This window comes from Chamaea fasciata, unplaced genomic scaffold, assembly GCF_029207755.1.
Source record: "Chamaea fasciata isolate MVZ Bird 193981 ecotype frontalis unplaced genomic scaffold, bChaFas1.0.hap1 SCAF_8, whole genome shotgun sequence".
In the NCBI taxonomy this organism is placed as follows: Eukaryota; Metazoa; Chordata; class Aves; order Passeriformes; family Sylviidae; genus Chamaea; species Chamaea fasciata.
The window spans coordinates 3,041,352-3,181,591 of NW_027094093.1; the positions used below are offsets into that span (position 1 = coordinate 3,041,352).

The 140,240-nt window shown below is 49.2% G+C and overlaps 4 protein-coding genes across 10 annotated transcripts; 2 read left to right on the plus strand and 2 right to left on the minus strand.

The window, feature by feature from the left end:
- Positions 1–28,587: 28,587 nt before the first annotated feature.
- COL6A3 (collagen type VI alpha 3 chain) lies at positions 28,588–86,970 on the minus strand. The gene is made up of 46 exons (XM_066189397.1): positions 86,683–86,970; positions 78,038–78,184; positions 76,530–77,147; positions 72,088–72,690; positions 67,510–68,112; positions 64,691–65,290; positions 62,867–63,433; positions 59,565–60,182; positions 57,861–58,460; positions 56,675–57,277; positions 55,674–56,276; positions 53,669–54,015; positions 53,097–53,175; positions 52,600–52,745; positions 51,315–51,407; positions 50,864–50,917; positions 49,863–49,934; positions 48,930–48,956; positions 48,767–48,811; positions 48,603–48,656; positions 48,375–48,437; positions 47,921–47,986; positions 47,147–47,200; positions 46,376–46,411; positions 45,788–45,850; positions 45,444–45,506; positions 44,688–44,750; positions 44,171–44,233; positions 43,934–43,984; positions 43,776–43,811; positions 43,618–43,680; positions 43,420–43,482; positions 42,731–42,763; positions 42,602–42,638; positions 42,482–42,493; positions 41,833–42,326; positions 41,156–41,255; positions 39,959–40,657; positions 38,752–38,860; positions 37,754–38,022; positions 36,173–36,427; positions 34,505–34,579; positions 32,852–33,031; positions 32,683–32,736; positions 29,602–29,772; positions 28,588–29,470 (listed from the first exon to the last, which is right to left on the minus strand). Exons 2-46 carry the CDS (start codon positions 78,123–78,125, stop codon positions 29,430–29,432), a joined length of 9,633 nt encoding a protein of 3,210 aa, XP_066045494.1. The 5' UTR covers positions 78,126–78,184; positions 86,683–86,970; the 3' UTR covers positions 28,588–29,429.
- A 14,127-nt stretch (positions 86,971–101,097) lies between these two features.
- On the plus strand, positions 101,098–128,285 carry MLPH (melanophilin). 7 transcript variants are annotated; one of them, XM_066189398.1, is made up of 17 exons: positions 101,098–101,577; positions 105,503–105,724; positions 106,846–106,982; positions 108,432–108,470; positions 109,075–109,169; positions 109,875–110,003; positions 111,605–111,791; positions 113,005–113,156; positions 117,316–117,399; positions 119,173–119,364; positions 121,599–121,784; positions 123,577–123,732; positions 123,840–123,932; positions 124,113–124,178; positions 124,336–124,393; positions 125,874–125,971; positions 126,315–128,285. In XM_066189398.1, the coding sequence occupies exons 1-17, from the start codon at positions 101,468–101,470 to the stop codon at positions 126,339–126,341; spliced, it is 2,031 nt and encodes a 676-aa protein (XP_066045495.1). In that variant the 5' UTR covers positions 101,098–101,467; the 3' UTR covers positions 126,342–128,285. The 7 variants fall into 7 exon arrangements, with proteins under 7 accessions (XP_066045495.1, XP_066045496.1, XP_066045497.1 ...); XM_066189399.1 differs by lacking the exon at positions 121,599–121,784 and having other exon boundaries at positions 101,100–101,577; XM_066189400.1 differs by lacking the exon at positions 117,316–117,399 and having other exon boundaries at positions 101,330–101,577.
- Positions 128,286–131,338: 3,053 nt separating this feature from the next.
- Positions 131,339–131,886, plus strand: PRLH (prolactin releasing hormone). The gene is made up of 2 exons (XM_066189227.1): positions 131,339–131,453; positions 131,717–131,886. Exons 1-2 carry the CDS (start codon positions 131,339–131,341, stop codon positions 131,884–131,886), a joined length of 285 nt encoding a protein of 94 aa, XP_066045324.1.
- A 726-nt stretch (positions 131,887–132,612) lies between these two features.
- Positions 132,613–138,784, minus strand: RAB17 (RAB17, member RAS oncogene family). The gene is made up of 6 exons (XM_066189228.1): positions 138,700–138,784; positions 135,229–135,388; positions 134,138–134,289; positions 133,777–133,902; positions 133,488–133,581; positions 132,613–133,108 (listed from the first exon to the last, which is right to left on the minus strand). Exons 2-6 carry the CDS (start codon positions 135,383–135,385, stop codon positions 132,996–132,998), a joined length of 642 nt encoding a protein of 213 aa, XP_066045325.1. The 5' UTR covers positions 135,386–135,388; positions 138,700–138,784; the 3' UTR covers positions 132,613–132,995.
- Positions 138,785–140,240: the final 1,456 nt, after the last annotated feature.

A 140,240-nucleotide genomic window follows, 5' to 3' on the forward strand; every position in this document is an offset into this window, starting at 1 on the left:
AAATGCCGCCCATCCTCCAGCTTTGGCCCATACTGCGGCTACCCAGGCTTAGAATAATCTGCTTTATGATAACATGCTAAGATTCAGCTTGCCAGGAGGCTGCTTCCTTCGAGTGTCACCTACCAAATGTCTGGGCCAAGCCATTCCATTCTTTGTGTCGTCTGGGGTGGGGCTTTTTTCACCATTCCCGGAGCTTTCTAGGAAAAACAGTTTCCTCTGCAACCGTAGTTCTAACTCCTCCACTAAGAGCACTTTTGATGTGCTGTTCAAAGCAAATCCATCAGAGCAGGATTAACAAAACTCTGGAGAAACAGGAGGTCAAGTGATGTGAGTAAATAGACTTCTCTTTGGAGCTCCCATTCAAAGCCAAGAGGAATTTGTCCTGACAAAACCACCAGTTTTAACTTTGGAAATTGTTCTTTGAGCCACAGAGAACTAAGAACTAATCCATGCCAGTGGATTGAATAAAGACACTTCCCCACATCTTTCCAGTGCTCCCAGATGTATCCAGGCACTATTTTATTTTATTAACTATTTTATTTTTATAAATATACTTTTCCATCAAAAGAATGAAACTCCAAACCCTAAGTCCTAGAATTTTTTTGGTGTTTCTTAGGTTCAAACATAATTTCTGACTGGAGCCAGAGGTATTTAATCGGAGGAGGAGGAAAGGACTTGCACAAGATGTCAGCTGGCCAGGGCTGTCTTTACCCAAGGTTTCTGAGATCTGCTGGGTTTTGTTGGGGGTTTCCTTCTCCCCAGAGAGAAATCCATGCTACTGCTTTCTTTTGCACATGGCCCAGTGCTTTTAGCTGACTTTCCACCCTTCTCTTCACATACCTGAGATGTTGCCAGCATGCAAAATACCACATCTTGCAGAAAACTTATGCCCCAGACACTTTATATGAGAGTCACACACACGTCCCTGGGCATGGGAAGCATTTCCTGATGCTGTCACACCCTTGTTTTCCCCAGGATGAGGAACCAGAGGTAAGGATGACTGAAAATCTCATTTCAGATGGCCCACCCAGCCCTGTGGTTTGTCTCTCTGTCCTGGGTTGAAGTATATTCTATCACCATCTTCATGAACTGTTGAAACCAGGTGAGGCAGTGCTCCCTGCCTCCTCCACTCTGGCTTATCTTCTGTTAATGGGCCATCAGCACCTTTGCTACACAGCTCACAGATAACCCCCTCCTGGACTACCTCCTGTTAATGGGCCCATCAGGCCTTATCACATGACTCACCATCCCATTGTGGGATGCTCCGCCCAGAGGGAGAAACCAAGCATTCCAGCCTGGATATAAGCTGAGACTCTGAACACCAGAGGGGCGCTTACCCACTGGATTCCCAGAGGACCCGAGCTACCAGACCTTTCTACAGGATCACTGCTTCAGGAAGACCACCTCATCTGGACTGCTTCCATCACTACGCTCAGGTTGTATTCTGACTCTGTCAGTGGTCTTTTGTATTATTGCATCGATTTTATTTTACTTTCTTTCCTTTTTTCTTTTTTTCCTATTAAATTGTATCTCTGACTTGGAGCCTCTCATTTGTTTTGCCTTCAAACTACAACATTTTTGGCGCCCAACGTGGGGCACAAGGCACTGAGAAAAGTCAGAATTACAATTTTGTATTGAAGAAGACACCTGTTCGCTATGATGCTCAACATGCTTACATGTGTCTTATATCTATCTCTCTATATTTTTCCACAACTGGGGTACTATCTGCCAGTCTTAATGCTCCTGCTTAGACCAGGGTATGGTACTAAAATTGCTTTAGTAGTCTATTATGTCCATTGCTTGATAAACTCTGAGGCAATGAACATTATTCAGAATATACACCCACTTTTGTTTTCTTGTTCTGGTCTAGGATGCTACATCTGGGGCCTCAACAATCTCACCCAGCCCCTGTGGGGAGGGGTGAAGAATGATTTTTTCCAGCTTTTCAGGCATGACACAGCAGTTTTTGAAAATATGGAATACCCTCTGGATGCCAAGGACAGCATGATGTTGTTGTTAGTCCTGCTTTGTCTTCTCTGCACGGCCCGCACCATGCTTAGAATCAAAACACTACATGGTGTGATACAGCGTGTTCTGAAGGAAGAGGAAGAGGGAAAAAGAAGCAGAGCAACAATATCAGTGTCTACACAGAGTGTCACAGAGGTGAAAGGAACCAAAGGCAAGGCAACAGTGTCCTCATCTACACAGACCGTCACAGAGGAGAAAGAAGCCAAAAGTGAGGCAACAGTGTCCACATCTACGCAGACTGTCACAGAGGAGAAAGGGACTAAGGGTGCCATCAGCATCTCCACACAAACCATCACTGAACCGGAACAGCCTAAACCAGTAGCAGTTGCCCCCGTTCAGAAGAAGAAATCAAAGACCAAATCAGTCCGCATAGTGACTGATGAGAGTGCAGCAGGACCTTCACAATCAGCAGAAGAGACAGAGCCAGAAATCATCACTCGCTCTCTATCTCTGGGTGAGCTGCGTGACCTACGAAGGGAATTCACCCGCCAGACCAACGAGTCCATCCTGACCTGGCTGCTCCGCATCTGGGACGCTGCAGCCAATGACACCATTCTGGATGGAAGTGAGGCCAGGCAACTGGGATCGTTGTCCCGGGATGTGGTCATTGACCAGGGGATTGGGAAAAGCCAAGAACCTCTCAGCCTCTGGCAGCGACTGCTAACAAGTGTGAAGGATAGGTACCTTTGTAAAGAAGACCTCCAAGTGCACCAAGGAAAATGGAACACAATAGAACAAGGTATCCGATGCCTGAGGGAATTGGCTGTGTTGGAAATCCTTTTTTCAGAAGATGAGAGATTTCCTAAAAACCCAGATGGTGTCCAGTGCACATCACGGATGTGGTTGAGATTTGCACGGCTTGGACCCGAGATGTACTCACGTTACCTGGCAACACTGCAATGGAGGGAAGGTGAGGACAGGGTAGGTGTCTTGGCTAATAAACTAAGAATTTACGAGGACACTGTCACTGCCCCAGTTCGTACCCATGTCTCGTCTGTGGAAACAAGACTGGCTGAGCAAGTCCGGAACTTGATTGAAGAAGGCCATCAGAAACTGAAAAAAGAACTTAAGGAAGAAATTTACCATATCCAGCCAGAGCCAATGAGAGTCTCTGCCATTAGGAGCAGGCGCTCCCCAGCCAGGGAGAGAGGATACACACCCCGAGGTAACCTCTGGTCTTTTCTTCGGGAGCATGGAGAAGACATGAGGAAGTGGGATGGAAAACCCACCTCCTCCTTAGCAGCCCGGGTACGTGAACTGAAAAGAGAAACACCTACCACAAAGAGCCCATCTAGAATCAATGTTGCTCCGGTCTCTCGTGCACAGAACTCCAGACGGTACAGGAATGATGATATGACTGATCCTCTTGAAGGAACCTCAGAAACATATTTACAAGAAGAGAGCAATGTATGCCATGACCAGGAATAGGGGGGCCCTGCCTCTAGCCAGGTAGAGGAAAGGGACAATCGGATCTACTGGACTGTGTGGATCCGATGGCCTGGAACATCTGACCCACAAAGATATACGGCTCTGGTTGATACCGGTGCTCAGTGTACTCTGATGCCATCAAGGTACGTGGGAGCAGAACCCATTTCCATTTCTGGGGTGACAGGAGGATCCCAGGAGCTGACTGTACTGGAAGCTGAAGTAAGTCTAACTGGGAAAGAATGGCAGAAACACCCCATTGTGACTGGTCCAGAGGCCCCATGCATTTTGGGCATAGACTATCTCAGAAATGGGTATTTCAAAGACCCAAGAGGATACCGCTGGGTTTTTGGCATAGCTGCTCTAGAGACAGAAGGCATCAGACAACTGAGTACCTTGCCTGGACTCTCAGACGACCCTTCTGCTGTGGGACTACTGAAAGTTGAAGAACAACAGGTGCCAATCGCCCGAGCAACAGTGCACCGTAGGCAATATCGCACCGACAGAGACTCTGTGGTCCCCATCCATAAGATGATTCGTGAGCTGGAGAGCCAAGGGGTGGTAAGCAAGACTCGTTCACCCTTTAATAGCCCTATATGGCCCGTGCGTAAGTCCAGCGGAGAATGGAGACTGACAGTGGATTACCGTGGCCTGAATGAAGTCACACCACCCCTGAGCGCTGCCGTACCAGACATGTTGGAGCTTCAGTATGAGCTGGAATCCAAGGCAGCAAAATGGTATGCGACCATTGATATTGCAAATGCCTTTTTCTCCATTCCTCTGGCAGCAGAATGCAGGCCTCAGTTTGCCTTCACCTGGAGGGGCGTACAGTACACCTGGAACCGACTGCCCCAGGGGTGGAAGCACAGTCCCACCATTTGCCATGGACTGATCCAGGCTGCACTGGAAAAGGGTGAGGCTCCAGAACACCTGCAATACATTGACGACATTATCGTGTGGGGAAACACTGCAACAGAAGTCTTTGAGAAGGGAGAGAAGATCATTCAGATTCTCCTGAAGGCCGGCTTCGCCATCAAGAGGAGCAAAGTCAAGGGACCTGCTCGAGAGATCCAGTTTCTGGGAGTGAAGTGGCAAGATGGACGGCGTCAGATTCCCACTGAAGTCATCAATAAGATCACTGCAATGTCTCCACCGACCAACAAGAAGGAAACACAAGCTTTCCTAGGTGCCATAGGCTTCTGGAGGATGCACATTCCCGAGTATAGCCAAATCGTGAGCCCTCTCTACCTGGTTACCCGCAAGAAGAACGATTTCCACTGGGGCCCAGAACAGCAGCAAGCTTTCGCCCAGATCAAGCAGGAAATCGCTCATGCGGTAGCCCTTGGCCCAGTCAGGACGGGATCAGAGGTGAAGAATGTGCTTTACTCTGCAGCCGGGAGCCATGGTCTGTCATGGAGCCTTTGGCAGAAGGTGCCGGGTGAGACTCGGGGACGACCACTGGGATTCTGGAGCCGAAGCTACAGAGGATCCGAAGCCAACTACACTCCCACAGAGAAGGAAATCTTAGCCGCCTATGAAGGAGTCCAAGCTGCCTCAGAGGTGATTGGTACTGAAGCACAGCTGCTTCTGGCACCTCGACTACCGGTGCTGGGGTGGATGTTCAAGGGAAAGGTTCCTACCACACATCACGCCACCGACACCACGTGGAGCAAATGGATCGCCCTGATCACGCAGCGCGCCCGTATTGGAAACCTGAATCGCCCTGGGATTCTGGAAATTATAACAAACTGGCCTGAAGGTGAGACCTTTGGATTATCCTCTGAAGAAGAGGAGGAGCAAGTGACACGGGCCGAGGAAGCCCCACCATATAACGAGCTACCAGAGAGTGAGAGACGATATGCCCTTTTCACCGACGGTTCCTGCCGAATTGTAGGTACTAACCGGAAGTGGAAAGCTGCTGTATGGAGCCCCACACGACGAGTTGCACAAGCTACCGAGGGAGAAGGTGGATCGAGTCAGGTCGCAGAGCTTAAAGCTGTCCAGCTGGCTTTGGATATTGCTGAACGAGAGAAGTGGCCGAGGCTCTATCTCTACACTGACTCATGGATGGTAGCTAATGCTCTGTGGGGATGGCTGGACCGCTGGAGAAAGGCCAACTGGCAGCGCAGAGGGAAACCCATCTGGGCTGCTGAGATTTGGCAGGACATCGCCACCCGAGTAGAAAGGCTGACCGTGAAGGTTCGACACGTGGATGCGCACGTACCCAAGAGTCGGGCTAATGAAGAACATCACAACAACGAGCAGGTGGATCGAGCTGCCAAGGTGAAAGTATCTCAGGTTGATCTAGACTGGCAGCACAAAGGAGAATTATTCCTAGCTCGTTGGGCTCATGATGCCTCTGGTCATCAAGGGAGAGATGCAACATATCGATGGGCTCGTGACCGAGGGGTGGACATTACTATGGACAGCATCTCCCAGGCTATCCATGACTGCGAGACCTGTGCTGCGATCAAACAGGCCAAGCGAGTGAAGCCTCTGTGGTATGGCGGACGATGGTCAAAGTATAGGTATGGGGAAGCCTGGCAAATTGACTACATCACCCTTCCCCAAACCCGCCAAGGCAAGCGCTACGTGCTCACCATGGTGGAAGCAACGACTGGATGGCTGGAGACCTACCCTGTGCCTCATGCTACTGCCCGGAACACCATCTTGGGCCTGGAAAAGCAGGTCCTGTGGAGACATGGCACCCCTGAGAGAATTGAGTCAGACAACGGGACTCATTTCAAGAATGGCCTCATAAGCACTTGGGCCAGAGAACACGGAATCGAATGGATATACCATATCCCATACCATGCACCAGCTGCTGGGAAGGTGGAACGCTGCAATGGACTGCTTAAAACTACCCTTAAGGCACTTGGTGGAGGGACCTTCAAAAATTGGGAACAGAACTTAGCGAAGGCCACCTGGATGGTCAATACCCGAGGGTCCATCAATCGAGCTGGTCCTGCCCAGTCTGAATCCTTGCATACAGTGGATGGAGATAGGGTCCCTGTGGTACACATGAGAGGTATGTTAGGAAAGACTGTTTGGATTAATCCCACCTCGGGCAAGGGCAAACCCGTCCGTGGGGTTGTCTTTGCACAAGGACCTGGTTACACTTGGTGGGTGATGCAAAAGGATGGGGACACCCACTGTGTACCACAAGGAGACCTTATTTTAAGTGAGAACCGTGTGTAGGATTTCATTATATATATATGTGTGTGTGTGTGTGTAGTTTAAGGAAGGTATTGATTTGGGATGATGTAGATGGTAATAGAATAAGGGGTGGATAATGTCCTGGGTTGAAGTATATTCTATCACCATCTTCATGAACTGTTGAAACCAGGTGAGGCAGTGCTCCCTGCCTCCTCCACTCTGGCTTATCTTCTGTTAATGGGCCATCAGCACCTTTGCTACACAGCTCACAGATAACCCCCTCCTGGACTACCTCCTGTTAATGGGCCCATCAGGCCTTATCACATGACTCACCATCCCATTGTGGGATGCTCCGCCCAGAGGGAGAAACCAAGCATTCCAGCCTGGATATAAGCTGAGACTCTGAACACCAGAGGGGCGCTTACCCACTGGATTCCCAGAGGACCCGAGCTACCAGACCTTTCTACAGGATCACTGCTTCAGGAAGACCACCTCATCTGGACTGCTTCCATCACTACGCTCAGGTTGTATTCTGACTCTGTCAGTGGTCTTTTGTATTATTGCATCGATTTTATTTTACTTTCTTTCCTTTTTTCTTTTTTTCCTATTAAATTGTATCTCTGACTTGGAGCCTCTCATTTGTTTTGCCTTCAAACTACAACACTCTCCACCTCTTGTCATTCAATAGCCTTGAGCTGCTTGGCGGGGTGGAGACCACCAGCAGTGATGGAGAGATGTGTTCATCTCATGGAAAATATCATTTTCATGTAGCCACAAGCCCAGGGCAGTCACTGCTCCCTGCCACTTCCTTCTCCCAGTGTCCAGAAGTGACCTTGTAGAGGCCATTTGCAGGTTTTTCAGGCCTCCAGAAATACAAGAACTTTAGCCAAAAAATCTGGTTTTCTCTCCCAAGTCTTGTATGTAGCTGAAATACCTTGGCACAGGCACTGTGGGTCCTCAGCCTGGCAAAGTCTGTATTGTGGGCAAGATTCTGGGTGCCCTGAAACCTCAGTCCCAATGTTCTCATGCAACCTGAACTTATGATTTCTGTCAGGAAAGTTTGAATTAAGGGAAGCCTGTGGCATTCTGCAAGGGATGAAAAGGAGTAGGTTGGAAAACCCTGGCCCCAGGCTATTAAATATCCACTTGCTGATGGGAAGGAAGTACGTGGGACAGACTCTGTGGGGACTTTCTCCCTTCTTTCCACTCCTTTGGCTCTGGGTCTTTTGCCAGCAATTTCCATGGCTGTCATTCTGGCGACATTCCTGTCAAATTCCCCCCTTGGCTCACAGACATGGTCATCAGACTCACTGGGCTAAAAATGTTACCCTGGTTTGGCTCAGGACTTAACTGGTCACTGTTCCCAGTCCCTGCATGGATTTCCATGCCCACAGCTGCCTGTGGCTTTTGCAGATTTCCAGGCAGCCCTGTGAACCAGCCACATCCCCATGTCCAAGGGGCTTCCCTTTCCTCCAAATGACTCATGGCCTACGTAGATGAGAGGCCCTTCCAGAAGGCTCCCAAAGATGTTGCAGATGTTGCAAAAACAAATTAAAAAAAAAAGAAGAAAAAAAAAAAAAAAAGAGAAAAAAAAAAAAGGGCAGAAGGTTCCTGGAAATTACACTATTGTTGGGATAAAATGTAAAATATTGCAAACTGGGATTTGTCTTCCCAAGGGAATGGCAGGCTGGCTCAAGTATGCATTCCTCCCACCTACCTTTGGAAAGACTGACTCACCCGGTGGGGCTGCTTCTTTCTCTTTCCATCAGTTGCAGAGTTCTGCACATGTAGCTTAGATGGGCATTTAACTTCCCGGATCTCTGGAGGACTCTGTAATACCTTCATTTCTCTTTTCAGGTTGGCAATGGCCAGCCCAGCCCCTGGGCAACTGACCTGTGCTTTAATCATAAAATGAATCACAAAATTATAGATGGTTTGGGTTGGACGGGACCCCAAAGCTCATCTCATCCCACCCCCTGCCATGGGCAGGCACACCTTCCACTAGCCCAGGTTGCTCCAAGCCCTGTCCAGCCTGGCCTGGAACACTTCCAGGGATCCAGGGGCAGCCACAGCTTCTCTGGGCAGCCTGTGCCAGGGCCTCTCCACCCCTCACAGGGAAGAATTTCAGGGAAGAATGCAGTAAATAGAGTAAACCATGCAAAGCTTCTTGTTTTAAGCCAGGCACAATTATCTGGGCACATACAAACGATGTTTGCAAATTTGGGGTTAATGTATCTGAAGACAGAGCTTGCATTTAAAGACCAGTTCTTTGTGCTGAGTGAGAGGAGGCTGATTTTATTAAAGATACTTTTTGCACGTTTTTTCATATATCTCTGGCTGCACATCCCTGCTGACTTAAAGAACAGCCCTCACCACAAGTTATTACATCATGAACTTGATATCTCTCCCTGGGAAAAGAAACACTTTTTAGGAAAAAAGGCAAATGGAATATAGGGGGAGAAGAAGGAAGTGTTCAGAGGAGTTCAGAAGGCCTGAGATTCCTCCAGGGTCCCCAGCTGTGCTGTATGTTGTCCCAGCTGACCAGCAGATATTTCCGCTCTGCACATTAATGCATTCACAGAGAGATCAAAGCGCCTGCCCTGGGCGTGCTCCGGGCCAAGTGTGGATGTCCTCCCTCCAAACAGCCTGATCCCAGAGCTTCCAGCCCTTTATCCCTCCCTCTTGATCTGCCTGGGGCCGAGCTCAGGCTCTCTGGAGCTCACTATGGGCAGTGTGGTAAGTGATGGACAGTTCTTCCCAAACTCCGTGGTCCCAGTGGCCTGGAAGCCACATCCGTTGCCGGAATATTTTGGGTGGTGGAAGCAATTTTCCTTCCATGTTGAGGGGAAGAAGAGCAGCACATCTCTGATGGTCCCACCACACCACATGTCCCGTGCTGCCACTCTTCAGAGGTGCCTCTAAAGAGGCACAGGCTGGTGGGTGGCCTTGGGACAGACCAGCTCATCCAATGTTGGAAAGTTGGAGGAATCCGGTCAGGAAGGCTCTGCCAGCTCTGTTGCCCCACAGGGCTGGTTTGTGGTGCAGCCCAATATCAAAGCCATGTCCTTTACCATTCAGCTAATGCTTCAAAGCACTATTTGACATCTCCACAATATTTTTTCAGAGGATGGTTCAGAAATTATAGAATCACAGAGTCGTTTGGGTTGGAAGGGACCTTAAAAGTCCTTTTGTTCCAAGCCCTGAAGAGGTTACGCTTTCCACTGGAATCAATCCTTGCATCTTGCCTTTTTAAGTACTCCAAGCAACCATCACTGAGCACAACGGGACAGGAAGATCTGCTGAAAACTGAAAGTGCTGGAGACAGTGCAGTGTGCTGTGCAAGGGCTCTGTCCCTCATCAGTGTCAAATTGCACAGATCAGAGTTGGCCAGAAGAAGTATCAGCTCACTTCCTAACATGGGAATATCCCATATGGTGTTCCTGGCTGAGGACTGGGGGCAAGAGCAGCAAGGGGATGGCAGTGGCTGCAGAGTGTCCCTTGCCCCCACAGTGCCCAAGGGAAGATCAGCACTGTTTGCCATAGATCAGACAAGTACCAGGGCACTGTGTACCCTATAAAATCCCCCTGATGTAACTTTAAACCTAAATAATGTGTCTTCCTTGAAAAGAAGCTGCTGTTTTCTTGAATCCAACCTCTTCTGGTTAGATTCCCTGGGGCTTGAATGTTTCAGGCATGTTGCTAGCACAACAAGTTAAAACGGGAGCTTGTAAAATCCTACATTTGGGGTTTATTTGCACAGTTAAGCAGCAGAAGACTGTTCTTTGAAAGGGGAGAGCAATCAAGGCCCATCTGTGCAGTGTGGGGAAAACCTCTGGTAGGTGCCAGTGAAGGGAACCCAAACATACCATGGGACTCCTCACCCTGGGAAGGGTCCATCATTCCATCCAGAGGAGCATGCAGCCTCTCTCTGATTGGGATTCTAAAGTTGCAGGTTTATTTGGGGTTTAGTTTTAACTACACTCACCATTAAGCTCTGTCCCAAGGCTTTGGGCAGTGTGACCTTCCTGAGACCTGAGGTGCTGCTCGTGTTCTGCTCCCACAATTTTTACCTCTTTCCCCCCCCCCCCCCAACCCTATCCTGAAATGGCCACAGCTGGATTGTATCCTGAAGGTTTTTCCAGAGGATTTATTTAGCCAGATGGCATGTTTGTTTAGAAGTAGCTCTGGACACCAGTTCCTCCCAGATGTCCTTGAAGGAGCAGAGTGTCTTGCCCACAGCTCATCAATCCTGCGGTCTCTGCCTTGCCAGAGCTTGTGGACAGCATCTGTCCTGATGTTGCTTCCAATGTATCCCAGCATTTTTATCCATTTAAGGGCTAGAGATTTGGATTGCTTCTCCTTCCACGTGAGTTTCCCCATCATTTTGACCAATGCAAGCTCTTATTTTACTCTTATTTGACTCTTATTTTGCAGTGGACTTCTCCCCACATTCATTTGTTCTCTCCGATCATGACTTGCCCGCTTATCACTCCAGAATTTTCTCTCTTGCTCATTTTCTTCCTGAAAGATCCTTGATGGTCTCAGTGAAGCTCTTGTTGGAATGTCTTGGTTTAGATAGACAGGTATCTGCCACAGAAGATTGGAATCTCCCTCGGAATGTAGCGCACCCCCCCCCCTTTCCAAATTATTGTAAATTTGCAATTAAAAGGCTGTCAGGCAAAGATTTTGGGAATAGGTATAGCAGTTCTTTACTAGGGATATTAAAAATACAAATGCTGTAGTACAAAAGAATAAGCAAACAAACAAGAAAATTGTCTTGGTTTAGATAGACAGGTATCTGCCAGGGAGGATAGACAGGTAGGGTTGGAGCCTCCCTTGAAATGTAAGCTCCTCCCCCCTTTGTCAAATAATATAAATTTGCAATTAAAAGGCTGTCAGGCAAAGATTTTGGGAATAGGTATAGCAGCTCTTTACTAGGGATATAAAAATACAGATGTTGTAGTACAGAAGAATAAGCAAGCAAGCAAGCAAACAAGAAATCCTAGAAAACCCTGACAGAGTCAGAAATACAACCTGACACCCTGTTGGTCAGGGTGTTGGAAGCAGTCCAGAGTAAGCCCTCCTGGAGTGGCAGATGTGGTTCTGTTGGAGTAGAGATGGTCCCGTTGAAGAAAAAGGGTCCAGTAATGGTGAGATGGGTCCAGTCTTCTTCCAGGGATCTGGTGGAAAAACTGGATACCTAGTGGCACTGTGGCTCCTTTTTATTTAGGTTAAGATGGTTTGGCTCCTCCTCCCTGCGTGGAGCATCTTACAATAGTAAGATGTAATGTGTCATGTCACTGATGAGCTCTTAATGGTCCATTAGCAGAAGACATTCCCATGGAAGTAGTGAAACAATGAAGAGAGATAAGTAGCACTCCACCATCTGATATGCGACACTGACCCATTTGGGCAAAGAAGCAATTCTGCTCCACCCAGATGGAATAGAATAACATGTTCTTTACAAAGCCCACAACAAAAATCCTAGAAAACCCTGACAGAGTCAGAAATACAACCTGACACCCTGTTGGTCAGGGTGCTGGAAACAGTCCAAAGTCAGCCCTCCTGGAGTGGCAGATGTGGTCCTGTTGGAAGCAGAGATGGTCCCATAGAGAAAAAAGGGTCCAGAGATGGGTCCAGTCTTCCTTTGGGACTCCTGTGGGAACACTGGATGTCTGGTGACACTTGTGACTCCTTTTTATCTAGGTGGAAATGGTTTGGCTCCTCCTCCCTGGGTAGAGCATCTCACAATGGGATGACGTAACGTGTCAGGTCATTGGTAAGCTTTAATGGCCCATTAACAGAAGAGATCCCCATGGGGGTAGTGGAAGACTGAGCAGAGATAAGAAACAATGCCCCACCCAGTTTTAACAGCAGGCTTGTTATCAGAGAAGGCAGTCACCCCCTCCCTTCTGGAGTTACAACAGATAAAGAAAAAAAAAAATCTCCCCAACCGGGTTTCAACATATGGAATAGAATAAACTTTTTTTTTTGGTTACGAAACCCAAGACATGGAGCAAAACTCCCGTCTTTTGTGATGCACCATGTGGAGTTTCACAGTTTGTCCCTGCAGTCTGGCTCAGCTTGACATTTTATCCATATCAGTCCCCCCAGCTCTCACCCACCTCTTACATCTCCTGCAGTGTGACCCTCCAGGTGGCTCACTGGAGCTTTTCAAGACTTTCAAAGTCATTCAAAAAGCAGGTTTTTTTAATACAGAATTGATGAAAATCTCATCCAGCTGTTCATGCAGTGGACATTTGCAGCCTTGCCTTCCAGCACAATGACCTGGTCCTGGAGCTGGAGGGGTGGGGAAGGTGTTGGGAAGCCTGAATTTTGCCTGCCCTTGCTCCATGGCAAGCCTTCACTTCAGCCCTCCTTCAGCAGTGACTGGCTCAGGTGGTGCCAACAGACAAAGTAGGAGCTTCTGCTTCAAATCCGAGGGAAACATTGAATCAGTTTTCCTTTTGCTTTGTTTCTTCTTTCAGAAATAAGAAAAATGAGAGCGAAAGCCTCAGCAGCCACGGATTGTGGAGCTGCCCACTTCTCACACTCAGCTCCGGGATCTGTCCTGAAATCCCAGCTTGTGGGGAGTTTCCAGTCCTTCTGGGGAAGGATTCACAGGGGAGTTTCAGCATGAAACCCCTAAGGAATAAAGATGACATCAATTTTTCTTTAAAACTCTTATTTTTAAGGCAATACCAGGATTTTCCCGAGGTTTGACTACTTTTATTTTGTAAGAGCTGAGGCAGAGGTGGAAGCACAGCTTCCTGAGGGGCAGTGGCAAGGCTGGAGGAAGAGACCAGAGGGAGATGAGATCTCCAGCATCAGCTGCCGCAGGGAGAGAGGATCGTGGCCATTTCCTTGATGCAGAGCTCATGGAAACTGGGAAAACTGGGAAATACTCAATAACACGGGCTCTTTTTAAAAGTCCTCAACTTGTGGGGTTTTTGGATTTGATCACTGGCCTGAAACTTCAGGTTTTTCGAATTGGAGGTTCCTTTTATTTAAATGAAAGGGTGGCTGTGTGGTTAATGGGATTCCTGGGCTAATTGTGCCCACAGCTCGTTAGCCCTGGGCTGGGATTCAGTCCCTCAACTGGCTTTGAATGGGGTTGTTTTCATTTCTGTCCTTTGCACAGCATGAATAGAGGCCACAACTAAACTTTTCTGGTTTCTGTGCCAGTGCAATCATGTGAGAGGTGAAGGAAATGCTGAGGCCTCTTGTATGAAATGGGAGGATGAAAACGAGCAACCTCAGGCAAAATGCGGGGGACAAAAACCATCCGGCCCTTCCCAGAAGTAGCAGCAAGAGAGCAAAGGGTAAATGCAAAGGGCAAAAAAGCTGCATCCAACATCTCCCAGCTGGGTCTCTGGCACAGTGCAGGCTTGGGAGACTTCATCAGCAACCTGAAAATTAGAAAAAAAAAAAAAAATAGAAAAGGCTGGCATTTCCAGTGAAGTCAGAGACATTACGAAGTAGGTACCTCGCTCCTGCATTGCTTAGTGACCCCAGAGTGTCCCTGCTCTAAAAACCTGCAGTCAGTGCTTGTTAGAAATATCCCTCTGTCCCTTCTCCCTGGTGATGCTGGGGAATGCCAAGGCATTGAGACAAACCTGACCTTGCTTGTAAGTACCACATGCTGGGCTTCCTGGGGCTGAGCTCCCCTGAGCTCTTCCAGGGACCTTTGGAAGTGGCTGGAGGAATGTGCCAGTATCCCTTAATGCTGGCCCAGGACCTGCCTTTTGTCCATGCTTTCCTAAAAAACAGTGGAAGGCTTCTAAAAACACCACCCTGGCACTTCCATGTTAAACCAAGTCCCACCTCTGCATCTTCCAGTGGCTTGGCTCCAGCTGCCCTCAGCTCAGGCCGCAGCAAACGCTGCAGAAAGCTCCGGAATGTGCTGAAAGAAAAGGCAAAACCAGCCAGAAAATGCCAGGCAACGCCTCCTCTTAGTTTAGTCATGTGGTCCCAAATAGGGACCCAGGAAATCCATGTCACTCCACTCCCTGGACAGCTTTCTGCCCTCTGCCAATCCCTCACATGGGAAGGCTGAACTGGGGGAAGGTTTCTTGCCATGCCTAGATGGTCACTGCACCATCAGTAGCACCTCTCACCATCCATCTCCTGACCTTTGGGTTTCCCTTATGGAATCCACCCAGCTGCCCTTCATTTGAGGGAGTTGTGTCCCTCACCGTGGTCAAGCTGTGCCATCTTTTCCCGCTTGATTGCAGAGCTTTGTTGGTCCTGAGGCCCTGCCAGCCACAGGGCAGGATGTCCCTGTGTGCACTCAGGGCTGCACAAAACTCTAACAGCAAACAGTCCCTACCCAAGGTGTCCAAAACTCTTATTTTGGAAGCATGTGCCCAAAAGGTAAATATAGAAATAGAAAAACAAGTTTTGACTTGCATTGGTTTTTTGGGTTTGTTTTTTTTTTTTTTTTCCTTTGTGTGAGCATTTTGTGCCAGGCAATCAAACCACTCAACAACATAATCTCAGCAGAAAAGTGAGAAAAGCAGTTGAGCCATCAAGTGCTATAAAAGCAGATTTTACAGGAGGAAGTAGTGCTCTAAAGCAAGGATGTGGCATTGGTGCTCTGCACTGGGATGGTGGAGGGCTCCAGCCAACTACCTTTATCACTGAGTGACCATCACCCTTTTTGGTTTTCACCCTGGTGATTGCCAGAATAGGATCAGGCTCCCATGGAAATAAATTTCTTCTTATCCTCACTTCTGTTTGAGGATAGTGGAAGTGAAGGGGCAGCTGCTGGATTTATGGGAAAGCAGGATGATAGGGAGTCAGGAGGGAGACTTTGGCTCTCACACAGGGTTTTGGGGCAAAGCTGGTGTGTTTCAGCAACACTTGTCAGCCCTGCTTTCGCTGGTGCCCAGCGAACGTGGAACTGAGCAGCACCCACGTGGCTCTGGGCAGGAGCAGGACTGCAGTGAATTTTAAATAAATGAAATTTAAATTAATGAATTTTAAAGACCTTTGCAGGGCTGCTGTGCTGTTACACACCTGGCAACATTAAAGCTGAGCTGAATCAGTCTGTTCCAGCCACCAGAGAATGCAAACTCGGTTTTGCAGTCCTGTGTGAAAGAGGATCTTTTGCACGGGTGGGAAGAGAGGTCTGTCTCAGGGTGACATTTAGACCTACAGTGACAGTTTCCAAGCCGTGCCATCCCCCAGTGCAGCATGTTGGCTTCCTCATCCACCAGTCTGGCCTTGGGAACACATCCCAGGGGATTGCCTGATTCATTTCTGTGGCCATGATGGGGAAGGAGCTGGGAAATCTCGCTGCCAGCTCGGCATCTCCACGCTCTCCTCATGGTTTGGGAATTTTCCTGCTCCCAAGAGAACCGTGGCAGTCAGACTTCCACTGATTTGCTCACTTCAAAGCTGTTTCATGGAAAAACTTGTTTTTTCCTGTCTGCTAGGGGAGGGCTGATCCCAGTTTTTCAGCTCTGGGTGGGATCAGAAGTGGGACAGGGGTGTTTCATCCAGCACAGCCCAGCACAGTGCCAGCTTCACACCCCAAGCGTCTGCCAGGAAAGTCGGGCTCTCACGCCTGGCTTTGATTTGCTGCAAAATATTGTTTCATCTGAAAAAACGACAGGGAAAGCAGCCAAAGAGCAAAGCTTTTGAGGACACACTCTGAGCCAGCCCCGTGCCACGAGGAGATGGAAGAGGAATTCTGGACAAGCGAAGTCTTCTCCTATGGTAAAGGCCCCAGGGAATCAGAGGGTGCGAAGTTAAATTAAAGCTTGAGTTTTTTTCCCATGTTAAGGTATTATTAGATTAAGTATTACTAGAAAGTGCTGAGTTTCTTTAAGCCCAGCTTGGGCTGTTTCAGGAAGGTGTTTGGCCATCTCTGTAAAACACGCACCACATGCTGCAGAAAAGCTCTCTGCAGAAAATTGTGCCAGTGAAGTAAAGGAAAAAGATACTAATTGGAGGAAATTACTCGAATTTCTGCCTTGGATCAGCCGGTACCAACCCCAGCGTTTCTGGAAAACAGCAGAGCCAAGGGCTTGGAGTGCTGGAGGAATTACTGGCTTGTTTCCTGAGGATTAGCCACGTTGGTAGGGTTGCAAGGGAATCAAAGCTCATTTAGCAGCCTGGTTAAAGACTGGGATAGAGTGGGAACACTGTGAGTTAAAAAGGCATGGGAGAAAGCTGCAAAGTCAAGGGAGGAAGGATGGAAAAGCCCCATCCCGGTGCCAGTCTCCCACTTCAGGGCAGGATCACAAGCCTGCAAGGGATGCCTGGAGAAACAGCCCCCTACTCCACCCCAAGGTCCCCACAGCACATCTCTGATTCCCACTCTCCTGGAAGATGGGTCCAAACATGCTTGAGCCTCACTCCTCACATATTTTTCCAGATATTAGCAGGGCTGGGTTTTGGGAGAAAGATCTCCTTTTCCACCTTGCCTCGCTCATAAAATCCTTCCAGAAAATTCACAGTGCAGCTGGACTATAGCTACACAAGGGTTGGGTTTTTCTCAGCCCCCCTGTGTTGGCATCACTGGTTTTGTTTGCTAGCTTTGGGTGTGCAACCCCCCTCCATGGCTGTCCTGAGTTGGCTCCCACAGGGAACGTGCAGATAAAATCCTGTCTAGCAGCTGTTTTTTTCCAGTTCCCAGGAGATGGTTGAGGTTTATCCTGAGGTAGGGTGAGGACTGCTGGAGTACCCAGGAAGGGCAGTTTTGGTAGCGGTTTTGGTAGTTGAGCTCATGAGAATCACATTTCTGCCAAATTCGTAGAATTTTTCTGGAAAATGTTACGGTGTCTTTCCCTGGATGGCCTGGCTGTGATGTGGAGATGTAGAGGATGAGCTGCCCCATAGGCTTTCCCGTGGGATCCTGCTCCATGATGCCATCCCAAGTGTGCAGGAACCAGAGCAGATGATGGTGATCTCAGGAGGATTAAACTTGTTGGGGCTGTTGACAAAAGTCTCCTTTTTTTTTTTTTTCCACCGGAGCGGGGACAGCAGCCATAACGTCAACAGGGGACCTCTTCCAAGTCTCACGCAGGGATTCATGGCCACAAATCATCCCCTTGTCTCAACCAGCCCAGAGGGAAGCCCAGCCACACAGGGTCTCTGAAAACACTTGGCTCTCCACTGATGGGTTATTTCCTTGCATCCCTCGTTGTCTGAGCTGGTGCTGCTGTTGTTGCTCCCCCGCATCAGTGAGCAGAGAGGTCCCTGAAATCCAACAAGTCCCCTTCCTGCCCCTTGGCTCTGGAGATTTCCCTGCTCATCCATGTGTTCGTTACATACAGGGCTCAAAGCATTTGTAGGGGCTCAAAAGGCATGAAGTTGAGATGATTTTCCCCCAGTTTGTGGGGTTGGCAGGAGAACTATTTTCAGCAGAGGACAGGCTCCTTTTACTCTGCCCTGGTCCCCATCCCTCCATCCCTCTCCTTTTCCCCTGTGGGAGTTGCTGTTGATCTGTGTGGACTTGGCCTCAAAGTCTGTCTTTCTTTCTTTTCTTTCTTTCTTTTTCTTTCTTTCTTTCTTTCTTTCTTTCTTTCTTTCTTTCTTTCTTTCTTTCTTTCTTTCTTTCTTTCTTTCTTTCTTTCTTTCTTTCTTTCTCTCCTTCCTTCCTTCCTTCCTTCCTCTCTCTCTCTCTTTTTCTTTTTAAATTTTTTTCTATTTTATCTTGCTCCTTTTTTCCTGTTGTCTTTTCCTCTTCTTTTTTCTTTTTTCTTTTTTTGTTCTTTTTTCCCCTTCTTTTTCCTTTCTCCTTTCTCCTTTTCCCCTTTTGTCTTTGTTTTCCTTCTCCTTTTTCCCTTTTCTCTTTCCTCTTTTCTCTTTTCCATTTTCCCATTTCCCTTTTTCCTTCTCCCTTCTCCCTTTTCTCTTTTTCCTTCTTCCTTTTTCTTTCCCCTCTTATTTATTTTCCACATCCGTGTGCCTTTCCCATTTCCCTTTTTCGTTTCGTCTTTCCCCTTGCCCTTTTACACACCTTATTTAAACACATATACATTTTCCTTTCTCCTTTTCTCTCCCTTTTTTTTCTTTTTCCCTTCCTTTTTTTTTTTTTTTTTTTTTTTTTCCTCCCCAATCCTCCTTTCTCCCGTGCTGCCTTCCCTCTCTGTCCCTTTCCTCCCGGCCGGGCTGGCGCCACCCCAGCCATGAGCTCATGCAGCTCCCGGCTGGATCCCGGATCTGCGTGGGAGGCAGGGAGACGCTGCTCAGCCCAGTGCTGGCCACATTTTGGGATCACTGTGGGGGCTGATCCCGACATCCAAGTGCTGTTTGTGCTGGCGGCTCTGGGAAGGGATGGGAAAAGCCGGCTGCAGTCTGAGCTTGGGGTCAGTCCCAGCCTCTGGATGGAGGAGTGGAAGGGAAAAGCAAAGGGATTCTGCTGTCTCATTTGGGATAACCATCCCAATCCATTTACAAGTAGCCTTCCAACAAATCCGTAGATTTCCAGCGATGCTCCTTGGAGTAAGTGTGTGCACATTCCAAAAATGCAAATACTTATCTCCTCAAATGTGCCCTGCTTGAAATTCAGAGCTGCCAGTTGTGTCTGAGAGCAGAAGTTCCCTCTGGAGCTCTCTGCTGAGGCCAGAGGGGGTGAAACCGAGGTGTTGGAGCTTCAGGGCAAATCCAGACCTGTGGAGAGTATTTGTGGTTCGTGCTTCCCAGCCCTGAGCTTGCCAATCAATGGGAAGCTCATTGCCTGCAAATCCCTGGCAGGAGGGTGGAGCCAGGGGAGGATTGGGCTCTTCTCCCAGGGAGCAAGGGACAGGACAAGAGGAAATAGCCTCAAGCTGTGCCAGGGGAGGGTCAGGTTGGACATCAGGAAGAATTTCTTCATGGAAAGGATGGTCAGGCGTTGGAAACGGGGTCCCAGGGAGGTGATGCATCCCAAATACCCCGAGGTGTCCAAGGAATGTCTGGACGTGGCACTCAGTGCTCTGGGCTGGGTGACAAGGTGGGGATCAAGGTTGGACTCCATGATCTTGGAGTTCTTTTCCAACCTTCGTGACATTTTCCATCCTTAGTGATTCTATGATTTGCTGCTTGGCCACTGCAGCACTGTCTTTTCCAACTCTTCCAAAGTCAAACATGGGCTGCTAGCAACATTCCCAGGCCTTTACAGCTGGGAAATAGCAGCGACCTCCTGAGAGATCCTGATGTCACAAGACTTTTCAGCCTGATTTCCAGAGCAGTGGTCTGGATGTGCTTCAAACCTCTGGCTGCTTTTTCCAAGCAGCGTTGTTGTTCAGGATTTTCGTCTCTCTTTTTTTCTAGACTCAACCTTCCCCAACTCTCAGACCTTCTTGTGCAATCCATGTCCCATCGTAGACACGTCTGGGAGAAACGCAGAGATTTCCTGAGAGCGCTGCCATGGAAATTCCTGAGATTTCTGGTGTGGATGGACACGTAGGGAAGAAGGAGGCTGCCATTTAGGAGGTGCATTTTCCACAGAAGTAAATCCTTTCTGCTCACCCTCTGTACTCTGCACCTGCCAAAGGATTTTTCACCCTGTGGTAGCCCAGAACAGAGGGAAGGCTCAAACACTTGCTGCTGCACCAACCTTCTGTAGCTACTTTCTGTCTCTGGCAGGTTGGGAGCTTGGAAATGTGGCTTGGAGCTCTCCCTGCCTGCTGGAAATACCAAGGGAGCAAAGGCATGATGAAAAACTCCTGGGGAGGTGGTGGATTTTGGCAGTGGGCTTCTCCCATGCTGCCGCTGAGGCTGGGAAAAACTCATCACGTCCGCCTCTGGCATGCCTGGAGGAGATTGTTGGGATGCACAGCTGTGGGGCATGTAGCAAGGGAAATTAGAATGGAATTAGATGATCCTTAAGGTCCCTTCGGACACAAACCCTCCTGTGATCCTGTGAGTCAGGATGAGCTGCCCCTGCGCAGGGAAACCCATCTGGGAAAAGATTTGAGCCCACACTGCCTCGTGGGCATCCAGGGATCAGCGCAGCCCCCTTGGAAAAGCATTCCCTACCGCAGGCTGCCAAAGGAAATGGGCAAGGGAGATGTTCTCCTCCCCATCCTTACGTGACCACCAGCATCAGATGTTCCCAGGATGGGACGCAGCTGTAGGGACAATGCACAGGGCTGACCAGAGTACAGCCTGCTCTTTTGCAAGGAGCTTGGCTCCAGAATGCAAGCAGAACTGCCTTTTTAATTCCCAAAAATAAGATTATAAAAGGGACGCACAGTTCCAGCTGCTGCCTGTTGCAGCAGCAGGAGAGAAAAAAGGGTGGAAAGGACGAGAAGTTTTCGGACTTCCCAGTCCTGCAATGCTCAAACGCCTGGAGCAGGACTGGGGGCTCAAAATGGGGGCTTTGAATGGGGAAGGGTCAAATGGAGGGGTTAAAAAAGCTGTGGAAAAGTGGAAAAAAAGACCTGGAGTGTTAAGTGCAGGTATGGAGGTGATGTTTGCTGGTTCCAAAGAGACAGGGAGATGCAAGCCCTGGTTGGGAAGGGTCACCATCCCTTTTCCTGTGCCCACACCCCATCCCAAGGCAGCTGGGGCAGGAAAATGGGGCAGATGTCGTTTTGGTCAGACTGGGGGGGGAAATGCTGAAGTTGGGAGGTAACCATCAAGTCAGAATCACCAAATCACAGAATATCCAGAGCTGAAAGGACCCACAAAGATCATGGAGTCCAAGCCCAGGCCCTGCACAGACACCCCAACAACCCCACCCTGTGCATCCCTGGCAGCACTGTCCAAACCCTCCTGGAGCTGTGGCAGCCTCGGGGCCGTGCCCATTCCCTGGGGAGCCTGGGCAGTGCCCAGCACCCTCTGGGGAAAGGACCTTTCCCTGATCTGCAGCCTGAGCCTGCCCTGACACAGCTCCAGCCCTGCCCTGGGTGCTGTCCCTGTCACAGCCGAGATGGGAGCTGTCCCTCAGGATGAGCTGCAGCCCTCAGTGAGGTCTGACCTCAGTCTCCTCATCAAGCTGTTTAACCTGGGATTAATCCCACCCCTGCAGGGCCATGCCCTGAGCAGCCATCACACCTGCCTTCCTTGCTCAGCTCCCACTTCCAGGACGGAGCTGGCTTTAATCCCAAACACATCAGATCTCGTTAAGCTCTTCCAAACTGCTGGTATTTTTCTAGCACCTAAACAAGGCTTTTGCACTTGTGTAAAAGGTGTTACAGGTGTAACACCCGGCTCACCTGCCCTGTCCTGCTGGGAAGGGGGCAAGGAGGGGCTCTTTGGGCTGCGTTGGGAGGATGCTCTGACTTGGCCGACTTCAAGAAATAGTCCCACAATGGGAAGAGAATTCTAATTCTCCATGCTTACTCTGTGTCATACCCCTGTGTGACGAGCTGTGGCCATTCTCAGACACCTGGCGGCCTTGTCCACTGTGGATTTTCAGGGTAACATTTCCATTTTTAGGTTTCCTGTTGCCCAACTTCCTGCTTTTGATCCCCGATTGACACCTACAACCTGCAGGCTTTGAAGGTAGAAAGAGGGGGTGCAGCTTCCAGGCTGCTCTGAGGATGCCCTTCTGCCTTTCTCTCACCATCCTGGGGGAGAAATAGCATTCCATAATCCATCCTGAGGGAGAAACAGCATTAAATATAATGCCCCTGACATTCTGGGGCCACCTGCATCCATGGCAGAACTGAGCTGCTCTATAAGCCCAAGGAAAAAGGATGGAAGGTGAGAAAGCACGGAGAAAAGAAGCAGAATTACGATGCAGGTGGGGATTTTGAGTGGTTATTTTGGAAAAAGCTTCTGGATCTCCGACTTTTTGCTGTGTCAAACTGTCAGGTGTTTAATCCAAAATCCACCCCTGCCTAACTCCAAACACCGGGAATCCAGGGATCTGGGTGTTTCACCCAGCAGGGACCCTGGCAGCCAGGGCAGGATTTTCGCTTTTCCAAAATAATTTCTCATTTGTAACAGCTTAAAAAAAAAAAACCCAAACCTGAACCGGGGCAAAATGCAATGCCATGAGATCTGTGGAGCTGTGGGAAAGGTCAGCTTCACTGTATGCAACCCTCTGCCACAAAACTCCTCTTTTAACATTTTTTACTTAGAAAACCAGTCTTGCCCCCTCCCTCCAAATCACCAGAATTCCAGGGATAAATATGTGAGCAGTGAGTGAGAGTGTCACCTTTCCCAATGGCACCAGTCCAAGCTTTCAGCTGCTGCACAGTGAGTGGCAATGCTGTCACCCCAGAATTACCATGAGTAAAAGAAAGGATGTTCTAGGGGCTGGGGCAGGGAAGCAGCAGGGGAGCCTGGAATCCAAACACTACAGAGGAACAGCCACGGTGCTCCACTTATTTCCAAAGGCTGTGTCATGGCCTCTGCAATATTCTAGTCAACCTAATGCAATGCTCATTTTTTTTCATTAACCTCCAACGCAATCTCCCCATCTGCTGAATTAATCACTGCTGGAAAGCCAGAGGAGTATTTTAGAAATAACAAACTACTGATTCTGTCCCTAACAACCTCTTTTTTTTTTTTTCTTCAGACCTTCCACTTCAATTCATTGACCATGCTCTTGCAGAGCCCATTTGTGAGGCATAAATATAATATATATGTATTAACTCACACATGCTTAAATAATTTCTGCCCTTCTTCAAGAGCAATGGCTTATTTGGCCTTTGCCCACTAGGACACTCCCATCTCAGAGGAGATCCCCAGCACCACATTGGGGTGCTTTCATCCCAGGTTTGGAAGTTAATTTTTGGTGAGGAAGAGCTGGATGTTCTTCCTCGAGTGCTTCCCTGGCTGCAAGGCATGGAACTATGAGTTTGGAAATCAGAGAATCATAGAATGGTTCAGGTTGGAAGGGACCTTAAAGATCATCTTTGTTCCACCCCCTGCCATGGGTGGGGACACCTTCCACTATCCCAGGTTGCTCCAAATCCCATCCAACCTGGCCTTGAACACCTTCAGGGATGGGACAGCCACAGCTTCTCTGGGAAACCTGTGCCAGGGCATCACCGTCCTCACAGGGAAGAATTTCTTCCTAACATCTAATGAAAATCTAATCTCTTTCAGTTTGAACTCATTCATGTCAATTTGAAGCCATTCCTTCCTTGTCCTGTCACGCCAGGCCCTTGTAAAAAAGTTTTTCTCTGTGTTTCCTGTAGGCTCCCTTCGGGTACTGGGTGGCCACGGTTAGGTCACCTCAAAGCCTTCTTTCAGCCGTTCCTCACAGCAGAGCTGCTCCATCCCTCTGATAACCTCCATGGCCCTTCTCTGGACTGACTCCAACAGCTCCACGTCCTTCCTGTCCTGGGGACCCCAGGGCTGGACACAGAACTCCCCATTTTGTGTTTTTCCCTCAGCAGACCCTTCCCAAGAGCTTTTCCTCACAGGTGGCCCCGGCATCACCAGGCATCGCCCACCACACTCTCAACATCCTTCCCCCTTGTCACCTTGCTGCCTGGGCGGGAAAAATCCCGGGAGATGGGTGTCTGAACCTCCTGCCCTTCCCAGCCCCGGGGAGCACAGCACAGGGCTCATCCTCATCCTCATCCCCCTGCCCGGGTTATATCTTTGGAACACCAGGTTTTACGGAGCGGCACGGTGAGGTCATCGCAGCCGGCCGCGCTTTTATTTCGGCCGGGTCGCCGCGGCAACGGAGGGAGAAACAAAACACGGAGTTGAGCGCAGCGAAGTTTCCTGGCTCCTGGGGCTCATTTTTCTCCATGAGCTGGCTTTGGGAAGCAGCGGAGCGGCCGCTCATGGAAACTCGAACGTCTTTCCCTCTCCCCTGTCTGCTCCCCCGTTCTCTCTCCACGGCAATGGAGATAAAGGTTACACATCTGGTTCGGATCTGCTCCGTTTAACCAAAAAAAAAAAAACAAACCAAAAAACCCCCCCAATAAAACAACAAAAAAAACCCCCACCAACCAAGCCGTGCTGCTGCTGTCCCATAAATCATCCCGCAGCTGGAGCGCACTCCCGGCTCTCTCTGGGGCTGTTTATCCCGCCACGTCCCGCTGAGCCCTGGGGTTTGCTTTTGGGAAGGCTGCGCTTCCCGAGAGCTGCCTGCTGCCATTTTGAGTGATCCCCGGCCTCGGGGCAAGGCCTGAGATGTTTAAAGTTACCACGGATTAGAGTTTTGGGAATTAAAACCGCCTGGGATGCTCAGGTCAGCTCACGGGAATAGCGCTTGCTTGCAGTGAGCTGCCTGCCTCGTGCTGCTCCCCAGCAGTTTTGGCTTTATATTGCTCCAGGATCAGCCTTTGGTCAGTTTTCTGTGAATTTACCTCAAGACCTGGGAAAACTAAATAACTTGTGCCAGTTTCATCAGCACCTTTCTAAAAACAAAACAAAAATGCAACACCAGAGGGTTGAGCCAAATATGTTTGACAGGCCGTGCTTTCCTCCTGGGCTTTAAAGTCCAGGCAGAGCAGACCATGCACAAAAATGGGGTGGTTCTCTCCTCACCCTTCCAAAATTATTTAAGCCAAATGAAAGATGCCTGATTTTCAACCTGATGCAAACTCCAGAAAAATGCAAGACCGATTTTGCTATCCTGCCCCTAAAACACTTACGGGGCTGTAAAACATAGGCAGAAAGCAACAGAGCACCTAGAAAATCTAAGATCTTCCAAATCCCCTTCTTTTACCTTATCATCTCCATCTTACTCCAATGATTCTGGGGCTGGGAGTTGCAGTATTTCCATCCCGGGCTGAGGAGATGCCCATATTTCCATCCCAGTTATCCGAAGATCCTTTGCTGCAGGCTCGGCTGCATCTCTGCTCAAGCACTTGGATTCAGTCCTAATTTCCAGGAATGCCTGGCATGGAAGATGTCGTTTTCCTTGAACTCCTGACCTTGCAATGTCAACACTGGCAGTGCAGGGCATTGCTGGAAAACCAAGGAAGGATCTGGGCAGGTACATCTGAGCATCTATAGACTTCTAGACTGGCTTCTTTCACTGATGTAATAAATTTAATGCTGGCTAATAAAATGTGTCAGAGCCACTTTGCCTCTCTCCTTGTAAAGGTCTCCCTAGAAGGCTTTGATTAAATGCAAAGCTGCAGCATTGAGGGAACCTAACCAAGCATTAAATGTTGATGGTGTCCTAAATTTAAGGGTCTGGCTTCAATGTTGAACTCTAGGACACATCCTGCTCTTCATTTTTATGACACCACTGGTCTTAAAAGTGGTTATGTCTGTGCTCTAGGGTTGAACCCTGGAGATCTCACCAGCGGGCTTGTAGTTTTTTGGTCTCCAAAGGCAGCAGAGACATCCAACACCCTCTGGATTTCAACTGGAGAAAGTGAGATTTGACAGTGACTATTTGTAAGAGTTTGTCCCAGGGACTGTCCGCTATCAGTCTTTAAGGAGGAAGTGTGGGTGAAGGAGGGAGTGTAGGATTTCGTGGCTTCTTCTGAGCAGCCTGACTGTGAAATCTCCATGAGGAAATTCCCTGGTAAAACAAGGGCTGGTGGCTCCGCTGATTGTACCTCACCCATCTCCCTTCAGGACCTGAAGGGATAATACAAGAAAGATGTAGTGACTGGACAAGGGGGGATGAATTCAGACTGGAAGAGAGTAGGTTTAGACTGGATATTAGGAAGAAACTCTTCCCTGTGAGTGTGGGGAGGCCCTGGCACAGGATGCCCAGAGAAGCTGTGGCTGCCCCTGGATCCCTGGAAGTGTCCAAGACCAGGTTGGATGGGACTTGAAGCAACCTGGGAGAGTGGAAGGTGTCCCTGCCCATGGGAGGGGGTGGTTTTAAGGTTCCTTCCAACCCAGACCATTCTGTGGTTCTCTCATTGGGACAGAATTAGCACTCGGATTTGAACACACAGCATTGCATTCAAGGCCCACTTGGACTTTATGCAGGCCCCCAAGGCAGGGCCACCTCAACCTACAGCAGCCCTGTGAAGGTTTTCCTGACCCAATCCTAGAAAACTCCAGAGATCTAGAGCAATTCCAGTGCCACTCTTTCATCTCACAACGCGCCCTCAGCTTGAAGGGAAGTTCTAGGCTGGAGTCTGGATTTCATGGCGTGGCTGTCGCCCTCCTGGGCAGGGCAGTAAGACCGAGGCAGTACCTTTTGAACCAGGGCCAGGGGCATTTTTCCTGCGGGAGGTGATGTCTACAGAAGAAATGGGGGTCTGAGGCCACCCCAAAAGCAGCAGGGTGTGGATCTCGGGGCTCCCCTCCGGCAGCCGGCAGCGGAGCGCGTGGCTCGGGCCAGGCTGGGCTATTTTTATTCCCGGTCTGGTCCCGCAGCCACGCTGGCAGATGTGCTCCCAGCTGCAGATGACTTCCATGTGCAGCCCCTCGTGGCCGCTGGCCGCGGGCCCGGGGCGTAATGCGCTTCCTTAAAAGGCTCGGGAGGCGCCCGCAACGCCCCGGGGATGGGAGGGGATGAGGGGCCCCTTCCCCAGCTCCCTCCTCGGGATGGATGCTGCTGCGCCCTGCCATCCTGGAGGGCTGCACGGCAATGGAAAGCAGCTTTCCCGGGAATCGGAGGCGGCGCGGGCATTGGGGAAAAAAGCTCTCCCGCGCTGCAAAGGGGCGGGAGGACGGAGGGAAGGATGGCTTTCACCTAAGTGCAGCTGTTAAACCCCGTGAGAGCAGGAAAGGAGGGCTCTGCCAGTCCCGGTGCACGGTGAGGTGCAGGGCAGGCTCCTGGGTGCCTCGGAGCCCCTGCAAGAGCCAGTTAGAATAATAAATAAATAAATCAAATTTACCCGTTCCCCTCTTTTTTCTTGTGGTGTGCTCGGGGAAGGTGCCAAATAAACAGCGCAGCTTGCCCAGCTCAGCTGCCACGGCTTCTTGGCTCACCCCCGGCCGAGCTGCCCCCTGTCCCCACGCAAGTGGCTCGGTGCTGCTGACGGGAAGTTCTGGGATCCGGGCGGCTCCTCGTGCCGAGAATGGGATGCCTGAGCTGTAAATCCCCACGGGGACAAAGCCCAGAGCGTCCCCGCGGGCTCTTCCTGCGCCCTGGACAAGTCAGGGTGAGGCCCTTGGAACCCTGTGGATCCTGTGCAGCACTGAACAGGGAGCCTGAGCTGTCAGAATTATTTTAGACTGAATTTAGTCTTGCAGATGGTGTTGTGGAGGGCAAATCCTCCTCCTGGGAGGTGCTGCCAAAGGCATCCTTGCTGTGTGTGCAGCGCCCATGGAACATCTCCCGTCGTGGCCCACGGGGACCTGCGTGAAGTGCTTCAGAAAGCAGCAGGCCAGCACCATGTGGCCTTCTCCTGGTGACAGTCCCACCCCGACCCATGGAAGAACACCTGGATAAGCTCTGAATGGCAAGGGTCTCCTTTCCAAGATTTAACCAATTCCAACCCAGTTCTCCAGAAGGCAATGCCCTCTGCCAGTTTCTCCCTCACCAATGCCCTGGTTTTGGTGGTCCTGCCTCCCTTTCCATGGCATGTGCCTGCAAGGCTCCATTTTTCCCTCCAGGCACCTCCAGCAGGCCATGGGAAGTGTTATCAAGCCCTGCCTGTGGACAACAACAGAGGCTGAGGGAAACTGAGGATGTCACCCCACAGCCCAGAGCTGCCCTGTGCCCTGTGGTGGCCACTGTCATCTGTTTTCTGCTTTCAGAGGGGATTTTTGAAGGGGCAGGGAAATGTGCATTGTTTCTGGGAATTTTTATCTTCCTTGGGTGAGCTCAGAGAGGGAGAGGAAGGGTGAAAATCATGGCTGTGGAAAGCGAAGGAGACAGATGAAAATACTTATGGGGTCATTGAGTCACACAGGTTGGAAGGGACACCCAGGACTGGCTGAGGCCAAGTTGCTCCATGCCATGTCCAGCTGAGTTTAAATTCCTTCAGGATGGAGATTTCATAACCAAGACATCTCTGTTTCCACCTTTTTTCCAAGCTGGAAATCTCCAGGTTGCCAGCAGCCTCTCAGTGCTGGCCCCCTGAATATCCTTACTACATCTACCTTTGAGACACAGTAGGATTTCCCCCCCAAATAATTCCTTTCCAGATCCTGGAAAATTATATCCATTGATACTCACACTGGCTTTAACAATGACAAACTCACGAGTTTCTCAAAACCTCCATTAGACTTTATTTAAAAGTTCTTTGTATAGACTTCCTGACACAGAATCCACAATAAAAATAAAACCCCCCATCCCTCCCACTGCTCCCCCCTCCCCAGACTGTTTTGCTTTGTATTTTATAAAACGTACAACATCAGAAGAATGCCAGAGGCATCCTACACCACAATTTAAAGATTTGTTAACTGAGGCCTTGGTCCCAGCAGTGCATTTGCATTCGGAAACTTTGCTTCCTTTTCCTTGCTAGTTCAGTTGGCCACATGTGGTACAAATTCATACAAGAGATCTAGTCTGAGATCAAATCCAGCAAAAGGAGAAAAAAAAAATAAAAGAGGAAGAGAGAAAATGTAATCACTTTTTCATCAGAATCATCTGCTCTCTTACACAAAGGCTTCCCCTGTAAATTTATGCTCAGTTATGAGAAGGATAAAAGCAAGCAGGTAACAAGTTACGCTGAAATTATTATGATTTTTTTCCTTTTTTTTTTTATTTTGACTCATTTTTATGGTGCCTTAGATAGGCAGATGGCCAGAATTGGGGGGAAAAAATGGCTAATTTAGAGACACCTTGAGAGAAAATAACAATCTGCACTTAGGTAAATATTTGGCAATGTTGAAGCTATACAATATAACCCGGGCACGTGTAGCACTCAGTCCACAAAACAATTTAGCACCATATTGATAGGTCATGCAGCAAAACCCTCTCCTTGGGGTTTGCTTGGGAGTTAAAAGCATGAAATATTACAGTGCAAGGTCGTCTATACCCTTAGCTTCTATAGGGACAAGGTGGCAAAGGTGATGCTGTCTCAGAGGTAAGTGTTGGCCGGCCCCCGGCTCTATGTCCCTATCGTCGTCACCACGCCGGGCTTGATGGCACCTGGTGGAGAAGGAAGGAATAAATAAAGTTTTGATGCAGGATATGGAGGGAAGATAAACGAGGTAACTCCCAGGAGTCCAACCCCATGCAGCAGAGTGGGAATACCAGGGGTTTGGCTGAGTCCCTCTTACCAGGGATGCAGAGTTTTTCACATTCTTTCTGCGTGTTGAACCTGTTCTCGTTGCCGCCACAGCCGCCGTACCAGAAGCGGGCACAGCTCTTGGTCTTGGGATCGTAGTACCATTTCAGCACAAAGTCCCTGCAGGTGCCCTCCTCCTTCTGCAGCCGACAGATATCCATGACTGTGGAAAAAAGCGGGAGCAACAGGGGTCAGTAGCACTCCTGGGTGAAGCACAGCCTTTCCTGAGTGTATTTGCAGGGCAGGGCTGGAATGCAAGCTGAGAAAGGGCATCCACAGCACAGACTGTGCACATCTCCTGTGATTTAATCCCATCTCTTTCTTTGCAAGGAGAACCTCTGTCCCTGGAGGTCACCAACCCCGGTGCACAAGTTTATTTGTCTCCTGTGATGGTGCCATGCATCCAGGAGCAGTGAAGGAAGAGTGTTGCATGGCAGTGGTTGTCTGCAAATCCCTTGGATCTGTAGGAAATGAGTTAGCAGGTCTCAGGACTGAGGGAGGACTGGCTGGGCTGCAAGGAGAGAAGTACTGGCACCACTAAAACGACTGACTTCCTCTGAAAAGAGAAATCTTCCATGTGAAGGAGCTCCTGGGTCCACCACACACTGCACGTGGCATCTTGCATCCCTTGCTGGGTGAGCGGGGAGCAAAACAACAAAGCGCTTGGATGTGGCAAAATGAAATTGCCAAATCATTTTAAAAAAATAAAATTTAAAAAAAATCTGATATCAGCCACTCATTTGCCATCAGGTCACACACCTCCCTGCACACAGGGATGCAGAAGGAGCTCATGCCACCTCTGCTCAGCACAGTATAAACACCACAGATGAGGGGGAGTCAGAAATCAGTATTGACCCTCCAGTTCAGCTTCGCTTTTGGGCTCCTACAGCCAAAACTTCCCCGTGCCTTAGGCAGACTCTTTGCCTTTTTTTATATTCAGATGTCCTTTTTCATGCATTTTGCCCATCTCCCTTTCCCCCACCTTTCAAAACACTGAAATCCAGCAGACATGAACACAGGGATGACTCTACCCCAAACCCTGCACAGGAATCAAATCCAAATGCTAATGAAAACAGAAGAGTTTCTTTTGCATATATAACCTAATTTTCCTCAATTTCAGCCTGAAACTAAACAAAAACTTACCCCAAAATTTCCAAGAATTGATGGAGAGCAAGAACTAGGGAGTTTAAATGTGTTTTAAGCTGTAGCAGGTTGAAAAGATGGGGAGAGATGGGGTTTTAAATTATCCCATGGAGAAAATATGCCTGGGCTCCTCAGTTACACTTAAGAGTTATGTTTGTCATGGTAAAAAAGTTAATAACAATAAAAAAAAAAAAAAAAAACAACCCCAAACCCCTATGGAATCATTGAGGTTGGAAAAGTCCTCTAAGACCCTTGAGCCTAACTATTATGCCAGCACTGCCAACCCCATGCCTCAAGTTCCACGTCTGCAAATGAAAAATTATATTAAAAATCCATAATTAAAGGGGATCACAGCATTTAAAAGGCTTCAAAAGGGAAGTGAGTCTGGTGCATGGTTTTGCCCCCAGAGTGCCTTAAGAGGTGAATGAGCTCAACTCATTTCTCAGTGTTGCACCTGCTATGGGCTGAACCCAGAGCCTGAGCCACCACCCAGTACCTTAAAAGCTGAGCTGCATTGAGCTCCTGTGTCCATTTTCCATGTGGATTCAAGCTTTGGCTTTCAGAAAATGGAAAAGGAATAAAGTGAGCAGAGCACGGCGGGCAGAGACCTGAGCATCCCTCCAGGGCCCCTTGGCTGCTTTTCTTGGCTCTGTGCCCAGGGCAGAGCAGTGCCAAGTTGATGAAATATCACTTTAGCCTCAGAAACAGCTGCTGGAAACATCATCAAGGCATGTGACAATGATCAGAAGGGGCTGGCCTGTGGGACCAGGGCTAGCAGAAACACGTGCCTTCCAGAGAAAACCTCATCAAGGAGGCTTCCCTGCTCTCCAAGGGTGGAATCCTGCTCTGGAGTGAAGCTGCAGGTTCCTGCACAAGCCCTGTGCTGCTTCCTCCAGCAGCAAAGTGTTCAGACTACAGCCAGAGGACCCACGATGCCCATTTGCATCCCCAAAGCACCTTGAAATCCCCTTTTGCCACCCCAGACATCTCTGTGGCTGGTGGTGGCCACCTCCTCCTTGCCTCCACATCTCTGCAGGGCTGCCAGTGACAAAAATTCCCAAGCGTGATTTAAGGGTCCTAAAATAAACCTAAGAAAGTCAAACGAGGTGGAAGGGTCGGTAATTTGCCTTTTCAAACCCTGTCATGCCAATGCAAGGACTGAAGCCCTGCCTTTAAGTACCAGTGCTGTCTTCACTCCTTGGTTTCCCTCCCAGCTCCACAAAGGGCCCTGAAAACACCTCTGGGAGGGGGAGGCTGCTCTGATGAGGATTTTTTGGGCTCTGTTCCCATCCCGACCCCTTGCTGAACCAACACAAGTGATTTCAAGCCTCTTCTCCCTTCCCAAGTCTTGAAGAGGTTTGCAAACATAACTCCTTAACCTCAGAAACTCCTTGAGGAGAGGAGGGCATCACCATTTTCCTGTGGGCTCCTCCCCCAACCTTGACTTTTGTCTTTTGGTGATGAAGGAAAACGTCTCCATGCAATACCCGAGCCCCATGGAGTCACCTTCCATCAGGTGTGTCGGTTCCAGGCAGCAAAATGTTGGGAATTCTCTGCATTTCAGCAGGGAGGCGGCACTCTTTGGTCACACAGAGATAACACAAAATCTCTGTGCCATCTCATGGTCTGGGACCGTGCCATGCTCCAGTTCAGCAACCCCAGGTGTCTCGTGAAAGCCAGATGAGCTTAGCCACCCAGGTTGTGCCAACACAGCACATCCTGATGGGACAACACACATGCAAAGTGACTTGCTCATGCAAAGCAGATGGAAGGGCATGGTCGTGTGCAGGAGCAAGTGAAAACTAAGTCTGTGCTACTTTTGATCTGGGGTTGGACAGGCTTGGAGGCATGCTGTGAAATGGTCAAGGTGAAAGAATGGGTTTGCTTCGTTTGTGATGATTAATTTTTTTTTTTTGGGGGGGGGTGTTACCTGATGGTAATCTTTTCTCAAGGGGTGGCTGCTGCATGGCTTTCTCATCCGCTGCTGGAGGAGGAAAAAGTGCATGGGTTTGGGTTTTAAACGGTGTTTTCTCTCTGATCCAAACATCATTTGACAATAGGACAAAATGCAAAAGGGTGAGTCCTCATGGGGTACTTACATGGCTTTAAGCATTTGTTATAGCACTCAGCTTCGGTCTCAAATCTATTGGCATTACCTCCACAGCCACCATACCAACCCTGGCTGCAGAACTTGTGTTTGGAGTCAAAGAACCACACAATCTGATAGTCCTTGCACTGCATGCCCATGTCAAAGTCCAGCAAGCAAGGGTCTGGCCAATCTGCATGGCAAAAGGTGCAAAGGTTAAGTGACTCTGAGAGGGTTAAAAGCTGAAAAAGCAAAGAGATTGAAAAGAGGGGAAAAAAAAAAAAAGGAAACAAAAGCCTGGTTCAGGACTGGTGGCATTTCTCTCTCGTGTGTTTTGTCTTGCTTTGCTGGATGCAAACCTTCCCCAGCCTCCAGCTCACCTCTTCTTGCTCTTGGTTTTGTCCAAGATCCAAACCCCAAATCCTTGGAGCAACATAGTGGGAACCCCTTACTCCCCACTGGTGCACTCAGGACTGAGCCCTCACACAAATCGCCCTGCTCTCTTTTCAAAGCTCTTTGTCTTGGCAGTAACTTGTAGTCCTTATGTGTGTTTATCTCTAAAAGCAAGTTGTGCCTGGTATATGCGAAGGCTCAATGAAGATTTAAACACATGTTCCTTTCTTGCCCCAAAAATGACAACTTAGGTCCAAATCCCAGAGTTTTTATCAGATAGGCTGGGCCATCCATGCTATTTTACCTATATTAGGAGGGCAGAGTGTGGGCTTTCCTCCAGGGTCTCTCGGAAGATTTTCACATGGGTGTTCTCCCATGAACAAGAGGAGGCTCAGCTAAACCCATCCCCAATTCCCTGCCCTCTTTAGAGTCTTTATCCTGTCGATAAACGCTTGAATTAGCATCCTTGGGGAATGCTTCCCCCAGATTGGTGGCTGCCATTAATCATTTGCATTGGCTGGCACCAAGGCGTTAAACAAGGAGTCAAACAAAGCCACCACGGGGTGCTTGTCACCTGGTGGGAACAAGGCTTCTGAGTGGGATGTCATTGTCAGGGAGAGGGGCCAAATGAGCAGGAGCACATGGGAAGGGAAGGATGATGGGTCATGCAGGAAGGAGAAACAAGTTGGTCCAGCACAAGCTCTTGGCCTTCTCTGCTGCACGAAGCTCCAGTGGTGCCACCAGCCAGGCATGAATGAGATCCGTGCTCATCCCACTCAACACCAGCAGCCAGAGCTCAACAGCACCTCCACACCTCCTGGCTGAACACTCTGAGCAGCAGCATCTCCCCGTGCTCCCAGACCACTTTCTGAAGAAAATGAGCCACAGCACAAGAAAAAGTTGCAAGGAAAGCATGGGAGTGATGATTTGGGATGAGTTTTGGGATGAGTTTTGGATGACAGATCCATTGTTGGTGTGCCTGCAGTGGCTGTGCTGCTTGATGAAGGCTGAGAGCCCTTCCAGGTCCCTGGAGTAGGGGTTGTGACACTGATGGTACCACTGAGTGTGACAGCACTGATGTGATGAGTCTGATGTCACCCGAAGTGATGAAACGAGGCAGAGACTCCAGCGCAGGGCTCAGACCCAGACAGCCGAGGATGTCACCAAGGCCGTGATCAGTGGGCTCTGCAAAGCCAAGGACTTGCAGATCCTTTGGTGTTAGTGGGACTGTGAGAGCCCTCAGCCCTGGAATCCCCCTGTGGCCCACACTCACCGTTCTCAGGCCCTTCCAGTGGCTCAGTGTTGAGCATCATGTTGGCCAGGGACACCTGGGGCTGCGCCGGGGTCTCTGTGGAGGAGAGGCAGAGGGTCAGTCCAGGGGGAGGGCAGCAGCACCCACAGTGCAGTCATAAACAAACTCCCTGGCCCCAGCTCCAGCGCAGGGGCCAGGTCTGGATCTGTTTAGCACACACACATGAGAAATGTTTATTGGAGGCAGCTGACGGGATGAGTAATCCCCAACCGCCCGGCTGTGCCAGGGTGGGATTGCCTTCTGTCCCCAGACCTTCTGTCCCCTGCCAGTGGCTCTGCTTGGGCTCATCCTTGGGGGGTCACCGCACAGGAGCATCCTCAGGGCCCCATGTGACTGCTTTGGATGGCCCCCACTCACCCCACAGCATCGACAGGCGTTCAGGAGCTGGATGTGGCCTCTCTGGAGCCAGTTTAGCTTTGGTCTCCTGGCCTTAGAGACGGCAGAATACAACTGGCATCCCCCAGGGGAGCCAATCCATGACGGATCTGTACCCCCTTGTTCCCTCAAGGGCTCTCATGGACCGCACTCCTCCCATCAGGCCTCACATTCCTCTAGGAGCTGTGGTGAGGATTGTCACAGGTGAAAAAATTCCATGGGGCTGGAGGGCAGGAGGGGTCTGCAGCCACACAAAGGTCTGGATTTGCTTTTCTTTAGTGCACAGTTTGGGTGTGGGTAAGGAGGACAATCCTACCCAGTGTCCAGTCACACCTTGCCACCACTGCCTACTCAGTTTATTCCCATTCAAGATTTATTCTATGGGAAAAACAGCTTCCCTGGGCATTGGGAGCTCCAATTCAGCACATGCAAATGTTACTCCTACCCACTGATGTCTTTTGTCAACATTTTTGTGGGCATATTTTTTGCTTGCAAAGGTAAGGGACTGGTCCAAACCCACTGAAGCCAGAAGAAAGGCTGTCCATGGGCACTGTAATTGTCTTGGAAGTGCCAGAGGAAGCCAGACACAGCACTGGCAGGACCAGCACAAACTTCACACCACCAAGCCAAGTCACCTCTGTGCCAACTGTATTAAAAAAAAAAGATTGGCTGTGTCTTAGGCAGCAACTTTTGGCCATGCCAGAGAGTTTGGTGAGGTTCACATTGGATCTGCACACACGGTGTTTGGATCCCCAAGGGACTAAACCTTCCATTTCATCTCTGTGGTTTTTTCTGGATAGTGTGGGGAGCAGGCCAAGAGCTATGGGAATGGCTACCAGGGAAGCAGCTTTTCCTGCTTATTTTGAAACCGGGCTGGACTGAGTTTACCAGTTTGACTCATTATTAATTGCAGTAGTGCAGGCTGGACCCCCACCAAGACCTTTTGCACCAATATACAAACCCTCCAGCACGTAACAAACCCACTCTGGGACTGCCTTTAATTATCCCACATTCTGTGAGGATTTAACCCCAGTGAAGTGTAACTCCCATTTTTCCAAGAAACACATTTGCCACGTCTCATACTCTGCAGAGGAGGGCAGACATGAGGTGACACAACTTGGCACAGCCACGGCTGGGATTGTTGATACCAACTGATTCCCAATCCCTTATTTCTTTTCCCCCTCTCACTTTTTGTGGGGAAAAAAAAACCAAACAAATAAAATAAATGTCCACATGTTTTTAGGAGTCACTTACTTGTGCTGAATGACCCTGTGTAGGTTACTTTGGGCTGGGATTTTTGGTAGCCAGTGATGACAACGGCGTATTTTTGTCCGCTCCGGAGCCCTCGGACGACGTGCTCTGTGCCTGTCAGGTTTTGCCTCTGCACGAGGGAGTGGTCGTGGGCCAAGGTGACAGTGACATCAAAGGTGTTGTGTGGCTCAGGGCTGGCCCAGCGCAGCCTGGCACTGCTCTCGGTGACGTCTGTGATCTGGATGTCCTGGGTCTTTGCTGCAGGGCAGAATCAGAAGGGGCACCAAGCAGTGAATGAAGAGGGAAAGGTCTCAAGGAAAAAAGTGCCTCAGTGCTGCAGTATCTTCTTTCCACGGCAATTGCAAGCCAGGTTGGGACTTGGCTGTCTCAAATGCCACTGCCAGGAGAGGCTTTGTTTTCCATAGCTCAGATGATTCACCAAGTGGCTTATTTATCTTTAATAATCTTTTGCAATCTAGAAAATCAAAGCTTTTTTTTTTTACAAGATTCCCAAAGCTTGAAATACCCATCACTTTCCCAACAACTGTAAGTGTGCCCAGTTAGATCCTTCCTTCCCTAGGGTGCAATGGATTCACAGAGCTGCTGAAGACCTTCAAGCCAAGCCTGTCTAAGAGGGAACATAAAATCACAGACTGGTTTGGGTAGGAAGGGACCTTCCAGATGATCTCATTCCAACCCCCTGCCCATGGGTAGGGGCACCTTCCCCCAGACCAGCTTGCTCCAAGCCCCATCCAACCTGGTCTTGAATACTTCCAGGGATGACAACCTTAACAGGTCAAAGAATGTTATTATAGAAAGGTTTCCATGCTCTGGCAGATCACTGGATGAGACCTTTGTAAACACTGTTTAAAGCACTGGTGGAGCAAGAAACACCCAAAAAAGTTTATTCCCCTCAAGCTGATAAAAGCATAAGCCTTGCAAAAGGTGATTGCTTTTATTTATTGCTTTTTATTTATTATTCATGTAGGGACTTGCCATCAGTGATTGGATGAGCTTCCCTGTGCTTGGACACATTCTGTGATCCTTGCTCTGATTAGTGCAGATCTGCCTGTACCCCCTTGCAAAAGATAAAAGATTGCAAAAAATACCTGGGAAACCTCCTTTGTATGAACTGTGCTCACATGAAAGAGGCTTGGCATTCCCAAATAGGTCTCCACACTGATCCATTGATGAACTAACTATTCATATTAGCTGAGATTTCAAACAATGCCATTATATGAACCACCATAAATAGCACAACTTGGCCAAGGGGCGATGCTACAAGGAAGTCATGGAAACAAATGAGCCACACTAGAAGGAGAAGTTCTCTGTAGCTGGATGGATTGTTCCTGATTGTGTTTTGCCTAGAGTCAGCCTGTCCCCCACCCATTTTTGCACAAAGTTCTTAACGCAAGCAGACAACGCCCCAGCACAGGTTCCCAGATTTCCACCTAAAACTGAAACTCGGCCTCTGGGTGACATTTCCCACAGGAATAATCCTCTCAAGGGGCGAGAAGAGCCACAGCCTGCTGTGGCTCAGCCTAGAGGGAGGCACTGCCCACACGGGGAGAGTTGTTCACGTACCGCTGTGTCTCCTCCTGCCGCCGGCCGCAGGGGCTGTGGCATTGGTGGTGGCCCGGCCGCTGGCTCTGCTGTGGGTGGTGGCACTGGCTGCTCCCTGGGCAGTGGCATCCCCCTGGGCCACGGGGCTGGCCGGGGTGGCCTCGGTGGCTCTGCCCTGGGCCGGGGCGCTGGCAGGAGTGGCTCTGGCATTCGCCGCCGGCTTGATGGTTGCGCTGACCGTGGTGCTGGCGGTGAAGGTGCGGTTGATGGTGGCGTTGGGAGCCACGAACCTGAGCAGAATTTTGGATTGACATAAAAACCGTTGGCAAGAACCCAGCTGAGGTCAAGAGTCTTTGACAGCTTTTAGTTTTGCCCACAGTGAAGAGTGAAAAGTGCTCAGATCAAAGCGGTGAAAAGTGCTTGGGGCAACCTGGTCTAGTGGAAGGTGTCCCTGCCCATGGGAAGGGGTTGGAACAAGGTGTTCTTTAAGGTTCCTGCCAACCCAAACTGGTCTGGGATTCTCTGATAAGGGTCAGTTCAGGAGACAGATCTGTAGCACGCCTGACTTCAAGGGGCTTGGCCTTCTAAAGCCAGGACAGCTCTGTGCCACCACTGAGTCTGGGTGACACAAGCTTTCGCTTCTCTTCTGAAAATATTAGCATGGATGCTGTGATGGATTCTGCATATCAGATAGTCCAGGGCAGAACAGCCTCTAAAAATAACGTTTGGAGTAGAAAGCCCCAAATTAATAGTAATTTCCGGAATTCTTGACCTACACGATCAAAGTCAGCATGTACCTCCTTCATATTTTTATACATATATAAATATGAAATTTACCCCAAATTTAAAATTATACATGACCCTTCTCTAGAAGATATCTCTGTTGCTCTTTTGAAACAGCACTGGGGGAACCAGTAAAATTAATTGAAATATTATGAGAATTACATTAATTAAAAGATAATCCTGATTTTTGAAAGTGAAGTTGCTTTTTCTTTCCTTTTCTCGAAAGCATTACTCACACTGCTTTCTGCCCAGTGAGCACAGGGTGCTGGCTGTGGACTTGCTGATCATTCTGGAGCCACTCACACTGTTTCCTTATCTCTGGAGACAGGTAGAAAGCAAATTCACCTGGAGATGGAGAGAGACATTAAATACTGGAGTTGAGGATGGTGGATACCCACCACCAACACATTATTACACTTATTTCTTCTTATTAAAAAAAAAAAAAGGCAACCAATAACAAAATAACTTTTCTTTTCTTGATTGATGTTTGGTTACTGCAACATCCTGGGCTGAGAGATTTGTTGTTCCAGTTTACAAACATGAGGGCCTTAACTACAAGAGGGCTGTTTGCCTGAGTCTGTCACTTATAAACACATTTCTTGTAACAAGGCACTTCCAACCACACAGGTAATGTTATTTTTTCAATAGTTAGACGTTTCCAGGACTGCTGTAAGCCGTAAATGGGAAAAGCAAACTGAGATAACCTAAACATTTATTTCCAGATGTTTGCCTCCTATTTAGTGCACGACATTCCTGAATCTACACTATATCCGCCCACTAATCTGATTTTCAGGGATTTTTGCTAAAAAATAGATTTCTTAAAAGGTGTTTACATCTTATCCTTGCTGGACAGGTGTATTTAGGCTCTGTTAGGATCTAGCTAAACTGAGATGTAAATTTTCGAGGCACAGTGAGCACATCCCTAATACAGCAGCTTTATTTATCCCTGAGCAAAGAATTCTGTACATCTGGCCCTGAAATCTGCATACAGCAACTCCAGATCTCAGTCTGAGCCAGCCAAAGACCTGCTGGACATGACGTTTATGCTGAAGTTGGGAAGAAAGATCTGCTGAGTGTTCAAGGAGAAGAAGTGTTCACTCCAAAGAAGTGCTGCAAAGGGCCTCAGCAGGACCTAAGTGAGGGGCAAGTCAGCTGGGATGAGGTCAGAAGCCACAGGTGAGCCCATGGAGACCAAGGCAAGGCACACTGAAATGCAAACTCTACTTGGTGGATCAACATGGAAGGGGATGGGGAGGTCAAAGTGAACCAAACCCAGATGTACTCAACTAGGTAAAGTAAGCCCAAATTGCACCAAACAGTATAAACAATAAAAAAGGAGACTAACTTCAGTGGGCCTTACTGCCCAGAACCCTTCAAATTAACCCCTCTGAGGCCACATGCTGCCCCTTCCATGACACTTTGGCTGCAGGATGTTACACTTACTTCTGATAAAGGATGGCAGCAGTGTCCCAAAACGCAGCAAGGCCTCTTCATGGAGCTCTCCTGGCTTATCAACCAGCTTGAAGAACACATCGTTTGGCTCGCTGGCAAGGCTGTAGACATTCTTGGCATTCACCTTCCTGCCAATGCCCAGGACAACAAAGAAGTACCCTTTGCATTTTGCTTTGATGACAACCCTCTGCAGGTGCTCAAGTTCTTTTTTGTTCACTTTCCCAGTCATCATCAGCACTATGACTTTTAGATCCCGAGGGCTCGGCGCACTTTCAAAAACGTGAGCGATCGTGTGTTCAATTGCACTTCCTAGGGCCCTCGTGCCATGGAGCTGGGTCATTTGGTTGTGAAGGTAATTAATGATCTTCTCTTTGGATGCATAATCAGTCAGTGAGAACTCCGTTTTCACTGGTGGGAAGCTTGAGTTGGTTTCGTGCTCGTAAGGAGCTTGCTGGAGAACAGCCACTCTGGCATGGTGCTGGGATACTTTCGGCTCTGAGCTGATTTCCAGGTTAGTGACAATGTGGGAAATGTACTTCCTCATCTCACTGAACTGCAGAGGGGTGGTGGACTCGGAACTGTCCAGGATGAAGGCTATGTCCGTGTCCACGTCTGTGGGGGCTGCCCTTCTGTCTCTGAACGAAGGTCTCTGGCCAGTTCCACCACAGCTGAGATCGGGGTCACACACATCTGGGGAAGAAATACAGTGGGTTTCACCTCCAGGACCCGGACATAACCCTCCCTGACCACAGTAAACATCTCTTGTGTCACATGAAATACCATCAAGCCCTGGACATTCACTGGTCAATTGCTTGATACCAAAGTAATTTCATCCCACAACACATTCAGTATTCAGTATGTGTTCAGTATTTTTTTTATGTGCTCCTTTATCCAAGGGGATCCCTGAAGCACTCTGTCATAAGTGGCAGAAGGCCATCTTTTAGAGCACTTAGCTATCAGTATTTGGGCTGTAAAAGTGGCAACCAGACAAAAAAGGAGCTTCTCTTTACAGAGGAGAGAACACCCAGAGAACCTCTTTCACAATGCCAATGTTTTCTGCTCAACCCAAGAATCCCTTGTATTCATCAACAAAAGGGCTGACTCCCAACTGGGCCTCCCTTCTTACAATCGACTTCTGCATGACCAGAAGGATTTGGAACTGTCTAGAGGAGAAATTGGATGCTTTACCCAAGCAGATGTGACAAGTCAGAAGCCTCTGAATGGTTTGGTTCAGCTGCCCGCCGCTGGTGGGAAGAACAATGGCGTGACCAACCGCCGTGTTGTTGATCTGGTGGCATGAAAACAGAAACACACGGAGCCAGTTATCCTGACTTCTGTTGTTCTCAGCTCAGAGGAGGGGAGGGCAATCCACAACTCTGAGGGATCCTCTGCTCAGCACAATGCTCTCGGTGGTTCCCTTTTGGAGGAGCCTTGTGCCCCCAATGTCGCTTTAGAGTCATAAACTCCAAGGAAAGGGACCACTTAAACCAGTGCTCAGTTAGTTTATCTAGGGCTTTTTCATGGCTTTCAATGTCTGTCTGTCCACGCTCCCTCTGCCAACAAAGCTAATGCACTTCCACCTTCCCATCCTTTGCCTTTCTGTCAGACTCTTCCTTTTGTTTCATCTGACACCTGGCACCCTGGAGGCATGACCTGGGAAAACAGTGACTCCTGAGAGTCTCACTAGCATTTCCAAGCATGTGCTGTGGTGATTATGGAGTTAGGGTTTCTCTCCTAAAGGATGGATGAGTTTGGCCAGCAAAACTCTGTTCCACACTTGAGAGGCCTGTGAAAGCCAAGCACTGCCCGTGGCACCCATGAGGAGCGCATGAGGAGAAAATAAAGAAAGGGTGAAGGACACCAACCTCCAGAGCTCTGGCAAGAACTGCATCCTGCCTGCTGGTGAGGAACACGGGCACGACCCCGGCGTCATAGAGCTGCAGCACAGCATCGTTGAGCTGTGGGGATGCCCTCGTGTCCCCGTTGCTGAAGAAGACAGCCACCTTCCTCATCAGGAAGCCACTGCGGGCACGCTTGAAGGTATTCCTGGCCACGAAGGACATGGCGGTCTCCAGGCTGCGTGGCTTCGTGGTCAGGGTTGCCTGGAAGTTTTGGATCTGCTGGAGGAGGCTGGATTTCTTCCTGGCGTCAGCAAAGCGGATCTCGGTGGTGACCTCGTTGTTGTAGGTGACCAGAGCCACCCGTGCCCCCCGGGGACAGTTGCTCTCGGCAATGGTTAAGTTGTTGACTATTCTGAGCACAGTTTGCTTCATCCTGTTGAAAACCTCCCTCACAACGCCTGAGGACGTGTCAATAGCAAAGGCCAGCTCAGTTGGGAAGACAGGGCACTCCTTGGGACCTGTTGGGAATGTGCATCGGGAGCAAGTCATGCCTCAAACAGCTGTCAGGATTCAAGGACAGTGTCCTCAGCAGGGGTAAATCATTCATGTGTGGGGAGAGCAACCACCGTGACATGCAGCCACCCTGGGGTTTAAAGGACTGGATAAGACTTACCATAGCAGCAAGCTGTGGAAAAGATGGAGAGAAAAAAACAGCTTGGTCAGTGCCATTGTTGTAACATGATGGTCAAATAAGGGCAGAGAGAGGGGCTTAGCAAAGCACTGAGGTACTCACGGCATTTGTCTTTGATGTTCCGCACCAGGGCACATTGCTTTAGGAAATAAAGGAAGGGGGGAAAGGAGATATGTCACGCAGCCAACCCAAGGATGTTTCAAAACAAGAGAGAAATTATGTCACACTTACATCTCTGGATTCTCCTTTCTCGCCTTTAAGGCCCTGTTTCAAAGAAGGAAGAGAAATTGAGTGCAAAGTGTAACTCCAGGGTGCCCCATGAACCCTGTCAGAATAACTGCTGAACCACGGGTCATGCAGAAGCCAAGGGAAAATCTGTCTGTTTTCAGCTGTGTTTCCAACTACAGAATACAGGGCTCTTCTGTGTGAAGAGTAAACCTAGCTGAGGCCAAACCCAAAAGGGAGGTTGGAACTAGATGGTCTTTAAGGTCTCTTCCAAACCAGACCATCCTGTGAGTTACAATGCTCCAGGTTCACATGCAAAGCAAGCCCAGTCACCTTGGCCTTTCTAGGGAGCCTTGTTCCGGCCAGATTTGGTCATTGCCCATATCCTGTGTGGGGTAGTGAATGATAGAGATGAGAATCTCCTAGAAGGAATTTTAAGGGGCATATTGCCATGGGGAATTCCTAATGCCTGGTAAGAGCATGTCTCTTGATTTTTTTCCTTTGGTTTAAGGAAGGGTAAATATTTGTCAGCAATAAAGAGCTTCTTAAAAATTTATAGAGACACATCCAAGACAAATAAAGAGGGATTTCCCCAACTTGAAATCAGCAGGAGACAGTGATGGACTTATTTTTCAACCCCTGGCACCCACAGGAACCATTACATGGAGCCAATCAGCAATGCAATGAACACTTACAGATGGCCCAGGGTATCCAATCTCTCCTTTCTGACCAGGTGTCCCAGGAACTCCTGCATCTCCCTAGAAAGAGAGAGCAGAGAAGTCCTTTCCATGAACATCTGCAGGAGGACTCCCAGGAGCACTTGGAGGAAAAGATGTCTCCATCTTTCAGGGCATTCGTGTAGAAGGGAAAATTTGTGCCATAGTCCAACTTACTCTGCGGCCTCTGTTTCCTTTGGGGCCGGGGCCTCCAGCGACACCACGGTCACCAGGTCCACCCTAGGAGGGGAAAACCACAAACAGCAGCTCTAAACCTGCACAGGTCCATGGAAAATTGCTTGGAAAATAATGCACATCTCATGGGCTGCACCTACCTTTGGCCCTGCATAACCTACGAAGCCGCGTTCTCCCTGAAACAACAGAAAGGTTAATTTGAATATGTTCTAGAAAATGCCCTCATCCACCTGCACTGGAGATCTTGGCTGCTTCCTTGTCCTTCTTAAGGAGGTGGAAATTCTGAGCATACACCTACCTTCCTGCCTTTAGGACCTGGGCCACCAATTCCATCTCGTCCATCATCACCCTAAAATTAGAAAGCCAAAATCACTCATATGTAAATGATATGTGATATGCAAACAACATAAACCCCACAGGTCCAGCAGCACCAATAGAAAGAACCCATTGAAGCCACAGGCCTTTGTGAAATTCTCAAATGCTCCTTAGACTTCCTTAGGTGTCCTTAGAGGTGTGAGGGCATGGCCACACTTACCATCTCTCCTCGTGAGCCCGGCTGTCCGTTCGGCCCTCTGGGTCCAGGGTCTCCAGGCTCACCCTAAAAAAAGGAGAATCTGTTAACGCATGTGCTGAAACTCCAGGCAGCTCTGAGCCTTCCCCAACCCATCAACACTGGTTTCTTCACACAGAGCAGTCTGCAGCCCTCCCTGTGGCAGAAAGGCATGACTGGAGCTACGCAGCCAGAAATGCTGCCAAGTTCATGCTCTTTAGTGGGACCTTTGGTGATTTCAGGAAAGATAAAACCTTCCCACGTGGGCATTTTCTGAGAATCTGCCCAGGAAAGTTGCTTGAGAACCTCAGTTGCTCAGTTCTTTTTGCCTTTCTGTTCACTGAAATGGGACCCTAATGAGACAATGAGCACAGAGTTGCTTCTCTCCTCACCGTGCAAGCCCAAGAGGTTAATCTCATGTATTTCTTTAAGCCCATGGCAAAATCCAGCAGCTTTTCAATGCAGCTTTAGTTGCTGATGCCAAGTGCTCCTAAAGACATACCTTCCTTCCAAGGGGACCAATCCTGCCACGTTCTCCTGGGGGTCCTGGAGGTCCACTCCCAGCCTGGAATGGAAATGCGGAGAGGCGTGTTGGCAACATTCAATAAAACTCAGGTGCCAGGAACTAGGGAATTGGATGACCACAGAAATCATGTATTGACTACCAGGGCTGGTGTCTCTCAAAACACTTCAGCAAATTCAGAACTCTGCTTCATGTTTGGGAAGAGCTGGAGGTCCAGCTCAGTTCAATGCAAATGTCAGCAGCAATTTACATTTTCTCTAAGAGAACACCCACGGGAAAGCAGGAGGGGGAAAATCATGCTGGGGGTAGGGAAATGAAATATGGCTTTAAGTTGATATGTGTGGCTGAGGAATGCAGCAGGAGGGAGAAATAAATACATGACGAACCCATGCCTGCCGGCATGTGAGATGATCATGCTCTGGCTTCAGGGGATGAAACATCACAGAGATGCCCCACCAGTCACTCAGGGATCCTCTTTAACTAAAATTGCCATAATGAGCCAAACCCTGAAGTCCTGACCCCTCTGTGGTTTCTTTTAGCTCTTCCTCTTCTGTAACTCTTGATCAAGAAGTCTTAAGTGTAAGTTGAGAAGAGAATCATGCTGGAAGAGTATGTTAAAAGAGAGTGGAGCAGAGCTGGAGCCCTAGGAGAGGGGAATGTGAAGACACATTGGAATCTTATTAGTTCAACAACAGTATAGTTGGGCCAATGTCTGGGAAGAAGCAGAAGGATTACCCTGGGTCCAGGGACACCCTGCTCTCCTCTGATGCCTGGTGTGCCAACCTGGCCAGGGGGACCCTGTGTGGGAAGAAAAGAGAGGCTGTCAGCACACACGTGGGCAGGAACACACCAAGACCCAAGGGGACACAAATGCTGCAGTGTCTGAGGGAGGCTTTGCAAACACGTCACACCTTGTCCGGTGACGTGTTTGGCAGGTGGGACAGCCAGGCCACAGCGCACCCCAAAATACCCAAATCCCAACAGTCTTTGTGGAGGAGACTGTTTGGGGAAGTGGCTGTGATGAAGGAACACCACAGCACCATGAGGCAAGGTCTTTCCCCTGCTGTGAGCTCACTGACCTGTGGCCCTCGCATGCCTTGCTCTCCAGCTGGCCCTGCCTGACCGGGTGAGCCCTTGGTGCCCTGGAAGTATAAAACAGGACAGTGCAGGTTAGCATGGGAGGATGTGGAAGGGAAGGGAAAGGGGACATCAGGATATCCACAGCTGCACAAAGAGCAGGGAAGAACAGATTTTCACTTGGGTAGTTTTTTTCTTGGTTTTTTTTTTTCCCCAAGATACAGTGATAGCAGACAATAAGCGCAGGGATGGTGGGGGCAATTTGCCTCCTGCAATGGATGGGCATCAATCATCATGCTTTGGCCCTGTTACACTGCTCCAGCAGCACTCAGGGACAAAACATCTGACCAGGGAATGCTGTAGGACACAGGCAGGCATGTGGACAGTTGGTTCTGCACTGAGTCCAGCAAAAAGCACAGAGGGAGATGAGCCTGAGGAGAAGGAGGAGTTGGGAAATTTGGAGGAGAGAGGAGGCAGAGAGGAACAAGCAAAGCCTGCACATCCCTTCCCTTGGCACATCTCTCTGGGTGCTGAGGCTGCCTGGCCCATGGTATGACAGGAGCCCCCTGTGTTGTCACATCACCGCTTACCTTAACTCCGATGGGCCCCCTTCGTCCTGCCATGCCCTGCAAATGAAGGAACAATGAGGGTTGTTAATCTAACATGTAAGCACACCTTTCCCTATTGCTTTTAGATCAATGCTTCTTACCCATGCTTCTTATAGTCCAAAAATTACATTTGGATGTTTTAAACTACTAGGGGCAAAGGGAGAGGGAAATCCACATGGTCAGATCTCTTCAATCAGACTTGGGCACGTTTTCTCCCTCCTCACATCCTCCACGTAGGTGAGCTGCTCCCTCATGCATGCCAGGAGTGTGTCACCACCCATGAGACAGGAGGGACACACAGCCAGACATCCCAGCTCCAGTTTGGCTTTTGCCTTTCCAAAACCAGCAGCCAAATGCAGTTGCATGTCATGGAATCACAGACTGGTTTGGATTGGAAGGGACCTTCAAGACCACCTAATTCCAACCCTCTGCCATGGGCAAGGACACCTTCCACTAGACCAGGCTGTTCCAAGCATCATCCAACCTGGCCTTATATATAAATCATGTGTTACTCCACTGATCTGAGCACTGAGTTATTTGCATGGGAATAAATTCAACTTTTAAAGTCTCTACAACAAGCCAAGAAGCTAAGAGGCATTTTCCTTTTGAGATTTTATTTTTCTTTTTTTGGGGGGGGTGGCTTGTTGGGTTTTGAGGTTGAATTCCTGGCATTTGTAAAACAAAATACATGGAGAGGAAAAGTTATTGTCAATCTAAGCTTGGGCCTTGCTGACTGGGGGTTTGGCAACTCACCCTCCTCCCGACTTCACCGTCTTGGCCCTCCAGCCCTGCTGGTCCAGGATCTCCCTAAGGGAAAAACAAAACTCAAGTGAGAGCCCTGAGATGAGCAGGCACTGGGAAAACAGATTCAATTCTCAAAAAAAAAAAAAAGGGGGGCGGGGAGGGGCGCTCCTTTCATGCTTTCACACAAGTTAACAGTCCTGCTTTGGTGGGAATCCTAACAACTCACAGAGACTTTCCATCAAGTTTCTGAGCCAGCAGAAGTCAACATTCCTACTCTTTGGGAAATGCCTTCTGGCAATTTAAGATGCATTTTTTTATTGTGAGCTGATGTGGAAACAGACGGGTTGTGAAATTTTTCAAGGAGTGTGTGGGGTGTTTTTTCTTGCAAAGGTTTCAGGTGAATCAGGAGGTTTAGATTTGGTGTAATCTAATCAGTTCTCTGCTTTTGTATATGACCCATGAGAACACACGAAGGTAATTTCCAAGTACAAAGTTATTTTCAGAGGCAATATCCCAAAAAGGCATTGTAAAATAATAATAATTTTTAAAGGTGCTTTTTACACAAAACATCTTCTAAACTGACATCTTCCTAGAGAAAGTTTTGGTTGCAAACCAACAACATTTTCTAGTGGAAAAAAAATATTCCATCTGACAAGGAAAAAGGAGTTTAAGAAACTTGCATCTTTTCTGGCAGCATCTTTTTTCCTCCCTTTCTCTGGCCCATTCTGTTGTAAAAATAATAATAAAAAAAAAACCCAACACAAGACAACAAAGAAATTTTACCATTGGTCCAATTTCACCCTTTGGTCCTCTGGAGCCCCGCTGAGTATTATCAGCTCCTGAATCTCCCTGAAAGCAACAGAGCAATGAGAAACATCTGTGTAAGTGGGACATGAAAATCAAATCTCGCAAACTGCTCTTCTAGAGCTGAGAACCAACTTCTCTGCCTTTTCTGACTGAAATAGCTGAAGTATTGCTGCTGTTTTCAGACAGACACAGGTTTTCAACTGAGAAATAATACTGAAGAAGAAGAGGAAGGGGGAATTTTAATATGGTGCAGCAGTAGTTGATGGGTTGGTATTATGTGGTACCCACATGTCACCTCGGAGTTCTTGCTCTGTCATGGGACCTGCTACTGTCAAACAGCATTTAAATAAGCCAGGGCCACCCTCTCTGATGACTCCAGGATCAGTGGAAGGTGGGTAGAAAATCAAGAAGATGCCTTAGCAGTATTTACCGGATCTCCACGGAGCCCACGGTCGCCTCGTTCTCCTCGTTCACCCTTGATTCCCTTATCTCCCTGTGGGAGGAGATGGAGAGTTAGGAGGAGCAGCTCTTGCTTGTTGAAAGCATCTCTGCCAAGCCCTCAGCCCTGAGGGGTGCATGATGGCTTTCCACACTCCCCTGGCTCAAATCCACCTCTACACCATCATTTAGCCCCACTGCAAAAGTGATTATAGCCTACCCTCCTGCCAGAATATCCCTTCTCTCCAGAGGAGCCAGGCAAACCCTTGTCTCCCTAAAATAAAAAAGAAAAACATTTTAGAATATTTGCCACTTTCAAGGTGCTTTTTAGATACTTCACTGAAGCATCGAGACATTAAGAGAAAAACAATTAAAATTACTGACCTCTTCTCCATCAATGCCATCCAGACCCATTTCTCCCAGTTCACCCTGTGGAAGGGAGGCAAGGGGCAAATGCTCACTGAGAGGAAGGGGGAATGGGGATGGGGGATATTGATGTGCCTCATACTCACGCTCACTGCTGGGGCATGAGGAAGTAGCTCCCTACCTTCTCTCCTGGGAATCCCCGAGAACCCTAAGGAGATAGGAAAGAGAGTTACTCCACTTCTGTCCAGCTCACTGCCATAGAAAGCAGTGGAGAAGGAGGGCTGGGCTTGGTGGCAGACCCAGAGCCACCACCAGGACAGGACTTTCCCTAATTTCTCTTATGTCAGTGGTTGTCTTCAGCTGCCTCCCCAACACTTGAGCCAAGATAAAATACGTGGGGCATGGGGGTTAATCCAGCTGATCCAATAGAATATCTCACTCCTTAGCCACAACTCTTCCTTCACCGGCTTTTGTTTCTCCCTGCACCCGTTTTTATGTTAATCTAGAGCCAATCCTACTGCCTTTGTCCAAGACTGAACAGATTTTTGATGAGACTCAGTGTCTCAGCTGCAACTAACGGGTTTGGTTCTTCCCCCTGCCAGAGGATCATGTAGTCAGAGGAAATGGTAGGAAACATCCCCTTGATTTCACTATTTCCCATAAAAATTGTATGTTTCACCACCTTTTCTGGCTTGGGGTGCAGCTGCTGTCCTGGACCACTATCTCAAGGTTCCTCTTTAAAGCCTCAGCCATGGCTCACTTGTCTCCCTCTTCCCCAGCAGCAGAGTTCCACCCACTCACTGTTCCAGCCCTGTGCCAAGACACGCACATCCATCTCTTCCCAAATCCTTCCCCCAGAGCCAGACTGCAGAAGATAGATCATCCTTGTCTGTGGATTGAGCCTGGGTCTCTGGGCTGCCTTTTTGCTCTTCATAGCAACACCAAAGCCACAACAGCCTCTGAAAGCCCTGGTGCCTGGCCAGATGGACACAGCCACTCAAGGGCATGTGGCAGAGGTTTTGTGACCTCCTAAAGTGGCAAGAGTTATCCCTGGGGAACTCCCCAGACCCACTGGACTCCGGGTCTGCTCTGTGCAGGCTTGTTCCACACGTACCTTTGTTCCTCTGTGCCCAGGGCATCCCTGGAAGCCTTGTGTCCCATTCACACCCGGTGGTCCACGCTCACCCTGGTGCATAGAGGGGAAAAAACAACAGTCAGGAGTTGCCTGCTAAACCTATTTCTGTGGCTGCCTGTCGCAGGAGGTAGCTTGGAGGTACAGGAGCAGCAGGTTTTGCCTGGCCATCCCACCATCTCTTGCCCATAACCTTCCTCATGTAGAGACCAACTGCAAGTCTTCATCACTGAGAGAGAAACCCCCTTCCCAGTCCCTCAGCTGTGAAAGAGTTTTGTGAAACTTCTCTTTCAAAATTAAAATGACAAGTGGAAGCCCTCAGAGCTCTGCACAGATCTCTAATCCCATCCTGACCTTCAAGCCCCAGGGAAGCATTGCCTGGCATGAGATGTCTCACAGCAGCCTTTGGCCCCTGCCTGCGCTGTTGGAAAAGCCATGAGCACCGCCAGCCCCTTGGCCTCAGCTTCATCCCTTGGGAGTGATGCACGGAGGGATGTTTATTCCAGGGCTGACATGGGATTCATGCAGAGCTTGGATGAAGAGGGTTAGTAAGATGTCATGGGGTTCACATTGCCTGCCGTGTGACGGATAGGAACATCACTCTTGGTTCCACTTTCAGACTAACTCAGATCTTTCAGCTGTAGGTGGTGTGGATAACTTTGGCATAGGCTGCAGATTTGATGAAGTTGAGGAATTTATTTGCCTTGAGGAATTGCACAAAGATGGGTCACATCAAATAATGGGAGTAATTCCCCCACCACCTTTCTGCAGCTCTCAAGAAGCTCCCTACTGACTTTCTCTCGGGAGAAGATGGGACCAGCAACTCAGCCTGTCAGGTGTGGGAAAATCAGGAGTTCTGCTGTCTTTTCTAACCCACACCCACATTCCCAGCAGAAAAAATTTGGAGGCTTTTCATTTCATGGAAACACCTCCAAACACTTGACTACGGTGAGGTTCCCATTTGAACAGGGGCAGTCACTCACCGGTCCTCCTTCATCACCAGGGTAGCCTCCATAGCCAAGATCCCCCGTGACACCCTAGAAGACAACAAAGAAAATTGTGAATTTCCTTCATAGTTCTGTGATTGATAGTCAAGGTTTCCCTAGATAAGCACAGAGCAGCTGCTTGGTCATATGTGTTACTGAGAGATATAATATCCTTTTGATGTCCCTGAATTGTTTCACAGGATGCTTCACCCTGTCTTTCCAGCCATTTATCCCTGCCCTCTTGGATCTTTTGTAGCACTGAGGCTGTGGGGAAAGGGAAGAAGGGCAGCCTTCAATTGCTCTGCATGTCCCGGAGTCAATTTTCAAATGGGAGGAGTAAGTGGAGCTGATTTCCCCATTAACATCACCCACTACAACTACACAACCTGCATGCCACCACCAGGTTCCCATGCACAGGGACCCTTCATCCCCAGATGAAGAGACCTACCTTTGGTCCTATAGGGCCTGGCACACCTCTGTCCCCTCTCTGTCCTGAGCACTTGCAGGGGACCTTGCAGCACGTCCTCTCTGCGATGTTGTCCTGCAGGAAAATTGGGGAGTGAAAGCATTAGAAATCTGCCAGAGCCCCAACTCCTGATTTTGGACATGAGAGGGAAGGGTTTAAACACAAACTGCGTGAGGCAGAATCCATAGAGTGCATTTAGTAGGTCATCAGTCCCCAGAGCAGTGCCTGTCACTGAAGAGAGAAATCTCATCTCCAAAGGAAAAAATCCAGGCTGTGGAGAGGGCCATGACAAAGTCAGTGCAGTGAGCAGCTCACCAGCAGCCCACAGGCTGAGTACGAGCAAGCACACAGTAAAGGAAAAAAAAAAACAAACCAAACATTTAAAAGAATGATATGGACTCAGAGAAACCACAGCTTGGTTTTACATCATTCAGCAGAAAGAAGAGGAAAAAAATTCACTTTATTTGCCAAGTGCATTGCTGGCTGCAAATATTTCATGCCAGCTTTGCACATTTACATTTTGGAAGGATTTTCCTAGGCTGAATTACTTGGGGAGGGGCTGGGGACCAACTCTTATCCCAAAACCCAAGGCTCACTCACAAGTGGCTGCACTATGATTTGTGGGGAAGGGCCCAGCAAAGTTACCACAGGGACCAGTGGTTAAGCCCAATCTTATTAAATCTACTGGAAAAGGAGCTCAAACACGCTGGTAGCAGCTGAGAAGTTGGGAGGAACTAGACATACTGAGGTTTACAGTAAATTAAGTCAACACTCGAGAGGGAATATGCCTTGGGAAAGAAGTGAATCTGTGAAAAAGAAAGGACAGCTCTTTCTTCTGTTGAAAGCATGTCTGGAATACAGGCAGTGCATGAGATCAGGGAAAGAAACCTCGAAAGCAATGCTTTTACAAGAGGTTTAGCCCTGACCAGGCACGACAGGGCATTACTGTAAGGTTAAAAACACCAACAGTATAAACACAGGCAGAGGGCGGGTTTTTGGCACTGCAGCTTTTGATGGCATCTTAGCCCATCCCATTTGACCTAAAGCTTTAGCTGGAGCAGGGTTTCTTCAGGAGTGGGAAAAGGCCGTGATCCGCTCCGAACTTTATTTGCTGTGGCATCTGTGAGAAGGGCTGATGTGAGGCAGGGAGAAGAGAGGAGCAGAGCCAAGACAGTGTAATCCAGCCACGGCTCAGCCCCGCTGGAGATCCAGCCGTGGGCTTTCCTCCAGCATTACAAGGCAGCGCTGCCTGTGCCAAGTTACTTACAAGCTGCTCTGCCAGCTCAAAATCCAAGTCCAGCAGATTAACTCTGAGCGGTCTGTTGTAGGTGAACCCACGGCCAAACTCCAGCTGCATCACTCTGTCAAAGTTGGCCACTCGGTCCAGCCCGACGAAGATGAGAGCGTTGACTCCTGGCAGGGAGAAGCAGAAGGGGCTTTGTGGTGGGAAGAGGTGCTCTGGAGGGCCTGCACACCCTACCCTGTGATAACGCATCCTTATCCACATCTTTGATTGCAAACAGAGCCTTTTCAACAGAAAACAAGCACCTTCAGACACATCCAGTGTAAGCTGCCCACACGCTTAGGTGGCAGCAGACAGCTTAAACATCACAGGAAGGCAGTGAAGAACAGCAAGTGCACATACGGCTCACAAAATCCTTAGCCCTTACCATCAAAAGCAGATGGATTTAGGAAAAATGGTGATAAAATGGGCTACATGTTAACATGGACTATGTTCACTGCCTGGAAGAGCAAAATAATTACCTTCTGAGTGTAAAGTAGACGAAGCAGCCTCCAGCTGATTTATTGGCTCATCTACACCATCAGTAAAATGGATTATGACCTGGGAGAGAAACAAATTTCTGTCAGGACCCAGAATACTTCAGGTGTGAAACACAATCAATGTGCAACATGAAGGGCCTTTTTCCAGTGCTTCATCTGAGAGAAGGTGAGAGAACTTCTACACCTTTTGCAGGCCATGAAGCTCTGCATTCCTGTGCCAGGTTCCTGTACATTCCTGTTCCTGTACGCCATGCAGGTGTTGCTAGAGCACAACATGGAAATATCTGGAGAGCAATAATTTGCAGCTAAGCAGTGGTTGTGGGAACTGGCTGCAGTGATGCCCATCAATTGTCAGGACAGGACCTTGATGATGCAGGGAGAGTGCAGCAAACAAGTAGGGCTTAAGTGACTAAATTTATGGTGAATAAGTTCAATTGATTTAATTCATGAAAAAAAACAAAACCTATGAATTTACAGTTTCTTTACCAATGAAAGGACATCAGAAGTCAGCTTTGCTGGCCAACACCACCCCAGAGGCCTCGGCCTCGACTCACCTTGGTGCTGCCCGGGGACAAGGATCGGAATTTGCTCAGGTAGGACCTCAGAGTGTCTGCCCTGAGGTAATAGGGCCCGCGGGTCCGCATGTCCAGGAACCTCTCCAAGAGCTCGGGCCGGTACTCGGAGAAGTCCAGCCCCTCCACGGGTCCCCCCTGGGCCTGGGCCATGATGGCCACCCTGACGTTGGGTGCCTGGTTGCCAGTGCAGCTGATCTTCTGCATCTGCGTTATCCTGTTGAGCACGGCCTCCACTCTCGACTCCAGACCTCGCTGGACAGCGAATATGTTTTGACCGGGCCCAACGTCACTGACATCGAAGCCAATTATCACATCTAAGTCACAGTCTGAGAGGGGAATGAAGAAAGGGAGAAGAGCATCATGGAGCAGCGTGATGATTGGTTTCCAAGTAATGGCTTTTCAAATTACTCTTTTAGTAGTTAATGAAGACACTGCATCAAGAACTCACGCCACTTGCTGCACAAGTGCCTTCTGTTTCCTTTCACCACAGCAGTGATACCCTGGGAAAACTTGCATTTCATTAATTTTCTTTTTTCAATTTTAGCAATGGAAGGAACTGCCTAAACCAAGTCCAAGAGAAATCTGCATTTTCATCAGGCACCTAAGACTGCTTCTCTCTCTCCAGCACATGGAAACCTGTCAGTACTTATTCAGTGTGCACCTTCTGCCTGTACTCAGAGTGACACTCAGAGAATCACAGGGAAGTGTTTAAATTCTCTTTCATGTTAGCCACACTGCCTGGTTAAAATCTTAACCACACTTGGGATAAGTTAATACCACAAGCAGTGGTTTCCTTTTCCCAGCACTCAGTTTTTCTGCTCAGCTGGAGCCGCTGCTCAGTTCAGGGCTGTTGTGCCTCTCCTTCTGCTTCTCCAGAGGTTCAGGAAACGCCTCTGCTCAAAGTCAGAGGGTTGAGCCATGGTCAGTCGTGCTGGGAGTAGGACTGGCTGTAATGTAGTAAGTGAGACCAGCTGCTGGGAGTCTGATTCGACAGCAATACCAGCTCACTTACTCACTACAATTCCCCTGCTTGGCTTCTGAAGTAGCCAAATCATGGGATTCCTTCTTAAGGCCATTTTACCTTAAACTACAAACACTTGTGCCCTGGTTTTTCCTCATGTGCCTGTCATGAGATCAGGTGGGCATCCGGGATGATTCTGGTTTTCCCCTCCATTGCCTAAAGCAGTTACAAGAGAGCTGGACATAGGCTTTGGACAAGATCTTGGAGTGGCAGCAGGGGGAATGCCTTCCCACTGCCAGAGGGCAGGGTTAGATGGCATACTGGGATGAAATTCTTCCCTGTGAAGGTGGTGAGGCCCTGGCACAGATTGCCCAGAGAAGCTGTGGCTGCCCCATCCCTGGAAGTGTTCCAGGCCAGGCTGGACAGGGCTTGGAGCAGCCTGGGATAGAGGGAGGTGTTTCATGGCAGGGAAGCTGGAAGGAGATGTTATTTGGGGTTCCCTCCTATTCAAACTGTACTAGAATTCTATGATTCTGTGATTTCCAACATACCATGCATGCCTAAATGACAAAAAAATTCAATTATATTGTAATAGACACAGGGAGGGGAAACAAGGGCCATTGCTTTTCATTTTGTCAAGAAACAAGTTGGTCTGTCAAGATGATACTGGTATCATGTCCCTGTGAGAAAGTCCAGAGTGGGGTTTAGTCCAAAGGCTAAATGTGGTGGTAGGAGGCCAGTGATTTAGTGCCTGGCTGTCACATCTGAAATGAATTCCACCATGGTGGCACCTCTGTGGTGATGTTACTCCAGTCATCCACAGGCTGAAGGCCATGGACAGGCAGCTCCTGGACCAAAAGTTTGCAGCCCCTATCAGACTCCTGGAGGAGGAATGAGCCCATGCTGCACCTCAGGCCATAGGCAGAGCACAACAGTAGGACAGACAAGTCCATCAGAGCATGCTGGATATTAAAAGCCACCCCTGAGAATGACCCAAGAACATTATGATGGGATTGTCCTTACCTCTGGTCACATCTGTTGTTCCTGGGCACAGTCTCTCCTCCATGGCAGCTTCCAGCGTGACCAGAACCTGCTCATTCAGCTCTGATAGCTCCTGGGCTGTGGATGCTCTGAAACTCATGGCACTCTCGCTGGCCAGCAGGCTGACTTCCTTCAGGTCAATGTTCCTCACGCCCACTGCGAACACCTTGACGCCTTTCTGGGTGATTTCCAAGGAGGCTCTCGGCCCATCGTCCATAGACTTCCCACCTGTGACGATGAAGGCGATCTGGGGCACCCTCTGGTCAATCCGGCTGCCGGCCTCCTTCACAAAGTGTCTTTCCTGGATGTGCTTGATGGCTGTGCCCGTGTTGGCCACCCGCCCGCCTTTGTAGATGACTTTGTTGATGGCGTCTAAAATCTGAGCTTTGGTGGAGTGGTCCTTGAGGAAAAACTCGTCAGTGACATCCGAGTTGTACTGGGCCAGTCCTACCTGGATAGAGTCGCCGTCCCTGTAAATGGCATCCACCACGGAGTAGACAAACTGGAGAACTTCTTGGAAGTTATCTCTCCCCAGATTGATGGAGCCATCCAGCAAAAAGACAATATCAGCCTGCTTTTTACCTCCTGAAAAGGTTACAAAGGAAACACGGTTGTCAGGAATTGTTTGCAGCATCTATAACATTTAGGCTGCTCAGGGCTTTCTAAAGTAGCACTTTGCAAATGAAATTTCTCTCTTCTTTCTACCATTTTACTTTCATTGCTAAAATCCTTAGCAGGATTTTACATCCAGACAAGAAAATTTTTGTGTAACACTTCATACAGCATTACTTGTGATAGGCACCTTCATCTCCTTTCAAATTTAATTATATTCTTTCCTAACTCAACAACTTCAAAGAGTTCTCTTAATCAATGCAACTAAAGGTTTGGGAATCAAAAGGTGTTATTACAGAATCATTTTCACTTTATACAAATACCACCTATACTCTGTTCAGAAAAGTCTTCAGGATGAATTTCAGCCTTACCAGGCAGGAATGATATGGGTGAGTCTGTTGTAGGTACCGGGAGCTCGTCAAGAATATTCTGCACCCTCTTTTCTAAGGTGGAGAGTCCCGTGAAGTCCTGCACTACGAGCACGCGCCCAGGATCATTGGTAATGACCTGCAGCTGGTCCCTGTCCACGTTCCTGGCTCCCACACCCAGAGGTTTGATGTTGGTGGAAGTGATCACTCTGGCAGGTCTGTCCACGTCATCCTGGGACCTGTCTCCGAGGATGACGACCAGGTGCTGGGGCACTCCATCTTCTATCCTGCTCCCCGCAGACTTGATGAAGTAGTTCTTCACCACGAAGTCCAGGGCTTTGCCAGCGTTCAGGGGGGACCCACCTCTAAGCCTCAAGCGGCGGATGGCTTCCAGGACAGCGTTTTTGGACTTGTGGGTCTTCAAGTAGAACTCAGGGAAGACACCATTGCTGAACTGCACCACCCCAATCCGCACTTTGTTTGGCCCCACTTCCAGCTGCTGGACAATCCTGCTGATGAAATCCCGAATGTGAGCAAGCCCATCCGGCCGAACGCTGTCAGAGCTGTCAATGAGGAAGACTATGTCCTTTTCATCTCCAGAAACATCTGTGGGGAAGTGAGAAGAGAGGAAATTAGTGGCGTGCCAAGCCATTGCTTAAGCTTTGCTGGAGGATTTCTGTGTGATCTGCTGTCATGTGAGGTAAAACCGCATGGCAAAGTTTGGCCCACTTTAGGCATGGTGCTTTGGGGAGCCTCTCCAAAAGGGGCTGTGTGCAAGTGGGAATGTTTGTCTGCCTAGTGTTTGAAGCATGCATTACTCAGAGCCTTATCTGTTTCATTAGTTAATACACTTCTCTGGATTTTTCAATGGTTTCAGCTTTATTTTGCCACAGATTTATGCCTGTTTCCTGTTAGAGCGCTGCCAAGTGGGAATAGGCAATTGTATACATTGTGTGTTTGAATTGAAATTGATCCAAATAGGTGTCATGTTTAGGTACTTGACTTGAAAATCATAGGTTATAATGTATTTAGGTACTTGGGTAGAACTGCCATCTATCTAAAGCTTTCCTTCCATAATTGTACGTGTGCTATGACTTTGGTTTTAACGATGGAAAATCTTGACTTAATAAGAAGGTCCTTCGGGCGACATTTATTTGAGTAGCAACCCAGAAGAGAGCCTGTGCCTTACCTATGGGGGGTTGCACATCTCCCAGCAGCCGCCTGATTTGGTCCACAGTCAGGGTTTCAATTGGGGTCAGCAGCTTCTGCTCGAGGCTGGGCAGCTCCTGGAAGCTGGAGACTTGGAATATATACTCAGGACTAAGGGAGATCTGTATCATCTCTTCAGTGTCCACGTTCTTTGCTATCATCATAGGTGCCACCCCCACTTGCTTGACTTGGAGCGAGGGATACTCCAAGTCGTCGTCGGACTTGCGGGAGGAGAGGACAACCAAGAACTGTGGGACGCCCTCCTCTATGCGGCTCCCGGAGGGCCGGGTGAAGATGGTCTTGGCCACAAACTCCAGGGCCTCGCCCACGTTCACCAGCTGGCCGCCTTTAGACCGCAGCTGCCTCACGGCGTTCTGCACCTCGTCCTTGGTGGAGTGGGTGTTGAGCAGGAACTCCACGTGGGGGTGCTCGCTGAACTGCACCACTGAGATCCTGGTGGTGTCGATGCCCACGTCCAGGTTGTTCACGATCCTGCCAATGAGGTCACGGATGAGGTAGAACTCCTGGGCGGCGTAGCGGGAGCCGTCCACCAGGAAAACCACATCCCTCTTCACACCCGCTGCAGGAGAGAGGGCATTGATCAGAAGGAGAACCAGGAATGGAGAGAGACTAAGCACATCATCTACACCTCTGACCCATGCCTCTGGCCATGGGGATGGTACTCCTTGTCTCCCTGTCTGGGATAACTCTTCAGCAGGAAGCTCTGGGTTCAACCCAGAGACACAACCTGCTAGGCACATCCCATGGGGTGCCAGAACAGCAACTTCCAGAGCAAAGGAAGCGAGAGGGAGCAACAGGACACCTGGAACAATAATTCCTTGTGACATCTCCACCCAAGAAAACTTAGCCTGGTGGCAGTCCTTACCCAGGGCAGGTTGCTTTACATTCAGAACCACCCCTCTTTCTTTGGCTTTGCCCTCCAGGAAGGATTCCATCCCATTATTCTCTCAGCTTCTGCCTTTCCAGGATGACTTTTTGATTCCTAATAAAGTGTTTAATGCAGTGGTAATTCCGGTAATTCAGAGCCTGAATTATCACAGAATATCACACTGAAAAATGGGGATGGAGGAAAGTGGTCTGGCTTAGAAGGGAATGAAATTCCCCAGTGAATTTCTAAGGGACTGATCCAGGGTGGATACTCTTCATCCCAGGCATACTCTGGCTGGATTTCATTCCAAGGGAGACCAGAAATATAAGATCTGATTCTTCTCCTGATGCCCACTTCCAATTTCCCTTTCCCCAGTGAGTGAGTGAGGCAAAAGTGGGAAAAATCAGCATGTCTTACATTTAGCAGAAAGCTGACCTTGATTTTTAGCAGTGTGAAGGTGGCCCTGTAGCACCTACATGACACAATTTCCATTCCAAAAGGAACAGCATGGACGTAAAATCCATCCACTTCAAATTAGATTATGGCAATAGCATTCACTTTGTGGGTCTTCCATGTGGATACAGCATGGATCACCTCGAGGGGCTGGGTTTAAAGGTGACTCAGTTTAATTGTACAGCTCCTCCCAACCCTAACGGCCCCAACAGGGAGACCACGACAGACTTGGAGTCTTAGTCGTGAACATCTTTGTTTTTCTCAGTTTGTGTTGCAGCCATGATGTTACTTAACATCATATTTTGCCACTGCCTCTCGGTGCAGACACAAACATCTTCTCACCTGGGCTGGGTGACGTAAAAACCAGGTCAGGGGCAAGAGATTCTATCTCTTGCTTGGTCAGCCGGATGACTCTGTTGGAGACAACTTGCTGCACCGTGTCCAGCTGGCTGAAGTCAGGCACAGAGATAGCAAAATCTGGGAGGAAGGAAATGGTCTGCAGCTCTGTGAGGTCGGCATTTCCGATCCCAATGCCAAAGGGCACCGTGCCACTCGTCTTCAGGACCACTGAGGGCCTCCTGACATCGTCCTGGGACCGGTCAGCTGTCAGCAGGATCAGGAACTGCGGGACTCCCTCCGCTATCCTGCTGCCGCTGGACACAGTGAACACGTTCTTGATGAGATAGTCGAGGGCTGCCCCGGTGTTCAGAGGAGACCCTCCCATGAGCTTCAGCTGCTGGATGGCGCTGACAAGATCTGCTTTGTCCTCGTAGGTGTCGAGCAGGAACTCGGGCTGGATGGTGTTGCTGTACTGCGCGACAGCCACGCGCACCTTGTCGCGGCCAACGTCCAGGCTCTCGACAACATTTTGGACAAACGTCTTCAGGAGAGGGAAACCTCTTCTGACACCGTCCGAGCCATCAATTAGAAACACCACATCCTTCTTATCTCTCTCAGCTACTGTTTGAGACAAGTAAGGGAAGGGGAGGGGGGGAGAAGTGAGATTTTCTTTTGCAGTGATTAATATTCTCCTCATTGTGAACCAAAGGAGTACGAAGCTTGGGGAGGGGAAGGCAAGGTGTTGGGAAAGGTGGTTGGGTTCCTTTTCCATTGGATGCAATCCCTGCTGAGGAGGCAGATGGGTGGAAGTCGATGGAAACTGGAGTGCAGCACATTCCATGCCTTACCCACCAAGTCATAGAATCACAGACCCACAGGAAACAGGGTGCCAAGGGACTTCTGGGTGCCATCTCCTGCTTGAGGCTGGGAGAAGTCAACAGCTCCCAAGGGGCATGGGAAGGTGACATATGGCTTTGCAACATGCAACAGGAGCCTGGGATCTTCTGTTCCCAAGAAACAATGAGTTTCTGGATGAAATGGCATATGAGGAGTGCTCAAAGGGAGATGGTGAAGAGAGGGAGAGAAAAGCTTTTCTGACACATTACTGAACTTAGAAATAAGTACTTCTGAAAAGAAATTAAGAAATTGCCGGAGAGTCATCCAGCTGAAAATGCTGAAATGCTCTTCTAAAATGCTAGATACTGATTTTTGGGGCTTTCTCTTTACTATCTTCAGGCAGGAAAAAACATGCTAATTGTGACCAAACTATTCTTCTTTAAAAAAAAAAAAAAAAAAAAGTCAAAAAACCACAAAGAAGCAAACAAAAAAAAATCTCAAAATCAAGACCATCAAGTGTCAAAGATCAGAGAACTTTGACCTGTTATGCTACTTGACCAACAGAATTGCAAAGCTTTGGCTTGGCCAAGCAGAAAACATCACTGCCTCTCAAACACAGCAGCTGCTGGATGACATCCCAGAAAGTGCTATTGGCTTGTTTAGAGCAAGGTCGAGTGGGACACGCAGGAGCATGATCTGCCCCTCTGAAGAAAATATTCATTATCTACTTATGAATGCTTAGCCATATAAAGAGTTAACAAGGGCAGCTGAATTCTTAATGAAGACTTCAGATCAAATTTATTTCTTAACAGGATTGTTGGAAACCTGGTGGGTTAATGCATAGGGATATTAATGTACGTGGGAAGAGGGAGCAGACATTGCCTGGTATATCCCAGTTTCATATACTTCCTCTAAAGTTCAGGAACAATGAGAAAGTCGTATTTAAAGTCCCTGTGAAGCAGATAAAGAAGAAAAAAATATGGTTGCTCCTATGGAATGGATGTCTTTTAGCCAAGAATACTAGGGAAAACTGGGTGGATGCAGCTATCCCTGAGCAAATAACACAATTATTAATAGTCCTCGGTGGTCAAAGGGATTCCAAATGGTCTGGACAAGACAGAAATGGTTTTTAAAAGGGAGGATGGAATTCAAGAGCACTGATTGCACAAGTCTTGGCTGAGACAGAAGCTGCACAAATATGGGAAGGGTCATGAATCCACATGGAAAGGATGGGGTAAGAGTTGACAGGGGATGCCATTGTCACACTCTGGTCGTATGGAGCAGGCTAATGTTGGGGAAACAAGGGTGAAAATGTAGAAGAAAACCTACAAGACCTACAAGGAAGGATTGAATGAGCTGGGTTCATGGCTGGTGATACGAGGACCGAGACAAGACCTACACGTCAAGCCTAAAGTAGATGAAAAGGCTGCCAGACAAAATTTGGGAGCGAGCTGACATCTGTATCCTCCTCAGGTTGAAGGAGATGTAGAAGGCTCGAACTGTGACTAGGGAGACAGAAGTGTGCCATGGAGGAAAAGTGTTGGCTGATAAAAACAACTGAACAGATTGGTCATGGAATCTGGGAAATCTCCCCCAAAGGGTTTCCAGAACAGATTAGATCAATGTCATCTAGTTCTGGGCAGAAAGATCCTGCTGGGGACAAGGGTGTGGCAGATGGCACCTTGAGATCCCTTCTAGCCCTATTTCTTTTTTTATGTTTCTATGATTCTAAGTCCATCTGCCCCTTTTACGGAGAGAAGATATAGATGGTATTACACTTTTCCTTGTTTCCACCTCCTGTTGGGAGATGAGCTAATGCTCCAGTTAAGGCTGCCTCAGGAAATCACACAGCTGGACATGCACAATTTCCAGTACTGCGGTGTGAATTTATTGTTGTGGCCATGTGATTCTTTTGAAGACTTTTAAAAAATTATTCTTCAATTAATCCATCTCATCTACTAAGCTTGAATGGTAACTGAGTCAAGAGCATCTCATTTATTGGTGTGTTTGCAGAAAATGTAGAAACTGCCATCATATCGTGGAGGAGATAACAGAGTAAGAGTGGATTCCACTCTTCCAGAAAAGGCAGGATGGCAAGAGAAATTGGGACAAGCCAGTATTTGCTTCTTTTAGCCCTTGCCCAGCATTTCACATCAATTAATGCAACATCTCTGGGGCAAAAACATCCTGTTATTTCAAGTTTGTCCCATGTTCTACACACTGGAAAGAGCACCAGCTGCAGCTCTTGCAGCCAAACAAAGGCATTTTCACCACTTACCATTAAAATTTGGTTTGGAACTTAATGCCTTGCTGGGTCGAACTGTGAATAGAGGAAACTCCAAGTACAACAGCAGTTTCTACACAATCATTTTAAACATCACCAGACCCAGATGCTCCAGTTACCAACTGAGAGGGGTGCATGCAAGTCATGCCTTTCAGCCTCTTGGAAACCCTGAGACTCTCTGTACCTGTTGGCTGAAGCTGGACTGTTCTCAACAGGTTGACTACGTTTGGCTGAAGTTCTGAAATCCGTTGGAGGGATTCAACGTTCAGAAGGAATTGTGGGGCATAGACAATCCTTTCCAGCTCTACGGGGTCAGCATTTTTGGCTTTGATACCAAAGGTAACAACTCCAGCATGCTTCAGGGCATCTGATGACTTCTCCACATCATCGTTTGATCTCCCAGCAACAAGGAGGACCAAAAACTGAGGAACCCCTTCTTCGATCCTGCTTCCAGCTTCCTTGACGAACAGCGTTCTTACAGCTTCATGAAGTGCAGCTCCAATGTTCAGTTGCTTCCCAGTTTTAATCTTCATCCTTTTCACTTTGACAAGCATATCTTGCTTGGATGAGTATTCAGCAAAGTCAAATTCAACTTGGATGGTGTCACTGAACTGAGCTACAGCGACTCGTGTGGCATCGGAGCCCACGTTCAGGTCAGAAATGACTTTATGTACAAAATCCCGGACAGCAGGAAAGCTGCCCAAGAGGTTGGCTGAGCCATCAATCAGGAATAAAACATCTTTCTTGCTTTCTAGAATAAATTCAAAAATGAAAAGAGGGGTGGGGGGGGAAAAGAAATGAATGCATTTTTCTTCTCATATGTCATCCTAGAAAACTGTCTACAAGTTAGCTGAGTTTCAATCTTTCGATATTTTCATTTACTGAAGTATTCAAAGTCTGCAGAACTATACAGCATCTGAGGAAGAAGGGGAAGCAAGGACATGTCTATCCTAAGACTCAATAAATTTGGGCATCAGACAGAAATACCATACATTGCATCACATCAGATCACGTCATGAATTGGCTGATTCAGTGATGTTTAAGGTCTAGAAGTATGTTGACAATACAGACATGAAGTAAAGCAGCAGTGGAGGGTTGGTTGGGGTTTTTTTTTCCTATTTAAAGGCTCGGTGGACAGCAAACAGACCGTTCATGCACATGTACACAAAACACTTTCTGGATCCTCTCCCACTTGCATCACAAGGAGCATCTAAATCCATAAAAGCCTTTCACCTGTTTCAATTTGATGCCCTTTTGATCTCATTGAAAACCCAAGGCAAACCCAAGCCTCTTGTACCTTCATGTTAATCTTAATGGTCGCCTTTCCATACTAACCCATCCCAGCTGTTCTTATGTCTTCATGGCCACATAGCCACAATAATGCAATTCGTGAGAAAATACCTGTTTAAAAAGGGTTAAACTTGCCAAAAGTCTTTGTGTTTAATATTGGAGGATAACTTTGAATTTCTGGTGTCAAATCCAGCCTCTGTGACAGCCTGATGACATCACTTTGACCAAGTGGTTCTGGGGATGGATTTGTTCACCTGTCTGTTCCTCTGCTCCTCTGTGCTCTTTGGTATGACTTTAACCTTTCCACACCACTTCTTGTGGTCAAAATCTCATGCTCCCATTGCCCGATTTAGGGCACATGAGGCATTTACAGGTTGTGGCCCTATTATGGGAACAGCAAGGGAACACCAGAGTCAGTGATTGGTGGGCACAGACTCACTCAGGTCCTCCTTTGGTCCTGACCTACCAAAAGACTTAAATAAGGTGTGGTAACAATAACTTGAACAAAATTAAGAGCTGCCAGTGTCAAGCCATGTATTCCTAGAATCATAGAATGATTTGGTTTGGAAGGGACGTTAAATATTATCAGGTTAATCACAGCCATAACCACTTTGATGACTCAGGGCTTGGACACATGGCAAGGTGTACAATGGAAAAAAGAAATTCACTTAAACAAGATTAACTTCATGCAGTCAGCATGCAGGAAGGTAGGTATTACCTGTTGGGGCGAGTGGAACCTCTTCCACACCTCCACTAACATATGTTGTTATGGGCTTATTTAACTCCTGGGGTAAAGCTGCCAGATCACTGAAATCATCCATAAAATACACCATTCTTGGGTTAAAGGCAATCTGTTCAAGCTCTGCCTTATCCGCATTCCTAACGCCGACAGCAAAAGTCAGCACTCCGGCCCGAGCTAATTCATTGGAAACTTGGAGGAAGGGATCAGCAGAGCTCCCTGCCGTCACCAGGACCAGCACCTGGGGCACTTGCTCATTTATTCTGCTCCCAGCGGCCTCCGTGAAGTGATTCGAGAGCACAAAGTTCAGTGCGGAGCCGGTGTTCAGCACTGACCCCCCCTTGGGCCTCAGCTGCCCCAGGCGCTGAATTATGTCAGATTTGGTTTGGTAGGAGTACAGGGAGAACTCTGTTCTGGGGGTGTCGCTAAATTGCACTAAGCCAACTCGCATTTTGTCACTGCCGACATCAAGGTAGTTAACTAGGGTGGCAACAAAGTCCCGCACAAAGGGGAAGTTGGCATTTCCAACGTTGAGTGATCCATCCAAAAGAAAGATGATATCCCTTTTGGTTACTTGAACTGCAGTAGAGCACAGAAAACAACATGAGACAACACAGAAAACAAAAATGGAATTTTTTTTTTTATCATGTGTGCATGCAGCAAATGCCGTACACGCATGTGAACTGTGTTGGGTGGGGAGAGAGAGGGAGAGGAGCAAGGGTGTGATCAGCACAGAAGTAGCAAGGACCTTGCTGGAAATTACTGAATTGGGCAGGGAAGGATTAGCAACTCTTTTAACTGTCAGGCTCAACAGCTACCTGAGGATACCTGCCTTCTTAAGCTCTGCACTTTACTGCCTGTTGTTATAGACATCCATTTCATGGGCTGTTGAAGGGGGAGAAATTTCCCACTTTTAGCACTAAGCAGCCAGCTCTTGGTTTCTTTTTTCAAGGTTAAATCCCTCCTGGGCTATCTCCAAGTATCTGAGCTCCAGGACACAGGTCTACATCCCAAAGACACCACAGGGTCATCACCCTGTGCTCCTTTTTTGCTCTAAACACATCTAGATCACAGAGCAAAATGCCAAGCTTTTAAATAAAATCTCAGATAATCATCCAAGACATCCCCCTAGATGCCTTCCTCCAAATGAGTTACTCAAGGATTTATTTATGTCCATTGCTAATTCTGCCCATTATATTTTTTGTTTAAAGCATTCCTGGCTAGATTGATCGATTCTCTAGCTTGCCTTGTCTCTGTAAGCTGCTGTGCTGAATATAAAATATATAAATACTGAGCTATTCAGAACGAAAAGGAAATAAAGGGCTCTTTGGCATACAGGGATTGCTCTCAGATTTTACAGATGGTCTTGGCTTTCTGTATTTTTAATTTTTCCCAGAAAAGTGCCATTCAAGGCCCAGGCTGAGACAATAGCCAGTTAAAATGCAATTGCCCCATGTCAAAATCAGTTTTGTTACTACCAATAAAAATTTGTGGGGGTAGGACATGATCCCTTGCTTATTATGTATGTGAATAGCTGTGAGCACAAAAAAAAGGACTGGAAAAATAGAGAAGCTGCATGAATGACCTTTAAAGAACAAGAAAACACAGGAACATTTTTAATTTACATTGAAAAATAAACATGTCAGGTTTGGTGTATAGCCATGCAAAACTGTATTAGCTGGAAACACACTCTGAAACAAAGCTTATTAAGTGATAAGTCCTGTGATATTCATCTTCATTAAGGACAGGTACTGGCAAACTGATTTCAAAATGTCTTCTTTTCATGTAAATTAGACACAGGCTTTAATTCTTTCGGGACTCTTTCCAAACATTCTGTTTCTTTTCCACTGCGGTTTATAATTTTAAATTACGTGAGAAACTAGAAAAAATATGGACACAATTCAACAACTACTTAAGCCAATGGGAACCTCACTACTGATCTTACTGGGAGCTGGAAGAAATCCTGGTTTTCTAAGGTTCATATGCCATGAGACAGAAATACAAAGTTCAGATATGATCTAGTGCAACGTGGATTTCACCTCAAGCATCTCTACTGTGAAGAAATCCTGAAAAATTTGATATAAAATCTCCATGCACCTGGAACATCTCTTGAAATGCAGGGGGAGCTTCCTCAAAAGACACGACCCTATCATTGGTTTGTTCCAAAGTCTACTGATGTCAACGGCAAGGACAATTAAAAAGAGCCCACTGGCTTTGTGGAGCTTTGGATCATCTTCCAAACAGATTGAATGAAAATCAACACTGAAATATCTTTGCATGCATCTTAGGGCTTGAGCTGAATAAATCATAAGAAAACCAAGTATGTTCTTAAAGGGTGAGTTTCAGTCCAACAATATCAGCTCTGAACATCTCCACAAATTCACTTATGTTCTTTACACACCAATGAAACCTCTACTTTCCTGAGCAAACACCCACTGTGGATGATTCCCAGACTGAGGAAGCGACTTTCACAGGTATCCCATTCATAGGCTACACAGACCCTAAGAAGAGCAAAAGCCCCCACTGGACAATTTGGGTACCTAACTAGTAAAGCACATCTTCCCCATCCAGGCCTTTAAATGCTGGTGACAAAACCAGAACAGGACAAAAAATCTCCAGGAAGGAAGGATAAAGCTGTAACAACAATCACGCTACCAAGTTCACTGACCTGTTCATGCACTCACATTTAACCATGCTGGAACATGCATTTGATGTGTTTTTCCCCTACATGTCATAGAACAAGAATTGGCAAAACTTATAAACCACACCTCCTTAATTAGAAAAAGGCCATTAATTACCTGGCGGTGGCTCTGGAACAATCAGTCCTCCAGAGAGTGTGCGGATAGGTGACAGCACTTCAGGAAGGATGGCTTGCATGAACTGAAGGCGGAAGTCGTTTGGGTTGAACACAAAATCTCGTTCATGAGCGATTTCTTGAAGCTCTGCCAGGTCGGCATTTCTCGACCCAACGGCGAGCGTCACTATCCGGCTCCTTTTCATCTCCGCTGCAGCTTGGTCAACAGCATCCCTGGACTTACCCCCAGTGATGAGCACCAGCATGGGGAGCACCCCTTCCTCCATCCTGCACCCTGCAGAACTGGTGAAGAAGCTGGTCCTCACAAAGTCCAGTGCCGAGCCAGTGTTGAGTGTCGTGCCACCCATGAGCTTCATCTTCCTCACATTGGCCATCACATCCTTTCTGGTCTGGTGGGTGTTAAAATAAAACTCTGGCTTCACAGTGTCTGCATACTGTGCCACCGCCACTTGGATCAGGTCGGGTCCAACCTCCAGCCTTTGGACAATTTTGGCAACAAAATCACGAATTGCATTAAAGGGGGCAGCCCCCAAAGCAGTTGAGCCATCTATCAGGAAGACTATATCCTTCTTGTTCACTTCAATAACTGCAAGTAACACATGAACATCGTGTTAGCCTTCAAAACACTCTGCACTCTGTATCTATGTCAACAGCTCAGCAATGTTCAGGACCTCTTGTTTGCTTGGAATACTGTTACTCTCAACGCCTTTAAAAAGGTCTTGCTTTCCAAACAGAATTATTTTTTTAGGCTCTAGAAGAGGACTAATAGTAAATCGGACTGTCTCCCCCGTTCTAAAACACCGAAGACTTGAAGAGTTGCAAAACCTGTGATTTTTACACACTTGAATATTAAAATACGTGTACATGTAAAAGCAAGAATGAAAGGCAGTAAGGAGAAATCTTGGCACTCAAGGGGGCACATGAAATAAAATAAGCAGGTGCTGCTCCTTCTATCTGCAGAGGAACCACTTGAATGGTGGTGGTTTGGTATGAGAAGTATTAGGTTCCTGAGAGCAATGACACAAGGAAAGAACAATCTCCACCTATTCAATATACCTGGATTTGGGGTCTTCACATCCTAAATCTTATTCCTTATCTAACAAAAACAAGTTATGGTTTTTCTTGGCACAGGTGGCCCAGTCATGGATGAGCTGGATTATGTTCTGGTGGCCATGTCTTTAACAAACAGGTTCCCTGGCTTGTAGCTTCTGAAACTTTATTATTGATGATGGCACAGGACACAGAAAGAGCACAATTAGCTTTCCGGTGCCCCAGCTAAGTTTGAAGAAAGTTAGTTAGGGAGGAAAAACCCCCTGTTGTGTGGCATTGAAACCAAAGCATCATGATATTTAATACAGCAAATATATATTTTTAAAAGGTGGATATTAACAACAGCAATGTGATTGTGTTAACAGCATTAAACATGACTGTCATGGTGCCTAATCTTAATATCATCTTTAGACAAATCCTCTCACATCACCCCCTCCCTGATTTCATGCCATTGACGTGAGAAAGGAAACTTTGTATTGCTTCCAAGTTATGCTGGAGCACTGTGGATCATTGTGTTATGTTGGGCTTGGGGTATCCTTAAATCACCCACCCACCTAAGAGCTCCTGAGATGCGTTCAGGATTCAAGGAGACAGGTCCATCCCACACCCAGTGCACAGCCTGTGGGGAGAGGACACCCAGTCCCATGGGGATCTCACACCCCTCAGGGCAAGCAGTAGCAAACACTGCCTTGCCCTGCCTGGATGGAGAAGAGCAGCCCCCAGCCCATCAGGGCTTCTCTGCGTGGAGGCTGTTTACTTTGGATTTCAACAAAGAACAAAACTTTAGCTGCAGTCCTCATTGGCCAGACACCAGCTGGCCAAGGATAGCGGTGCTTCCAAAGGCTGGATGCAGTCAGGTTTTTCACTTCGGGTGAGTGCCATGAGACTGGGCTGCCCCGAGGGGTGACTTGGAGCTGGGGATGACATCTGTGACTCGGCTGCCCCTCTGCCCTCAGACCCTGAAAGACCTGCCTGCATCAGCAAATGTGAACCTCTGCAAATGCCTCTCATCAAGTCGTGCTGGAAATAGTGCCATTAAGGACCAATTGTGAAAAATGGAAGTTTAAAATTGCCTGCCGTGGTGCTGTCAAGCATAAAATGATGAGGACATGCACAAGCAAACGTGGTGGTGCCCCCCTCAAGCCACAACCAGTGAGCTGCCAGAGGTCTGCAATTGGCTGCCCAGGCTGTCAGAACAGACCTACGCACAAAGCAACGAGCATTTGTGTAAATGATCCCTTTCCCAGAGCCATGATTTCCAGCATTCATCCCTCCAGCCAGGTTTTTTTTTTTTTCCTCCTCAGTTACTCCAAGAGGAGAGGGCTGGAAACAGGAAACTTTGGATAATGGATAGCAAGGGCTGACATCGCTGCTTTGTATGACCCAGGAGAAACACCCAAAGCACATCCTTAGCTTGTCAGCAGCTAGAAATCCAAAAGTGGAGAGCCTGGAAACTTTTGACTTTTGGGGGAAACATCAAAGGGGCTTTGGAAAGATGAGGCAGGCTGGGAAGGAAGAGTTCCCTCTGCTTCTCATTCTTGTTGCAGCTCTCAAATCCTGCAGTATTTTTCCTCAGAGGAATGCAAGAACCAAACCCAAAACACACAGGAAGAAACAACCCACGGGTATGGTTTGCATGGACACAATTAACACAAAAGCCTTTAAGCAGGGCTGTGCACATCTCAAAGGGCTTAATCCAAAGCCCTGTAAAGCTGATGGCAAGTCTCCCAAGAATTTCAAAGGATTTGGGATCGAAGCATTGTATCTTTGACTCTCAAAGCTAGAAATGTTGGAGGGTGACAGCCTTGAACCCAGCCCTGCATAGTTCCGTCCTCATTGCCATGTCAGCTGTCTGGTGAAACACCTCATCTAACACCATCATCCAGGTTCTCCCAGGAGGTGAAGGAACAGAAAGCCACTTTGGCACACCCCTTCATCCCAGGATGAACAGCTGGCCAGCCAAAGTGAAGCTAGATGACTTCAGTATTTTATAGGAGCGCTTGGCACCTTGGAGGGTTTGGCAGCCCTTTTAGGCTGCAGCGTCTCCCAAACTGCTTTACCCTGCAACCTTCCAAGTTTTTGATGTGAATCAAGCAAACCAGTCCAAATTGATTTCCATGGATGCCAGGGGTAGGAAATTCCCTAAAGGTCCTTTGAAAACAATCTACTTCCCCATTTAGCATATCCATCTGTATGTAACTGTACAGGCTGACGTAGCACCTTCTACAAATGAGCTGGCACTTTAAGTGAGAAATATGCAAGTGCAGATGAAACAAAATGTACCAAAAATTTTTAACCTTGCCATTCAAACCATTAAAAAACAGGCAGGAGGGAAAGAGAGATTTTTCACTGAGTTGCATGGATCCCAGTACACACATTTTTGCTCCACATGCTGACTTCGTATTATTTGGCTAAATTTGGTTCTTGTGGGGTGCTACAAGAAAAAGTTCTTAATGTTCTTTCCTGGAATAATCAAAGCAGGGTCATAAAGTGATCTCTAAGGCAAATGCCTCCCTTTGATTTGAGCCACAGGATAACAATCATGTTTAGGCATGGATCAGTGAAGACATCTGGAATGCAGTTTTATATGTCAACATACACCATGAGGAACAGTGTGTACAGAAACTCCAGACTGACAACGGGATCCCAAAAGTGCTGTTCGCATCCTGTTAATTAAGTGCAGAAGCTCCTCTGCAATACGACATACTGTGTCTTTCATAAATCACCTATGTGCCCCATAAATCCAGACATTCATCATTCTACCACACCTGAGCTGATGCTAGTCCAGAAATAGTGTCAGTGGGACTTACGGGTGACAAAGTGACCTAAGGGGAATATTACCACCTGCATTTTTAATTCCCATGGCCTCGTGGAAAGCTGTAAACTTTCTCAGCTGATGGGTCAAAGGTAGGGATTTCACTTCAGAAGAACTAAGGACTGTTCAGTTTTTAAGTTCAACGACACAGTAATGTCGCCCTTTTACCAAGGGCAGCTCAGAGCTTCCGTGAGTTGTGGAATATTACTGTTTAGCAAGCAGATAATTTCAACTCTGGAACATAGGGATCCATTTAGCATTCCTGTTACCTTCCTCAGCCACATTTTATGGTCATGACACTTCCAACTGACATATAATGTAAGCTTACATGGAATAAATATTTTTACAACTGGCAGTGCTGCAGTGTTTACTCCCAGGGTGCTTAGATATCTCAATAAGGATTATATGAGCTTTTTTTATTATACCCTTTTTTTTTTCAATCCTCTGCTCCTGTCTTTTAAAACACCCCATGTCATGCCAGTTATTGCAACAAGACCTCATGTTTTTTGACAGATAACCCACTGGGCCAATGAGTTTCTGCACAGAAACATCATTTCTCCATAAGCAGACCAGAGAGATTAATTGAAAAAAAGAAAATTAAAAATACTTAAAGCTTTAAATATGCTGGTAAAGTGTGCAAAAGCTCAACCATTCATCGATTCACCGAAATGCAAGGGTCTAGAAAGGCATACATACCTTCAGTCACAATGGTTGGGGCCGCTAACAAAATGAGTCTTTGGGCCACTCCAACAATGTTGGGCAGTAATAATTCTTGAAGAGCATCAAGGTTACGGATATCCAGGGCAGTATAGGCGAAGCTTCCATCAGTAGCAATCTGCTGCAGCTCTGCACTGTCAGCATTCAGGACCCCAATGCTAAACGAAAATATACCAGCTTGCTTCACCGCTAACAAGCCCTCTCGGATATCATCACTAGACTCTCCACCACTTATCAGTACTAAAATCTGAGGCACCGCTTCCTCTATCCTGCTGCCTCCCGCCTGGGTGAAGAGGTTCTCCACCACAAACTCCAGTGCCGCACCGGTGTTCGCCTCCTCGCCCCCGCGGAAGCCGAGTGCCTTCACGGCATCCAGGACATCCGCCTTTGTGGAGTAGCTGTTCAAAGAGAACTCGGTTCTGGGTTGATCACTATACTGCACCACCCCAATGTGTATCTGCTGAGCTCCAACTCTGAGGGTCTCAATCAAATTTACAAGGAAATCGCGTATGGCTGGAAAATTGACACCTCCGATGTTGTTTGATCCGTCAATAAGGAAAATAAGGTCAGCGGACTCTTGAGCTTTAAAAAAAAGAAATGCAAAAGGTGAAAGCATTAAAATGGGTGATTACATGCAGTTGTAACAGTGTTCTGACATGTTTCTTGGAAAACCAGTGAGAAACACGAAAATGAGAAAACAAAACAACGTGATCACTGAGGAGGTGACTTTTGCCTCTTAGTTCTGCATTCTGATTGAATATGAGCTCTCAGGCCCTTCCCAGCAGCATCCACAACCCATCGAGGGAGGCCTTGAGTGGAAACAACAGTGGCCGTAGTAACATGGTGGTTGGCAATACTGGCATGCAAGGAGACACCTTGGCAAAATACAGTTTTTGGAAATCTAGATAATATATTCCATCAGTGGCCAGTACTGTCCAAAAATTTAGACAGAGCCAAAAGAAAAAGGTGGGCTAGGGTGGCAATTCATGCTGAAGGTAGAGGGTGAGGAGGTTTTCATCATTGCTGCCTTCTATTTTTTGGGAAGAGAAAAGCCAACATTTACTGGATGCAGGGAAAATTTCAGCTTCTCTGTCAGGATTCTGCTCTTTTGCTGGTTAAACACAGAGGCTGAATATATGGGTATCTCCCACCATGAATAAATATTATTTAAAATGCATTTTTTAGAGACAATTGAAAAGGTTTTAGTTATTTTTCTTGGACTGTAACTCTTTGACCAGCTGCCAGCATCCACCTGAAGTTATGTGTCTAGCAGGCTGACCCACCCAGTTCTCAACCCAGGCCATGCAAAAATTGTGTCACTTTAAATATTTTGCACAAAGATGGGTTGATTATTGCCAGAGGGGTCTGGTCTATGTTTTTCATAGGGATTCTGGATATTCAATCAAGGAATGCAGAATCAGGTTAAAAAAGGGTGATGAAATCAGTCATGACACAATTATCCAACTCTAGTTGTTGTGACCATACCCAGATGATCACATGAGAATATACACACACCAAACAAAGCTTGCACATGGCATGAACGTGGTGTTGAGGGGGTGTATTTTTGCTGTGAGACTTACCAAAGCAGACCCAAAATGCCCTGGTGTCTGCTCTTATTCCTTTTGCTCAACTACTTTTACCATTGACATCACCAAGAGCTGTATGCATGCAAAAAAAGAATGGGGGGGTAAAAACCCCAAAGCATGCTCGGATGTTTCCATTCTATTACTCTCCACTCTCATTAAGAACTCAAATTTCAGACTGTTTGCAAATGAATGACAAGCAACATTCGGAAATCTGTCTCAGTCAGCTCTCAACTTTTGAAAGCCAAAGATGATACCAGCAGCAGAGCTGACATGTGATTTAGCAAGGCCAGGAATAAACCCGAGGTCTTTGCTATTAACCAGCACTGCCACTGAATTATTTATTTATTGATGATTTAGTTATTTTTCTAGTACATGTTTTCATAAACCAGGAGATTCAAACAATGCCACAATTCCAGCAACAAAGGAGAAGGTCTCCAAATAAGCATCACTCCCCTGGACCAACTCAATGGCCAGTGTTGGCTCGGAGGAAATTACAGGGTTCAGAATTTCAAGGAGCTCCAGATTTATTTTTCCATCAAGGCAAAATTTAGAGGTGCTTAGGCTTGGTTTTACTGAGCCATTTTCAGTTGGGATGTACACATTCCACTTCATCGTAAAAATGAAAGGGAAATCTCACAGTGGTTTTACCCAGGGACGCTTTAGATATCCTGGATATCTTTTGGGAGGAACAAGATTCCAGGCACTAATGGGTTGCTCCCACTGACGAGAAAACAGATAAGAAACAGATGCGTTGGATAATTTGTCATCACTGTAAAAAAACCTTGTACTTCAGTGCACATTTATGGAACAAGCTGGTGTGGAGAACAAATAAAAGCATGCTGGTTACACAACTAAGCAAGGAGGGTCAGATGAGACAGACAGCTCAGATTTAACAAATACTTCAGGGCAAACTCAGGGCTGACTGTTGTATTTACGTGAGTCAGCTCCAGGGACTGCCACAGACCAACAGGTTTTTTTCTCTTTACTGGAACCAGTACAGGGCTGGGGCTTTTGTACACTTCCATTTGATATTAGGGCTCGTTTCTAACATAGCATCCATGGCACTTTCATACATTTTAATGCCACATGTTGTTATCAGCTGAAAAACTGACTTCTTAAACTTTTATGTTATTTGTACCATGCTTTGCACACTGTTATCATCCAAGGTTTAGGACCCGTAACGTCTTTTCCCATGTTTAACAATACTCTGTATATCACCCATGCAAGTCACACAGAGGCAATGATACAACACCATGATTAACTTAAATTTGTGTTATAAAGGTGGGAAGGAAATGCTTGCAAAAAATACCTTTAAGCAGAAACAAACTTGGAAATGCACGATATACACAAAGTAGGAATTTGGCTTTAAAGCTCTTAAAGGAATGTCCGTGATTCCAGATGTTTCCATTCAGTGGGGTTACCTGCTGGCATGGTCCAGAGGAGGACAGCCAGTTTCCAGAGACCAATTCCCCAGCTGGGGAACAACAAGGAAACACTGGGCTCCTTCATGGCTAAGATGCCCAACAGCCACCTGACTGCTGTCAGCAGGTTGGGTGTAACATTCATTTTCCACATGTATTGGTGTCACTTCCTTACCGTTAGTGAGCCTTTTGTTATATTTGTGGGGCAGCTATTCCCCTGTAACTTTCCTACAACCTAGATATTTGCCCTGTCAAGCGCTTTGCACAACAAAAAACACACATGAGCACGGACTTTTGGTGTTGCTCGGTGTCATGCAGTGATGGAGAGCACCCAGTGGGGCTGGCATGAGGGTTAATCAGGCAAGACAACACAGGGGGATTAATGTCACACTGCCTCATCGCACTGCTGTGGCCTTACGTCGCCCCACAAGCTCTTGACCTTCAGATGGAGTCTCAGGAATAAAAAGAAAGGTTTGATCCCCAGGACTTCTGTTTTGAAAAACAACAAAGCTGCTCAGAAGGCTCTTGCCATGCTGGAATTTCATAAACAGAGAAGGGATGGAGGAAGACTGGTTTGTTTTTTGTTTTCTGGGGACATTGGGCCCTGTGTTGCACTCAGTGCAGGTCAGTTGAAGCCAATGTGGTTTGCAAGGAGGTTTCAGTCAAGGGAAGGGTCTGGTGCTCCAGCAGGTGGAAGCCATAAGCTCACAGAGAAGACTCCAACCACACACCTTCTCCAGGTGCATGAGGAGAGAAGCTAAGGGACAGCAGGAGTGAGCTTTCAGCTGAAAAATTCCCCACCCAGCTTCTTTTGCTGTCTTCAGCCAAGAATGTGACTGTCTGGAATGGCACACTGCACAAGAGTGTGACTTTCTGGAATGGCACAATGCTTATCTCCCTGTCCCCCCACCTGGTTCTAAGGGGACATCCATCATGGTGTCCCTGCAACCAGCAGAGACCTCTGGAAGTCTCCAGAGGATTTTCAGTCAGGGTCACCATCTGGTCTGGTGCGTTCATTCGCTGTTTCCCCACCTTGGGAGTGAACAGGACAGGGCAATTTACTAACTCCACAAAGCTCCCTACGCCTGAATTTCCACGCCATATGTACCAAAGGATGGCCACAAAGTGCCAGGGCAATTTACTAACTCTGCAGAGCTCCCTACGCCTGAATATCCATGCCATATGTGCAAAGGATGGCCACAAGGTGCCACTGCCCATTCAAGGATTCATGCCCTGACTCCTGGCAGCTCTGGCTCAGTCTGCAAACATCAGCACTTCGGCAGCTGCAAACACAGGGCCGTGCACTTCAAACCTTTGTTTTTAAGCCTCTGAACGTCCATCTCAGTCTTGCCCCTACAGAGTGGCAATGCCAAACAGCACAGTGCCAGCAGATACCACCAGTCACAGCCATTACCTGTGATGTCTTTAACCAGTCCTTTGGCCCCAGCCTTTTCTGGAGTCATGGAGGAGCGGACACTGGCCACTAAGTCCCCAACTATGCCGTGGAGAGTGGTAAAATTCTCTAGGTTGAAGTGGTGCGTATCGAGGGGTCCGCTCGCTCCTTCCTGTAACTCCCCTTCCACCGCGTCCTGCACGCCGACCGCAAAGAGGTTTACACGGGCCAAGTCAAGGAGAGATGAGGGCAGAGCCACATCACCCCGTGGCCGTCCGTCTGTTAGCACTACAATAACCTGGGGCACGCCTTCACTGGCTCTGCTTCCAGCAGCTTTAGTGAGGTGCTTCTCGATTAGGTACTCTAATCCTTTTCCAGGCTCGGCGCCTCCCCCCACGTAAGTCATGTTGGCAATATGGGACAGGACGTCCTGGGTGGAGGGGTGGGTATTTAACAGGAACTCTGTGTGGGGGTTTCCGCTGAACTGGACCAGGGCAAAGCGAAAATCATTTCCTCCCGCATCTAAAGCTTTTACAACATTGTACAGAAACTCTCGAATGAGTTGGAAGTGTTCCTTCCCAACGCTCCAGGAGGAATCCACTAGAAATATTATATCAGCCACGGCAACGGTTTGGACAGCTTTAAAAAAACAGATGGGGGTTTAGGATTTTCTATCGGCCAGCACAAGCACACCTCCTCTTCCTCCTCCTCCTCCTCACCCAAACAACCAACAGCCTCCTTGGCACAGTGAAAGTGAAGCTCAGCTTCCCCTTATTGCCCGCAGCCAAATAAGAAGCGCTGGAGAACAACCACACAGCCATCCTGGCACTGCAGGTGCTGGGGGGCAGCATGCCACCTGCCCTGCCCAAAGAGGGGGAACCGAGGTTCTTCTGCCCTCCTACACCCCTGCCCATGGGTTTGGACACCAGCCCCAAGCCAGGCAGAGACACCGGCAGTTTCGCCTGTGAATTCAGGCTCATCCAGTTTCTAGCTGCCTGTGTCTCTTGTACAGTTTTTGCTGGCTCCGTGGTGGTGCTCAAGGAAGGAAGGACAGCTTGGTTTAAGCAGCCTGAGTGCTGGCATGAATTTTCTGAACTTTTCCTGCTGTTAACACCTGCTTGGTGACACCAGCTCCGGTCCCAAAGGCGCCAGCACCACCTCTCTAAACAGCCTTTCTGCAGATCAGTGACAGCACTCTTCTCACTGCTAAAAGCCCTCCTACACATGCAAGGAGGGCAGAACAGCTCTGCCCAGGAGAAGACCCTCTCAGGACCACCCTGAGTGCAGGTCCCACACCCTGGTGCCCTGCAGAGCATCCTCCACGGCACAGCACCGGCCAGGGTCATGCTTGGGGAGGCACTGTGAGTGTGTTGGGCAAGGCCTGGGTCCCAAGGACCCTCAGCAAGGTGGGAGCTGAGGAGCAGAAGGTCATCCATCCACAACATCCCATGGACATGCATGTTAAACACCAAACAGTGCCAATGAGTGGTTGTACAGGGCCAAAATCAAGTGAAGCAGCCTGGGCTTACCTGCTTGCTGCTGAGCACCAACTGAGCCAAAGCCTGAGAGCAGGAGGCAAAACATTGCCACGAGGGGCAAATGTCGATGTTTCCTCATTTTGCTCTTTTATGACTTTTCCTTTTATTCTCTTTGTTTCAAAGCACCTGATGTGAGACCTAAGGGAGAAAAACAGGGAGAGTGAGAAATAGTGGCAGTGCTGGCCAGGCGCAGATGAGGCACGAGGTAGAAAAGCCAAGCCATGTGGGTTTACAAGGCTTTTGTGGCACTTTGGCAAGAAAAAAAAATCTTTGCTACTGGACAGAGTGATGACTCACATAATTGACCTTTAATCACCTCTGTGGAATTAGATTTTTTTTTTCCTTTTTTTTTTTTTTTTTTGGGCCATGCTGTCCCGGGCAAGACATAATATATAGGAAAATGCCAAGGTTTCTACTACCACAATACACAGTGGCCTCCCACCTACCCTCCCCACCCATGGATGGCCAGCTGATACATCTTTGCCAACATATTTCCTCTTGCTGTTGCCTTTTCTCACTTTATTTCTTCCAAACACCACAAAAATTGCCCTGAACATCCCCCTTTGCCTCAGCTCACCTTTCCAGCTGTCCCAAATATGCAAATGGAAATTTAAGCACTCCAGACCCAAGTGAGACACATGATCTGGCTGCACAGCAAAAAGCCCTTGGACTCCCCCAAGCTCAGAGCCCTGGTTGTGGAATAGCCTGAGCTGGCTAATCATATTTTGAAAAGGCACCAAGAATAATATTTTATCTGCTGGAGCCAAAAATAAAATTTAAGCAAGTTTCTTATCTGTGATCCACCTGGCAAGCCTTCTGAAACAACATCTCTGCCATGAAGGCAGTGTTTCTGTTGTCATAGAGATGACCAATTTATTATTTAACCTTCATTTCCAAGCCTACAGAGCAGAAACCAGCAAGGCTTGCTTAACTGGGAAAATATCCTCCCAAAAGGGAACACAGTGATTTAATGCCTTTCATTTCCCAAAGGGGTTCAATTACTCAAATCAGCCAAAAGTGACTCCAATACATCAAACTGTTAACCAGGTCATCATAAAAGAAAAAAATACAATTCAATTTTCTTATTACCATCCTTGCCAATTCCATCAACCCAGACAGTTATGACCAATACAAGAGCCTAAGAGGACTAAGGGGAAGAGTAACTCTTATTTTTGACGAAAACTGTGGTAATTACACTGATGGTCATTGCTGGCATGGCTGGAAAGAGAACCACGAGTTGAGAATATGGGAAAATCGGGACATAAGGAGCTAATCCCACTTCTGCTGAAGAGACACTCCTCAAAGATATCAGAGGGTAGTTCTGGCAAAGGAGGGGACAACTTCCACCTGGTTTCCTGAAATCCAGTGTTATCCTGACACTTCCTCTGGCTCCTTGATTGTCAAAGCTGGGCTGGGGTCTGGTCTTACTTGAGAGAAGAGATTTGCAGCATTTGATCTTTCCTGTGCTCCAGATGGAATTTATGAATGTCCTATAGCATGAGTCTGGCAAAAGCTCTCCTCTGCCTTTCCCCAACATATAATAAAATTATTATTATTAATATTAATAATAATAATAATAATACCAGGTGGATAGACATTGAACAGATCCCCAGAGCCAGCAGCTAGCACACAAGACACTGCAAAGTCTTCCCTTTTATTGGCAACCTCTCAATTTATAGAGGCAGCTGCTGCAGCCCAGAGGTATTGTTGTAATTCCTAAAGAAACCATCACCTTTGTGAGCTGGCACCCATCCATCCCCCAGGCTCTTCCAGTGCATGCCAAACCTCCCAGTGCCTCCAGCAGGAGCAAACCTGCTCAGTTGGACTGTGTCCCTGATGGGCATCTTGCTCCCAGAAAAAACAGTTTCACCCAAAGGACACACGGGGAGGGTTTGTCCCCTGAGCACATAAATACGGAAAGTTCTGTAGGTCCCAGAGCTGATTTCTGCAAAAAGCACCGAGTTCATGACAACCACCCACCTGACCCCATGGGAGAGTCTTCCCTCTGGGAAGAAATTTATGGAAGACCTGCAAGTTTTTGAGTGGGATCCATTTACAGCATCCATTGGGATTGTATAGAAACCTAGAAGAGCTCAAAACTCTGGACAACGCTCTCAGGCATAGGGTGGGATTGCTGGGGTGTCCTGTGCAGGGCCAGGAGTTGGATTCTGATCAGCCTTGTGGCTTCCTTCCAGCTCAGGATATTCCATGGTTCTCTGATTCAAGATGTGTATGTCTCAAACCCTCATAGCTGTGGAGCCAACCAAGGATTGCTGGTAATAACAACCAAGGATTGTTGGCAGTAACCCACTCTGGGAAAGAACAGAATGTGGCTGGAGAAGAGGTCACATGGAGGTAGGGCAGCATTTTATGGAACAAACTTCCTTATTCTGGCTAGGGGAGATAAGCACGGCACAGGGATGATGTTGAGAAAGCAGGAAGACCTCTGAAGACCCTTGACCCATTTCAAGAAAAGTCTAGGAAAAACTTGTTAACTAATTTGCACAGAAAGTGAGAAATTTTTCTCCAGGGCAGGGAAAAGGCAGCTATAAAAGGTTCAGCCATGAAGCTCAGGTGCATCTGTGCCCCTGGATACTCCATCAGCTGGATCAGTGCTGGAGTCAGGAACAGTGATCTCTCTCCCTTTCTTTCTGCCTCTCCCTCTTTAATCCATCACCCTCTCCCTTTTCCCTTTCACTCTATCCTTTATCCAAAAGCCACTGCCACGTGCTTGTACTGAGGTCAGGGAGATCAGCGACGAACACACCAAATTCCACTCCAAGTGTGTAATTTGTTAATAAAACTCAGTAAGCTTTTTCAGGGCCTCTCACTTTTGTATTTTCTTTCAACCATGTGCATCTGCAGACCTTGGGAGCCCCCTTCCCCTAAAGGGTGGGATGCCACAGAGTGAAAAGGCTACTAGCAATGAATGAAAAATATGAAATGAAATGCACGCTAAGGAAAACAGGCCAATAAAGTAATGTGTGCTATAAAACTGCTCTTATTTATTTCCCCAAATGCAGGAAGTTATGTTATCATCCTGTTTATTAGCTGCTGGCAGCCAATCCCTTTTCAGACACAACAGCTGGGGATGAGCAGAGCATCAAGATAAACCAGTGAAAATGGATGTCTTGCTGGCTCAAAAGTGACAGGACTGAAGCAAACATTTGGGGGCTTTTTTGGTTTTAACATCGAGCAGCTGCTCAGAGCCTGTTTACAGCCACGAAATGTAGCTGAAGGGAAAAGTGAAACTCCCTGAGGCTATGGAATCTCCCCTGCCCACAGGATCACCCATGATCTCCCATAACAGTGGGAAGCTGAGATTTTCCAGAAACATAGAATTTCTTAGGTTGGAAAAGGCCTCCAAGATCGAGTCCAACCTGGGGACCAATTCCCACCTTGTCACCCAGCCCAGAGCACTGAGCGCCACATCCAGGTGTTCCTCGGACACCTCCAGCGATGGAGACTCCACCCCTCCCTGGGCAGCCCATTTCACCTCATTCCTCATTTTATCTTCTAGGAGACCTCCAGATCTATTTCCAGTTTTTTTCTGCGACCTCCATCATGGTATTTATAGTTCTGTGCAAGCAGGGGGACTTGTCCATCAACAAGAGATGAGTTTTAGCATCACACAAAACCATCCTAAAGTCACAGGAGCCAGGATTAGTCATCAGAAGGAAAAAGGCAGTAAAGTCTTGCAGGAAGAGGTGATGGATGTCTCTTAGAGATTGACAACTTAAGGAAAAGAAGAGCCTTTAAGAAGAGCTGTTCCTGAGCAGGGTTTTCTCTTACAGCCCCCTCTTCATTGCACTCATTAGTTAATGAGGAAGAGTTTGGTGCTTGCAGGAAGGGCTGGGCGAGAAGATGATTCTCCTGTAGGGGATGGCCCTTGAGAAGAAGATGATGCAGCAAGGACAGCAACTATTTTGTAAAGGTAATGTAGTGGGGGTTGGGTGGGTGGGGGTAATATTTTTTTTTTTTTCCTTGGATGGGGGAGTTCACCCAAAACTCTACTCAGCTCAGTTTTGACTGAGCAAAGTCTCTGGGCTCAGCGAGAAAAGTGGGTTTAAGACAGCGAATAATGTGATTTTTATTGCTTGGCTTGCCTCAGTGAGGGACAACAAGTAATTTCCATTGCTCAATGTGTTCTTGCTTTGTGTCCCAAATTACCACCAGTTACAGAAGGTGGAGGTGGCACCAGCTTACAGGGGATGGATGATAAAACCAGATTTGTGAAATAATTTTAATACTTGGTTATGGTAAGCATTTGTTTTGCAACTTTATTCTCCGGCATTGTTGGGTTTTCAATAATGTGTTTTCAACAAGGCAATTTAATTGTGGATTTATTTCTTTTTTAAAATGAAAAGTTCCTTGCAGTCCTGTGGGGCGAAAGCTCTGGTGAAGCTTTTGCTATATCCACTTTAAGCTGGAAAAATATGCTGAAAATCCTGACTGCTGAGTGCCTTTAGGAAAGGAAAGAGTTTCCCTGAATTGTTAAGTTAGCACCAAAACCTAGGGAGCCAATTTATTCATGATTCATGTGCTAAAAGATTAACTCCTGCAGCCTTCAATAATCTGAAAGTTTTATGTCTGTCTAGAGTTTATATAGTGTGTGCCGACCTCTTAATATTACAGTATTTCATCAGAAGAAATACATCTGTTCCTAATACTGCTCTCAAAAAGCAATCATTTCTACCCCTGACACAATGAAGTGATTTCCTTAAATATTTTCCCCAGCAGCTATTTTTTGCATATATTGCATACTTCTCTGCGCATAAAATTTGACATTTTTTTTCCTTCGAGTGGATGTTTCAAATTCACTTTCTAAGCAGTTGTTCATGTGTTGGGGTGTTGTTTTGGTTTTTTTTTTCACTAGAGTGTAGCTAAAATAAAATAGATGGAATAATGGGAATAAATTCTTCCCTGTGAGGGTGGGGAGGCCCTGGCACAGGGTGCCCCCAGAAGCTGTGACTGCCCCATCCCTGGAAGTGTTGAAGGGGGCTGGAACAAAATGGTTTTTAATGCCTCTTCCAAACCAAACCATTTTGTGATTGTATTTATGACATTTGTTCCCATAATCTCCCTATTCCTGTGACACATTCCTGAGGGAAACCTGAGCAGCCTCTGGGAAGGAGCAAAGCATGGCAAGCATGATAGGCAGAACCAGGACTGGCCCATTTTCTGGGGACAAATGGCCTGGATTTGGGCTTGGCCTTGTGCAGCTTTCCCACCTGGCATGTCCAGGGACTCTTGGGATGCCTCGCTGCCTCAGACCACAGGATATCTGGTCCAGTTTTCCTGCCCAGCTCTGCAGCATCCACAAAAGATATATTGACTAAAAACCTGAGAAGCAATTGCAGCCCTTAAATTCCCTTGTGCATGTGGGGTGGATCATGCTCTTCTCATGGGAAAAAGAGGTGGATTTGCAGCTGGGTCCCAACAGCTTTCCTGAAAAGGGGACAGGGAGAGCAAAGCATCATCCCATAGCTGGTGCAGGATGCTGTGAGCATCCTCCAGGCCCCTCCAGAAGTCTGTCTCGTGGGAATATCAGAGTCAAAACAAAGGGGCTTCTGCCTTCACCTGCATTTGCTTTGTGGGGATTTTCCCTTGTCCATCATCACCATTTCCTAACCAAATTGCTCAGCCTCAAATTCCCTTGGCTTGGCTGTTCTCTGCTGTATCCACAGCAGTGGGGGGCAGCAGTTATAAGCCCTGCCAGTGTCTTGGAAGTGGACACCAGGCACCCAGAACAGCTACTTGCATCCCCAGCAGTGGGATAAGATTGGAGTCACGGCTGTGGAGGGAGCAGCTGGGAGAACCAGCTCCCAAAATACTGATGTGGAGCCAGGGAGCTGCAGATTGCCCTCTGGAGGTGAGGCGTGCTCCTCTCTTGCCTGGATGAATTCTTAAATTTCCCTGAGCTGGGGAAATTGTGAGCCAAAAGCCACTCCCGGTGTGATTTTGAGGCTTAATGCCATGATTTGTTCATGCAAAAAAAGCTTGGTCACCTTTTCAAGGGACGTAAGTGTCCCATGCCTGGCCAGATCTTCATCACACTGCACTGCATTCCGCCTGGTTCCACAGCCCTCAGGAGAAGCAAAGCTAGTTCTAGAGACTCAGAATGAGCTGAATAGGACAGATCCTGGACTTATTCATGGCTCCAGGTGGGAGACATTAGGATTTGTCTCAGCTCTTTTGAAGCGTAAACACTGCTGCCAAGTGCTACTGGGAAGGTGAGGCTTGTGGAGTTGAGGGTTGTCCCTGAAAACATTTATTCCTACAAAGGCAGGAATTGAAAATTTAAAAAAATTATTTTTAAAAAAGAAGCCTGAAAGGGTGGGGGGAAAAAATCTCTCTCCTTTTGCAAGTCACTGGAGCTCTGATTTTTGAAAACCAGTTCAGCAAAGCAATAGAGTTACGGCGCTTCCATACCCTACCCAGGCAAGTTCCTTGGGTGCTAGAATTTAATATGAATCACATATTCATTTCTGTCCTTCTAAGCATGCTGTTGGCTTAAAATCTAGTTGTTTTCTCCGTCCAAAGAGTGAGACCAAAATAAAGTCGTTAATAAGAGGAAAGGGAGTATTTGCTAAAAGAAAAAAAAAAAAGAGGAAACTCCCTCAAAGATCAATGACTCTTTATGTATAGTAACCGGAGCCTCCCGGAGCCTCTCCACCCAAACAAATCAGCTCCTTAATGTGGAATACAGATCACTTAAAAAGGTGGAAAAAGTGATGGGCATGTGGAGGGGTAAGGCTGGCTGTGATTCACGGCGGGGAGCAGGCACGCAATGCCACCCGGCGCCGTGCACGCCCAGCACAGGGTAGGCTCACCCCTTTGCTGGAAATCCGGCGGGGAACACAATCCAAGGCTGGCAAGGCTTTGCAGTTACCACAGTTTGTACTGATGGAAGGAATAAGATGTTCCCTTCCCTCCTGTTCCTGGACAGGCACGTAGCAAAAGTAGAAAAGGAACATGATTTTTGTAAATTTTTTTCCCCCTCCTTGACACGTGGGAATAAAGCAGGGGCTGGTTTAGCTCACCCTGAAATCAGGGGGAGTTACTGAGTTTGAATAGAAAATCGCAGAGATGTTTAAAAAACCAGAAAGGGGACTGGGGGAGGGTGCTGGAAACTGGAAAGGGAATGAATGAACAATGATGTGGTGGTAGCAAGCACGCAGCCCTGCACTCCTGTCTTAAACACTGTCACAGCCCTGGTCATGGTCCACCTCTCTGCAAAGACAGAGTAAGTTTGGGGGTGAAAAGCCTGTTTCCCTGAGCTCTGACTGAAGGGTTGGTGCCAGGGAGATGTGGAGCTGAGTCTCTCTGCCACTGCATTCTTACATGACTTTGGAGGAATTCTCCAGCTCCCTGCAACAGCCTTAGTCTGGAGGCATCTCTCTACAAACCTCCTAAACTGGGTATTTGTGCCCCAGAAGTATGACTATATAAGCACCACAATTATCCAACCACAAATACTGATTTTTTTTCCCTTAAACCAGCAAGAAATGGGGTAAAGCCAGAATTTTGAAAAACTGAGGATTCCTCCCCCAAGAGCACACATGAATCATCACAGCAACCAGAAAAGCGCTGAGTTTCCCACTGCACGCACTGGAACGAGAGTGACTTTGGATACCCCCGTTCCAGCCAGTTTTGGCCCCTTTGCTTGGTCAGGAAACCACTTTGGCCGCAACCATTTCTCTCCCCAGCTCTGCTTGGGAAGGGGGAGCTTTGCTGAGCCCAGCAGGACGGTGGCAGGGTGTCTCCAGATTAGTCATAGCCGCCCCCTCAGCAAGTCCCAGAAGGCTGAGGGCAACTCAGGCTGTGGGGGGAAAGGGCTGGGGAAGGCAGGAAGGAGAGCATATGGGAGCCATGGAGAGGGACAGTGGCTGCATGCGTGGCTGGAGAGCCCTTTCCCTTAGGGGAAAAGCTGCTGTTTGGCTCATTTCCCACCCTGTGGATGACCACAAGAGGATGAGGAATATCCTTGGATCCAGCCACACGCTGGCCCACCCTGGAGCAGTGGGGACATGCCTGGCAGCAGTACCTGAGCAACTTTGTTGGGTTTATCCTACCTCACCTTGGGGCAGGAGGGATGAGGGCAGTTATGCAACATCCCCCGGCCCTGGGAGCTTGAAAGGGGCACTGAGACATCCCCTCAGCACATTCCTTGCAAAGTCCCATTGATGCCCCCACCTCCTTGTGCTGATACATCATCCCAAAGCACCGCATGCCCTCCTTGGGGCACTGCTTCCCGTGTTATCCTGCTCCCATCCCATGACACGGCTGCTGCAGGGATTCTGAGGCATCAAATCCAAAATCCATCAAATCCATGTTGAGGCAGCAGGGGGAATACACTGGTCATTGCCTTTGAATGGGTTTAAATTCCTGGCAGTGGTGGGGACAGGAGTGTACCCACACACCTGCGGCGCATCAGCACCGGGAGGAGCTCACCGGCTGAGCAAGCCGGCAGCGTGGCTCTGCTTTTCTAAGACTGATGCAAACCTGGGGATGGGTTTTGTCCAAAATTCCCTGAAAAAAAACCCCAAATACTACCACCCCACCAAGGCGGGGAACAATGGCTTAGCAGCTGCTGAGCTTAGGCTGAGGGCTCCCGCACGGAAAGCAGCACTTACCCCTGAACGAACCTCCAGAAGAGTTGCTTATTCCAGGATTTTCTGCTCCAAAGCGCCTCTCACCCTTGCTTCATGGCATGCGCTGCTGCTCAGCCTTCCCAGTCCCCTCCTGCCTTGCTTAGTGGGGTGCAGGCACTGGTGGGACGAGGGAATGGTGGGGCACCGGTGGGACGAGGGGACTGGTGGGACGCTGGTCCCTGCGCGACGGCCGCCGTGGGTCTGAGCGAGGCCGGAGGAGGCAGCTGGCTCGGGAATGCCGGGGGGCCGGGCGAGCCGGCGTCGCAAATGGGATCCAGATGGTTTGGTGCTGGCGTTCCTGGGGCTGAGGTCAGAGCTGCTCATCACACACAGTCCCCCCCCCGCCTCGGGGGACGTCTCCGCGCTGTGTGGCTTCCCCTCCCCACACTGGCCCTGCCGCGTCCAAAGCGCTGCTCGCTTGTTGGTGAGAAATAGATACTAAAATAATAATTTAAAAAAAAAAAAAAAAAGAAGAGGTAAGATAAAGCCCTGTGGAACTGGAGGAAGCTGAATTAACTATGTCTTTCGGTCGGGAAGGGCTGGTCTTGGATGTTTGCAGGAGTGGGGATGTGCCAAGGACCATACCAAGTTACGCTGGGCTCCGGAGCAGCGCCGTTTGGTGATGTTCGAGGCTGGGGAAAGCTCAGCCTCTCTCCCTGAGCAGTTACAGCATCAGCACGGGGGGAGAGAGTCACTTCTCTGTGCACCTTCCCTGTGGAATGTAACAGCAGGTTTTTCTACCTACTCAGATGGGGAGGCAGAAGTGGGGGATTTATGTAAACACATATAAATTATGTTATACATAATTTATAAAAGAAATTTACACCTTAGCATAAGGATAAATATTTTCAAAGATATTTAGTTTTAAAGGAAAAGTTTAAAAGACAACAAATCCAGTTGCTGACTGGTGATTTTTCATTTTTTTTGAAACATATGTGAAGTGAAATAATACTTTTAACCTTTCATTAGGCAGAGCCTAATAAATTTCGGGCTAATTTTATTCCTGTGTCTTGAGCGACAGCAGATCACTGGCCAAAGTTAAACATTTCAGGCTGGACTGGGTTGTGTTTTGCAATAAACACTGGTATGGAAACTTTAACTCTTATCTCTTGCTCTTGCTTGGTTCCATATAAGGCTGGAGTGGAGATGGTGTCCCTGGAATCAAAGAGTCAAGTTCTTTTCTTTTCAAAGGGGGATTTATGATGTTTGCTCTTGGGTTTGCGCTGTTTGAAAGACCAGCCACATAAAGAAATTGCTGGAATGCTTCAGGGAAGTGCTAAGCCCTTGGACTGAGGCAATAACTCCTTTTAGAAATGCTGCTTGGCTTGGCGCTGGCAGAGACTGGAGACACAGGGGGACCCAGAGTGAAACTCCCCAGCCTCGTGCCCAAAGGCAAGCAGGGCGTTATGTAACCCCTCCGAAATCTGTCAAGCTGGAGCTTACAGGCAGGGAGTTCCCAAATAATAAATGAGCCTGGCAAAAGGGAGCTGCAGCTCCTCACTGGGTGTCAGTGGGCACTGGACAGGGGATGGTGGAAACAAGAACTGCTGGAAAGCCTTGACAAATAGCTTATTTTATTTTATATTTTAAAAAATACTTTTATTTTCACCCAGGGTGAGGAACAGCTGCTAAAAGGTAAAATATACATGATGGAAGAGCATTTTATGGGCAGAAGCATCCAAATCGAAAGCCTTTCCAGGTGATTTCAAGTGTTGTACAGAGCTCAACTGGAATGCCCCAGCCCTAGAAGCCTGCAGAGGCCACGTTGGACAGGGCTTGGAGCAACCAGGTCTAGTGGAAGATGCCCCTGCCCAAGGCAGGGGGATAGAACAAGGTGGTCTTCAAGGTCCCTTCCAACCCAGGCTATTCTGAGATTCAGTAAAGCAAAAACTTGAGGCTACAGTTGCTATTGTAATGAAGAATTATATCCACCAGTGGTTCCAGTTTGCCACCACTAGTATGCAGCTGGGATCTGTGTTGCCTTTTCTTCAGATCTGCCTTGAAAACCAGAGTTTTCTGTATGGCAGTGAAGGAGTGCAGCGAAACACTTTTAATTGACTGAAAAAAAAACCAAACAAAAAACCCAAAAGAACAAACCACAGGAAAGGTCCATGCACCCCCAGAACAGTTAGTGAAAAACAGCCAAGCCAGAGAATTCCAGATAAATAATGTAACAACACTAGTAAAACGTGTGTGACCTGTGTTATGTGCCTATCACAGCTCAACTGAGAACATGTTTAATGTGGGAGTTAGATTGATTTCTTTTCGTGCTGTTAGCATTTCTTTTTTTTTTCCTTGTCTTAACATGGTTTTAATATTGAAATGACTTTTACCAAGTGCTCCGATAATTAAATGAGGCTGCAAGAGCTCTTCAGTTCCCATCTGACTGCCTTTGTGCCGGTAATAACCAAGCTGGAAGATTCTCTTTTCCAAAAAGGGGCTTTATCACTGACACATGGTGGAGGAGCAGCCAGACAGGATGCTCATGGCATTTTGGGGTGGGGTTATTTTCCCCCCCTTTCACTCACAACCCTTTACAATCCCTCCTTTAGCAGTTCCCTCTCTGTTTGTGTTGGTGACTCCCAGCAAAGTGATCCCTATCCACCATGGGAACCCGGGCTGTGGCTGCTGTGGCATTTTGGGGGTAGGTGACCCCCCCTTGGGAGGGGGTGACATCTGCAGGGACAGAATACTTTCCACCCCCAGACACCAAACAAACCCTCTGATAATTAGCAAAAGACTGGATCACATAATTTCTAGAGGCAGCCGAGACTAAGTTTAGCAATATTTCCTCCCTGGTGCATTAATAACTAGACGTGATTAATGCTATGAGTCAGGAAGAGGGTTTTGAGGAATTCTCTTTCTACCCATGAAAAAAATTAAAAACCCTTTGTGCTACATCATTTCCAGGATGGAAAGGTGACTTTGACGTCCTCCCACCGCCAGAATGAGGGTCCCACCTTTAAAAAAATCCAGTGAAACTGGCAGAGAGTGGTTAAATTTTGCAGTTCTTTTCTGATGTGACTCAACTGGGCAATTTCTATCCTCACTTAGGAAACTTACACGAATTTCACCCGCGTGATTCCGGCAAAGCACAGGGTGGCTGGCTGCGGGTCCCTGACACATGGTGACACCCAGGAGCATCCTGCCTTGGCTCCATCCTTGAGCACCATCTGCTGGCTTTTCCTCCAGGGACTCCTCAGGCATCTGCCAAACCCAAAGTCATCTTTTTCCTCTCAAATGAAAGCTGCTCCTGCAAGACAGAGATGCTTCTTGCTCTGAAATTAAGGAGTACCACCAAAACCAAGGGTTGCTCCAGTACTTTCCCATCATCAGCTGAGCATCTGCACAGTGGATCAGGGGTGCAGGGTCCCACCCCTCACAGCCCAGTTTTAAAGAACAAACTCTTTTTCCTGTTTGGAAATCAAGGCAAAGAGCAGCTCTGCTGGGACAGACGGCAGGGCTGCAGATTGCATTTTAATTTTGCTTGCAATAAATGGTTTTCATTAGTTCCAAAGGATTTGCTATTGCTTTTATCCTAACGCCTCCCCAGCACCCCGGTTAGGAAGTGGTCCAGGAAATACTTTCCTGAAATTTTCTTGGTTCGGCTTTTCTCCTACACTTTCTGTTTGTCTGTCTGCCTTTGTGCAAATGTTTCTTGATGTATTTTTGTCTCATCAAATGACTCTGGAACAGTCAGGGAAAGGGGCAAGAGCACCTCTAGATGGGCAGGTCAGAGTGGGAATTAAGAAAAGATAAGAGACCCTTGGCTCTGCCCTTCCCATCCTGCAGCACTGGCCAAGAATTTAAAACATCTCTGCAAAATATCCCATTTTCCATCTCTGGAAGTGTTCAAGGCTGGGTTAGATGGGCCTTGGAGCAACGTGGTCTAGAGGAAAGTGTCCCTGTCTGTGGCAGGTAGTTGGAACAAGATGAACTTTAAAGTCCCTTCCAATACAAAACCATTCTGTGATTTTATGATTCTATGATTTTTTTTTCCCCTCTCATAAAAAATCCCGGCAAAAAAAACAAGCTCACACCGGGCTGTGTGCATTATCTGAGTGTATATACACACACTTAATCCATGGCCTGAAAAAGAGATCATAATTCAAAAGGTGAAAATTTGAGTTCCAACCAACCACATCCTGCAAAAAGCCCTTCTGCTGGAAGGGATTTTCAGCTTCTGTGATTACAGAGAACAAACTATGCTCAAGTATGTAAATAATGTGGATATTTTCCCCTCTAACACAACACACAGTCTGTAGGTCAGTAAACTCTAATGTGACCTGTGGTGCTTGGCTTCTAGGAAAGATAACTCAGCTCTTTTTCAGAGTAAAAGATAATTCAGGGAGCATGAAATGTGTTTTGGCCAACACAGACCTTGCCAGCCTTTGCTTTGAGTTACTCCTCTTTTCTTGTTTTAGAGCCTCTCCAGGTGATGCCTTGTACAAGGGGATGAAAAAATCTTTCCAAGTCTTGACCTCACTGTCCTGTGGCAACTTGTGCTGCACAAAAAACCAGTTTGATATGGGCTGGATTTCAACAGTTCAACGAAACTTCCAACTTTTGTGATGGAAAAGCCTGTTGCTAATTACAGGGAGAGAGGTGAGGTGGCTTGAAAAGAGCTGGAGTCAGAAAAACAGAGAGGCCAGAAATACTCACTGCCCACACGGACAGGATGATGTAACGGCAGAGGAGCTGAAGAGGAATTATAAGGAATTATTCGTACTCAAAGAGGAATTGTAAGCAATTATTCATACCCATGAATGAGTGTGGTGTTATTTGTGAAGATGCAGAGGGGAAAAATAGACCTGGGGGTTTGCTGTAGGCAGCTCCTTGGAAACCTGTTGTCATTGTGTCCCAGTGCTGAAGAGAAAAAAAAATCATGTTATGGCAAAAGGGAGAGGAGAGCCCAGGAAATGTAGAGCTCCGTGTTGGTGTGCCACACATCCCAGGCCCCAGGGGAATGTTCTTGTTAGGGTTCCCCACTAAAGAAATAAGAAAATACATTTTTAATCTTGCCTACATTTTTTTTACATAATAGAATATTCCATGACTTTCCTTGCCTGTGAGTAGGGTGAGACGGAAGCTGGGGACAAGCAATGCTGGAGTCTGGAATGACCTGTGGGGATTGTGGCCCACACCCCAGCCTTGCCAGGGCTTCTGCTTCTCCCCTGGGGCACCAGGTCCTGAGTCAGCCCTGGCCATGATTTCCTGACGGAAGGTCTGTCCAAAATGTTGCCGCTTTTAAATCTTTGAAGCTAAGTTGAACAGGCTTAATTCAGCTGTGAAAATTGGGCCGTTCTCCTGACTTGAGCTTTGAATTAAGGGGAGGAAAAATCCCTATGTTCTGCTCAAGGTGAGCACAAAGATTTGAGGAGGGTTGAATTCACTCTCCATCTCTTCTCATAGAATCACTGAAGGGTTTGTGTTGGAAGGGACCTTAAGGTTCATCCAGTTCCACCCCCTGCCATGGGCAGAGACACCTTCCACTATCCCAGGTTGCTCCAACCCCCTTCCAACCTGGCCTGGAACACTTCCAGACACCGGGCAGCCACAGCTGCTCAGAGCAACCTGTGCCAGGGCCTCACCACCCTCACAGGAAAGAATTTCTCCCCAATATCCCATGTGACTCTGCCCTCTGTCAGTGGGAAGCTGTTTCCTCTCATCCTGTGATGCCATGCCTCTCCCATAAGTCCTTCTCCAGCTCTCCTGGAGGCCATCTAGACACTGGAAGGTGCTCTAAGGTCTCCCTGAAGCCATGGGAGTCCCCCTGGGTGGGCACAGGGATCCAGCCTGCATCATCTTGCTCTCTCCCTTGTAAACTTCCCGTCTGTTGATGGGGGAGCTTATATAAACATCATCTCCATGTCGTGGCTGTTTTGTTTGGAGTGAGTGTCCAAAAAATCCCAGGAAACAGCACGTATGTGGTCGGTATGTATTTATTCCTGAGGGGCTTGTCCACAATTTATAGCGAGCATATGGAACAATTTGTGCTTGAGATGTTTGCCTCAAGATGTCTGATACATCTGGAGATGCCGAGTTTCTAAGAAGGAGGAAAACTTTGGAAGTGGCTAAAAAGCCACGGGTTTTGCCCGAATCCATTTAGAAGCTCACTTGAGGCTGGTCTAGGCAATTTTCAGAGGGATGGATTTTGCTGCATGAGAGCTCTGTTGGAGATTTTTTTTCTTAAAGCAAACACCAGTTCCTCGGCACTGCCAGGTTATTCCCACGCAGTCAAATACAAACTAGTAAGAAAGCGAGAGGCCTTACTTCGGTACTGAAGTAATTTTCAAATGTGAAAAACAAACCAAATCAATCTGGTGCAATGGCACAAGTGACCAGATGTAAGCTCCTGCTCAAAATTGGGGTAAAAGGGGTAAAAAAAAAAGCATTGGGAAACTACTTTCCTGGGGAAAATAATGTTGTTTTGCTAATTTGCTTGGCAAGTGGATTTGTTGTTTGTTTGGGGTTTTTTTTTCACTAAGGAAGCTGGCCTGGTTTTACAGAGCCAAAGGAGAGGTTGAGTCTTTTTGTCCTGTAGTTCAATTTTGGGAAGGAAACAGAGACTCAGGAGGTTGTTATTGGGAAGCATCTCCAAATTAATGGGAAACCTCTAATGAACTTTTCCCCATATTTAGGCGTCTCTTTGGGCAACCAGCATGTGCAGCTTTCAGAATGCCAGGATCCTGCTGCAGCCCCTGGACTGGAGATGTCCCTGGATGTGAAAGATCAACCTGTGCTGGGACAGGAAGAGGTGGGGATGGCTTTGCATGGTTACAGTTGCTGTTTATCATCCTTTCCAACCACTCGTGGCAGAAGGAGTGGAAAAAATAGCCTTCAGCGCTCCACATAAAACCTGGAGCCAGCGGCCTTGCCAGCCTTACAAAGTATCCTCTGTCAAACGGCTCATTCATTCATTCTGCAGTGGGAACACGTGAAAATCACATCATTTCCCCAAGGTGGAACAGCAGCGCACTTGTCCCTAAAAAATCCCAGTGTGGCAGCAGGTCACCTGTCATCTACAAGCAAGCTGGAACAGGGATGATCTTTTTGGGACTGAGAATCTATGGGAGTAAAGCTCAGGGCAGCATGAGCCTGAGTGCCAGCAAAGCCTGATGGAGACTTCTGGCTCCCTGAGGAACATAAATAACGTGGCCAGGAATGCTGTCCCCTTCCCTCTGGGTTGGCACGTCACCATGCCCAGGGAGGAGGTGCATGGAGAGGATGAGTTCACAGTGGTTGATGGCCTGTCCTAATCCCTTGCTCCCAAACCGTGAGCAGGCACTCTTCATTGCCACCCCCAGGGGTATCCCTTTCATCTGAACCTGTTCTACGAAGCTCAGACACCAGAGTTTTTGGAGTACGGAGCCTGATCCACTTCCACTGGAAGTGTTTTATCCTCTTGGGAGCAAGTCCAGCTGCAGCCTGTCCAGTCCAACCCCCTCCAAATACGTGGAACCTCCACCATCCTGTCCCTTTGGCAAACTGCTGCCAGGACAGATTTATAGCAAAAGGGGATCAAATCTTCTGCTGCCTGTATCCAAGAAAACTGTTGCTCCAGCTCAAAGCCCAGATTTACCTCCATGGGATGCATGAAAACAGAGGCAGTGTACTCACAGGCTGCTCTTTCTCTGTAGGGATGGGTCCTGAAGCTTGGATTGTCTTGCTTTAATCTGTGTGTGGTTTTTCCTGTTTTATCTTACGCTCAGGGGTCTCTGGTCCTCCAAGCAGCAGGGAGAGGGATGGCAAGTTGCCAGCAAGCACCATCCACAGACACCAGCATTTCTTTCACAGTTAATCTGCATTAGGCTGCCTCCCTCCCTTCAGAGCAATCTAATTCTTTGGAAATTTGGGGTTTTGTCATCTGGCACGGCAGCTCTGATTCATCAGTCCATCCGACTTATTGTCCTTTAATTAGAAGGACCTGCATCCAGCCTGGCCACTGGTGAGGTTATCAATAGCCAAAAAATACTTGTGCAATTTATTGGGTGAATGTGATCCTTTTTTGATTCTTAGGGAAGCTTTATCCACCTCAATCCATCATGGAAAAGGCTGTATCCCGCAGAGGCTCTAGGCAATCCCTCAGCTTTTCCATATTGCCATTCCCTCCCCGGTTTGGGTGCACACACCAGAAGGTGAGGCCTGGCAGGGCACTTAAATGATCTGATGCCTTAGCAGCGGGAGTGCAGGACCAGGACACCTGGTGCAAGAGTGGCTTTCCCTATGGCATCATCCTGGCAGCCAGATAAATCTCTCATGGAAGGCAACAAACTCAGGGATGTTCAGGGACCATCACTGTGTCCAGCATCTCCCAAGGCCTGCTGCCTTCTTGAGATGTTTTGAGGGGGTTGGGGTGAGTTACGTGGCTTTAAACTGACATGTGTGGCTATAGAAATATGGGGTTCTGTATCAAGGAATGCCTTGAAGCCAGCTGTGCTTCGGTGGAGCCCAGGAGCAGATATATGGCAAAAGGGGATCAAATCTTCTTTGGGATTTAACAACGGGAGCTATTTTTACACAAATTACCTGAAACTCCTCACAGAAAAGCCAATTTGGTATTCAGCTAGGATGAGAAATTCCAGAGAGAGACAGAGAGAAGGTGATTTGGGTTTTTTCCCCTGTTAAGAGCCAACCCTGGCCGGGCTCCACCAGTCATGGGATAGCAGTTTTGATTTTCCTTCTCTATCAACAGAAAGAACAGGGAGGAGAAAACTTTAAGCCTTCCATGGAGGGGCTGTGTGGGTGCTCTGAGGTCTCTTGGGGCTAAGAGGAGCTGTGAAGGCTGGGGCTGTAAGGGCTATAGAGTTTTTGAGGGCTGTGAGGACTAGAGGGACTTGGAAGGTTAGAGGGTCTGTGAGGCCTTTCAGGGCTGTGAGATCCATGGGGGCTGTGAATGTTACAGGGCCTGGGAGGGCTAAGACAGCCACGGGGACAGCACAAGGTCATTTACAGGTAGGGCAAGGAGTGATTGACAGGTGGGATGAAGCCATCAGACTGCTAAGTGGGACTAATCAGTCCCACTGATGAGTGGAACTAAGAGAGATTGAGATGGGGGTCAGCCCCACAGAGTGGTGACAGACAGGGCAGCCCCAGGTGAGGGCGACCAAGGGGCAGGGCGGCTGCAGGGTTCAAAGGGAGGGGAATAAGGAGAGGAAAACTGGGGAAAGGGGGACGAAAAAAGGGTGAGGAATGTGATGGGGAAGGGGCAGGAAAAGGCAGATAAAACGGAGGGGAAAATGAGGGGGAAAGGGGCTGAAAATGTGAGGTGAAAATGGGCGGGAAACGTGAGAGAAGAAAGGGCGGGGAAAGAGGGGAAAATGGCGGGAAAGGTGAGGGGGAAAGGAAAAAAAGGTCGAGAAAGACGAGGATAAAAGAGCCAGAAAAGGGAAAGAAAAACGGCCGGCAGCCCCCGCACGGTGAGGACGAACGCTCCCAAAGCCGAGCTGCCGTGCAGAACCTTCCAGGGAAGCTTGGGGTCGCTCCAGGCCTTGGGAATACAGCAAACCAGGGAGGCAGGAAAGAGAAACAACCCGGGAAGGAGCCGTGCCCGGAGCCTCCGCGCTCCCTGTGCTCACCTGCGTTCCCAAGAGGGCGCAGAGGAGGTGGGAACACGCAGGGCTGGAGCTGGGACACGCAGGGCTGGAGCTGGGACACCCCCCTGGCCGCCATCCACGGCCGCGCCGCTCAACCCGTCGGCGCCATGGCCGCGCCTTTCTCTTCGGAGAGGGATTCTACTTAGTTCTTTTCCCGGCGAAAAAGAAGGAAATAAAGGAGACAACTCAGACTCACGGGGGGGGAGAAAAAAAAAAAAGCAAACAAACAAAACGCCAGGCTGGAGACGGTCCCTGGTGCGGAGCGCGGCTGAAAGGGGCCAGGGGTGTCACCCCCCGGCCGGGTGGCAGAGCACGCCCAGCCCCGGGGTGGGGGATCTCAAACAGAGAGATTTAAAGTCAGCTCTTCCCCCCACCAGACCTCTCCAATGGGAGGCCATGGGGGTTTTTTAAATATACTGCGTTGGAAGGGACTTCAAAGATCGTCTCCTTCCACTCCTCTGCTACACGCAGGGACACCTTCCACTATCCCAGTTTGCTCCAAGCCCTGTCCGACCTGGCCTGGAACACTTCGAGGGATGGGGCAGCCACAGCTTCTCTGGGCAACCTGTGCCAGGGCCTCCCCACCCTTATTGTAAAACACTTTTCCCAATGTATATATGTGTGTGTATATATATATATATATATATATTGACCTGTATCCTTCAGTTTAAAGCCATCACCCCCAGGCGTGGCTGGTGAGGGTGGCGAGTGGGGCAGCATTTGGGGGCCCTGGAAAGATCTTTTTTCCTTTCTCCTTTCTATTTCGTCTTCCCCATGCCTCACCAGTGCATCCCAGTGCCCCCAGTTTCTCCCCAGGTGCATCCTGGTGACCCCAGAACAAAAGCAGGGGGTTCAGGGGAAAAGGGGTTTAAACTGAGGGGAAAACCTCGTTTTCCGTTTGTGTTTAAACGGGGGGAAGACCCCTTCACCTGTGACTTAAAGGTTATCGCTTGAAGGAAAACCTGCCTTTTCTGTGTTTTTAAGGGTATGAATTAATTGACCAGGAATCCCCATTTTCCAGTTTAAGTGGAAGGGAAAGATCTTTTTTTATGCCATGTGATGGGTTTGAACTGAAGGCAACACCCCCCCCCCCCCCCATTTTCATCATCTTAAGGTTTCAATTGAGAGGGAATCCCTGTTATCCCTCACCTTTTTAGGGTTAAAATTGAGGGATGTTACCCCCTTTTCCCATCATTTGGGTATGGGGCCATAGGGCTATGGGAGCCCTAGGGCTGTAGGGTCAGTGTAGGCTATAGGGTCTCTAAGGGCTATCAGTTGTATGAGGGATGTGACAGCTATGGGGTTTGTTAAGGGTTATGGGGTGTGTTAGGGATGTGAGGGCTGTTGGGGCTTTCAGGTTTGTTTGGAGTGTGTGGGCTTTGAGCGCTCTGAGGTCTGTGGAGGATACGGGGGCTTTGGGGGGCTATGAGGCAGTGAGGCCTATAGGTTTTTGAGGAACTGTGAAGGCTATGGGATCTGTGAGGTCTGTCATGGCTATAGGGCCTGTGAGGGCTGTGGGGGCTGAGATGGCTCCCTAATGTTCACATTGGTTAGGAAAAATGTCCTTACAGCTTCCACCCCAGAAATGATACTCCACAAACTTTGTTTTCGTGTTCTCAGTGATAGTTTCCTAATTGCTACAGATGTCGGAGCATCACAATCCGTGATAATTAAAGTTGAATTGTTATTTTCTCTAAGTGAGGCTCTTGGGGTCATTCCAAACGAGATGTGGTCATGCCATAACATAATTTAATTGCTGTATTAACAGATGAAACCCATGCCAATCCCTCGTGAGCCACATACAGAAATAGCAGGGGCATTGTGCACTCCTTCCCTGTCCTGCTTGTTCTCCTTCAGTGTGATGGTGGTGATAAGGTGTCTTTGTAAAGCTGCCAAGAAACTGAAGGGAGAAGGAATGCCATCCCAGGAGATCTCATGACTCGGAGATGATTGCAGGAGGATGAGGGGAGAGGCAGCGGCATCCAGGAAATTCCTGGGGTCAGCAGCAACCGTTGTTGTTGGAGCTCCTGTTTTTGTCATGCTCCTTTCAGTAAGGGTCCTGTGACCTCTCTTCCTGTGGCTTTGAAATGGGTTGGAGCTGCTGGTGGACGCTCCTGGTTTGACTCCATCTGGCTTTTGGAAACTCCTCTAGCTTGGCCAGGTGTTTGGGGTGACCCTGTGTCGAGGGGAGCCAAAACACCCATCAGTGTTGATGGAGTGAGAAGCAAAGCTGGTGCTGACACCACTGTAAATCAACCCATCATTTCAGCACCTTGTGTAGGCACATCTCCCTCTGTAGCACTTAATGCAGTTTTTGGAAAATTGGGTACTGGAGAAATTATTGAGGTTTTGCCCCTTGGTTTGAGCAACAGGGACCCCTTCAGCAGGAAGAAAATGAGGATGTGGGAGTGTTGGGTGGCTTCACTGAGGTGGTGTTTGCTGTCTTTAGAAGCAGCTGGATATTATCTTCACTCATCAGTTTTGTTGAACTCTGATTATGGATTTACTTCCGGTTATCAGTTAAAATATTGTGATATGAATGGCTGGAGAAGGGCCAGGCCACATGTCTCCATATATCAGTTCACTGTTGTCTTACAAAGGGTTACCAAGAATTGCAAAGATAACAGTTCATGTGACTGTTATTTTTAAAAGAGTGGCCCTGCAGCTAAAAGTGCATTTCTCTTAAAGAGACCCCAGAAATCCATTCTTTTCCTCATGTGGCAATAATGAAAATCAGAAACGGAGCCTGGAATCCATCTATGCCTGGTTTCCCAGGACAGGTTTAGCTTGTGACACTTCCCTCTCCCATTTTGCCACCAGATCCCCAGTTCAACTGGAGTCCAGGTCCATTTAAGCCTCCAGCTAATAGGAAACACATAGCTTTTCCTTTACATCCCTGCTCCTGATTTCCATCCCACGCATGTGTGGTCACTTCAGGGGCTGGTGGACTTAGGCAAACATCTAACATCATCTGGCCCTACAACCTGGAATCATAAAGGGTGGAAAAGGCTTCTGACTCCCAACCATTAACCTAACACTGCCAGTTCCACCAGGAAACCATGTCCCCAGGTGCCACATCCACATATTTTTTGCAGACTTCCATGTGACAGTGTCTGCCTGAGTGGTTCTGGGTGTGTGTGTGTTGGGTTTTTTGAGGTTTTTGGTTTTGTTTGTTTGTTTGTTTGTTTTGGGGTTTTTTTGTGGTTGTTTTTTGGTTTGGTTTGGTTTGGTTTTTTGCATGAGTTTGTAAGATTTGGGAGCCTTTATTCACGGTTGCATCATGGGGGAGGGAGCTGTGGGCGAGCAGGTTTAATTGTCCTCTTTAAGGCAGAGAGGATTGCTGGAAGCTGGTGATTACTGGCTCTGAACTGCTACAAAATCCAACAAACTGCTTTGAAAGAGGAAAAAAAGAAAGAAAAGAATTCTATCTTTGCTGTTATACACACTGGTGAGCTGAGGGAGGAGAGTTTTCCCAAAGAGACTCTGCTCCCAGGCAATACTTTGCCAACGGAATACTTTGAATTTATTCCTGCACCCGGGACATTTCCCTTGAGGTGGTTTTCTGGCTAAGCCAGCCCTTTTTAGGGGGTATTGGCACTGCTGAACACTTGCATTTTTCACATTTTCATTGCATAGCAGGCCACATCTCCCTGATTTAACGCAAGCTCTCTATCCTTTTGGAGGAGAACGTATTGGGATCTGGGGCGGTCGGAGCTCCTGGCGTGATTGTAGCGGGAGGCCCTGGAACAGGGTCTCGTTGTGATGTTAATTAGTAGCTATTGACCGCTCGCTGTTCGGATGCAGTGGGGCGCAAGGACTCTCAAACGCGCTTACATAAGGACCTGCCCAACTGATGTCCGGCTCCTGCCAATAAACTGATTGCTTTTGTCGGGACCTCTGCTGGACGAGGGGCTGGAAATCAATTTCTGGCTTCCAGAGAAGACCATGCATTCCCGATATCCAAGCTCAAACACTTCATCTGTAGTCATCACCTTTCCTGCACAAAATCCATCCTAATTTGGATTCGAAATGCTTTTCTGGCTCTGTTCATAGAGTTTAATCTAATCTCTGTTTCAAGTGAGTTACCAGGGTGGATAATTCCCTGTACCCCTGTGTGGGCAGCAGGGATTTTAGTCCTACCAGGCAGAATAGTTTTCCTCTTCGGTCTTGCTATCTTTCTCCCTGTTTACATTCCTGTCGGCGAGGGAAGGAAAAAAAAATTAAAGAAAAAAAGTGCTATCAATATTGGCTCTGATGAAGGTGAGAAATGGGTTTACTTTAATGTCCCTAGACGCAGAAGGAGTGTTTTACTGAGCAAGAGAACAGCCTCGGTAGTTGGATATATGTTGCAATTTATATCGCTTTGGCTATGGGGTGTATTTAACACTTTTCGTAAAATCCTGTCAAACCGTCTCTTCTTGCTCACGGCAAACGAGGGAAGGGCTGCGTCCTAATTAAGCTGATTGCCACAAGCAAAGCTCAGCTGTCCAAATTGCTGTGAGAGCAATGCAGGACGCCAGCCTCTGGTGTGGGGGGGGAAGCCAGATACGCTGAAGTTTTCCTCACAAACTGCTGGCGGGGGCAAAATTTGTGTAATGAGATGAGACACAGAAGAGCGGGCTGGGGAGCAGAGCATCCCGGTGGGGCAGGAGGCACCGCGATGGAGCCGGTCCTCCCGGGCGTGCAGGCACAGCTGCTCCCGGGGATGCTCAGCTCCCTCCCAAAGCCCGTGGCCCGGCCTGCCTTCCCCGGGGAGGCGTTTGAAGGCTCCCCTTTCATTCGCACACCCTGCATCAAGCAGGCAGCGAGTAAACATCTCCCGTAGCCCCAGCCAGGCGGGCGAGGTGTGGAGCGGCTGCGGCCGCGGGCAGGACCCCGGGGGAAGAAGGCAGGGCCGCCCTCCCGGGTGGCGAGGAGTCCCCGCAGCCGATAGGCACCGTGCCAGCCCTGCTTGGCGGCCGGCTCCGCGGGCAGGCTCGCCCGGCAGATCGGCTGCGGTGCTGCCAGGAGCCGGCTGGCCTGCCCGCAGCTCTGCCCCGGCCCGGTTATATGGGCAGCCGCGGAGGTGGGGCTGAGCTCTTCGCCCTTCGTCAGCAGCATCCCAGGGTACGGGACAGCCGCCGCACGGGGTAGCGAGTAACGGGATCGGAGTCAACCCTCGCCGCGACGAGATGGGCAGGAAGCTGGACCTCTCCAAGCTCACCGATGAAGAAGCCAAGCATGTTTGGGAAGTCGTTCAACGGGACTTTGATCTGCGGAAAAAAGAGGAGGAACGGCTGGAGTGAGTATCTGCTCTCCGGTCCCTGAGCTGGGGGCAAGCGAGCCAGAACCTCTGGTCCCCGTGGGCTGCAGGGATAAAACAACCTGCTGAGGGTGTGGGCGAGCACACCGGGCTGTGAAACTCAAACGCGGTGAATAGATTACGTTATCAGCGGCAAGGTGACACATTCGGGCGGCAAAGGCGCAAGCTGGCGCCGTGCCATGGGCAGCGATGCAGATCGGTGACGCCGCCGCGCTTTATGGCGACAAATACCGGGAAATGCCTCTGTGAGGCTTGAGGCTGGTGGGGTTCTCAAGGGGACTGCGCCTGGGAGCAGAGGATGGGATTTGGCTCCCTCGGTTTTGCTTCATGTGATGGGTCTCGTGTGATTAGGGCAGGAGTTGTTCAGTGGGTGCTGGGATTCCTCAGATCCATGAAGAATCCTGAAAAAATAAATGAGAGGAGTAGTAAACCTAGTAGTAAACCAATTTTAGTAGCTTAAATATGCAAACAGGGGGCTGTGCTGTCCTGGGTAGGTTTTAGGGGCCCACAGATTGGGAAAAGTTTGAAAATCACTGGAGCAGCAAATTCTATGAACTTAGAAGTCCTAACAAACAGGGTGTTGGACAAAAGTGCTGTTGAAAAAATGTTCTGTCAGATCAGATGTAATTTTGAGCATGAGAAATCACAGGGGTTCAGGTTTTGTTCATGAACTGTATCAGACGCTGAACTTAATAATGTCTTAACATGTTTCAGGAAGCTGCAGTGACCCTTTTCAGGGTGTGGCCAAGTTCTCATTATTCCAGAGGAGCGGTCCATGCTCTCTGACTGGGTCTGGGCAGCGCTGCACTCCCACTGAGCCCTCAGAGCCTTCTAGCCCTGAATTTTGTCAGTCGGGGCTGGTGCTGATACCCCACGACAGTGCCTGGAGACCAGGAGCTCATTAGTTCCTCTATCAGATCCAAAAGGAGGGCTGAGGAGTGATAGCCATCCTTGGTTTGGGACATCTGCAACCCCCAAAACCTTTCAATCGTGGGACCCTCTCTATTTACACCATTGGCTACAAGAAACTCTCAGTCCTGTATTTTTCATCCCCCTGATTACCTTTTCTTGCCTAAGAAAAGCCAGCCTTCGTGGGAGGCAGAGATAACTCAGTATCATCATCTACTGCCTTCCTCTGCTAGTAGCTCTGAAGAGCAGGAAGGAGATCAGACAGGGCTATTTAAAAAAATTATCACCCTGCAAAGGGCGCATGTCTCCCTTGTGATGCATCTGAGCTCAGCCTGGAGGGAGGAGGTAGAGACCTACATTGCTGTGCCCCGCAGCAAAGAACTGGGCGAGGTGAATTCCTTCCTTACTCGACCTTGGCGCCAGACTGGCTTATCTGGGTCCTCTCTGATGCCCAGGGAGCTTCCAAATTGAGTGCCATGCTCTGGGAGATGCAGGATGGGGGAAGGACTCAGGATGCTCCTACCCACCTGCTGTCTCTCCTCCTAAGGATCGTTTCCCCTGGTTTCTTATTTTTATTTTCTTCTTTAATCATGCCCTGCAGAGGGCTGGCATTAGGCATTCTGACCTACAGAAATTTCTGTACTTTCTGAATAATTTCTGCAACAGACCAGACCACCACTCTGGGAAAGTGTGCCACATTCCTGAGTGCTGGACGTGGAGCTACTGGAGAATTTTCTGCCTGTAACAAGCTGGGACATGATGTGACACTATGGGAGACCCTGCAGCCTGTGCTCTGACCAGCCCCATTTACTTTTCTATTCATTTACTTTTCTATTCACCGGGCTTGTCTCAACCTGCCAGCCTTGAAGAAATGTCCCATCCACCCCCTCCCCAGCTTGGTCTTTTTTCCCTTTTTGCTGCTTCTCTGTATTTTGTTTTTGGCAGAAGCTATTCACCGACAAGGGACAAAGGCTTCAGCTGGCCACAAACTGTACAGGCATGTGAGGGCAATGCTTTGCCCAAAAAATTAAATAATGGCCATTCTGAGGGGTCTCGCCCCGAATCTTTCCTGAAACATCCATGCCCACAGCCCCATTTTTGGGGGCTGGCTCCCTGTGTCTCTCCTGGAGCTCTCTAGGTCCAACCCTGCTGCAGCTGGCATCCCAGTGCCACAGATTTATTAATTCCCCTGTGAGCAGAGCAGGGAAGGGGCTGGCTGGTGCTCCTGCCAGCCAGAGGAGACAAGAGGCATGCGGTTCCTGCAGGTTTTAAACTGGTTTGGCTGAGACTCTTCCTTCCTTTGGCAGGTCTGGTGGGTGAGGGAGGAGAGGTGAAGGGATCCAACCGGTCTCTGGAAACCAGAAAAAGCAGTTCCAGTAAAAAAGATTGGATCCTGCTGGTAACAACCTTAGCACGGGAGTGGAAAAGGAGAACTGAGTCCCACCCAAGGGTTTTCTGTTTGAGGGTTTCTTTTCAGAAGTCACTTAAATTTACTGCTGGGACATTTGCATCGGTTCGTCCAAATCACTGCTAGGGTGGTGAACGGCTGATTATACAAACCAGGTGCCTAGTTTTCTGTCTTTATACTGGTTTTTGCATCTCCTAGATGTAAATATGAGTTGGTGTCACCCCTGCACGACCACAAACAGAGGAGTGACATCAAAAAATGTGTCTTGCAGTGCGCTGGCAGCCAGCTGGCCGGAAAATTCTTCCTCAGGAAAAAAAAAATTAAGAACTGAGCCCTAATGTGCAAACTGATGAGGTTAAAGAGAGATTAGCTTGATTGACATGCCTGTCCTTCCCACTGCCAGTCACACCACTGCTCCCAGGCCCAGCCAGGCTCCTGCTGTGGTCACCCCAGCTCCTGTTGCGGTCACCCCGGCGTCAGTCCGGCACTGGGAGCATCACCGGTGCCTCGTGGTCTGTTCTGTGATCCTGAAGCAGCCTCCAGACCTGATTGCTTGAGGGTTTTAACCCAAGCTGACTTCTGCTAGGGAGAACACAGCTTCCTAACCCTTCTAGAAAGAAAACAACTTTCTAGGACCATCCCTACAAGTCAAACATTTTCCTCTCGGCCACGGCCCCAAAGTCAAACATACCTGAGGTGGTGCGTGGCATGGGCAGCAAACAGAGAGCTTTTGGGCGGGGCAGGGGGCCCCCACCAGCTTGGCAGCATCTCAACTGTCCCCAGCTGGTGCTGGGGCCTCAGCCTCATGCAGACACTGTTTCCCATGGGGACCTGCTCTGGCAGCCAGGCCTGGATAGTGAAGGAAGCCTGCAGGGATCCACTGCCAGGGGAAGGTGCTCTTGGAAAGCGCTTCCCATGCACGGGATTGTCACAAGCATCTCCTCCCGCTGCATCCTCTGGACAGCCAGAACCTTGTTGCACATAACTTAATAAAATTCTCTGCTGTATTTTTAGCACTGGAAAACTATATTAACAGCCCTTTTAATCCTTTTTCATCCCAGATTTCTTTTCTTCTCTCTTTTATTTTTTTTCCCCTTTTTAAAGCTAAGAATTGCAGAAAGATTTTAATTCCCTGCAGGACTCCACACTTGAAGATTGTGTCAGGTCAGGATACAGCCACATATTTTGAGAAGAGCCACTCTCCCAGGGTGCTTGGCATTAATGATCAACACCCTGTGAAACAAACAGGACAGGTTTTGGCACAATCACTCTTTTCTTTTTTTTTTTAGATGATCCTTGTGGGTCCTGTCCAACTCAGAATATTCTGTGATTCTAATATTAAATTTGTGTTAAACTCCAGTTACCCATCCTGAATCTGGAGCCCACTTTGTTGTTAGCTTATTTAACTCGTGATATGGTATTTATTAGATTTGCCCTACAGCTGTTTCCACAAGCTGCAGACTTGCAATGTTCCCTGGAAAATCGTTCCTGAAATGATTGTGGTGTGATGGGCTGGAAACCATGTGAGGGTTTCCAGTGAGATAATAACAAACTCAAGTCCCTGCTTTTGGGGGCTGTTTTCTACAGGGAGCTGAAATGCAAGATCGACCAGGAGAGCAGCAAGAGAGAGTTCCTGACGAGTCAGTCCCACCTCAATGAGACTCACTGTGTGCACTGCCTGCAGCCCTTCAAGTTCCTGCTGAACAGCAAACGGCAGTGCCTGGACTGCCACTTCTACACCTGCAAGAACTGCAGCCGCTACAATAAGAAGGAGCAGGGCTGGGTCTGCGATCCCTGCCGCCTCTCCAGGTACTGCTCCTCAGGGAATCACTGGATGGCTTGGGCTGGAAGGCACCAGAAAGTTCCGTCCCCCTGCCCTTTCACTAGCCCAGATGGCTCCAAGCCCCATCCAACCTGGCCTTGGACATTTCCAGGGATGGGGCAGCCACAGCTGCTCTGGGCAGCCAGTGCCAGGGCCTCACCACCCTCACAAGGAAGAATTCCTTCCCTGTATCCCATCTAGCCCTGCCCGCTGGCAGTGGGAAGCTATTCCCCCAGTCCTGTCACTCCAAGCCTTTGTCCCCAGTCCTGCTCCAGCTCTCCTGGAGCCTCTTTAGGCACAGGAAGGGGCTCTAAAGTCTCCCCGAAGCTCTCTCTTCTCCGTGTGAACACCTCCAGCTCTTCCAGCCTGGCTCCAGAGCAGAGGGGCTCCAGTCCTCAGAGCACCTTTGTGGCCTCCTCTGGTCTCATTCCAGCAGCTCCATGTCCTTTTTTGAGGGGTCCCAGAGCTGGAGGCGGCTTTGTAGGTGGGGCAGAGGGGCAGAATCCCCCACTCCCCTGCTGCCCACACTGTGGGATCAGCCCAGCACATGAGGGGGTTTCTGGGTGCCAGTGCACATTACTGGCTCTTGTCGACATTCTCACCCTCCAGCACCCACAAGTCCTCCTCCCCAAAGCTGTACCAAATCCATTCTCCACCCAACCTGTATATTTGCTTGGGATTGCTCCAACCCAGGGGCAAGACCTTGTTGAACCACATGAATTTCTCACAGCCCCACCTCTCAAGGCTGTCAAGGTGTCCCTTTGGGTGTCATTCCTGCCCTCCAGCACATGACAGCCCCACACAGCCTGGTGTGTCAGTGAACTGAGGGAACACTCAATCCCATTGTCCATGTCACCAACATATACGTTGAAGAATTCCGGTCTATCAGCCCCTGGGAACACCTCTCCTCACTGGTCTGCTGTCAGGGAGGCTGAGGGACAAGGTGAGCCTCGGGAATGAGGCTCAACAAGACTTGCCCCAACTCAGCATCCTTTTAGATGAAAGCGCGCTGTGTTTTCATTAAGGTGCAGTTTTTTGGGGTGAGGGTCTGCTCACAGTGAGTGTGGCAAGAGTGGCTGACCTGGGTGTGCCTCCTCTCTTTGGGCAGGATCGTGAAGATCGGCTCCCTGGAGTGGTACTACGAACATGTGCGGTCCCGCTTCAAGAGGTTTGGGAGTGCCAAAGTGCTGCAGTCCCTCTATGGCCGGCTGCAGCCAGGCCAGGGGCTCAACTCTGCCTTTCTGGGTGAGGAATGGCCACTGCTGCATGTGGGGAATCTGTGCTGCACCACCTTGGGGCGCACCAAGGGAAGAGCAGCAGTGTTGGTGCTGCTCTGAGTGTCGTGGGGCACCAAGGCTGCTCTAAACATCTCAGGGAGGAAGCAGAGGTTCAGGGTTGTTCATGCAGGCGCAGAGCAGATGTTCTTGATGGCTTTTCTACTGTTCAGTCTTAAGTTTTTACCACAGACTGGAGAATGTAAGATCATTACAGTTGGAAAACACCTGTAGATGATCCAATCCAACCCAGTACTTCCAAACTAAACCATGTCCCCAGGTGCCAGGTCCATGTGTTTTTTGAACACTTCCAAGGACTGTGGTTCCACCACTTCCTCGACCACCCTTTCAATGAAAAAAAGGTCCCTAATACCTCATGTTTAATTTTAAAAGTCCACGTCCTGCGGTTTGTAAGTACGTAAATTTGCAGCTCTTTTTTTCTTTTTTTTTTCTGTAGTTTTGGTCTTTTCATCACAGAGCTTGTGGAATTAACCCTAGCTTAACCTGCAGGATAAAGCCAGCCCTCATTTTTTCCCCAAGACCTGATGATTTTTACAACCAACCTGATTGTGGTATCCCCTGGCACTGACAAAACTGTGCCAAAATTAGTGAGCTACCTGTCACCATAACTGTTTTCTTCAGAGCTTTATGGACCTTCTGTATTTCTGATTTTGGTCCAAGAGTGCATAAATATATGATGATGTCAATACAAGTTAGTTATTTACTAACTAGCTCCTACCTGTCATTCGAAGAGCTCCTACTCCTTGGCCTATTTCCTTTGGAAGCCAGTGTGGAGTTAATTCCCCTCTTGAGGAGCCACAGAAAAACTTGCACACATACCATTGACATGACCTGATTCAACTGCTTCAATCACTCTTTTAGCCAGGCCGATCATGGCAGAAATAGCAGGAAAAATAAATTAATGGACTGAGAGACAATCCATGCATTGTTTGGACCGAAAATGCATCAAGAGCACACAAAAACCCAACCAAGCGTGAGGGTAACAGCGCCTTGGGCTGCTTTAGATTGAGATTCTGATGCCTTTTTCAGAGGGAAATGATTTTATTGTTTATTACTTCATTAACACCAGTGAATTGGCTTGACCCTCGAGCCAGCAAGAATCTCCTCCTGGGATGTATCTCCAGCCATCTGCAGTTGGTTGTGCCTTCCCCTGCAGCTCCCAGGAATGTTGCATCAGCCTGGGGAAGCAGTGGCAAGCAGCTCTTTCACTTTTAAAAGTCAAGTCCCATGTCCAAGCACCTGTTTTGTTTTCTCTAAAGAGCCTTTTTAACAATTGTTTCTTGTGATGGCTAGAGAATGAGAATTCCAGTTAGCCACGGCTCTGAGGCTTGCTCTCTGCTCCAGGAACAGGAAGAAAAGTGATTATTGATTTTCCCCACCTTTTTTTCTCTTTGTTTAGGTCTTCATGACAGAGTTTATAGCCTGCCAGACATTAACAGTAAGTAAAAAAGGGGATTACAGCAGGGGGATTGCAGTTCAAGCAAGGCTTCCGAAGTCTCTTTGTCTTCACACCCCCCAGCTGTGGGCGCTTCTGGAGAGATTTGGAGTGGTCAGACCAGGGAAAACATTCCTGCACTGCAGTGGAGATGGACTGCAGTGCTCAGCTCCTGCATTGTGATACATCTGGGGTCTCTAAGGGTAGATTTGGATGCAACAGGACTTTTAGTTACATACCAAACTGGAAGTTTGCAAGCACTCGTTACCTCAAAGCAATGGGTCACTGATAAATAGAAGAGCTGGCTGGTGGGAATCAGGAATTCAAGCACTGAGCCTTCAAGCACTGGAGTCAGCCAGGTGGACCTCGGGGTGCTCTCTGTGGTGCAGGTGCCCCTTCCCTTCCACATCTGGCAGGGGAAACAATGAGAGGCCAGCCAAGCCTTTGCAAGATCAAGTACTAAATGTGGGTGCCTGCAGATTAAAAATTCGGGGTGGTACTTCTAGTCTGGGCCTTTTCACCCCCCATAAGAAGCCTGGCCTCCCCTGCAGGTACACTGGTGTGACCACCAGGTTGGGGACTCACCTGCTGCCTGTGTCCCCTCCAGGAGAGTGCCAGCTGCTCACCAGCTGTGACGCCGGGGATGACAGCGATGAGGAAGACAATGTCCTCCGTGGAGCTGAAGCCGAACGCTACAGCAGAGTAAGTGTTTGGTTCTGGAGCTGCCACTGCCTCGTTCTATGTCCCTGGCCTGCCTTGGGTGATGGTGGTGGTGGCTTTCTGTGCCACTTTCAATACTGGACCTTTCCCTCTGTTTTGCTTCTCTGAGATAAGCTCCTCTCCCAGTTTTTGTGAAAACAACCATGTCAGTAATATCATAAATACTTGTGCTCTGGAAAAAAACCCCACTCCTAACACTATGGACCTCACCAATTAATATAAAAGGCCCAGCTCCTACCTCTATAATGAGAACCCACTTGCTTTGGGTTTTTTACTAATAACCCCCCAAATATTCAGAGAGATCTGCCTGCAACATCCTTTCTCTGAGAATGGGGAGATGCTTCAGGGCTCAAAAGCATCACCTGGATCTCTCTCTGAGCTGTAACCTGTCTCAGCTTTCCCAGAGTGCCTTTATGAACCAGGTGAGAGATTCTCACTCTGCTTATGACAGCAGTCCTGAGCCAGAGGCTGTGGAAATCAGAAACCCGCTTTTCCTTGCCTTTAGCACCAGCACATGCTGTACCTGACTCTCTTCAAGCAGGACAGCATCAGGCCCAAATTCTCTCTGCAAAAAGCAGAGCAAACTCAGGCAAACTAAGGAGAGAGAGATCCTCCCTCCCCCTTTCCTCCGGTCTGTGGACTGTGTCTTACACTGAGTTTTCCTTTCTTGCACTTTCTGTGCTAAAGATGTGCAAGACAAAGCGGCTGCTGTCTGTGCATCCCTTTGATTTTGAACTGGACTCGGATTACTCTGCTCAGTCTCGCCGCCAGTCTGTGCAGCTCTCCCCGGCAGCCAGCAGCCCGGATGCTTTCCAGGTACTGGGAGACTCCTGGGGGGTTCTTTTCCTTTCTTCCTCCTTCTCCTTGCTTGCTACCACTGCTCCTTCAGCCTCAGAACTCCCTCAGCTGGTGTTGGGAGGCAGTGGTGTTGGGAGGCAGTGATCCCTGATCGCCATCACTGCTTGTGATCTCGTCTTCCAGCTGAAGTCCTTTGCCTCAGGCCAAGTCAGGAGCAGGACATCTGACCCAAGAGAGGATGAGTGCTAAGATGAGACAGTGGGAGGTTCTCTGGCCATGTTCCTGCAGATTTCCTTGCTCTCAGCAGACCGTCATTTTCTTGTGTTTTCCCAAGGCTATGGGACACACCCTGATTTCCAGCGGGTTCGGTGCCCAAGAGATTAAATGAAATCAAGTTCTTCTGCCATGTTACCATCCAGTTTGAGGCTGGGTTTGTCATGTGGTGGCACTGGGGTGCAGCTGGCCAGCAGCTCCATGAGGCACACGACCTTTGTGAGGTTGAGATGAATCCCACAGAGCCAGTGTGAGTGAGGGCCAGTCAGAGGGGTGAACAGTGGGAGGACAAAAACTGCAGGGATGCTGGTTACTTCTGAACAGGAGACTAGATGTGCCTTAGTATCCAAAGCTTCTGGCCGGGAACAAGACTCAGACAGATCCAGACAGTGCAGTGAGCTGTGTCCTGTGATCCCACCGAGGGCCAGGGGCCAACCAACCCCACCTCCCAGCACTGGGGATGAACATAGATGGGGTGACCCTGGGTGTGGCAAAAGATCTTCCAGCCAGAGAGGCTTCAGGTCCAGCTTTTTGGGCCTCTCTTGTTTGGCTTTCCTGGTGAAATTGCACTTTTAAAGTATTAAACAGCTCCCTCTTTTTAATAATGCTCTGATTAAACTCTGTTCTTGGGTAGAAATAGGATGTGCTGAGATCTGTAACAACAACTTCAAAAAAATCTGCACAACAAATTATTAGCATTTGGGGGAAGTAATTCGATCCCTCTTTTTGTTTGTCTTTTTCTCCTCCTTTTGCAGCCGAATTCAGTGTGAGGGCTGGCCTCTGTCAAATTGGATTTATGGATTACAGATTATTTGAGGTGTTGGCTGTTTGAATAAGTAGAAGGGGATGGTGTTTTAAACGATCAGAGGATTTTGCAGCCTGGCTGAAAGAAGTCCGTGCTTGTAAAAATTACCAGTGCCCCCTGGCAGTGATGGGAAGTATTGCTCAGGGTTCAGCAGACAGGCAAAGCCTTTAAATGGGATGATCAGGAACTTTTATATTTTGTATAAATATAATTGGCATTATAAAAAGTCAATCCATGCATGTGCTGAAGAACGAAGAGAGGAGTTCTTAGTGAAGGTCAGGAGAGACAGGGAGCCATGGAATCATAGAACAAGTTAGGTTGGAGGAACTGTAAAGGTCATCTCATTCCAACTCCTTCCACTATCCCAGGTTTCTCCAAGCCCTGCTCAAGCTAGTCTTGGACACTTCCAGGGATTCAGGGGCATCCACAGCTCCACACTGTTCTTTCTTTGGGGGCCCCCGAGCTGGAGGCAGCACTACAAGCGGGGTCACCCAAGTGGAACCTCCATGGGCAGCTGCTCAGCAGCATCCTCATCTCTCAGTCCTTCCCAGATTTCCCCAACTCAGCTGAAGATGGCTCCCCGGAGTCCAGGATCACGGATGCAGACCTGGTGTTCCACCACGTGCTGCAGGAGCCAGGGGTGAGCGCTCCGGAGCAGCACTTCAGCACAGAGGTTCGGCTCACCGTCAACGCACGGAGGAGGAGCCTGGAAAGAAACCCAAAGCCTGGTAGGTGTCCTTTTGCCCAGGTTCCTCCTGTATCCTCTTAGGACAAGCGGCTGCAAGTGTTGCACCGAAGTGAAAACATCTTTGGACTTTTTTCTGAACAACCTTGAAGCCTCTTTGAGGGTCAAAAACCATTTATCCGTCTGCAAAAGGGATTTTCCTTAGGAAAGAATCTTCTTGCTGATGTTATTTAGTTGTAAAAGGGGTGATCTTGTTCCCAGCAAAGCCAAAGGGGTTGTTCCCAAGGTGTCCATCCCTTTCATACCTACTGGTGATTTCCAGGGTAGAAACTAGATACAATCAAATGGATCGTGCTAGAAACAATGGAATGTGTTTCCAGCTGCAAGCAGAATTCAACTCATAGTAAAGGACGTTGTGGCTACAGAAAGCTTTGAGTTTTTAGGGGACTTGGACTAGAACTGGAGGCAAGAACTGGAAGTTGCTAAGTGGCATCCTTGTAGCTGGGCAGGGTGCATGGGTAGGCTAAATGATCTGTGGATTTGTGAGTCTATAAATACCCTCCGAGAGGCAGAATTTGCCTTTTACAACCCCTGTTTTCCCTGCAGTGATGGCAGAGCCAGGAGGGTTGGATACTGGCTTGGGCATATGCAAATGTAGAATATGTCCTTCTGTGTCTCCAGTGGCCTGGCTGTATTTTCAGGACATTTGGGAATGCTGGGTAGACCTTAACATGGCTGTTTAAATTCCCATTCCAAGTCCTGATGGAGCATCACAACAGCATGTTAATTCCATTTTCTCTCATTGTTTTTGTCTCATTTGAAATTCTCCTTTACACAGGAGACTTCTTTTTAAATGCTCCGTCCTAGGCTGGTACCTCTCTAGCCTAAGCCTGAACATCTTCCAGCACCTGGGCAGTGCACAAAGGGCAGCTTCCCAACCTGGGCTTCCACAACATTGGGAAGGCAGTAGTGGTTTGTGGTGAGGGGCCTGGCTGTCGAGGGCATGACAGCAAGGATGGTGCTCGTCATGCCCTGTGTGGGACCCTGCTGTGCCTGATGCCATGTGGGCATGGCATGTGGAGCTGCAGCCTGCTCCATCCTCAAACTTGGTCTGGCTTGCAGAGAAGCACCTCCTGTCAAAGGGTAGGAAATCTGACCTGGGGAAATGCCTCATTATTTCCTTGTCTTAAGGACGGGGCCAGTGTCCAGGAAGGAACTCAGGGGTGTGGATGCCTTTTACCTTTCTCTCCCCAAAGGCATCCCCTGGAACGAGCCGCCCCGCACCCGGTACTCGGCAGACATGGACACCTCCGATGAGGACATGAAGGGAGCCCAGCTCTCAACCTACCACGTGAAACGCCGGAACAGAGCCTCCTCCCAGGAGAACATCAGCCACTCCTCAAACCAGGTATCAAACAGCCTCTGCCCACACCACTCCCTCTGTCTGAGGTGCAGGGTGGTTCAGAGGAGAAGAGAAGCAGCAGTGGCCAGCCGGAGTGCGCTTTTGCAGTCCCAGCAAAACGAAAACCAGGCACTGGTTGGTGCTTTCTTCTGCCCGTGCTGCCCTCACAGCAACAAACCTGCCTCTGTTGTCGCTCATTTTCCAGCCTGTCCTTATTAATCTGAGCTACTTGTGGGTTCTTGTGTCTCCAGAAAGGATTTCTTAAATTCAGTGTACCAGCGTGTCACATTTTATCTTCGTTTTTGCCAGGCTCGGGATTAAATGTGTGAGACGGTATTTCCTGTTCAGACTCAGATGTTTATTAATTCTTATCTATCTTACAGTCTCACAAACCGTGAGTTCTACGGCACTTCTATTTAACGACTAAAAGTGGAGCTGTATCTCTCTCTCTACAAGGCCTTTTAAGGATAAACTGTCTAATTAAGAAATTACCCTTAAATTATTTTTACTTTTAACCCAATAACCAATCACCTGTGGCCTGCAATGCAGACTTTTCTATCTAATTACAAAATACCACTTAGACTCATGAAGAAGAAGGTGAAAAAGAAGGAGTAGCTTCTGCCCTAAAACCTCCATCGTTTTATAAATATATTACTATATTATAAAACCTTAAACTCTATGTTTTCCACCATGTGATATTACACACTTCTATTCAAATCACACACTCATAATCTCAGTCCTATCATTTAATCTTGGAAGGCTTCTCCACAGCTTCAGGTGAAATGCAGTGTTTTCTTGGGGGTCAGTGCCTGTCAGCATAGAAAGTCTAAAATTCTCAGCGACCAGGGTTCCAACACCAGTGTTTAATAACCAGGTGGAGGTCTGGAGATGGATATTTAATAAGCACCAAGATCCTTCTCTTCCTTTGCAGTGTGTTCCTGCCTCGGTAGGACTGGGTCAGGATAACCTGTCACGTACCTCTCCTGAGTGATGGTAACGGGGGAAACAGCCTAAAGAAAGCTGTCAAACAGGGTCTAAGATTGTGTTTTAATTGTCAAGCAAGGACCGGCTGTTCCTGGTGCTGCCTTTGGTGAGGAGGATGATAAAGCTACTCTGGTTCCTCAGATCTCATGAGCAGCAAAAATGCAGGGTGGTGTTTGGCTACAGATACAGGGGCAGAATCGGTTTTCAGTCTCATATCTGGTACTTTTGCATGTCCTGGACCCCTCTTTGGATAATCAGTGTGAGATCTGTGACCACTATCATCCCTCAGCACCACACTTCCTGTGCCTCAGTAGAGAAAGCTTCTCTTTGCCATTTTCTGTGGGCACACGTTTTAATTAGTAAATGCCGTTCCTTCCTGAGCCAGCAGTAAATGGGAGAACCCTGGACTGGGTGTCCTTAATGAGGCCACGCTGTGTTAGGCATGAAATGTGCACCGTGCTTGGCAATGGGGAAATGGGGCCAAATTCCTACCAACAGCTTCCTCCAGGAGCTGGGCAACCTCCCACATCAGGCTGTGGTTTTCTCCCTCACACCTGGAGGAAGGCTGGTGTGGAGCCCTGTCACCCTAATGGTGAGGAGGCATCTTCTCACTCCCGCTTTACCCCCATTTGCTCTTGTGGCAGCATTAAGCTCATTAGCTTAAATAGCTCCCCATCCTCCCTGCCCTTTGTGCTCCTGATGTGTTTACAGCCAGCAACCATCCTCCCACCCAGCCTGCTCCTCACCCAGCTCAGTGCTGGTGCAGAATCATGTTTGTTCGCCCTGTATTATCCCACAGCCTGGCTTCACATGCAGTGTGGTCCTGGCAGGCACCTGGTTGGCATCTGGAGGTTTCAAGAGGTGGAGAACTCAGCTCTTTGACCACACAGATGAAAACTCTCTCCTCCTAAAACTGCCTTAGGGGCAAGTTTGTCAAAATATGGTTGTTTGAAAACCACTTTTGCTTTAGCTCTGAAGGGCATACAGTGTTCAGCCCCAAACACAAGAAACTTCTCCAGTAACTGAAGCAGGGGCTGGTCCTTAGTCCTGTGACTCCAGGAGCTGAAGATTCAAGAAAAAACTTAAAAAAAAGAAAAACTCTATTTAAAAAAACACTTAAACTTGATGAGGCACGAAAAGAAGCCCTGAATTGGTAACTGTGTGGGTCTTGGCCTTTAGGTTTTTAGAAGTCAGGTAGGAACAGGACCAAGCCACAAGCAATAGCTCCAATTTATCGAGTTTCTCCCCAGAAGCCATCCTCCTGTACCTCAAGGGAGCTCAGTGGTTCCGGATTCCCAAAGCTTTGATGCTGTCTGGCTCCTCTTCTTCACATTAAGCCTCTGTTAGAGGCTTGGGTCGAGTAACCTGTCCTCCCTCCTCAGCAGCAAGGGGTAGTTTCCCCTACGTGATGTTATGTGCTGTGCTTTAAGTTTATTCCCCTTAAATGTTTTAATTCAGAGCACAGTTTGCCAGCCTTTGTCACGCTGAGAGAGGTGCAGGGTGACCCAGTTCCTGATGGAGATGTGCCCTAATGGAATGCCCACTCTGCATTAAAGCCAGCCTTGACTGGGAAGGAGAATGAAGCTTTCAGCTCCTGTCCTGGTAGATTTCCATCAATATCAACAGCAGCCTGTGCTTTAAGCTCTGATCTCTCCCAGTCTCTTCCTTATGGAGATAGGGCAGTGGTGACTCCTGGTTTGTCACCGTTTCTGAGGCTGATGGGCTTCTTGATGCAAGACTCAGGCCTTAAACAGGACTGAAAAACCACTTAGCAATGAACTGAAGTGCTTCTGCCAGTGGGTTTAATGCTGCTTGGAGATGCTTTCAGTTTGGGGTGGTAATGACAGCTCTGCTCTCCACACTGCTAGGTTTTTATATTCATCTTCCCTTAAGCAGGTGCAAGTACTCCTAGCTGTTGTGAGGGTCTAATTAATCAAACACTGGCAAGCACAGAAACTAAGTGAGAGGATGGAAATTGTTACAAAAACAAAGCCCGCCCCTCACATCTCTTTGTTACCACCTTTGCTTACTGCTTTTGCTGTTTGCTCCCCTTTGAATGGGAAGAAGCCACTCAGAACAGCAGTGATGCACTGGTGGTGTCATAAAACAGGCAATATTTATCATCATTTATGTTTTATTTGTCTGGATCAAAGGAGAGAGATTTGTTATTTTTTCAAAGAAAGAAAAACTTCAGTTTCTAAAGGGAAAAAAAACAAAGCTTCCTTTAATGTTTTCAGTGATCATAGAGATGTTTTGGTTTAAATGGATCTGAAAAATATCTCATTCCACCCCCTTGCCGTGGGCAGAAATATCTTCCACTGTCTCAGGCTTCTCCAAGCCCTGTACAGCCTGGCCTTGGACACTTCCAGGGATGGGGCAGCCACTGTTTCTGTGGGCAACCTGTGCCAGGGCCACCCCACCCTCACAGGGTAGAATTTCTTCCTAATGTCTAATCCAAATCCACCCTCACCACAACGGTTTGTCTTGGTTCTTGAGCACAGAGAGTAACTTCTCTGATTTTCGGGATTTTCTCTGTCTTTAATTTCTCTGTCCTTCTTGCCATGCCCCATCTTTAGTCAGAAGAGTGAGGGAGAAGAGAGGGGCAAGCATCTGGGTAAATCCATGCACAGAGAAGTCAGAAAATTTCAGAGTGGTGGGGAAAACTTTCAGGTTCGGTTTTTCCACTTGGATTTTTTTCATGGGGAACTCTTGCCTTCTTCCCTCTTCCTCTCCACCACTGCATTGGCAGGTGTGTTATGGGGTGGTTACAGCTTGAAAAACATTACTAGGAAGTGAAAATGGATGTTGACTTGAATTTGGGGCAGCATGGGAATGATGGTGAGATGGGTGGCTTTATTGCAGGCTGGGGCTTTTATTGGTGATGGGCTTTTACGCTCACTGCATCAGAGCTCCAGATGCTTTGGTGGGAATTATCTTGTGCTGGGGGCTCGGTGTTGCTTGGAGTTTTCCAGATTTGAGGTTGCTCTGCACCTCCTGGAGCTTACTGGCATTTTAAAGACATTACTTAAAAGATATTATTTTTTAATGTCTTTTAACTCTGCCCACAGCGGCAGTGTCCTGATGCTTGCTTTCCTCTGCTGGTTGCGCTGTTTCCTCACTGTCCTGGCAGTGGTGGCTGGGCTGTTCTCTCCTCCTTCTCCCTCTCTCCCCTTTCCTGTAGATCCATGAGCTCAACACTCGCATGTCCGCAATCGAACGCGTGCTGAACCGCTTGGAGGAAAAAATCCTGATGCGCTCTGACGAGGTAACCGGCCAGGAATCCTGCAGGGATGGAGTGTGGGCTGTGCTGTTCCCTTCCTCTGGCCACTGGAGAGGCTCCTCTGAAGCAGACAGCTTTGCAGGGATGGACAAAATCATAGAAATATTCAGGTTGGAAGAGACCTTTAAGATCCGTGAGTCCAACCATTCCCCTACCGCTGCCAAGTCCTTCGCTAGACCCTGTCCCTAAGGGCCACAATGGCCTGGGCTCTTCGAGTTCACTCCTCTGTTTTGGCCTTGGAGGCTGTTCTCCAGTTCCAGGTGATGGAGTGCCCTAGAAAACATTGCATGACAGGATGGAAACAGCAGGAGATTTAACCCATTCAGCCCCTGTGCAAACCAGTGCCTTCCTTGCCCCCTCTGCACAAGGAAAGTTTGTTTTCAAGCTGGTACTTCATGAAGTGCTAATTCCAGGAGTTTTGTTAGGTGGTGTCTGCATCTGCAGAGCTGTGACAGCTCATTTGAAATTGTGGGACACTCAATCAGTGCCTATGAGGAAGGCACCTGGTTATTGTGACTGTGAGAGCTGAGTCAAGAAGCATTTCTGTATCTCTTCTGAGCTGTCCTCACCTTACCATGCCATCAAACTTGGAAGAAAACAGATAAATTAGGTTAAAGCTGAGCAACAATGTAGAATCTGTGAATACTTAGACCGCTTAACATTGATTTTCGGGTTTCTCGTTTTAGACTCTGCACTCTTTTCCTTCATGAGAACCCATCACCACTCTAGCAGCTGATGGGTTAGTAGAATGGATGGTGATAATTACAGGCAAGGCCCCCAGGCATGGATGAAACTGCAATTTCTCCATGTCTTTCTAAAATTCACACCAGGGAATGGCCACGATTTTAATCATTCAGGGTTTCCATCAGTAATCCTGACCAAGAGAATAAGAAGTTTTCACAGTGTCAGGTTCCCACACTTAATTCCCATATCCAGGGCAAATCAAAGCACAGGCAGTGGGTCTAAACAGGCTGAGGTTAGCTATGAAGGAAAGCTTTCCAGCAGAAAGGATAGCAGAGCCCTGGAATAGGTTGATTGGGAAAAAGATTGCCTTCTGCAGGTGCCACTGTTGGAGGCTGTTAAAAACAGCTCAGACAAAACTCCACCAGGTATGACGCAGGTAATTGTATTCCCATCTTAACGCAGGGGTCGGCAAGTTCAGGAGCTTCTGGAGATCTCTTACAGTGCCTGGGAGTTTAATAGGATTCTTCTCCAGCTGCCATGAATTGCACCTAACAACCGGGGTGGGTGGCAATGTGCCATCTGTCCTGCAGGGAAATTTGCTGTGTGGTTTCTCATCCCAAATGAGATTACCCAGAGGTTCCAAAAGTTACCTCAGGGAGTGGAAATTCCCATGGCTGCTTCCCTCTCCCCGGTCGACCTTGTTTCTGGGTTGCTGTGGTCTCTGCCCTCAGAGCCACCAGCCATGCCACTGTTCCTAACAAAAATGTGGTGGGTTTTGGCCCCAAATCCCTCATGCCCGCCTTTTGAAGCGTGGGGGAAAGGCAATTTTCCACAGAGAAAACCAAGCAAGTTCTGTGTGTGGGGAAAATGGGAATGGAGGTTCTTTAGGTCGATGGTTTGTGTTCCTCAGTGAGGAGCTGGAGCACAGCTCACTGGGCTCTGCTGTTCCCTGGGGTGGTTTGAAAGTCCCTCTGTGCTCACACTCCTTGAGCTCCTCTGCTTGGTGAGCATGTTTGGACACGGGCAGGCCCCACTGTCCACCTCTCACACCACTCCCTTCTTCTGCTCCTCCAGTCTGCGGCCCCAGAGTTCCACACTGATCCTGATGCTGAGGAGGAGGAGTTGAAGAGGAAGCTGGAGGAGTTAGCCAGCAACATCAGTGATAAAGAAGTCTCTTCTGATGAGGAGGAGCGTGAAGAAGAGAAGAGAGCGAAGAAACCAGAGATGAGCTCCTTCAGTGATCACGTGGCCAGGGATGTTAGGAAGGTAATCTGTGCCCTACCACCCACGTCATTCCAGGCTGCATCCATGATTCCTTCTGCTCTCAGTGGTTTTTGGTTTTACACCATGAAAAGGTGACTCTTCTGCTGTCCCACGCCTCCACCAGGGCTGTGTCTGCGTCTGCTTTAACAAGGGCAAGGGATAGGGAAGTCCCGGGGTGTTATGTCTGGACATTTCTCCTTGCAGGCTCCCAAAAGTCAAAAGTAAAGCCTCTTGCAGGCTACTCCCTGTCATGGAGAGGTACACAACCTCCACATCTACTTAGAGGAGCTGTCCCAGGATCTGGAAGTCACCATGGAGAAGAGTCCTGGCGTGAGAGAAGAGCTTGGTGATGATTTAGTACTAGCAGCCTTTGTCAGGCACCTGCTACAGCCTGAAATGTCATTTCCACACCTCTCAGTGCTCCTGGGTCCCTAAATCCCTGACCCCACTTGCAGTCTGCTATATCAGCATCTCTTGCATTTCCAGCTCTGTGCTGACTCCTGTCCCTGCTCAGTGGTGGGTGACCTGTGGGGACAGGGATCAGGGAGAGGAGGACAGGTCACAGCACCTCTGCAGTGTGTCCCCAGTTGTGCAGAGGCTCCAGGATGGTCCACTAGCACAGAAGGAGAGCTCAGCATTCCCTGTTGGGTCTCTGAGGGCTGGTTTGTTCCTCTCCTCCCTCCTGCCTTGGCTGTGGAAGGGGGATGTGTGCATTTGCTCCAGTGCCTCCACTGCTGGCAAAGGAAGGAAGCAGGCACCACACTGCCCCTCTCCTCTCCTGCAAAGCTCCACTCATCCAAGGCTGTGAGGACTTTCATGGTGCCATGAAGCCTCCCTTTAATGTGCATTTCTTCCTCACAACACAAAACCTGGTGGGTTTGGGTACCATTTGCTGTGCTCTCACTGCCACTGGAGCATCCTTACCCACAGCATCCTTTACTGCCTCCTTTTTCCTGAAAGCTGCTTTCAGATGATCGCTGCAGCCAGACTTAACTTCTCATAGGCTAAACAATCTGTATCATCTTAACAACCACTTCTAATTAAGTGCAGATAAGTGGTAACTCACCGAGCCAAGGGGACTTAATTTCTGTGTGAGCTGCTGAGCTGCAGCGGACAGAGGCTCAAACCCTGAACTGTTTGTGTGGCATCAGTGTAAGATTCCGGTTTCTTATGAAACGAAGCCTGGATCCTCCAGATTTGCTACTTTCTTTGCCCCCAAGCCCTGCTGTGAGGCAGGTAGGAGTACTGAAATGTCTGCAGTAGCTGGACCAGCCTCGATTAAAGGCTGTCAACGTGGATGATGCTTAACAGCAGATTTCCTTATACTTACAACAGATCCAGGTTTGGATTTTGTGTGATTCTGAGGGATTTTTGATCTGAGGTTCCTCCAGTCAAGAGGAAATCTTCTAGCGGGGAGAGCACTGTGACGGAAACACACAGACCTAATGGAAAATGAGGGAAAACTCTGCTGTGCCATGAAGGCACCATAAAATGATAAAAATATCATCTGGACTGAGTTAGCCGGTTCTCTGCAGGACAGCTTGTCCTGGAAACACATGTAGCTGTAAACACAACCAGCACATATGACACCCCCCATCTCCTTGGTTTCTAGGGAATTATCAGCTGGGAGAGAGATGATGAGTTTCTTGGGCCCATTTTTACCTGTGTTTAGCGCCTCATCAAGCCAAGGGCAGCACTTAGGGGCATTATTGCCATCAGTGCCCCTTGGGGTGGGAAGAGAGGACGTTAGCCCCAAGTTGTGGTGGTGTGGCAATACAATCATTTTATGGGGTCTGCATGTTTTTATTCTTTTGCCACAAACTCAAGGAGCTGTTTGCATCCCTGCTCAGGCCCGCTGAGGTGTAAAGCAATATGCTGCAATTAGATCTTAACTGCTGCGTAACCGAGTGGCCCTCAGGTGGCCAGGTGCTTCCAGCGAGGGAAACATCCCTCCATCACCTCTTTTCCAAGCCTTTTTTAAGGTGACTGCTTTTGTCACAGCCGTCCTGCAGAAAAGCACGGGCTGAGATCAAAGCTCTGCATCCGCCTGGTGGAGAGCCCTTCAGGAGCAGCGTAAGCCTGTTAATTACCACTCCTCCCTCTCTCCGCAGCTCCTGGAGGTCTGGTGCCGCTCTCACCCCTGGCTTGTCTTGTTTTATACACCACATTAAAATAACATCCATATTTTTTTCCCCCCCTCCCTCCCTCCCTCCCTTCCTCCACGTGGGCTCTGGCAGAGGTCGTCGGCTCAGGCTCTGAGTGAGATCACGGCCAAAGTGCTGAGGGCCATAAACGCCACGGAGGAAGCGGTGTGGGAGTCACTGCATGGAGAGAGCCAGGGCTGTGCCCTCCCTGCGGGGCAGCCTCCGGGCCTGGCAGATGGGAAAGAGGTGGCCGAAGTGTACCGGGAGCTTGAGGAAAACGTAAGGCTCCCCAGAGATTTTGGGCAGCAGAGGGCGGGAATATAAAGGAATGACCCCCCCCAAAATTTCTTGTTAGCGGGTAGGTCAGCACTGAAAGGACGGTCAGCAGAGGGATTAAAAATCTGGTCTTAGAGGATGCTGCAACAGCAAAAGCTCAGTCTTGTCGCTTTCCTTTCCTTGGTTCCTGGTCCTCTGGGTGATGAGTGTGGTCCCCGCCTTGCTGTGGCATCACTTTGCTGGACTTCAGCAGTCCCTGCTCCTGCAAAACTTGTGTCCCATTCCCTTCAGTTCCTCCCCAGCACTGTGTTTCATCAAGGGGTTTATGAGCATGACCCACCCCTTCACTAAGGCTGCTTGTGCCTGATGGGCTCGTGCAGGTGACAATTTCACAGCTAGAGCATAATCCCCCTGCAAGGTTTGTGTGACCCCGGAGCACTGACAGCTTTTTTAGCCACTATAAACCCATAGGAACTGGGTTCCTGTGGAAATGGTTTGCATCCACAGTGCCCTGTGCCAAGCTCCAAAAAAACATGGGAAATGTTTCTTTGGGGAATGTCCTGCAGTGGGAAGCAGGGTTTTAGGGCACACTCTGTGGCTCTTCTCTCACTGGGGAAAGCTTATAAGTAAAAGCAGGGAGCTGCAACACCTGGATGCTTTCTGGCCAAATACAGCATCCCAGGAGAAGAGGGTTGGATGCACGAAGGTTCTGGGGTTCCCCCTCTCTCAGGAGAGGGGATAGGGCTGGGAAGGGTGTGAACTTTGGCCTGAGTGCTGCTGTCAGCTCGGGGCAGGGGTGGGTAGGCAATGGCCCTGGGACATGTGTGTCATCCTGCCATTCCCTGGGGGATCCTGGCTGAGTCACAGCTGGCTGGCCACTGTTCTCCTCTCCAAGGCATACCTTGGAGGGCACTGGGAGAGTCTGATGGGCCAACAACAAATCCCTGTGACTCAGGTTGGGTGGTGCATGGCCTTAGGATTTGCACTGGGATGGGGGGGACTTCTGGGAGCATGGTGCTGTGATTTGGGTGGGTGAACTGTGCTTCAGTGCATGCAGAGGGCTCCTGCCAGGCAGTTTTCCACAATGCCCAGCCCAGGGAAAGCTGAGAGGGCTGGAGGAGCAGCAACTGAAGTAGCAGTACCGAGATTTTGGGGTCAGTCAGCAGAACAGTGGCCACATCTGATCATCTGGTGTGATTGTATACTGATGCGTTAATGTTCCCTGAGCTGCCTTGCTTGGAGCTGTGTCCCTGTAGTAACCTGGGAGGAGACAAGTGGCAGTAAAACCAGAGGCTTTATTGGGATAGATCCTTTCACCCTTCCTCTCTAGGCAGCAAAAGGAGGATGGTGCAGGCTGACCCTCCTCCCAGCAACACAGACACCCTGAAAACAGACTGAGCAGGTTTGAAAAGTCAGGTTGTCTCCTTCCCAGCTCTGTCCTCAGAGGACACAGCAGCCTGAGCTGGTTTGCAGGTACCTGCTCTCTCTCTGAGAACACGGCACAGAGTGCTGCTGCTTCTAGAGCGGGTCACTGAGTTTTGGTCCTTCCTGTGTTCCCACTGAGTCTCCTACCACTTCACACTGTTGGTAATTGCTCTCAAAAAGCCCAGGGAAGGGAGAAAATGAGATGAAAATTCATGTCAGAGCTGACTGGTACTGTCTGTGCCGCGAGACAAGAAGGCAGTCAAAAAAGAGTGGCAGGAGCTGCTGCGTCTGGGGCTGCGGTCACGCCAGGAGAGGAGAGCTCCAGGAAGGTTAATTCTTCAATGCAATTTTCCATTTTGCTGTGTTTCAGGTGTACCTGACTGCTGGAAAGAGCTACCAGCTTGAGAAGACCCTGAAGGAGCTGGAGGAAGGGGCTCAGCACAGCGGCACTACCGACTCGGAGCTGTCGGAGCTGGAAGACAAAGTGGCCTCGGCAGCAGCCCAGGTGCAGCAGGCAGAGAGCGAGGTGAGGGCCTGACTCTGACAGATGCTTTACCTGGCCAGTGATGGCAGTCAAAGCCACTGACGGATCCTCCAACCACCATCTGTGTGTCTTTTCTCCTCCCTCTAAAGATATCGGATATTGAATCCCGGATTGCGGCTCTGTCTGCCGCGGGGCTGACAGTGAAGTCTGTGGAAAAGGCAAAGAAGAAGTCGAGTGTGCAGGTGAGCATGGAGGGTGGTGGCTGTGATGGACATGCTCCCCTGAGCTGTAGCTGCTGCCCCTGGGTGCTGGGAAGGGCTGCCTGGCTCACTGAGCCATTCCCAGCTCTCCCACTGCTGCCGTGGCAGACTGAGCTGTCCTGTTGCAGCCCCAGAGACACCTCTGCCTTCCTCTGTCCACAGGCTGCCTGTCTCCTTTCTCCTGGTCCTGCCAGCAGCAGTCCTGGGGAGTCTTTGGATGACATTAAAGTGAGTGTGTGTTTAATCACAGGCTGTGTCTGTGGCACAGCACTAAGCCTGGACACCACCCGGGTCTCCAGGGGGCTGCCATCAAAGCAGTGGCCCCAGTGGAGACCTCTGCCCTCCCATCCCTTCCCCACAGCAGTCTGCTCCCCTTCTCTTGCAGGCAATGCCAGGACTGCAGAGGTTCAGGAGGAAGTTCAACAGTCCCCTGGAAATCACCAGTAAGGACCAGGGCCCTGCCCGTGGGAGATGGGGGCCTGTGGGGGGCTGGGCTGGGCTTTGGGGGATGCTGATCCTCCCTCTCTCTCTGCATCCAGCCACAGTGGAGCCCCCTTCCCTGTGCTCACAGGTGGATAACTGGGAAAGGAGGCAGCAGCTGGCAGGACTGGGGACAGTGATGGGAGAGCAGAGCTCAGGCTGAGGTGGCTGAGTCCTCCAAGAGCCAGGACTTCTCTGCAGCCACCCCAGAGCCCGGGGAGACACACCTGCATTCCTTTGTCTGTGACATCCCTGGGCTTCTAGGCCTCACAGCCTCACCTAAGCCCATCCTCTCTTCTGACAGCAATTTCACCCTTGCCTGGATGGCATGGAAATGTTCCAGGCCAGGTTGGAGGGGGCTTGGAGCAACCTGATCTCGTGGAAGGTGTCTCTGCCTGTGGCAGGCAGGTGGGACAAGAGGGGATTTCAAGTTCCTTGCAGCCCAAACCATTCCATGACTCTGTGAATCTTGACCCTGCTGCTCACCTGACTCAGCCACTGGTCTCTGCTGTGGGGCAAGAAGCCCTCCAGGGCCCAGCTATGGGCAAACAGCAGCTTGGGGCAGCTTCAAAGTGGATGGTGATCTGAAACTTGGCACAGCATCTTATGTGGTGGGGGGACAATCACTGGAAATGTTTCATCCTGACCAATACCAGCAAGGCCCATTAGGAAATTACTTCTCTATTTCTCTCTTATCTCTCCTCACAAGCTTAAAGGCAAAAGGAGTGGCTCTCCTTCCAGATAATGGAAGACGAAGGGAGGGAAGGGGGGAAAGATCATTTAATGCAGAGGTGGAACAGCATTTCCCCCGTTCACACAGACAATTAACAGTGCTTTTCCCCAGGCTGGAGCTGGTAGGTGGAAAGGTCCCTTGTCCTCGTCCTGAGGAGGAGTCATCTGCTCTCCTCCCTGCAAAGGGCAGGCAGATAAAGGCAGCCCATGGGACACGTCAGCCCTGTGAGGAAATAGATGAGTTTGCAGCGGGGACGGACGTCACCAGGCAAACCTAATCCCCCACGCCTGGGGTGGGCCGGGGGGTGATTTGGTCTCCTGACTGCCTGCCTGGCAGGGCAGTCACTTGGAAAGTTGGGCCTGAAAAGGTGCAGCTGGTGGAAGAGGAGAGGAGATGAATTAACAGGTCAAGAAGATTCTCCCAGGCTGGGGTTTTATGGTACCACAGAGCTTTCCAGAGCAGAGGCCCTGGCAGTGGCCTGCAGCCAGGCTGACCCAGCTCACGCAGTGCTCTGGAGAGCTGAGCAGCAGCAGCTCTTGGCTCCTTGTTACCAAAGTGCTTCCCATGACCCTCCCGCAGAGGGAAGTGCCGGGATGCATCCAACCCGCAGCCGGGGGGGGATTACTAAATCCCAAGTGGTTTGGTGGGTGGCCGAAACCTCTGGTGAGGTGGGTGAGGACCTGCTGCCCATCCCTCTTCCCTCTCCGCAGGTTTTGACGATTCCTTTGACCGCAACTCAGTGTACCGCGGCTCGCTGACGCAGAGGAACCCCAACGGGAAGAACAGGAGGGTGGAGCGGCTCTTTGCGGTACGGCCCAGCCCCACGGGAGGGCTGCAGGCCTGCCTTCCACGGGGCCTGTCCTTCCCCACGTTCTCCTCAGGCCGACGGAGCCCTCAGCTCCCAGTGTTGGTCCCACCCCACTGTCTGGTGAGGGCAGGAACAGCTGGGCACCACCCGCTGAGGTCCAGGATGTCCCGAGCCCCAGGAAAGATGGACATCTTTGAATTCCTGGTGCCTGCGTGGTCCATGGGACGGGGCAGGGGCTCACTCTGTGCAGTGGCCGCTGGAAGGGATAAGGAGCAGGCTGGGTTGGCTCAGGGTGGCGTGGCCACGGTGGTGGGCTGAGGTTTCTCCTCCTTGTGCCTTGCAGAAGCCTGTGATGACCCACCTGTCCTGAGGAGAGGGGACCTTCCTGCTACCGCATTTCAGTGAAGATACAAGACCTCAGCAAAGCAAAGACTCTCACAGCCTTCCCTGCAACACTTTCTCCTCCTCCTGAGCCCCTCTCTCCCTGAAACCCTGGACAGAAAGGAAGCCAGAGGCCATGGGCAGGAGGCCTTGCTGGGAGTTGATGGGAGGAGGAGCAAAGCACTGGGGTGCAGACAAGTGGCCAGGGGCTCTCACGGGAGGGTGCTGGAATGAGACCTTGGATTGGGGCAGCTCTTTGGTACTGGCTCAGCCAAGGGGACCAGAGAGGTGCAGAGCAGGAGCGACCTCCTCAGAGGGAGAGCTGTGACATCCAGCACAGGGACTGGGGCAGGGAGACAGCCCTCGCTTGGCAAAAGCTCTCAGTGCCTGTCCCTGCTTTCTCCCAGGCTGTTGCTGAGCAGGGACAGGAGCTGACAGCGAGTGTGGAATGCCCTTGGGGTACCCCAGGTGGGAGAGGGACCCGGGCATCCCAGTGGGATTCACATCCCAGTGGTGGGCTCAATTTCCTGCCGTGTCCCGTGGAGTTTTGCTTCTCTTCCCTGAGCAGCAAAGCAGGATGAGAGCAGTGCTGGCGCCCTCCCAGTGAGAACTTGCTCTTTGCCCCAAGCCATGCAAACACCTGCTGAGGCTTCTGCCATCGTGCCTGAAGCAGCTGTGGCCATCTGGGGAGGGGAGTGAGGCAAGGCCTGAGGGAAGCAGTGGCAAGAAAAGCGGGAGGAAAGGCTGGAGGGCTTGCTTGGGATTGGTTTGCTTCTCCAGCTCTTGAAGATCTCTCCACTCCACGTGAGGCTGTATCAGCAAGATGCAGAACTCCAGCAAGCAGAGCGTAGGTGCTCCACAGAGGGGTCAGCCCCTGCCAAGATGCACTTGGTGGATGAGCATGTCCCCTGTCCCTGATGATGGCATTGTAGAGCCTCTTAGGACCATCCCATCCTTTGCAGGGGCTGTGACGACTTTCAGGGGCTGCAGCAGCCCTGGGCCTCTGGTGTCACCTTCCCCCAGCTCCCCCAAGATGTTTGTTTTCCTCCAGTATTCAACTCTCCACATCCACTAAGCCCAGTGGATCAGTACTGGCCCCACATCCATGACCAGAGCATCAGGATGGGCAGAGGGTTGCTTTCTCTTGCAAGTCACTTTGGGAGAGGTTTTTAGCTCCTGTACAGCCCCCACTCTCCTCCCTCCCTCCCTCCCTCCCTCCCCAGTGGGCAAAGTGGGGAGGATCACTTGCAGCTGGAGCAGGGATGTCAGACCAATGCTGACAGTTTCCCCTCCATGGCCACCCAGGCTGGATCATTTTAGGCAATTCCTGTGCATCTGAGCTAAAACCACTTTAATTACAAGCACTAGGGTGAATTCTCGTGCAAGTAACACATTTCTTTGGCTTTGGTAGTAGTAGAGGCTGCTAACAGCCTAGGAATTGGTCCCGTGGTCGTCCCAGAGAGTATTGTAAGTCCATAGTCTGGGCTTCCCAGCTGGAAACAAAACCAGTTTCTTAATTTAAAATTAAATCCCTCTGGCCTGAAGCTCAAAAGGGTAAGTGCAAATCTCTGCTGTCACAGAAACTCTCCCAGACACTGCGGCTTCCCTGGATCCAGCGCTGGGATGGCAGCTCCTGGGCTGGAAGAAGGGAGCTCCACCAAGATCATCCAAAGGGTTTGCACCCACCCTTCTGGCATCAGGGGTCTGCCTTCACCCCAGCCCCATCTCTTGCTTGTCTGGTTCCAGCCATGACTCAAGTCCTTCCATGCCGGGCCCTGTGTGAAGGAATCCTCACGGGGAACCTCAGCAGTGCAGACCATCGTTCAGTAGCCACCCACGTTGTCCTTTGCTGGTTTCCTGACCCATTTGCCTGTGTAGAGATTATAATAAATGCACACTAAATCATGCAATAAAGCCAATTTTGTGTCCAGAACCACCCACCCAGTTCCCAGGGTCTGTTTTCTCAGCCCACTCGAGCAAAGCCTCCTTTCTCTTCCCATGGAATCCCAGAATGGTTGGGGTTGGAAGGGACCTCAAAGTCTGTCTCCTTGAACCCCCTGTCAAGGCCACGGACACCTTCCACTAGCCCAGGTCGTTCCAAGCTCTGTCCAGCCTGGCCTTGGACGCTTCCAGGCATGGGACAGCCACAATTTTCTGGGCAACCTGTGCCAGGGCCTCTCCACCCTCACGTTGAAGAATTCCTTCCCTATATCCCGTCTAACTCTGCTCTCTGGCAGTGGGAAGCCATTCCCCTGGTCCTGTCACTCAAGGCCCTTGTTCAAAGCCCCTCTCCAGCTTTCCTGAAGCCCCTTTAGGCACTGGAAGGGCTCTGAGGTCTTCTCAGAGCTTTCTCTTCTCCAGGTGAACACTCCCAGCTGTCCCAGCCTGGCTCCAGAGCAGAGGGGCTCCAGCCCCTGGAGCATCTCCACGGCCTCTTCTGGACTCGATCCAGCAGCTGCCTGTCCATCTTTAACCATCCTGTGCCCTCCTTGCTTTAAAACTGGCCGGGTGGAGCAGAATCAGCAGCACTGAAGCCAGATGGGGGCAGATGGTGCAGACCAGGACGGCCACACGACTGGTCAGACATTGGCCACCGAGCCACAGGTGTGGTGACTGTGGGTCAGTGGTGGCCAGGGGTGAAGCCAGGTGGGCAAAGGGGATGCTCAGGCTGGTGCTGAGGTGGGGCTGATCCTGAAATTAACGCACTACTCCAACTTGCATGGAAACCCTGAACCCAGCCTGGCAGCTGAAGCCACAAGAAACACGAGCCCGCAGCATCAAGGGATGCCTTTCAATCTGTATCAAATACTAGCAGCAATATTTAGAGAGGCCTGCGGAACCCGGGGTGGGGATTTCCCTGTCTGAAGCCCAAGGTGGGGCAGGTTCTCCTCTCCTCAGCTCTCTCCCTGCCTTTCCTGCACGTCTGTGGCAATCCCCCCGGGTCCCACGCTGCTCCTGTCACCTCTCCCCAGCACTGGCTGTGCTCACTGCATGAGATGGAGCTCTGCCCCAGGGCAAAGCCAGCCCCACATGGGGGTGGCAGACAGAGACCTTCCCCCTGCCCACACCCCACCGGCGTCTTCACAATCCTGCCGACACAGACATGTCCCTGTTTTGGGATGTCTCGAGTCCCACTTTTGTCTGTTTGAGCACCAGCTAACCCTCACGGTGTAGCCCCGAGCTGGCTCCTCCAGGGTCACATCCAGCAGGATAAACATCAGAAATCTTAAAATCCATTTAAAATGGGAGTGGGGGAGCGGGGGTTAGGGATTTGGAGTCCTCATGCCCAGAGAACAAGCCTGTTCCTGGCAGCCCATGTGCCCCAGCACTTTGCCTTCCTCCCATCTCTGTATTTAGTGTTCTGCTTGCCCTAAAGCAGGTTTGGTTTCGTTTGGGGGTTTTTGGTGGGGTTTGTTTTTTGTTTTGTTTTTGTTTTGGTTTTTTTGGTTGTTTGGTTTTGGGTTTTTTGTTTGTTGGTAGGTTTGGTTTTTGTTGTTTTGGGGGGGGGTTTGTTTGTTTGTTTGTTATGGTTTTTCTGATTTTTTTTTTGGAGGGGGATGGGGTTTTTTTCTTTGCATGTTTTGGGGGAGGGTTGGGGGTTTTTTTTTGGTGGGGAGTGGAGAGGAAAGGGTGGTGGCACCAGTGTAAATCCTGCGGTGGAGTTACACTGTTCCCTCCAGCGTTCAGGGCAGCAGCGCTCACCGACCCCGGCAGTGGGCGCCGGGTGGGTGAAGCAGCAGAAAACTTCCCCTTGTCCGAAATAACCCTGCGTCGAGGACGGCGATCAACACATTCCCAAACCATCTCCCTCAGCCAGCCTAAGAGAAGATGCTGGTCCCTTCTGAGTCACGAAAATCCCTGCGCTGATTTGATGAGAGGGGACGGCGGGGAGGCGAGATGCCCCGGCTCGGTCCCCGCCGGGGCTCGCCTCTGACATCAGCACCAAAGCGGCCATAAAAGCAGCGAGCCGAGGGGCTGCGGCTCAGACAGCCTCCACCGGGCTCAGCGGGACGGCAGCCGGGCACTTCTGCTCGCCCCGCCTCGGTAAGTGCAGCCCCGCCGTCGGGAGCGTCGCTTTTCTCTCCCCGGCAGGATGCTCTTGTTGCTGGGTAATTTCCGAGCGCTGCTTTGCCTCCGTCTGTCTGTCCTCGCGTCCGTCCAGCCGGCTGGGGGGGCGGGGGGTGGGTTCCAAAAGTTGGTGGCCGCAGCAAACCTGAGCTCCCGGGAGCTCGGTCTGTCTCCTGCTCAGCGTGTCGCGAACTTTTCCTTCGCGAAAGTCTCAGGAAATGGAGCTGCCGCCCCTGCCCCGCCGTGTCCCGCCTCCCGCAGCTCTCCCGCTTCGGTTCCTGGCTCTGCTCCCTCGTTTTGGGGCTGCAGAGATCCAGCCCATCCTTCAGCCCGCCCTGCACAGCCCTGCTCAGCACCTCAGGGCCGTGGGGGGTGGCACAGGGTGTTCCCAGGCTGTCATTTCAGCAGCCGTGGCCAGGGGTGGGTACCAAGGGTGCTGAGGAGGTCATCATCCATCCATCCACCCCCCCATTCACCCATCCATCCATCCACTCATCCATCCATCCATCCACCCATCCATCCACTCATCCATCCATCCATCCATCCATCCATCCCCCGTTTGTGGCTCTCCAGCCTCAGCTTGGTGCAGCCAGCCCAGCGTTTCCGTTTGAACCCCATCCCCGGGGCTGTGGGGTGCCACAGGTTTCCTGGGGGTCCCAGGGAAGATCAGGCCTGACCTAAAGCACCAGGCTAGGATCAAAACTTACTCTCATGAGGTTTGTGCAGCTCATGTTTGAAGGTGATATTCTCCCTAGAGGTGTCAGCCCCAGCAAAACCCCTGGCTTTCTTCCGACGCTGTCCCCAGCCCCAACACACATCCCAAATCCCAAATCCCTTCTCTCCTGCAGTCACATCGGAGCCTTCAGCAGGGCTTAGGACACTCCACAGCCAAGTCACTGTGGCCTGAAGGTGCTGGGGATGAAGCTGGGGGTCATCTGCCTCCTGTGGCTGCTGCTCGTCTGCCTGACCCTGCCCGCCACCCGCGGCCGCCTCCTCGAGCGCTCCATGGAGATCAGGAGTAAGGAGAACAGGAGTAAGGGACTTTCCCCAGCCAACCCCCTGCCTGCAGCCCCCTCTGCATCCCCGGGCTCAGCTGCACTTGGGGGGTGAGGAGCTGCTGCCACTGTGCAGGAGCACAGGTCTGCTTTGAGACACATCCTTTGCGACAGCTTTTATCCTCTTCATCCCCCTTCCCTGCTCCCCTGGTGTTCGCCATCCCCTCACTCGTGGGCACAGTGCCCCGTCCCCTTCCACGTCCTCCAACCCCCTGACGGATTCTCGGCTTTCCCCTCGCAGACCCGGACATCGACCCCTCGTGGTACACGGGCCGCGGGATCCGGCCAGTGGGGCGGTTCGGGAGGAGACAAGCCCTGGGCGGGGGCACCCGGCCCGGCGGGCCCGAGCAGCCAGGCTGTGCAGCCCCCCACCCGCACCCCCACCCTCCCCGGCAGGAGCTGAACCCCTAAACTGCAGCTGACAATAAAAACCCTTCTCCTCTGTGTCCCAGCCTCTCTGTTCCGAAACGCAGCTTGGCCGGGCGTGGCGGGGCGTGACCCCCAAATCTGCACGGTCGCCGTGGTTTTCTGCCTGCCCTGGCAGTGTGTGCAGCGTTACAGCCCTTCCCTCTCAGGTTTATCCCCTCACACTCCAAGAAACACCCTACAAATAAGCTCGGAGGGATCCCTTTCCCAGGTGTATCCTCTGGGGTCCTACCCATGCCAGGTGCCCCCAACGCCTTCATTTCCATGAGCTGGGGTCAGAAACAGCCACCCCATTTCTGTGGAGCTGGGGTCAGAAACTCCTGGGGAGAACGTGATGCTCTGTCCCCCACACTGCCATACCCCAAAGCCTCAGAGATTATTGCCCTGTGGACAGGGTGAGCGATGCTGCCTCTGCAGAGAGCACGGGTGGTTTTTTCTCCTCTTGCAGCCAGGGTGAGTTCCCACAGTGGAGAGATAATTGTGCAAAGGGGAGGCCCAGCAAGGCACAGGGCACTGTGGCACCACGAGTTGGCCCCATTCTCACTCGGTGACTGCTCCCAAGGATGGGCTGTGACTCCCTGTAATGGGGTGGATGGGGTGAGGAGAGTGCTGGCTCTGGTCCCTGCCTCCTCCAGGCTCCCTGTGGCTCCCTACAGGCTGACAGGCAGGACAGGGAAAAAAACCCCAACACACCTTTAGGGCAATATTCTCTTTATTTGCAGCCTGGATGTAAAACCACTGGGATCTTTGCTTCGGGAGATTAAACCTTCCCTTTTCACATGGAAAGGGAGATGGAGGAGGTGACAGCTGGGGGTGGGGGGATGTCACCAGTCAGGGCTGGCGGCAGTGCTTCTGCCAGGTTGTGCTTTTCTTTGGAAATGGAAGATTGCTGGAAGAAACCCCTGTGCTTTATCTTCCGGCCGAAGATGGTGCTAAAGGGTCGAAGAGGCCCCGTGTGCCCAGGATGGGCTCTGAACTGGCTTTGAGAGGGAGGGTGGTCAGGCTGAGGTGTCCCTGCAGTTCGGAGCCCCCCCTGCTTTGTCACTGCCCCTCATGGAGGTTGGTCCAGCCCTGCTGGGTGCCGTGTCACGTCCTCAGCTCCGGCAGCACCTCGTCCTCGCCCCGCTCGCACTCAGGTCCACGGTGGACCTCCCGTGTGGGGATGGCTTGAGCGCCTTCCCTTTTTCCCTCCTCAGGAGCTCTTGGACTAGGAGGAAACACAAGGCAAATGAGGGCTCGTCTCTCCCGCCAGTGATCGGGAAACAATGGCCACCCCCTCTCCCAACCCAGGGGACCATCCCGCGGTTCCCTGAACGGCTGAGCTGCGGACGCCACTGCAGCTAGATTGCATACCAATGCAAAATAAAATTGTGGCTCTGGGAGAAGGCCTGGAAGCCCTCTGTGACACTGAAGTGTCTTAGGATGGATCTGTCCATCCTTCTGCCTTAAGAAGTGGTGCAGGCTGGGCTGGTTGGGAGGAACATCTCAGTGACAAGTGGGAGCAATGAAGGGGCTGAGCCTTCCAGGGGCTTGTGACCATGGTTGCACCTGCCTCTGCTGTCACCTAGAGCCATCCCATAACTCACCTACAGACATGAAGACATCATTTACTTGATGGTTGGATTTTGCAGACGTCTCGAAGAACAGGAGGCCTTTTGTTTGTGCAAACTCTACCCCCTCCTAAGTGGAAACAAGCAAAATTATTCCCCTGTTTAGTTTCCCTGTGGCTTGTCCGGTTTTATGGTGGATTTCGTGGTGGGTCAATAATTGTACGGGGACTTTGGAGGTGTCTGAAAACCTCTTAAACTCTTGGCTTTCCTTGGATGTATCCCAGTGCTTTCTGTGAGGGGTGATGAGGGAAGCCCAAGCACTCACCTCAGTGGTGACCTCTCGCTCAGCAGCCAGGTCTGTCTTGTTGCCCACCAGAGCAATCACGATTTCATTGGGAAGGAATTTCTTCTCCAGCTCCTCCAGCCACAGCTTTGCTCTGCTGAATGTTTGCTGGAGAGATGTGGACAAAACCACCCAGTGATCTGGCTTTGATTCAACCCCTTTGTCTCAGACCAAGCCGGCTGGGTGGCACCAAAGCAAAAAGGGTGGGGAGGTTTTGATTGCCCCTCTCAGGGAAACAAGTCACCGGCCCTCAAACACATTTAGGGATGAACCACCCTGGGATGGGATTCATGGCAGCAGAAATCACCCCAGGGTGGTGGCATGGTGCTGCCGGGGGCCTTACCTTGTTAGCAATGTCATAAACGAGGAGGGCAGCGTGGGCATCCCGGTAGTACAGGTGACAGACGCTCTGGTACTTCTCCTGGCCTGCTGTGTCCCAGATCTCAAACTTGACAGTGGCCTCGGCCAGGTCGAGTGTCTGTACGAAGAAGGAGCCTGCAGGCAAGATGCAGGAGGTGTGTTCACCTGGAGCAAGAGCAGGGAGCTCAGACCCCCTGCCCTGGGGAAAAACCTATCCTGAAGGTCATTACTGACGTTCTAATACACAGAACCCAGGGGGGACTCCTTGTGATCACTGGCACTGGGCTGACATGGCCCTTCCCGGCAGCAGATTTGTGTGGATGACACCAGCTTTGATGCTGGATAACTCTGAGTTTTGCAGAATAGCCCCCAGGCAGAGAAACAGCTCCACGTGGCTGGTGGGTCAGAGCTGTGAATGGGAATATCCACGGAAAGGGCTCCCACTGGAGGGGAGCCTCCATCCTGTCCTTCAGGGAGCAGATGGCTGCTTGTGGACCAGTCAGGGACAAGGCAGAAGGGCAGAGGAGAAGCTTCTCTTTGCTCTGCTCCACCAGCTGGCTCTTCAATTGCAGGTGGGATCACAGCCTCTGTGCCTGCTGTGCCTTCTTAAGGCAAAACCCAAATGCATCCCATAAAATGAATAAAGTCTAGGAGCTGTAGGATCTAGGCAGGGGGAATTGAAATTAGGTGATCTCTAATGCAAACCATTCTCAGAGACCCTCCTGGGGCACCTGAAGAGCTGGGAAGGCAGCACAGCATGCAAAGAGCAGATGGGCTGCACAGTTTACTCATTTTGCTGCTCACCTGCCTCTAAAAAGCAGCACGAAGCTGGACTTGTGTGATACGAATGTGGCTGAGCTTGTGGCCTGGTGCTGATGAAATGGGCTGCAGAGATGTGAAGGGGGAGGTTCTGGCTTTTGGGCAAACCTGCACCACGTTCCAAAGTGGGTCTGTGCTACTGCAAGGTGGACCGAGCAGCTCTCCTGCATCCCACCCCGCTGCAGGGAACTGCATCAAGCCTGGTCTCCTGTCTAGAGCCATGGAGCAGTTGGAGCCACTCACTCACTCACTCACATCCCACGGTTGGCAGCAGGTCCCTGAAGTCATTTCTCATGTATCTGTAGGCCAGGCTTGACTTGCCCACGGACATGCTGCCCAGCAGGACCACCTTGTACATGTAGGAGGGACGAGGCCCCTCCGGGGAGGTGTCCGATGCCACTGTCTGTGCCATGTCCTGCAAGGAAAACAACTCTGTTCAATGGACTTCTGCAAGTGATCCCAGGATCAGCTGAGCCTCCTGCAGCAGCTCCTGACTGGCAGCTGGGCAGGTGGGGCTTAACTCAAAAATAAGCTGGAATAAAATCAAAACCGTTAATGTCGTAAGTTGCGAATTTAATGCATCAAAGCATCTGCCACTGTCAGTTATGACCAGGAGGTGGAGATGTTTAGGAAGAAACTTGACGCCAGAAGCCTCCTTGGATGTAGGCCAGGAGATTGGTGCATCTCCTTTAGCAGAAGGAGCTGGAGGAATTTCCTGGCAGAGGGAAATTCCTTCTGGCTGTGCCTTGCTCTACAGGACACCTCCTTCCCCAGAGTCCTGGGGAAGAGCTTATGCTGTGCCCCACATTTATCCTGGTTTTAGAAGTTACATCAGGAGAACCTCAGGAGTGAAAGGCCCTGACCCCAGCAGCTCTGAGGAGCAGCAGCACACAAAGCAGGTGGCAAAAGCCACCCTGGGCAAAGACCTCCAGAAAAACCAAGCCCCTGGAGTGCCACCCCTATGTCACCCCAGGGTGCGACTGCACCGCCCCTCTGTGCCCGGGGATGGCAGGGAAACACAGACCCAGTAACAGTGAGTGCCTCAAACCTGACTCGAAGAGAGATGCTGCAGAGCCTTGGCTGTACCCTGGTGGCTGGGAGCCCTCCCGGGTGACACGTGTGTCCCCTCCTCCCAGCCCCGAGGCAAGGAAGTGCCACTGCCCCGCTGGTGGTGGGACCTGCTGGTGCAGGGCAGCAAATAACGCTTAGCCCTGCTTTGCCCTGATTCCTCCTCGCAGAGCTCCTCCTCCAAAAACACTCAGCTCATGTGGACAGTTATAAAGCAGAGAGGAAAGTTCACGGGGTGTTGGACTGAGCAGGATGCCAGGGTGAGCTCTGCTGGCGTGGGGGACTTCCCTCCACGTGGAAGAAAGCCCTGGTGAGGCAGACAGCAGGAATCTGCGAGACTTACAAGGAAGAATTGGTGCGATTTCTACCTGGGCCTCAGGAATTTGGCCGTGGAACACTGCTGGAGAGCAAGAAGTACTTTTACAAAGACACCTACAGCAGCACCAGCAATGCAGCTCCCTGCTCTCTGCAGTTCCCTTCCCTGACAAAAGCCCCTTGTTCCTGTGAGTGGCTCATCCCACGTGTCTCCTTTATATTGCCTGTCCTCCCTCTGCAATCTGGCAGGCTCCAGACCTTTAATTCTTCATTAAGGCTGTCGTTAGGAGCATTCCTCGGCTGAACCCAGGTCCGTGTCTTTAGATCCAAGTAGTTTTTTCCTGCTGGGTGAGACGGGCTTTAATCCCCTTTAAAAAAACACAGGTAACATCATCTCCCCCGTCCCATGCAGCCTGATATGAAGAGCAGGATCACAGTTTGTGCAGAACAGCTAGTTAGTCATATCTTTAAAGCAGGAAAAAGACAAGCACCGTGTCACAGCATAAATGTGCTCCTCAGAGTATTGATTACATACATTTGCCTCTTTGTAGGCTGGAAACAAGACTGCCATCCATTCTGGGCAATTACTGCCAGTGATAAGCCATAAAACTCTCTAAGGAAACAGGAAGCTGCTTGAAAACTACCTGAGGTTGTCTACATCAAACACAGTTTCTCATCATTTCCCTCTGCTGCTCTCTGTTCAACCTTACAAAGATGGGTTGATGCTGGAACCAAACTCACCTGAGATTTACAACGCAATGAGTTTTGCCAAAGCTCACTTGAAACAATTACCCCCCGTGTTAAGAGGCACACGGGGAGTCTCCCTTCCCACGTGAGGAGGATGGCAAGGAAGCAAAACAAGTGGCTTTGTTCTGATTTAATGGAAAACAGGATTTAAGGGGAAACGGTGGGGGCTTAATCCTCTTTTTTCGTTGGAAAAGGAGAGTACAGAGTAAAACCCTGCGCTTGCTGGATAAGGGACTGTGGGAAAAGCATCCAGATATCTACTGTCATCAATCTGGAGAGCAGCCTGGGCAACAGCTGAGGTGGTGCAGGTCCTCTCCTTGTGCCAAGAGGCCATGCTGAGGGGCAGGGAAGGCTCAACCTGCTCAGATCCAGTGTAGGCAGAGAAAATAAAACAATTTGTCTTCAATCAGCTGTAAAAACCCTGCTGCAGGATTTAGTCTCTCTTTTGTGGCAGCTGTCTCTAGCAGCAGATATTAGAGGCAGGCTTGCTTGATCCTACAGCTGTCTTGGAGGTGAGTTCCCAAACAGCCAGAACACAAATTGTTTCTCACTTCCTAACAGGGGATTAAACATTGCTGCACCCAGGAAATTGTGTTCAGCATCTTTAATCTGGGCTGGAGGGCTCCTGGTGTATTTATGGTCAGGGGATAAGCTTTTTATTTCCAAAGGGAAGCAGTAAAAAAAGAAAAGCCATACAGACCTTTGGGGATGAAGTCACTGAGAAGTCTTATTTAAAACCGTATCTAGCTTCCTGGCAAATTAATGTTGTTTAAGTGTAATGATGTCTAACCGGTGTCTGAGCTTCTCTGGGTCCTAATACCATTAATGCCATTTTCTGAGTACCTTCAGGGATCCAAGAGTGAACCAGAATAAAAATTACTAAGCACCTCAGAAAAATTACAGGATTTCAATACTTAACTGTGTAAGTCTGCAGCATTTAACCCTGCAGGTTTTGGACATGATATTTCAGGTTCTTTCAGATTTAGATACTTAACTTGCCCCCGCTCCCAAGATTGTTGCCATGCACCTACCTCCCCAGAAAACTCCTGGCATCTGGCTCAAAGCTTTCCTCTGCTTTTGGGAGCCTCCTGCTACCTGCTTTAAACTCTAGCTTAGTTAAGAGAGTGGCCACTCAGAAAGTTCACTTAAGCCAGGGTTACCAGGGGATAAAAAATCCCAACTGCAAAGGCATAATGTGTAAATATTAGATTTACACAATGATGATTTCTCAGAACAAGCAGCTCCCCTCGAAGCGAAGAGGAAGGGAAGGAGGATCATTAAACACGCAGGGAAGTAAGGCAGCAATAAACGGGACTGCCCTGGGCTGTGGGAGAGACCGAGAGCTCTGCTGAGACCTTCCTAACAGCTCTGGGAGGATGGGGGTAGGGCAGAGGGCTTCCCAAAACCTCTTCTCTTGGGCAGGGACTCACTGAGGACCGTGCCACCCTTCGTGCCCCCTTCGTGCCGTGGATGTGAGGCTGCTCCGTGAGGATGAGAGCATTTCCTGGAGCTTGCCTGGGAAAGGCACCTTGGAGAGGGCGGGTCGGGGTTGGGGACTCGCCCGGTGGGGAATTCCTGAGCGGAGGATGCCTTTACCTTCCCGAAGCCTTGCTGTCCTGCCGGGTCCAAGTGCGTGTGTCAGGGGTGGCAGGATGACGGCCCCATCCGTGCGTTCGAGCCTCTCCGTGCCGGGAGCAGCTCAAAGCGAAAGCGGCGGCTCCGGGAGCGGTGTCAAAGGTGAGAGAGGCAGCCCGAGATCGGTGAACCTTAGACCTGACACCGGGTCTAAGGTCTGGCAGCCAGGCAAGACGGAGCGAGGCTGTTGTCACAGTGGCCATGCCCCCGGCACCGCTCCATCCATCCCTCCCTCCCTCCCTCCCTGCTTCCCCACGTTGGGGTTTGGCGGTGGGTGGGTGGGTGGATGGATGCATGGGAGGACAGACAGATGCATGAATGGCTGGGCGGGCCTTTCCCCATGTCTTGGGATCCCAGAGCAGCCCAGCTACCAAGGAAATGGGGGTAAAACCCCCTCGGACCCCCCAAGGTTTGAGGATTAGGGAGGGCTGGGTGCAGCCGGAGTCATGGCATATTCGGGATCTGTCCTCTCCGGATTTTTATAACATGGCAATTTCTGCTGGCAAATATTACACCTGGCTTTGGTCTTGTGCCAGGTACAGGCTCAGATATCCTGGGCTTGGGATTGTAGAGGGGATTTGTTTTGTGGGAGACTACGCACCCACTTGTTTGGCAAAATCCTTCAGCTGCGAAACAGCAGCTCCTGAGTTTGGGAGGTACAAAGTGAGCAAAACCTGAGCATTTTTCTGCCTGTTAATTAAGGTAATAGCTGGTTAGTCCAGGCAGCTGGGGCTCAGTGTTTTGTAAAATGCTGCTCTTGTTTAATATCTTGAGAGAGAAATCACAGCGTGTTATATTGCATTGGGATAATGGGTCTGGAGTGAGAATGGGAAGATCTGATAATTAAACATCTGAATGATGACAATTCTGTGTTTCTGTCACAGCCAATGTCTTTCCCTCAAGTAAGATATCTGGAATTGAAACAGACTTGACAAAATGTAGCCCTAATGGTTATGGGGAACAGGGTGAAAAGCAGAGGTCCTACAAGAAAGCTTAAAAACAATATTGTCCTTCTCTTGTGTGTGTCTTGTGACTTCCAAGGCCTAAGCACTGCAGTTCAATTACCTCCCATTTCAGTGATGACAAGCCATGTACAATTTACCTTCCCCAGGTCCTTTCCATCAGCTCTGCAGAGGCCAGAGCTGTATTTGGGGATCCTTTGAACAGAGTTCCTAACAACCCTATGAATATATATAGTTTTTTCCAGCTGAGAAGCAGTTTAATGTGCTCCCATCCCTTTCTTATAACTTGTTCCCCAAAGGAGCTGCCTTAAATCCTTTTTTTTTTTTTTTTCCCCTTAGGGTTTTGGATTAATCAGTTCTTCAGTGTGAGTCTCTGTGACCCTGTGCACGGTTGCACTGATGCAGCAAGGGGGTAGGAAGATGTTTCAGGGTTTTGGAAGGGCTGAGTGTGGATACCTTGGGCTGGGGTTGCTGCAGCAGGAATCCTTGCCCACAGCAATGATTTTAGCCACTGGTTTGGACCGACAGGCTCTGGTAGCG

Coding starts and splice junctions, on each gene's coding strand:
- COL6A3 (XM_066189397.1), bottom strand. CDS start 78,125: ATGAGGAAACATCGACATTTGCCCCTCGTGGCAATGTTTTGCCTCCTG. Junction 43,681..43,775: donor TAGGTTATGCAGGGCCAAAG/GTAGGTGCAGCC, acceptor TTCCCCTCCTAG/GGTGGACCTGGTGACCGTGG. Junction 42,639..42,730: donor AGAAAGGAGAATCCAGAGAT/GTAAGTGTGACA, acceptor TATTTCCTAAAG/CAATGTGCCCTGGTGCGGAA.
- MLPH (XM_066189398.1), top strand. CDS start 101,468: ATGGGCAGGAAGCTGGACCTCTCCAAGCTCACCGATGAAGAAGCCAAG. Junction 106,983..108,431: donor GCTCAACTCTGCCTTTCTGG/GTGAGGAATGGC, acceptor CTCTTTGTTTAG/GTCTTCATGACAGAGTTTAT. Junction 110,004..111,604: donor GCAGCCCGGATGCTTTCCAG/GTACTGGGAGAC, acceptor CTCATCTCTCAG/TCCTTCCCAGATTTCCCCAA.
- PRLH (XM_066189227.1), top strand. CDS start 131,339: ATGAAGCTGGGGGTCATCTGCCTCCTGTGGCTGCTGCTCGTCTGCCTG. Junction 131,454..131,716: donor CAGGAGTAAGGAGAACAGGA/GTAAGGGACTTT, acceptor TTCCCCTCGCAG/ACCCGGACATCGACCCCTCG.
- RAB17 (XM_066189228.1), bottom strand. CDS start 135,385: ATGGCACAGACAGTGGCATCGGACACCTCCCCGGAGGGGCCTCGTCCC. Junction 134,290..135,228: donor CCTGCTGCCAACCGTGGGAT/GTGAGTGAGTGA, acceptor TCTTGCCTGCAG/GCTCCTTCTTCGTACAGACA. Junction 133,109..133,487: donor TGATGTCTTCATGTCTGTAG/GTGAGTTATGGG, acceptor GTTTCCTCCTAG/TCCAAGAGCTCCTGAGGAGG.